The following is a 124,286-nucleotide window of genomic DNA, read 5'->3' as shown; positions in this document are numbered from 1 at the left end:
GAAGTTTGAGTTGTCACAAGAATTCCTTTGAGTTGTGGATCTACCTTGAGACCCAATTTGTACCTTTTTCTCCATTCACCTGAAGATCTCTTGCGATGACAGAGCTTGGCACAGTATGTCTGTTTTTGGAGACACAGGGTGGATATGTGAATAATGTGGCCTAACCATTGGAGCAGACTGAATGCAATTATAGCCTCATTGCTAGGGCATTTAACCTGAAGGAAGAAACTGTGGATTCATTTATCCTGCCAGTGGAGTAGAAGATTTTGTAAGGTACGTTTGATGACATCTCTGTTTCTTTGAGGTAACCTCTGGAAATAGTCCATGTGTCTACCGTGACATAGGAGCATAATTAGCCATTCAGCCCATTGAGTTTGCTCTGCTATTCCACCATGACAGATTTATTATCCCTCTCAACCACATTCACCTGCTTTCTTCCCACAACCTTATCAAATTCTGCTTTAAATGTACTCACTGACTTGGCCTCCATAGTCATCTGTGGCAGTGAATTCTGCAGATTCACCACTGTTTGGCTAAAGAAATTCTTCATCTCTGTTCTAAGTGAAAGTTCCTCATTCCAAGGCTGTGTCCTCTGGTCCTAGACACCCCCACTATAGGAAACACTCTCTCCACACCTGTTCTATCTAGGCCTTTCAATATTTGATTGGTTTCAATGAAATCTCCTTTCATTCTTTTAAACTCCAAGTACAGGCCCAGTGCCATGCTTTTCATTCCTGGAAATATTCTAGTGGACCTCCTCTGGACTCTCTCCAATGGTAGCACATCCTTCCTTATAAATTTGAGGTCAGAGTTGGTCAGGGCTGACTGTGATGTGCAATCTAGATGCAGTGTGATATGGAGAGCAAGCTGTTGCTCATGCAGCAGGCTCGGTGTCTATGGGCAGCTGAGGAATCCAAAGGAGCAGCAGAAACTGATATAGATTGGCACCAGTGGTGTCGCAGGAAATGCTATTCAGCATTAAACTCAACATAGGACCCCAGATTTTTTCTTGGGGAGTACCTCCAGAGCCTTCTAGATGAGCTCCCCCCCGCCCCCAAGAAAGAAGGGAAATGTACAGTCAGTGCAGAGTACCCATGTGGCCGTTCCCCTTATAATAAGTATTCCACTTTCGATACTGTTGGGGGGGCGGGGGTGACCTACTGGGAGGAGCCACAGCAACTGAATCTGGCACTGTGGCTCAGAAGAGAAGATATATGAAGAGGACTGCAGCAGTGATGGGAGATTCCATAGTTACAGGAATAGAGATGAGATTCTGTGAACAGGATAGAGATACTCAGATGGCATGTTGCCTTTGTGGTGCCAGGGTTAGGGATGTCTCGGTTTAGGTCCACGGCATTCTAAGCGGGAACGTGAATAGCCAGAAATCTTGACATATACTGGCACCAATAATATTGGTGGGAAAGGTGAGGAGGTCCTGAAGAGAGATTTTAGGGAGCTAGGTAGAAAGCCGAAAAACAGGACCTCCAGGGTTGTCATCTCTGGATTGCTGCCTGTGCCTCACGTCAATGAGGGTAAGAATATGATGATTTGGCGAATGAATGTGTGGCTGAGGAACTGGTGCAGGGGGCAGGGATTCAGATTTATGGATTATTGAGATTTCTTCAGGGGAAGGTCTTGCGAGACCATGGATCTGCGCCTGGAAAGTCTTCACTCTCCAGGGCGCAGGCCTGGGCAAGGTTGTATGGAAGACCAGCAGTTGCCCATGCTGCAAGTCTTCCCTCTCTACGACGCCAATGTTGTTCAAGGGAAGGGCATTAGGACCCATACAGCTTGGCACCAGTGTCGTCGCAGAGCAATGTGTGATTAAGTGCCTTGATCAAGGACACAACACGTTCCCTCGGCTGGGGCTCAAACTCACGACCTTCAGTTCACTAGTCCAATGCCTTAACCACTTGGCCACGTGTCCACAGGGGAAGGTATGACCTATACAAAAGGGATGGGTTACACCTGAACCCGAGGGGATCCAATATCCTTACGGGCAGTTTGGCTAGAGTTGTTTTTTTGCGGGGGGGGGGTTAAACTAATTTGGCAGGGGGTTGGGAACTGGAGTGGTAGTGCTGAAGATGAGGTTGTTGGCTTACAAACAGAGACAATGTGTAGTGAGACTGCTAGCATGACTGAATCGTGGCTGAAAGCAGATAGTAAATGGAAGCTTAACATTGTACTGAAAGGTCAGGCAGGCAGGTGGGTGACTCTATTGGTAAAAAATGAAATCAAATCATTAAAAATAGATGACTTAGAATAGGAATATGTAAAATTGTTGGGTAGAGCTAAGAAACTGCAAGGGTAAAAATGCCCTGATTTGAGTTGTATGCAGACCTCTGAATAGTAGTAAAGGTGTGGTCTACAAATGACAACGGGAGATAGAAAATGTATGTGAAAAGGGCAATGTTATGATAGTCATTGGGAATTTTAATATACAGGTAGATTGGGAAAATCAGGTTGGTGCTGGACCCCAAGACGGGGAATTTGTAGAATGCCGACAAGTTGGCTTTTTAGAGTAGTTACTGGTTGAGCCCAGGAGGGGTCAGCTATTCTGAATTGTGTGTTGTGCAATTAACTGGAATTGATTTGAGCGTATAGGTAAAGGAACCCTTAGGGGCTAGTGATCATAATATGATAGAATTCACCCTATAATTTAAGAAAGATAAGCTAAAGTCAGATGCATCAGTATTACATTGGAGTAAAGGGAATTACAGAGGCATCAGAGAGGAGCTGGCTGGAGTTTCTGGGAGCAATTCAGAAGGTGCATTTCAAAGAAGTAGTAGTATTCAAAAGGTAAGATGATGCAACCATGGCTGATAAGAGAAGTCAAAGCCAATAGAAAAACAAAGAAGTGGGCATATAATGGAGCAAAAATTAGAAGGAAGTTGGAGGATTGGGAAGCTTATAAAAGCCAACAGAAGGTAACTAAAAATGTCGTAAAGAAGGAAAAGATGGTATATGAAGTTAAGCTAACTAATAATGTTAAAGAGGATACCGGAAGTATGTTCAGATATATAACGAATAAAAGCGAGGCAAGAGTAGATATTGGACCACTGGAAAATGATACTGGAGAGGTAGTAATGGGGTACAGGGAAGTGACAGATGAACTGAATACATATCTTCCATCAGTCATCAGTGTGGAAAACCCTAGCAACATACCATACGTTGGAGAGTGCTGGGACAGAAGTGAGTGAGGTTGCCATTACTAAGGAGAAGGTTCTTGCGAAGCTGAAATGTCTGAAGGTAGGTAAGTCATCTGGACCAGATGGTCAACATTTGAAAGATGTGGTGAAGAGATTGTGGAGGCATTAGTAATAATTTTTCAAGAATCAATGGATTCTGGCATGGTTCCGAATGACTGGAAAATTGCAAATGTTAATCAACTCTTCAAACAGGGAGAGGTAGAAGAAAGGAAATTATAGGCCAGTTAGTTTAGCCTAGTGGTTGGAAAGATCTTGGAGTCGATTGTTAAGGATGTGGTTTCGGGATACTTGAGGCATATGTTAAATTGGACAAGGTTAGCATGGTCTCCTTAAAGGAAAATCTTGCCTGACAAGTCTATTGGAATTCTTTGAAGAATAAATAAGCAAGATAGACAAAGGAGAATCGGGATGTCATGCATTTGGATTTTTAGAAGGCCTTTGACAAGATGCCATGCATGATACATGGTACTACAGGAAAGATACTAGTATTGGCTGATTGGCAGGAGGCAAAGAGTGGGAATAAAGGGAGCCTTTTCCAGTTGGCTGCCAGTGACTAGTGGTGTTCCACAGAGGTCTGCTTTTTATGTTATATGTCAATGATTGGATGACGGAATTGACAGCTTTGTGGATATTACGAAGATAGGTGGAGGAGCTAGTAGTTTTAATGAAGCAGAGAGGCTACAGAAGGATTTGGATTGGGAGAATGGGCAAAGAAGTGGCAGATGGAATATAGTTCAGGGAAGTGTATGGTCATGCACTTTGGTGGGATGAATAAAAGCGTAGACTGTTTTTGGAATGGAGAGAAAATTCAAAAACCTGAGCTGCAAGGGGCTTGGGAGTTCTCATGCAGGATTCCCTAAAGGTTAATTTGCAGGTTGAGTCGGTGGTGAGGAAGGAAAATGCAATATTTGCATTAATTTCGAGAGGACCAGAATATAAAAGCAAGAATGTAATGTTGAGGCTTCCTCAGGCACTAGTGAGGCTCACTTGGAGTATCGTGAGCAGCTTTGGGCCCCTTATCTAAGAAATAATATGCTGATATTGGAGGGAATTCAAAGGAGGTTCCTGAAAATCATATGAGGAGCGATTGATGGCTCTGGGCCTGCACTCACTAGAATCCAGAAGAATGAGGCAGTATCTCAGTGAAGCCTATTGAACGTTGAAAGGCCTTCATAGAGTGGACTTCAAGAGGATATTTCCTATGATGGGAGAGTCTAAGACCAGACAGGACAGTCTCAGGATAGAGGAACGCCCTTTTAGAATGGAGATGAGGAAGAATTTCTTTAGCCAGAGAGTAGCGAATCTGTGGAGGTCAAGTCATTGGGTATATTTAAGGCAGAGGTTAATAGATTCTTAATTATTCAGGGCACGAAGGGATAGATGGAAGAAAGCAGGAGATTGGGTCTGAGTGGAAAATGGATTAGCAGTGATGAAATGGTGGAGACCAAATGGCCTAATTCTGTTGGTCGGGTCTTATTTAATTTTCTTTTTGTGTGTGTGTATATGTATATAATATATAGTGTAATTTTGTAGGCTTTTAAATTATGTATTGCAATGTACTGTTGCCACAAAACAGCAAATTTCATGACATATGTCAGTGATGTTCAAACTGATTCTGATAGACAAATAGTTGTCACAGGACAAAATGAAAATCACCACAGCCGTAGGAATTTTGAGGATCATGTCCAGTATGACTGAGCAAGTATTGGGTTGCATTTTATTAGAATTACTATGTCAATTGGTTACATTCTCACTTGAAAAGATGGTTGGTGGTGATGCAGTTGGTGTTTTTCAGGATTCTAAAGCTATTTCACTTTGTTTTACCACTGGCCTTCATTAGTCAGGGCATTGAGAATAGGAGTTGGAATATTATTTACAATTGTATATTGGTACAAATGTTTCCTTGGTGAGATCATTCTTGGAGGCCTATGCAGTTTTGGTTTTGGTTACCCTGTTATAAGAAAGGCATCATTAAACTGAGGAGTATAAGAAGTGCAAGAAAATACTTAAGAAAGAAATCAGGAAGAAGACATGAGGTTGCCTTGGCAGTCAAAGTGAAGGATAATCCAAAGAGCTTTTACAGGTATATTAAGAGCAAAAGGATTGTAAGGGATAAAATTGGTCCTCTTGAAGATCAGAGTGATCGGCTATGTGTGGAACCAAAGGAAACGGGGGAGATCTTAAAAAGGTTTTTTGCGTCTGTATTTACTAAGGAAACTGGCATGAAGTCTATGGAATTAAGGGAAACAAGTAGTGAGATCATGGAAACTGTACAGATCGAAAAGGAGGAGGTCCTTGCTGTCTTGAGGAAAATTAAAGTGGATAAATCCCCGGGACCTGACAGGGTGTTCCCTCGGACCTTGAAGGAGACTAGTGTTGAAATTGCAGGGGCCCTGGCAGAAATATTTAAAATGTCGCTGTCTACAGGTGAGGTGCTGGAGGATTGGAGAGTGGCTCATGTTGTTCCGTTGTTTAAAAAAGGATCAAAAAGTAATCCGGGAAATTATAGGCCGGTAAGTTTAACGTCGGTAGTGGGTAAATTATTGGAGGGAGTACTAAGAGACAGAATCTACAAGCATTTGGATAGGCAGGGACTTATTAGGGAGAGTCAACATGGCTTTGTGCGTGGTAGGTCATGTTTGACCAATCTATTGGAGTTTTTTGAGGAGGTTACCAGGAAAGTGGATGAAGGGAAGGCAGTGGATGTTGTCTACATGGACTTCAGTAAGGCCTTTGACAAGGTCCCGCATGGGAGGTTAGTTAGGAAAATTCATTCGCTAGGTATACATGGAGAGGTGGTAAATTGGATCAGACATTGGCTCAATGGAAGAAGCCAAAGAGTGGTAGTAGAGAATTGCTTCTCCAAGTGGAGGCCTGTGTCTAGTGGTGTGCCACAGGGATCAGTGCTGGGTCCATTGTTATTTGTCATCTATATCAATGATCTGGATGATAATGTGGTAAATTGGATCAGCAAATTTGCTGATGATACAAAGATTGGAGGTGTAGTAGACAGTGAGGAAGGTTTTCAGAGCCTGCAGAGGGACTTGGACCAGCTGGAAAAATGGGCTGAAAAATGGCAGATGGAGTTTAATACAGACAAGTGTGAGGTATTGCATGTTGGAAGGACAAACCAAGGTAGAACATACAGGGTTAATGGTAAGGCACTGAGGAGTGCAGTGGAACAGAGGGATCTGGGAATACAGATACAAAATTCCCTAAAAGTGTCGTCACAGGTAGATAGGGTCGTAAAGAGAGCTTTTGGTACATTGGCCTTTATTAATCAAAGTATTGAGTATAAGAACTGGAATGTTATGATGAGGTTGTATAAGGCATTGGTGAGGCCGAATCTGGAGTATTGTGTTCAGTTTTGGTCACCAAATTACAGGAAGGATATAAATAAGGTTGAAAGAGTGCAGAGAAGGTTTACAAGGATGTTGCTGGGACTTGAGAAACTCAGTTACAGAGAAAGGTTGAATAGGTTAGGACTTTATACCCTGGAGCGTAGAAGAATGAGGGGAGATTTGATGGAGGTATATAAAATTATGATGGGTATAGATAGAGTGAAAATAAGCAGGCTTTTTCCACTGAGGCAAGGGGAGAAAAAAACCAGAGGACATGGGTTAAGGGTGAGGGGGGAAAAGTTTAAAGGGAACATTAGTGGGGGCTTCTTCACACACAGAGTGGTGGGAGTGTGGAATGAGCTGCCAGATGAGGTGGTAAATGCGGGTTCTTTTTTAACATTTAAGAATAAATTGGACAGATACATGGATGGGAGGTGTATGGAGGGATATGGTCCATGTGCAGGTCAATGGGACTAGGCAGAAAATGGTTTGGCACAGCCAAGAAGGGCCAAAAAGGCCTGTTTCTGTGCTGTAGTTTCTGTGGTTCTATGGAAAGAGGGCAAAGGGGATTTACAGTATGTTTCCAGGACTAGAGGGACTGAGTTGTATGGAGAGATTGGCCAGTCTAGGCCTTCATTCCTTAGAATGTAAGAGACTGACGGATGAACTCCTAGTGATATATAAAATCATAAAGGGTATGTATAGGGTGAATGCACAAAGTCTTTTCCCCAGGAAAGGGAAACTAAACACTAGAAGGCAAGTTTAAGGTGAGGGGTGAAAGATTTATAAAGGAACCTAAGGGATAATTCTTTAATCCAAAGGGCGGTCAATATATGGAATGGGCTGTCGGAGAAGTGGTTGAGGCAGGGGCAATAATGATGTTTAAAGGACATTTGGACGGGTTCATGGATAGGAAAGATTCAGCAGGGGTGCCCAATCTTTTTATGCCATGGAACTCTACCATTAATCCAGGGACCCATGGATCCAAGGCTGGGAACTATTAGATCAGAGGGATATGAGTCAAATGTAGGTAAATGGACTTAGCTTAGATGGGAATCTTGGTGACTAGTGGTGTTCAGCATTGGGATCACTACTTTTCACATTGTTAATAATTTGGATAGCGGAATTGATGGCTTTGTGGCAATGTTTGTGGATGATACGAACATAGGTGGAGGGGTGGGTAGTGGTGAGGAAGCAATACAATTGCAGTAGGACTTAGGCCAATTGGAAGAATGGACAAAAATGTGGCAGATGGAATACAGTGTTGGGAAATGTACAATAATGCATTTTGGTAAAATGAATATAGTGCAGACTATTATCTAAATGAGGAGAAAATTCAGAGGTGCAAAGAGACTTGGGAGTCCTTGTGCAGGACTCCCAGAAGGTTAATTCACAGATTGAATCTGTGGTAAAGAAGGCAGATGCAATGTTGCCATTTATTTCAAGGGGAATAGAATATAAAAACAAGGAGATAATGCTGAGTATTTATAAGACAATAGACAGGCTGCGCATGGAGTATTGTCAACAGTTTTGGGCCCTTATCTCAGAAAGGGTACATTGTCATTGGAGAGAGGCCAGAGGAGGTTCACAAGGATGATTCCAGGAATGAAGGGGTTAACACATAAGGAGCATTTGGCAGCTTTGGGCCTGTATTCACTGGAATTTCGAAGAATGCGTGGGGGTCTTACTGAAACCTACTAAGTGTTGAAAGGACTAGATCAGGAGGATGTGGAGAGAATGTTTCCTCTGGTGGGGCTACCCAGAACTAAAGGGCACAGCCTCAAAATTAGAACAAATGAGAATTTTTTTTTTAGCCGAAGAGTGGTGAATCTGTGGAATGCTCTGTCAGAGACTGTGGTGGAGGCCAAGTCTGTGGGTATATTCAAAGCGGAAGTTGATAGATTCCTGATTGGTCGGGGTATCAAGGGATACAGTGAGAGATCAGGTGAATGGGACTGGAATCAGCCATGATGGAATGGCAGAGCAGAGTCAATGGGTTGAGTGGCCTAATTCTGCTCCTATGTCTTAATTGTCTTATAATTTCCCTCTAATTTTTGCTCTATTATATTCCCTCTCTTTTGCTTTTATTTTGTCTTTGACTTTCCTTGTCAGCCATGGTTCTGATATCCTCCCTTTAGAATACTTCCTCATCTTCAGGCTTGGGCAAAGTAAGTACCTGGTGAGTTTCTTTTTCTTCATTCTTCATCTGTTAGTACATAGTTTGAGCAGTGAGAATGGCTTCAGGGGTTGGGTTGGGTTGGGTTGTGTTCTTTACGTGAGATCTGGGAATTCTGGGAGACCTCCAGCCTTCCGGATAAGCACATCTGCCCCAGGTACACAAGGCTGCAACTTCTCAGAGAATGTGTTAGGGAACTGTAACTGCAGTTTGATGACCTTTGACTCACATGGGAAACCGAGGAAGTGATAGATAGGAGCTACAGGGAGGTAGAAAGCAGGTAAATCGATAATTGACGGGACAGGGAAGGTAAATGGGCAGTCAGTACAGAGTACCCCTGAGGCCTTTCCCCTCAAAAATAAGTATACCATTATGGATACTGTTGAGGAGGTGGGGAGGAGGAGCTGTTGTCACTGGGTCTCTAGCACTGAGTTTGGCTCTGTGGCTCAGAAGAGAAGTGGAGGAGAAGAGGACTGCAGTAGTGATGGAGGATTCCATGGTTAGAGGAGTAGATACAAGATTCTGTGGATGCGATAGTGACAATCGGATAGTATGCTGCTTTTAAAGTGCAGGGTCAGGGATGGCTCTGATTGGGTCCACAACATTCTAAGTGGGGAGGGTGAGCTATCAGAAGTCTAGGTACACTTTGGTACAAATGACTTGGGTCGGGAAAATGAGAAACATAGAAACAGAAAACATACAGCACAATATAGGCTCTTCGGCCCACAAAGCTGTGCCGAACATGTCCCTATCTTAGAACCACCTAGTCTTTACCCATAGCCCTCTATTTTTCTAAGCTCCATGTAGCCATCCCGGAGTCCCTTAAAAGACCCTATCGTTTCTGCCTCCACCATCACCGCCACCAGCCCATTCCATGCACTCCCCACTCTCTGCGTAAAAAAAAAACTTACCCCTGACATCTCCTCTGTACCTACTTCCAAGCACCTTAAAACTGTGCCCTCTTGTGCTAGCCATTTCAGCCCCGGGGAAAAGCCTTTGACTATCCACATGATCAATGCCTCTCATTATCTTGTACACCTCTATCAAATCACCTGTCATCCTCCATCACTCCAAGGAGAAAAGGCCGAGTTCACTCAACCTATTCTCATAAGGCATGCTCCCCAATCCAGGCAACATCCTTGTAAATCTCCTCTGCACTCTTTCTATGGTTTCCACATCCTTCCTGTAGTGAGGCGACCAGAATTGAGCACAGTACTTCGTGGGGTCTGACCAGGGTCCTATATAGCTGCAACATTATCTCTCGGCTCTTAAACTTAATCCCACAATTGATGAAGGCCAATGCACTGTATGCCTCCTTAACCACAGAGTCAACCTGTGTAGCAGCTTTGAGTGTCCTATGGACTCAGACCCCAAGATCCCTCTGATCCTCCACACTGCCAAGATTCTTACCATTAATACTACATTCTGCCATCATATGTGACTTACCAAAATGAACCACTTCACACTTATCTGGGTTGAATTCCATCTGCCACTTCTCAGCCCAGTTTTGCATCCTATCAATGTCCCGCTGTAACCTCTGACAGCCCTCCCACTATCTGCAACACCTCCAACCTTTGTGTCATCAGCAAATTTACTAACTCATCCCTTCACTTTCTCATCCAGATCATTTATAAAAATCACAAAGAGTAGGGGTCCCAGAAGTTCCTGAAGAGAAAATTTAAGGAGCTAGGTAGAAAGCTGAAAAGCAGAACTTCCAGGGTAGAAATCTCTGGATTGCTGCCTGTGCCGTGCACCAGTGAGATTAAGAATAGAAGGATTTGGCAGATGAGTTCTTGGCTCAGAAACTGGTGCAGGGGGTAGGGTTTCCGATTTCTTGATCATTGGGATATCTCCTGGGGAAGGTACTGGGCTTCTGGGAAGGGTTTAAACTAATTTGGTACAGGGATGGGGATCAGAGTGATAATGCTGAGGGGAGTGCTATTGCTTTACAAGCAGAGGCAATGTATAGTGAGAGTCAGGAAGGACAGGCAGATAATAGGGTAAAATTGCAGTCAGTGGGATGAATTGCAGTTTAAAAGGAGGGCAAAATTGAAAAGGATGATGGATGCAGAGCTGAAGGTGTTATATTTGAATGCACGGAATATATGGAATATGGTGGTACATATTGGCAGGTATGATGTTTGGGTAATTTCCAGGTTGTGATTGGGAGCTCAACATCCAAGGATACACAATGTCATAGAGTCAGAGGAAAGAACAACACAGGAACAGCCACTTTGGCCCATCTTGACCTTGCCAAATTATTTAAACTGCCTATCGCCATAGACCTGCGCCAGGACCATAGACCTCCGTACCCCTACCATCCATGCACTTATTCAAACGTCTCTTAAATGTTGAAATCAAGCTCACATGTACCACTAGCGCTGGCAGCTTGTTCCACACTCTCATGACCCTCAGAGTGAAGAAGTTTCCCCTCATGTTTCCCCTTAAACTTTTCACTTTTCACCCTTAACCCTTAACCCATAACATCCAGTTGTACTTCCAGTCAAGCTCAGTGGAAAAAGCCTGCTTGCATTAACCCTATCTATACCACTCATAATTTTGTATTTCTATCAAATCTCCTCTCAATCTCTATGTTCCAAAGAATGAAGTCCTAACCTATTCAATCTCTCCTTATAACTCAGGTCCTCCAGACCCAGCAACATCCTTGTCAATTTTCCCTGTACTCTTTCAACCTTATTTACATCTTTCCTGTAGGTAGGTGACCAAAACTGCTCACAATACTCCAAATTAGGCCTCACCAATGCCTTGTACAACTTCAACATAACCACCATCTCAACACTTCAATATATGAAGGCTAATGTGCCAAAAGCTTTCTTTATGACTATATCTACCTGTGACACCACTTTCAATGAATTACAGCAACACACACAAAATGCTGGAGGCACTCTCTGGCATCTCCCACAACTCCAATGTCTGATCCAATTTACTACCTCATCTTGACTGCCAAGAGACTGAAACCTCTTGACCTTCTTCCCATGTGGAATCTTGTCAAATGCCTTGGTCAAGTCCACGTAGACAGCATCCACCAACTTGAATTGTTCAACTTTCCTTGTAATTTCCTCAAAATCCCTGTAAGTTTGGTTAGATATGGCCTACCATGCAAGAGCCATGCTGACTGTCCCGAATCGGTGCATGCCTAACCAAATACTCATATATTCAATTCCTTAGAATACCTTCCAATAACTTTCCCACTACTGGCAACAGGTTCATCAGCCTATAATTTCTTGGTTTATTTTTAGAGCCTTTCTTAAACATCAGAACAACACTGGCTATCCTCCAATCCTTTGGTAGCTCACCTGGTGCTAAGGATGATTTTAAATATCTCTGTGAGGGCCCCTGCAATTTCTGCACTTGCCTCACACAGGGTATGAGGGAACACCTTGTCAGCCCATGGGGATTTATCCGACCTAATTTGCCTCAAGACAGCGAGCACTAGAGTCCATGAAGTTGATGCTGCTTTGCTTCACTTCTGAATAAATACAGATGCAAAAAAAATCCATTTACGATCCCCCCCTAATCAAAAAGGCAGGTAGGCAAAGGGGGTGGTGTGTATCTGGGGGAAAAATGAAATCAGATTTAACTGCAAAGGTAAAAAGACCATGGTAGAAGTTTTATACAGGCCTCCAAAGAGTAGGCAGGAAGTGGGCTTCAAGTGAAAATGAGAGATAGAAAATGCTTGTCAAAATGGAAATGTTATGATAATCATGGGAAATTTCAATATGCAGGTATATTGGGAACTTAATGTTGGTGCTGGACCCCAAGAAAGAATTTATAGAATACCTACAAGATATCTTTTTAGAGCAGCTTGTGGTCAGGCCCATGAGGGGATCAGCAATTCTCGATTGGATCTTCTGAATTGAACCAGATTTGATTAGTGAGTTTAAGGTAAAGGAACCCTTGAGAGACAATGATCATATGTTAGAATTCACACTGCAATTTGAGAGGTAGAAGCTAAAGTCAGATGTATCAGTATTACAGTGGAGTAAAGGGAATTACAGAGGCATGAGAGAGGAACTGGCCAAAGTTGAATGGAAGAGGACATGAACAGAGATGATGGCAGAGCAACAATGGCTGGAATTTTTGGGAGCAATTCAGAAGGTGCAATTATAGATACATGTCAATGCCATAGTAGTCTGAAGGCAGGATGGCACATCAGTGGCTGACAAGGGAAGTCAAAGCCAATATAAAAGCAAAAGAGAGAGCTTATAATAGAGCAAAATCTAGTGGGAAGTTAGAGGATTTATGTGAAGCCCAGCTTAAGATGGCATGTGTGCAGCACAGTGATGTCTTTCTGGAAGTAAACATAACCATTAACTACTTTACTACTCACATGAAAGTGATCACTGCAATCAATAAGCTGTTGCTTCGTTTTTGCAGCTGAGCTGTTGAATGGTCTGTGCGACCTGGCATTTTTGACGTGGAAACTGGAACCTCACAGGACAGTTACAGCGTGGTGCACAATTGAGGCAGTGGGCCCAGGCCAGAGAGCAGGGAACAAGCCAGTCTTTGGCCATTGCTGGAGCAGACTTGTAGGTGATTTGAGGCAGAACTGAGGTGAAGCAGAGTCTTGGCTCAGGTGAGGAACGATCCACTGTTTGGCCAATTTAAGCATTGGGCCAGATTGGAAGTGTTGGGTAAGTGCTGAATCAAGCCAGTGTGGCCCAAGCACAGAGTGTAACGAAGCAGCAGGGCCCAGGTCTGAGAGTGAGGTTTGGCTGATTTAGGTTCTGGGCCAGATTAAAAATGTCAGTGTGTGTGCTGGTGTTCAGCACACTGCTCCAGGAGGTTTACTCATCTCTGTGCTGAACTGAGACCGTGGTCTGTATCTATCCAGCTCCTGGATAGGCTGTAGACTCATTTTTGTGATCTTCAGTTCTGAATGTCATTGTGCAAACAATAAAAATAAGCAAATTTGGTTTTTTTCTGCACATTGGGTGATTGATGTTTTTTTTACTAGGTTCTATTGCATTCAACTGTCCAGATCTTGGCTCCATCCCTCCCCCTCCTGTCTTCTCCTATCATTTTGGATCTCCCCCTCCCCCTTCCAAATCTCTTACCAGCTCTTCCTTCAGTTAGTCCTGGCAAAGGGTCTCGGCCTGAAACGTCGACTGTACCTCTTGCTGCCTGGCCTGCTGCGTTCACCAGCAACTTTGATGTGTGTTGCTTGAATTTCCAGCATCTGCAGAATTCCTCGTGTTTCTATCGCATTTCTTTGTTTTGTGGCTGACTGTAATGAGATGAGTCTCAAGGTTGCATATAGTATACAAACTTTGATAATAAATGTACTTTGAACTTTGGGAAACATAAAAACCAACAGAAGGCAACTAAAAAGCTATGGGGGTGGGGGGTGGGGAAGGTTAAATATGAAGGTAAGCTACTCAATAATATCAAAGAGGATACCAGAAGTTTTCTCAGATATTTCAAAAGTAAAAGAAAACCGGGAGTAGCCTATGGACCACTGGAAAACAATGCTGGAGAGGTAGTTACGAGGAACAAGGACAAACAGAACATGTATTTTGCATCAGTTGTCACTGTTGAAGACACTAGCAGTATGCCAGAAGTTCAAGAATATCAGGGGGCAGAAGTGAACATAAATTCCTATTACTAAGAAGAAAGTGCGTAGGAAGCTGAAAGTAGATGAGTCACCCGGACCAGATGGACTACACCCCTGGTTCTGAAAGAGGTAGCTTAAGACATTATGGAGACATTTGTATGGTTTGAGGATTGGAATATTTCCTATCATTCCACTCTTCAAGAAGGGATAGAGGCAGGAAAAAAAAACACAAACTATAGGCCTGCTGGCCTGACCTCAGTGTTCGGGAAGATGTTGAATGTGTTTGTTAAGGATGTGGCCTCAGGTTACTTGGAGGCACAAAGTAAGATAGGCCAAGGTCAGCAGGTTTCCTTGAAAAATCTTGCTTAACAAACCTGTTGAGAAATAACAAGGAGGATAGACAAAGGAGAAAAAGTTGATATTGTGTACTTGGATTTTCAGAAGGCCTTTGACAAACTGTTGCACATGAGGCTGCTTACAAGATAAGAGCTCATGGTATGACTGGAAAAATACCATCATGGATAGACCATTGGCTGATTTGCAGGATGCAAGACTGGGAATAAAGGGAGCCTTTTCTAATGGGCTGCCAGTGACTAGTGGTTGTTCCACAGGGGTTGGCGTTGGGACTGCTTCTTTTTACATTGTATGTCAACTTGAATGACAGAGTTGACGGCTTTGTGGTTAGGTTTGTGGATGATATGAAGATGTGTGGAGGAAGCAAGGAGGCTGCAGAAGGACTTGGATTAGGGAAATGGGCAAAGAAGTGGCAGATGGAATACAGTGTTGGGGAGGCTATGGTCATGCACCTTGGTAGAAGGAATAACGTAGCTTATTTTCATTAAGGGAGAAAATTCAAAAATTTGGGGTGCAAAGGGGCTGGAGTTCTCATGCAGGATACTCTAAAGGTTAATTTGCAGGTTGATTTGGTGGTGAGGAAGGCAAATGTAATGTTAGCATTCATTTTGAGAGGACTAGCATATGAACGCAATGATATAATAGCCTTCATAAGGCACTAGTGAGGCCTAACTTGGAGTATTGAGGACAGTTTTAGGTCCCTTATTTAATAAAGGAGTTGCATGAGAATGACATTGAGAATGAAAGGCTTATGATGTGAGGAACAATTGATAGCCCTGTGCCTGTACTCGCTGGAATTTGTAAGAATGATGGGGAATGTCACTGAAACCTATCAAATGTTGAAAGGACAAGAGTGGATGTTTCCAATGGTGGGGGAATCTAGGACCAGAGGTCACAGCCTCAGAATAGAAAGTCATCTATTTTAGACTGGAGATGTGGAGGGATTTCTTTAGCTAGAGTGGTGCATCTGTGGAATTCATTGTCACATGGAGATCAGATCAATGGATTCATCTTGATGAATCAGTGTGTGAAAGGCTATGGGAAGAATGGGGTTGAGAGGGAAATGGATCAGCCATGATGAAATGGCAGAGCAGACTCGACAGGCCGAATAGCTTAATTCTGCTCCTATGTTTTAAGTCTTATCTTTGGGCTACATCTATCCTGCATCCCCTATATTGCTCCAATAAATTCTAGCTGTTGCTGTCATCTCTGCTGGTGTTCCTTTTCAGGAAACTTTGATCAGCTTCTCTCTCATGCCTCTGAATTTCCCTTTATTCTACCATAATACTGATGCATCTGACTTTGGCTTTTCCCTCTCAAACTGCAGCGTAAATTCTACCATTATGTTGGTTACTAAGGGTTCCTTTACCTTAAGCTCCCAATAAAATTTGGTCCGTTACACAACACGCAATCCAGAATTGCCTTTGAGCATAATTGTAATTATGCTAATTACAAAGGCCACGAAAACATTACAAATGCTTAACTTTACACGAGAGTAGAAGGCTAACTCTAGCATTTTCAGAAAATTCAATATTATTGACCTGCACTTTCCCAGCATTTCATCTCAGATTCTTGTTTTATGTAGTATTCAGTAGTTTCCCATTCCTGTAATTTTAAACAAAAGCAGATGTAGGCAACTGATCTGTATTGGTTTACTTTGCGCTAAATACGATGTTTTTATTTCAGACAAAAATGGAACAACACTTTGAAATGTCTTTTTTGTAATGGCAATTGAATAGCTACCTAAACTATTTTATCTCTACTGGTATAGCAGAGATTTGCTTCTGGGTTCATGGACCAGAAAGGCCTTGCTTGGAAGTGTAGATCACTGTGAAGCATGGGAAAAGGAATAATTGAGTCATATTGAAGAAGGTAAAATGAATGGTGGTATATGCAACCATAGAATAGCTGAGGTATTAGCACAGTTGTATATGCACAACGTATATCTTGGAAAAAGCACGGTTTAACAAGGACAATTAAATGTAATTTGTCACTGAAGTATGTTAGAGTGGTGCACAGTTGCGCCTTAGTAAATTTGTGACACAATTTAAAATTCTCATTTTATTCAAATCCGGTTGCAGATCTGCATTGTTTCATTTCTGGCTTCTTTGCACCCCCATTTCTTTTGCCCATCTCTGCTCAAAGGTGACTATGTCTTCAGCACAATGTCATGATAACTTGTATGTAAAGGACTTCAAACAGGTGGATACTAAAAGTTTGAGCACATCAACTGTCTACATTGTGCATTTTCATATTTTTTCATTGAAACAGTCATTAATGTTTCAGCAGTGTGTTCAGTGCTGGCACAGCATAGCAAAGCAAGTTTTATATCTTCAAGCCACAGGAACCAGTTGATCTGTACATATTAAAATAAAACTGAGATTATTTGAATTATATCCTTTATCATCAATATGTACCTCCAAGGGAGAAGTCAACGAAATCAAATAACTTTTCATTTCTAAACTTCTAATCCCATTTCCCCACTATTAGAAACTATGAACTGATCATATTTATGTGCATACTTCCCTCTTCAACTTGGAAGCTAAAAGTAATCAGTCACATCTATCCATTAATTCAAATAGAAAAGTGTGCTAAGAGGGTTAAGAATTACACAAGATGGCTGCAATTTTAATGAGGCAACAATTCCTTACCATTGCAAAAGTATGGAGAGTTTGGGTCAGGAACACAAAAATCAACGGAATCGGTGCAAGAAGAAATTGCTGTATTACAGAAAACGGTTTATATTAGAAAACTTGTAAAATTTACTGCCTCATTATTTGAAATAAAACAGTAAAAAAGAAAATAAGGTCAATTTATACACTTGTTTACTTCAGTTAATAACTAGCTGATGTTATCAGCCTCATTTGTCAAGATTTCTGCAAGTTCAGTTAAACCAGCATCAATCAACGCAGACAAAAAATTCTCCACTGTTGCTTGCAGTCCCTCCCGATCATGCCAAGCAACTAGCAGCAACCTAGCACGCATCTTCACATCCTCACTATCAGATTCGATTCCACAGATGTCAGACTCCTTCATTTCAAAGTGGGGTGCCAATACTTTCCACTGTTCTCCAAGCTTGTTGGCAAATATATCTATCTGTTCATCTGTTACAAGCTTAGTGTGCAAATCAGGACCTAAAAATAAAGAAAAAATAATTTACTTATAATCCAATTTGTACCAAGTTAAACAAAAACTTTAAGCTAGATCAACTAATTAGTGGAGAATAAAACACTAAGGCAATAATATTCCCAAATAATTATTATAAACACTTGCTAGTTATTTTGTAGGAAAATGGTGAGTGAATTGCAGCCTCTCTTCCTTTCTTCAAATAAAAATGATTGTATATGACACAACATGCTTCAACTTGTATTGTTAGTACAGGGCTCTCTACCTTGAATTTGTCATCTTGGATACTTCTGCCAAAGTTTTATTTTCTGAAAAAGACTCGCTCTGCTCTTTCTTTATAGTATTGTTTTTCGTGCAGCTACCATCATACATTCATTACTTGGCCAACATTTATTTAAAATAAATTCTCAACTCACTAAAAGGATCATAGACTTGTACATTTATATTTCTATACTGTGAAATTTTTGCTGTTAGTTCTAAGTGTTTGTAGTCTAGAGATAAAATGATTCTGCTGAAGCAAATGGTTGAAAATTTTCACTTTACAACAGTTGGAGCTTGCATTTGAGAAGTGCCTCATTGGGTACACAAGGAACAACCCCCTAACTTGGCAAGTGTAAAGGGCTCTCTGTAAAGATTGACAATTATTAATTATGGAATATGGAGCTGCAACTGCAATTTAAGAGTATCACAAGTCAGTAATTGAAGGTAAGAAAACCTGCAGATACTGGAAATCTGAAAAGGAACACAGCTGTTTTTCTAACTGATTTTTACAGTAAAAGTGAATTCTGCAAGAAAAAAATCTGCTAAAGGATCTCCAAATATCAAGCCGCATCTGTGGAAACCCTGTATCGACCTGAACTGTCAACTATTCCCTAGCCTCCAGCTACTGCACGACTGCTGAGTTCCTCCAGCAGTTTGTTTTTAGCTCCAGACTTTGGCATCCGATTGTTCAGAAATCAGGTGGTTCAGGATCTGTCTTACTCATTAGTTCAGACTGCAAGTAAGGTATATCGCCAGAGCCACAGGAGTGGGATTCCCAAGTCATACAGCACAGAAGCAGGCCCTTTGGCCCAGCTCTACTAATCTTATTTATTTAGTCTGTAGCCATGGTACCAAGTGCTCTTATATTTCCCATTCTGTTTAAACTCAACAGGTTAACTGGAAAACTTATTAAGCTACCATGCAACAGAAGTGCGAAGCACATTATTGATTAAGAGTAAAATCCAATAACTAAGTAAGTTTTATAGTCTGGATCCAAAGTGCTAAGGATGCTGAATTTGAGTTTGATAATACAGTATAGTACTTAGTAGTACAATAAGTTTTCCAGCAAAATCTGAATTTAAAGAGAACGGGCAATACATAGCTCCCCAACTACACATCAAGCCCACTGTCTCTGCGCTCTGCCATGCAACCTTCCGCATTCCAGACTGCTAGCTCACATTCTAAATGGGTGAATGAGCCAGGAGCAGGACCATCAGGATTTCTGAACAATTAATGCTAAAATATATGTATTTCGTAAGAGCCTAATTTCTTTATTCCCTCTGTAAATATCATGGAGCCTGTTATTAGTAATGAAGTCTTTGAACCAGTGAACCTACAAAATAATGTCTACTACCAATAGTCTATTCATTCTTCTGTGATTTAAAAAAAACTCTATTTGAAGGACTTGCATTTGGACAACCTCAGGCTGCTTCTAACAACTTTACTGCCATTAAGCTACTAGCAATGATACAGAACAAAGACAGAATCTTAATTTTACTCCAATAAATTCTACAAATTAAAGTAAATTGACCTCTCAGTCCGTATCAGTTATCCATCTATAATATTAGCTCAGCTTGACTAAGTCCTCCTACATTGCGCAACTCCATTGTTTTGTCTATGCGTTCATCCTTGCATTCATTCATTGACCAGATGACCTTGTTTACAGCTTTTCTCCGTAGTCACCTTGGTTTTAATATGACATTCCCTCTACTACCTAGAGTTTTACAAGCTTTTGTTTCCTTAGTTCTAATGAAAGGTCTCTGACTATTCTGCTTTTGCAGTTACAGCCTGACCTGCTTTCCTCCAACATTTTCTATTTTTTTTTAAGATGTCCAGCAACTGTAGAATTTTTTTAAATGTATATTTTTAAATACAAATTGTTCAAGGTGATGTCTTTGATGTCTTCTCAGCAACTGCTACCTAGCTTTATTATTCCCAGGTGTAGTTTTCAATGTTCCTTCCTGACCCAAATTAAAGAACTGCTTGTGAACTAGATTCAAACCAAACACGAGAAAATCTGCTGGAATTTCAAGCAACACACATAGAAGTTGCTGGTGAATGCAGCAGGCCAGGCAGCATCTCTAGGAAGAGGTATAGTTGATGTTTCGGGCTGAGACCCTTCGTCCTGATGGAGTTTCAAAAGTTTATTTTGCTGTGAGTTCATTCATCCTTGCCACATGACAGGTCATCTTCCCTTTATTCCAACATCATTGCCTTTATTATCTTTCTCAGTGCCCACAATATCATGAATCACATTTTCTTCATCAGAACAACTGAGGTTATGAATTATATCTTCTGTGTAGGCCATTAAGTATTTGATCAGTTTACTATGCTACCTTCTTTACGGGAACCATTCAATAACTGGCATTGCTCTAACTCTATGGGACATAATAAATGACTGTGATTACTGATGGAACCCACATAAGGGGACATGTTGTCCCTTGCTCATCGCACCAATCTATTCATGGCAGATGCATCAGTGAAGGAGAGTAATGGCAGAGGTCAACGTTGCACAGTACATCTGAAATTTAAGTCTCCTTCTTTCCATCAAGAACACCCTCAATTGTACTTGAAAATCATGTTAAGTTTGCCAATTCAAAACTGGCAGTCGTTCATCCCTGTGAACCACTAGGAGAATAAATAATATGTACCACCACAATCTGCATGCAATTCCCCTACTCTACAACTACCTTTAAGCAACTTGCCCTGGTTCAGAGAGTGCAGCATCAAGCAAACTTAGAACATAAAGCCCCAACTTGATGCTTCAACACAAAAGTCAGTGTGCAATTGTCAGCTAAGCAACCCAATACTGGAGCATCAGCTCAAGTCAATCCTGCCAGATCTGGCTGTGAATGTTGCAGAAAATTAACCAGCTAACAGAAGGAACATTAATTCCAGAGACACAGTGGAAAAGTGCTGGAAATGACAATTTTTAAAAACAGCCTAATCATAGTCTCTTCAATGTTTTCAATTTTGTTTTAAAATTTTATCAATTTACTATGATTTCTGAACGTCTAATTGGGAATTTAACTTTGTTACCTATTTAAAATTATGTTTGTGGCTAGGCTTGCTCCCCAAACCTACCCTGCCCAAGCCTCCCCTTCATCCCATGTGATGGCAATTAAATTGGCAAGACATTACCACTATGATTCAGCTTTTGAAAGGAAGGCTGGCAGGGAATTTACACAATTGAATCAGAGACAACACAATGCTTATTACTGTCCAAAAATCCAGGCCCATGTTGTTAATAATCTGCTTGGATGATGTTCTTAAAAGTAACAGATTAAGTGACAGCCCTAATTTCTTCATCGACAAATGCAGGCAAGGTGGCTCAAGCTTCACTCGAAATTCTAGTGTTCACCAATCCTCTAAGGACATTTTCACAGAAATGGCTCAGCTTTCCCAGGCATGCTTACACAATGGAACTCCTTTCAACAGCTTAAGCCTGGAAAACTGTTCATCTGAAACTAGGGCTGAAAAATGTCAATACATTCCTCTATTCATCATCACATCTAAAACCACCAGTCCCAGCTAGAAACTCCACTTCAGCTCTGTTCCCCAGTTCCTTATCTATTTTCATCACTTTCTCAGGGTTGATTGTTAATAATCTTAGCATGCTATTAATCTCTAACAGAGTGGATTTGAAACTCATCATTGTAATATTCCAATCTCATTTTCTTATAGACATTCTATTTCCTTGCATCTGCCTTCCCACCTTTGGCAACCAATTCAGTCCTAATCTCTGGTACTTCAGAAACCATGTGCTTGATTTCTCTCTTCACCTTTAAAATGATATCTAAAACCTACCTTTTATCACTCTATACTCATCAGTACTCCTCATACCAATTTGAAAAAGATGTTTCTTCATGAAAAAATATTGTTGCTTCTTTGAAGGAATTCAGGAAAGTACTCCAACAGCTTTAGAATAGGTTCTTCTACTTACTGTAGTATAACTAATCACCTGCATATTACATTGGAATGGATGCAGAAAGGATGAATCTATAATGACATCTTGCATGCTTCAACAAATGACTTACTGATATGAAAATGTATGATTTTAAGTTTAAACATTTTAAGGAAAACTCCAGAAACAGCATACTCCCAGTTCTGAAAACCCCAAACCTTTTGTAAAGAAATGTTAATTATAAATGCCCAATGTTCCTGTCACCTGTACCTGGAGTCAGTTTTAGGAAATGAAAATCTAGATTACGTACATTATATGATATCTAGGGGATGCTTCTCCCTAAATGCACTCAATCTTGAAGGCCAGTGGATGCCAGATGACTGATTCCCTTTAGCACCCTAAAATATCGGTGTCAGTTCTGAATGTATCCGTAGCTATGCGCCTGGTGGGAAAGCGGACAAGGTGCAAGGTCAGCCACGAACTTCTCGAAAATCAGACAAACTCAAGGGGCTACATGGTCTATTCTTATTTTAATTGGTCTTATTTCCTTTCAGTTTTAGTTTTTAAACTTCTAATAGGCCTGATGAGGTAGTATGGCACATGAAGGTCACAGATCTCAACAGGAGGAATGTTTCCCAGGACCCCATACACAATATAAAAGTGCCTTCAAAATGGATTTTTCTACCTACCTGATTGCAACCATTAACTGCTGGGGAGAGGTCTTTAGCAGCCTTTTGTCACCAGACGATGATGTCAGGTAGCCTGCTGTTGTTGGCTGAAATACATGGGAAACTAGAAATGTCAATATTGGAGTTTGTTTTTTTAAAAAAATGATTTCATGAAATATTTTAAAATATTTTTTGAGAAGTGCATCTGTTTGTCACTTTTATGATTAACAAATGCATGTTCTGACTTTTTCCATTTACTGATTTGCAATTCCTAACTCTGAGTGATTTTCTAACTTTTATGATCCATACAACTGAAACTCTCTACCTCCAGGCTCATCATGTTTAATGATGCTCTGGTTAAGCACTGCTGGTTAATTAAGTATGAAATTTACACTGCAACCTATGTATGGTGAACAGATTGATCCTGGTCTTCTTAGTGGTAAAATGTCATTTGAAACCAGAACAGTGATCACATACCACAACAAAGTACGTTAATAATGGATTCCAACTGTAATAATTTTGAACAATGTCAAGATATATATTTAAAATCTAGTTTAATTTCACACACAATAGTAGCATTCATACTTCTTAATTAAAAAGGGTCAGTCTGTCAGAAAGAAATTTTTACTATTGCTCAAATGATTTTTAAAAGAATACTCATAGAACCACAGCAGTCATTAATGCAAGAAAATGCAATTATAAAAACTCCTCCTCAATTGGTTTGAGTGATGAATTACTGGAGCTATTCAAGAATTCCACCTGACTCAGCAGTAGCAACAACTTTCCTCAATGACCATCCATAAATATAATTTTTCTTGCCTCACTGATGTTGGGCTCAGCTATGATCAAAAGTCATGCTGAATCTGTGAGCTCCCACTATCATAATGAAAGCAGTTGATAGACACAGTATTTGAAAATGCAGGAGTTAGTGTGAATCGTCAGTGATGCTCTGCACCTCCTTTGGATGCTACTGTATAGTTTTTGCATCAATCTCCTGTTAATCACCAGAAACCAATGCAAGAATGAGAATTCAAGATAATCACTCATGCAAAAAAGACCATGTAAAATATTACTTTGTTGCAGAAGGTGAATAAGCTTTTAATTCCAAACAAGTCAAGAATTAAAATATAGCCTAATGCTAAAAGAGCCAATTATTCATGTATGGATTCTATTTTTATTTCAAAATACTGTACTTAATATGAAAACAACATTTTGAAATGGATGACACACAGGAGACTAGTGCTTTGTTAAAGCTGCAGATTGTTTAGTATTTTGAAAATGTCGTCTTGTTGTGAATTCATTCTAATGCTTATTTTTGCTTTGTAAAATGCTCAAGTAACATTTACTTGCACATTTACTTCCATATTTGCCATCTGAGCTCATAATCACCTAAATGAAAGATTTTTGCTGCTGCTAACCTTTCTGTTGATATCACCTTTGCTAGATCCTAGATCTTCCCTTAATGACCAAAAGCTACCAACATTAAGAAGAGAAATCCATACCATGAAGATAAACAATGAAGATTATCAGATCTCTATGAGCAGATTTCTTTGAGATCAAGCACGGTGGTGTTAACTGCAAAATCCAGGCCCATATTTATAACATTCATGAATCTCCTAAATTTCCATGTATTTTTCAGCCAGCAACAGACTACCTTCCATTTTCATATGGTAACAACTAATTTTCTGGGAAATTAGTGGCTAATAATAAATCAGTGAAAGATTCACAATTAAATAATATGAATATTCTCTTGGAACTGGCAAAACTTGTGGTAAAGTATGCTGTTTGAGTTTGGAGTTTTCCTTTAATGTTTCTTCTTTCCTTTTTATAAGTATTATTCATGCATTCCTTAGATTATTATCAATGCTACCAACTCTGGGGAGAGGGACTGGAGGAAAAACACTGAAGAATTAGTTATATTCACAGGTCCCACATCTGATATAAAAATGCTGAGTAGCATTGAACTTTTAATACATTTCATGGAATATCTGAATCTTACTTACTTTCATTGCTTTCTTTCAGCAATGCATCATCATTGTCTTCTTCCTCATCTTCATCTTCTGCTGTCTTTATTTCTTCAGATGGAGGCTGGAAGCAATCAGAAGTGTTATTTTTAGACAAGCAATTCAAATTTGAATGACTCCTTTATCCCTGGGAGTTTGCCATTAAATCTCTTCTATCATAAATTCTGCATGTCATTCATAATTAAGAACAACTTCTTTAATAAGCAAATGTGAAACTAGGACTTCTGTCACCAGCACTCATTATCTCATTTAGCCTTTTCTTCAATCACATTCACAAGGCTTCTATTTTTCATGCAGTGATTTCAAACTTCTTTCACCTTTTCTTCTCTATTTCAATAGATATACTTACCTTTCATTTTCATTACAATCTCATGTTAATTCTTTTCATACTGCACTCCAATTACAACTATTTTAGTGTTTGCCAATTTGGCTGGAAATCGAACTTTTCTTCAGGCCTCTCCGATGCAATACCTATGCAGATACTGCTTTAAACCTTCAACTTACTCTGACCAAGATCTCTGCCCTCAGCCCCTAAATATTTAGTGAAGTGCTTTGTGTTCTTTTTGTTTGAAAATATTACAAATGGAGATGGGACAGTCGTGTAGCAGTTAGCACAACACTATAACAGCACCAGCAACTGAGTTTCAATTGCCGCTGCTGTCCCAGAGGAATTTGTACATTCTCTCCATAACTGTCCGGTGTTGGCCAGAGAAACTACAATCTACAAATCAGCTTATAGGAATGAGGTAAGGGCAGTGGAAATAGATAAAGTAAAGTTCTTTGTCCTTACCATGTGGTTGCAGGAATGGAAGTGGCCATTTTGATAACTGTTTAGTGAACAGGCTCTTGCCCAGGGATAACTTAGTCAGAACAACTGAATGTAGACACAAAGAGTTTCTGCTGATGATCTGCTAAACATGAGACCATTCTTAGATAATAAGCTGTCTATTATTTAAAGTGGGAGGCATGCAGAAGGAAAAGCCAGTGACCTGCTCGTCTGTGCCCAGTATTTGGCTGACCTGGTTTGAACCAGTCTGAAATGGACAGAACAAAAGGCACTACCAAGGTCAAAAGGATGAAAACAGCAATAAAGCAATACTGCCTGTAACCTTGGGCCACATCCAATGAGGAGCTAATGCAGGTCTGTCAGATATCCTTGAGCCAATGAAATTGAAATAGATTGATCTGACAAGGAAAGGAATATGAATGGAGGATTTTGGGAGCACAGACAGCAACAACTCCGGAGATCAACAACTGCAGAAGTGGATCACCCCACATCAGAAATGTGTAGATTACACTGGGATCAACAAGAATGCCTTGCCAGTATAAACTCCTTTTCTTAGGTATTATGTTTCTTACTGTTCATTGAAGATCAGGGAAACAGAGTGGGTGTGTACACAGGTACTTAGTTTTGTAAATTCAGGTGTGTTTGTTAGCTGAGCCAATAAAGGTGCCTATCAGTAATCAGAGATTATTATTGAGGATTAATACTTGAAGTTAACACTCATCACACTGGGTTTCCTCCGGACGCTCTGATTTCCTCACATTCCAAAGACATATGGGCCAGTAGGTTAATTGGTCACATGGGTCGAATAGGTTGGCATTTGCTTGTTGGACTGGAAGGGCCTGTAACTGTGCAGTATCTCTAATTAAAAATAAAATACTTCACTAACTCAAATGATCGTAAAATTGAGTAAAAGCAAGATTTTTTTAAACTTTTGCCAAAACTTAAATCCAACTTAGATTCTTACTGTAGCAAGGGAAGCAGAAGGTGCTTGCAGACACTTGCTCAATGTTAAACTACTGATGGATTAGATGAATCAGAACATCAGATTCTAAATGAGTGTTATTGAGATGTCTTTTTTTCAATATATGGCAATACCATATTATATATCCATACTGCATAATTAAATCATGAATATGAAGCTGACATACTCACAGGTAATTCCTTAGCCAATTTGATAACCATATTGTCTAGGTACTCAGGTAAGCTCTTGAACTGCTGATTGGTTGGCTGGAAAAAATGTGGACTTCTTCGAGCTAGCAGCCTTAATGCCCTCCAACCATAATTGGAATTATTTACCACCCTGTGTAATTAAATTAAACACTGTTGGAACGTGAACATATTTTGGATAATCATAATTTTAACTAGTTAAAAGAATTACATCTTTAAGTTTGTGAAATGTAACTTACTTATACTCTTCTTCAACCATGTTCTCAGGATCAGCTTGTTCAATAGCTTCTTCAAAAAACTCCTCTAAACTGGGCATAAACTCTCTGAAATTATAAACACTAAATTATTAGAAATAAATATATTCACACGTCACACAAAACTAAAGTGTAAAGATCAAAATATAAAAATGACTACCAATTATTAGTTAAAATATTGTTTGCAGGAATGCAAATATACTTTTGTTCAGGAGATTATAAATTATAGGGTACACTATACACTCAATCACAACAGGAAATGGACCATATGTCAGAATTATTTACATTTATGAAGTCTTTTATTAATGGGTGTAACTGCTGCCCCTTATTACTTCACATCCTTCATTTAGGACTTCAAAGTCATTCAATCAAAAACTACAAAGCTGGAGCAGAGCCTATTGTCACAGCAGATCAATGCAGGATCACAGTCATTAATTCCAAATAGACCAAGTGAGGAGACAGAAGGAATGAAGTCGATGTGGTAGGGTGGAGACAGATTCTCCTGTGATGATGCAAATGTTGATGCTGTCAAAGATGGGATGATGGATCTTACTAATTACAGCTGATTTAGCTGAAGGAATGCAAAGTGAGGGCAAGAAAGCATAAGTTTCTCTCTGCACATGTAACTTGATCTGTTACGCATTAGCGTATTACCATTTTTGTTTTTTTTTAAATGAAAGGTCTATTATTCTGATGCATTAACAAGGTTTCTCTCTCCACAGATGTCAAGTATCATCAGTATAACTCATCTTTATTAAAACTACAAACAACAGGAATTCTGCAGATGCTGGAAATTCAAGCAACACACATAAAAGTTGCTGGTGAACGCAGAAGGCCAGGCAGCATCTCTAGGAAGAGGTGCAGTCGACGTTTCAGGCCGAGACCCTTCCCCCTCCAACTTTCAAATCCCTTACTCACTCTTCCTTCAGTTAGTCCTGACAAAGGGTCTCGGCCTGAAACGTCTACTGCACCTCTTCCTAGAGATGCTGCCTGGCCTGCTGCGTTCACCAGCAACTTTTATATGTGTTTATTAAAACTAACTGCTTTATAAAAGGTAGCTAAACTATCTCTTACCTGCTCTCGGATTTACATGCCTCCATGTTATCAGGGCAGAGATTCCATAGCCGTGTCAGCTCTTCACTGTGGAATTAAAAAAATTACTATTTACTAGATATGAAGTACCACCTCATTTACAAAATTCAGAAGCTGATTTGAATACTATAAAAGGAGAATAAGTCTTCAAATCATGCAAAACCTCCAGTAGTAAACCAGAAAATCCGTAATAAAAATTGTGGTAGTAAGATGGTTGCAAAAGTATTTACAATTCACTGCTGTTCCCCTCAGGCAGGTCACCAAACTCTGCATAAGATTACCAGCCTTGCACTGGATTTTACTAAAAGGGATAGAATTCCTCTGGACCTCACTTACCACTCCATGAACCTCCACATTCAATACATCACTCTCTGCAACTTCCGCCATCTTCAATGGGACACTACCACACATCATGTCATTACCTCCCTCATATCTCTGGTTTCCCCAGAGATTGCTCCCTCCATGATTCCTTGTCCATTTGTCCCTGCCCATTATCTCCCTCCTGTTTCATATCCCTGCAAGCGACAGAAATACAACACCTGCCAATTCACCTCTTCCATCACCTCTATTCAGAGCCACAAACAGTCCTTCCAGGTGAGGCCACACTTCACCTGTGAATCTATTGTGATTGTCCACTTATCCAGCGCTCCTGATGCAGCATCCTCTACTTCTGATCCTGATTCTGGTGAGACCCAAAGTAAATGGAGAGAGGGGCTGACTGTCGAGCACTTCTGCTCCATCTGCCAAAAGCATAATTTCCTGGTGGCCAAACATTTTAATTCTCATCTCCATTCCTGTTCCGACATCCCAGACAATGTCCTCATCTTTTGTCATGATGAGGACCACTCTCAGGGTGGAGGCATGAACATAGATTTCTCCTTCTGATAATTTTTCCCCTCCCCCTTCTTCAATTCCCCACTCTGGCCACTTACCTCTTCCTCTCACCTTCCCCAGTGCCCCTCCTCTTTCCCTTTCTCCCATGGCCCACTCTCCTCTCCTATCACATTCCTTCTCTAGTCCTTTGCCTTATCCAATTATCACCTCCCAGCTTCCTCTTTCTTCCCCCTTCTCCCACCCACCTGGCTTCACCTATTAACTTCTAATTTGTCCTCCTGCCCCTCCCTCCTCCCTCCCACCTTCTTATTCTGGCACTTTCATCCCTCACTTCCAGTCCTGATGAAGGGCCTCAGTCTGAAAGTGGATTTCAGATGGCATTAGATTTTACAGCACTTTAGATTTTTTTTGTTAACCATAAGATAATCTTTCAAGGCTCAAGGAAAAGATTTAAAGAACAGCTTTCTTGACATCAAAGTCATCTTGACATCATTTTAGAAACTACAGTAAGCACCTGGTTGTGTGGAGGATCAGAGAGACCTTAGGGTCTGAGTCTATAGGACACTCAAAGCTGCTACGCAGGCTGACTCTATGCATTGGCCTTCATCAATCGTGGGATTGAGCTTAAGAGCTGAGAAGTAATGTTACAGCTATATAGGACCCTGGTCTGACCCCACTTTGAGTTCTGTGCTCATTTCTGGTCACCTCCCTACAGGAAGGTTGTGGAAACTATAGAAAAGGTGCAAAGGAGATTTACGAGGATTAGCCTGGATTGGGGAGCATGCCTTATGAGAAGAGGTTAAGTGAACTCAACCTTTTCTCCTTGGAGCAACAGAGGATGAAAGGTGACCTGCTAGAGGTGTATAGGATGACAACAGCCATTGATCGTGTGGATAGGCAGAGGCTTTTCTCCAGGGCTGAAATGGCTAACACGAGAGGGCACAGTTTTAAGAAGCTTGGAAGTAGGTACAGAGGAAATGTCAGGGATACGTTTTTGTTTAAAACGCAGAGAGTGGTGAGTGCGTAGAATAGGCTGCCAGCAACGGTTGTGGAGGCGAATACGATAGGGTCTTCTAAGAGACTCCTGGATAGGTACATGGACCTTAGAAAAGTAGAGGGCTATGGGTAACCCTAGGTAATTTCTAAAGTAAGCACATGTTTGGCTCAACATCGTGGGCCGAAGGGTCTGTATTGTGCTATAAGTTTTCTATGTTTCTAAATAACATTATCCTGGCTTTAAAAGCCAAATTTGATTTCTGCCTGGAAAGAATGACTAAATCTTTATGTGGAGAGCTACAAAATTCCTATGTTAAATGTGCTTTGACACTGGTAAATAGTTACTAATCTATGTGAGGCCAAAGCAGAAAGCTATGCTTATTTTAGCATCCATCAGCTTTCTCTTTCAGAGAAGTTACTGGACTGTGTGGTGTGGAGGGATGCACACTTTACAATATTCAGCTAGAAAGATTCATACTATGTGCATGTATATCTCACTTGAATGACAAAAATGGAAAACCAAGAGCACCCATCTCTGCTATCCTAATTTTAGTGGGCGTATAACTTTAATGTTTAATTTTAAGAGGAAACCAGGTATATTAGTGAAATGGTACAGCTTACCTAATAAACCAACTCAACCATGCTTGCTCTGTCTTAATCTCAATTTCTTATATACTTACTTTCCCATCAAGACCTTCTTATTTGGTCCCCTTCCAAAGAAATCTTCAGGAGCTGGTCTTTTTCTTGCAGGTTTTGGAATTTTGGAATCAGGTGGTCTTGAAAACCAAATATAACTAATGAGAATGAATCAATGATTTCTGATGTGTGCATACATTTTAATTAAGAGTCTTAAGGGAAATGAAACAGAACTTGCATACTCCATCAAGTTCATTCCTTATCTTTCTTAAGGTAGCACATGACATTCAAACTAAGGAAAAAGGGAACCTATCCACCCGATGCTGTTCAGTAATTACTTGGGAAACATTACTTGCTTGAAATGCATTTTAAAAAGAAAAGTTCATGACAAAGTTGCTAAAAGACCCTTGCTTTAATTTATAATTATAGATGTTAATAGGAGAAAACAGTGGTAGATATACAGATCAAAATGCTAGTTTTCCATTTTGAAGTAGAAAGGGGACAAAAGAATAACAAAGATGTAGAAAGTATGATTAAATTGTGAAGAATATACCTTTCTTTAACAAAACTTGGACAGCCTTCATTTTTCCATGCAATCCAGTTCTCTTCACTATGTAATATATGCTGTAATCAAATACGAGTCAGATCAGATCAATTCTGTTGATGACATCACTGTTTTGGTCCGAAGCAAAGGTGGTGATGAATCAGCATACAGGAGGGAGATTGAAAATTTGGCATAACAATAACCTCTCACTCAATGTCATCAAGACCAAGGAACTAGTTACAGACCTCAGGAGAGGGAAACCAAAGGACCGTGAGCCAGTCCTCATCAGAGGTGGAGAGGATTAGCACCTTTAAATTCCCGGGTGTTACTACTTCAAATGAATTGTCCTGGAACCAGCACGTGAGTGGCTTCTGAAGGAAGCACTGCAGCACCTCTACTTCCTAAGGAGTCTGCAGAGATTTGGCATGACGTCAAAAACTTTGACAAACTTCTATAAATGTGTAGTGCAGATTACATAGACTAGCTGCATCACAGCCTGGTATGGAAACACCAATGCCCTTCAATGGGAAATCCTACAAAAAGTAGTAGATTTGGCCCCGTGCATCATGGGTAAAGCCCTCCCAAACATTGAGTACATCTACATGAAACCTGTCACAAGAAAGCAGCATCCATCATCAGAGATCCCCACCACCCAGGTCATGCTCTCTTCTCATTGCAGTCACATCAGGTAGAAGGCATAAGAGCACCAGGTTCAAGAACAGTTACCTCCCCTCAACCATCAGGCTCTTAAATAAAAGGGGATAACTACATTACTTGCCCCATAACTGAGATGCTCCTCCAACCAATGATCTCACTTTAAGGACTCTTTATCCCATGTTCTCATTACCTATTGCTACTTATTTATATTTCCATTTGCACAGTTTGTTGTCTTCTGCAGTCTGATTGATCTTTCACTGATGATCCTATTATAGTTACTATTCTATAGATTTGCTGAGTATGCCCACAGGAAAATTAAACTCAAGGTTATATATGGTGACATACATGTACCTTGAGAATAAAATTTGCCTTTGAACTTTTTGAATTCTAGTGTGTAGATATTTAATTACCTAAACAGACTTGGAAGATCATCTCCAAGTTATAAACAATCAAAGTTGTGAAAATCTCTAACAAAAAAACCCCACCAAAGTGAGATATCCTAGGCAAGATCTCATGAGCTTAAAAATCACATTGAGTCAAAGTTCAACTGGTTCAAGAGCCCTGCTCGGCATTACTCATTTAGACCCTTCCCTTCCAGCTCTTCACGGCAGGCCGCCCAGCATCACCCAACAACCTCCGATTTAACTTAACCTCATTACAGGACGATTTACAATCACCGATTAACATACTAACTGGTACGTCTTTGGGTTGTGGGAGGAAACGGAAGTACCCAGAAAAAATCCCGTACATTCCATGCTAAGGGACTGAACTGCAAACTCCCGACACCCCAAGCTGTAACAGCATCATGTTAACTGCTAAGCTACCATGGCACCCACATCTGGCACATACGATAAGCAAGAAATAAATGAACAATGCTCTGCAGCATCTGTCCCATTTCACCAACTTGTGACAGCATGTAAGAAACAGCTTTATCATTAATTAACTACCTAGTATCAGAAAACCTAAATCAGAAATTCAAAACAAAAATAACTTATCATACCTCTACCATGCTAGAGAACTTTTCTCCATCAGGTGGTGTTTCTTTGAACAACTACACAAAAAACAAAAACATTTTAGGGAGCATTTTTATCAAAAATCCTCATCTTTTTGGGATCAGCAAGAATATTTTCTATAGTTTTATAGACTCTTAATGCAAATGTTACTGCGTAGAAGTTTCAAATCAAAAGAGAAAAAATTCTATCTGCTGTATCTCCCCATCTACCTAAACCTGCAAATTTAGGAACAAAAAGGCATTAACCATATCGTTGAAAATACATGTCAGCACACTCAATATTGCACAAAATTTTACACTGGAGGACAAACAAATGATTGAGGTCAAATGTAAACTCAAATATCTAAAATGTGAAAGTAAACAATGATCTATAACTGTGCATCTGATCCGGTTTTATTGAATTAACTAAAAGAATTACCATACTTGCAGCTTCAATATGCAAGGCTGGTCAAATATCAACTACAATTCAGGGAAAAGGATAGGATCCCAGAACAACCTATGTTGAAAAGGAGAAGGTCCTAGTTGATTTAGTGGGCTGAAGAGATGAATAACTTCTCAGGAGTCCAAGAGGGAGGATGCACTTGGAGAGGCAATGAGACTTTGTAAAGGGAAATTAAACTACTGAGATTATATCTTGGGAGAAGCTGGACATCAGTAGATTCTTTAAGAAATCTCTCATCCAAGCCCATCTCATGCAACCCAATTTGGTAAACCAGCTCCAAAACTGGCTTGGCAATAAAAGGCAGGGTGTGATGATGAAGTTGTTTTTACAAATGGAAGTCTGACCAGTGATATAGCATGAGGATTTATGCTGAGACCTTTGCTGTTTGTTAATTACATTAATGATCTGATTGTGAATAAGTCAGATGTCACAAAAACTGGTGGCGTGATTGACCATGTGTTATACTCTACCTTGGGCAACAGATGATACCGATAAATTTGTAAGATGGGAGTAGAAATGACAAAATGAATCTTAATCTTGTAAATGTGAAGAGATACATTTTGGGTAGAGTAGTAAGGCTTGGATAAACACAATGAATGGTAGGACCCTATGAAATACTGAGGGAGCTTGATGTACATAACGACCCGTAAAGTCAGCAGATAAGTAGATAAGGTGGTTGAGGCAGCACACTGAATTAAATTCTTGTTTCCATTAAATGAGATATAATGCAAGAGGAAAATTATGGTACAGTCATAAAAAAAAATTAGCTGGGCCATAGAGTACTTCCTGCAAATCCAAATTGACAAGGAGTTGCCTGGGAGTGTTTCAGTTATGAGGAGAAACTGGATATCCTTGTAGGGGGAGAAGGCTGAGGTGGATTGTTTGAGAAATAAATATATAATGGGGAGAAATAAATATATAATGGGCACCTATAGGAAATGTGTTGGCGCATGGCCAAGTGGTTAAGGCGTTGGTCTAGTGATCTGAAGGTCGCTAGTTCGAGCCTCAGCTGAGGCTGCAGGTTGTGTCCTTGAGCAAGGCACTTAACCACACATTGCTTTGCGACGACACCAGTGCCAAGCTGTATCCGCCCTAGTGCCCTTCCCTTGGACAACATCGGTGGCGTGGAGAGGGGAGAATTGCAGCATGGACAACTGCCAGTCCATACAACCTTGCCCAGGCCTGCCCCCTGGAAACATTCCAAGGCGCAAATCCATGGTCTCACAAGACTAATGGGTGCCTATATATAGGAAAAACAGAACTTTATTTTTTTTTAAAACACACAGCAGAGGTCTTCAAAGTCAGAAAGCACAGAGAGTTGGAGGGGATTTGAAAAGCATTATTTTTCACCCAGAGCAATCCACTGCCCAAAGGAATGGTGAAGACTGGCACTTTCACCACATTAATGTACTTAAATGAGTACTTGAAATACCATGACAGAGAGAAGGTTACAGTGCCAGAAAACAAGATTAGTTTGGGACCTGATGGTCAGCATGAATAAAGTGAACCAAGGGGCCCGATTCCAGACTGGAAAGTACATTTGTAAACATCTTTACCCTAATGACATCAATATCCTTTAACAAATCAATGGAAAATAAAACGCTCCTTCTTGCAGAAGAGATATAATTACAGGAGCAGGAACTACTGAGCACCAACTAAATGTAAGTGATTTACCAAGGCTGCAATAACAAGGGCTGCAAGGTACAGGGAAATCACTTACAATTACTAGTCTGCATAACCATATAATGTGAAGATTAATGAAAAATAAAACAAATTCAGCACATTTATGTTTGAAATAAATACTATATTTGGGAAGGTTTAATTGTAATACAATTTGGTAATTAATTGATTTTAACCAACCTGATAAACTGCTTTGGTGGTATCTTCAATCCAAAGAGACTGCTCATCAGTTAATACACAATAGGAACTGTGAGAAAGAATTACACTGTGTCATACTCCATTTAATTGTGTTCTCATAGCTCCAGGTGGATAGATGTGTCTAAACATTACTCATTATTTGTGAGTTCTGTGGTTGTTGTTTGAACTTCCTACTAAAAACATACAGTAAACATCACACAACATAATTTACTATTCATCTGTTCCTTGCAGTTCATCTCTAACCTTAAAATCTTCTTACCTTCACAGCTCCTAAAATACAAAGCAACTCCTGAGCTTTATCTTCACATACAGCTTTGAAAACCATCTTCTACAAAATATCCTATAAATCACTACTGATGTGCATTGCTTCCAAAATAACTACTTAATGCTTCTGACACCTTCCTGACACAATTCTGAATAAGGAAATGGGAACATTAGGATTAGAGGTAGAAGTTACCATTCAAGAAGACAACAAACAATCTTCCACCTGACGAAGGGTCTCGGCCCGAAACGTCGACTGTACTTTTTCCTAGAGATGCTGCCTGGCCTGCTGCGTTCACCAGCAACTTTGATATGTGTTGCTTCCACCTCAGTGCCACTTATCTGTACTAACCTTAAAATCCTTTGAGCTATGGATCTATCTTAAGTATACTTGGCAACTGAGCCTCCGCAACCCAGTTTCACTACTCTAAAAGTATTAAGTTTTAATGCATATTGGAATAAAACTAACTAGACCAATCTTCACATTCAGCAATGAGGAAGATATAATAGAGAAAAACAAAGTAGTAAAGAAAAATAAACTGGGGAACACTCCTTCAGAGTTGCCTGAGAGAGAAAGCAAAACCAGTGAAAGGTTATGTACGATGGAGATCATCTTAGCAGAAAGTTTTAATTAAATTGCACCAATACTCCCCCAATGGCTCAGACAAATTCCTCATTATTCTTTTTATTTTGCATTGTGCATTTCCCTCTGGATGTTTGATTTTTAACAACTTTTTTCAGTATTCAGATTAAAAATATGCTTCAATGTGATTCCTGGCTGACACTAAGAGTGATGATTTCAGCTGAGTAAAGTCCGTTGGATATTTAAGGGAAAAGCCAACAGGCTTCCCACACTTGACCATTATCTAGCAAAAGTGAAATAGTGTCTGAAGATGTCTGTCAGCTGGATAATATCAACTCCAATAACCGTGTAACACCACCAACATTCCCTAGGATAGTTCACAATGTTAACAATAATTTTGTTAAAGTGAAACCAATATCCTAAGGACCCCAGCAGGACAATAATGTTGCAGAGAAAGGTAAAGACATGATTAGCTAAGATTAATTGATGGGAAAACACAATGAAGAAAACCAAGTTTGTTAATGAATTGTTCTAGCTGCTACCATCCGGGAAACAGTCCCACAGTATAAAAGCCAGGACCAACAGGCTCTGGGATAGCTTCTTCCACCAGGCCATCAGACTGATTAATTCATGCTGACACAATTGTATTTCTATGTTATACTGACTGTCCTGTTGTACATACTATTTATTATAAATTACTATAAATTGCACATTGCACATTTAGATGGAGATGTAACGTAGATGGAGACGATTTTTACTCCTCACATATATGAAAGATGTAAGTAATAAAGTCAATTCAATTCATTTCAAGACTTACTTTCATTTAATTAGCTTTAAGTAACTTTCCCTAATGAAAATAGCTAATTCAGAACACAATTGAGTGATGTGCTTACAAATGTGCTTCAAAATCAAGATGATCAAATGCCCCCAACATTTCCTGCATAACAATTTCTGTCTTGCTTGCCTTCCACTTCAGTTGGCACAATGACCTTCCTGGTTTTTTTAAAATGTACTTTTGAGTGCTTAATTTCATGATGCTAGAAACATTTTCAACTAACAAAGAACTTAATGATACATTAATGGAACATCCTTAAAACTATACACAGTAAATTCATATACAATTACCTTTTAAATTTGACTTGACCCTTCAGGTACTGAAACAATATCAAATATTGCAAAAGGATATGTCGTCTGAAGTTGCTGTCATTCAGTTGTAGGTCCATCAGCTAGCAGTAAAATAGGAAAAAGAATTACAGGTGAATTTTTGTGAACATATAAACATATGGGATTTTTGTTTTATTTCATTTCCAAAGCCCAGGAAATGAGTTTGGAAAAATAAGGATATTTGGGCATGGGGTGCTGTAGGAAGGCTAAATGGCATACAGACATCTGTTGGCACGTACTTCCTCAACTGCTCTGCTGACATGAAAATGAATGACAGGAGGATAAAAACATTTTCATTTGTGTTATGTATCTTACTGCTCTGGAAAAGATATCCAACTGAAGCAGAACACGAGGAAATCTGCAGATGCTGGAATTTCAAGCAACACACATTAAAGTTGCTGGTGAACGCAGCAGGCCAGGCAGCAATTTTTATGTGTTAACTGAAGCAGAAACCAGTTTCTTAAACAAATACCAAGTTTGAAATCAGTGGTGAATCAGAAACAGGTCTAAGCAAGATGTACTAAATAACTTTTTTAAAAAATAAACTTCCTTGGTGTTAATTCAATTGTACTTATCCATAGAAGTAACAAATATTTGGAAAACACCCACATTTAAACAAACTCTCTTCAAAGCATCTCTGCTTTAATCAGAGATGGAAGTTAAGTCAGATGTCAAGCTTTTATACTTTTACATGCAAAAACTGTGAGCAGGCCTGTTCGGCTTTTCAGCTGAGCTTGAAATCATTTGTATTAATAGGGAATTGGCAAAAGGTAAAAAAAAAAAAACGATAGTTTTAAGCAGAATGGCCACTATAGGATCGGCCAAAGTGTGAGTGGACAAAGTTAGAGTGGGGAACTGAGGCTTTGGCTCCAGAGGCTGAGGCTAGATTGAGGTTTCTGTCAAGTTTGTTTCTTTTTATATTTGTGCCTAGCTGGAGCAGCGAAAATCGATCCCAGGACAATTCCTCTTGCAAGATGTAGGAGATCACGGAGACACCCTTGTATTTTATATGTACTTATGTATATGCAATTGTTTCCTGTATTTCCTAGTGGTTACAGTTCCTCTGTATTATTCTGGAAGTCTCTTGATGGCATTTGAAAGTATTACATTTGGAGAGGGTCTATCTAATTGGTTAACTCTCATCTACAAATTTGAATGGAATGCCTGTTATCAGCAACTGGTAAAGAAGAGCAGAACATGTAGGTTATCTCTCTCTCTCTCCCCCTTTCTGTTCTTTCTTGCCATTGCTTCTAGATTCTACTCCTGCTACCCTCTTTTCTTAATCTCTTTGTTCTCTTAGTACTTAACGAACGATTGTGTGCAACAGCCTCATTCTTGACTTCTGAAGAACCTAGGATCAAAATCGTCAGAATCCAACAATGTTATAATCTGTCATGGAACAATTTTTTGACAGAAAGATGTTGGCAAATAGCCTATGGAATTTCATTAAAACTGCAAACAATAAAATACCTTCTCACTGGTCAAGAATTTAGCAAAGTAAACATGTTCTTCCCCTGGTGGTTTTAATTCTTCCTGCTTCTTCTTTGAAGCCTGCATATCATCCAACTTGTAGCTTCTGAAAACATCTAACACTTCATCTGAATGCTGTAACATAAGTTATGGCAGAGAAGGTTAAATTAAAGACATTATCAAAACTGTACAAGCACAAAGTGAAATCTTTAATCTCCTATACAAAAAACGTGGACTGTGCAATAAAAGAAAACAAACTGAAACAAGCTAAATAATTACTTTGTTATTGCAAAAACTTACTGAAAGTTTGAAAGTAATAATACCCTGTATTTTTGGATTGTACTAAGTTTAGCACATCATTCAAGTCCAGCTAATTACTTCCCCATCTGGCTTGTTGATGGGAAGCAGAGGATTGTAGTGGAAGAACGTTTTTTTGACTGGAAGCCTGTAACTAATAGCATACCACAGGGATCAGTGCAGAGAACCTCAGTGACTGGATGTCAATGAAGGAAATATGATTTGTAAATTTGTGGGTTACACAAAAGTTGGTGGCATTGTGGATACAAAGAAGGTTAAGGGTTAAAATAATCTTGTCTTTAAAACCTTTGCTATTGAAATCAGGATTCCTTAAGCAAGCACGACTTCTAAACCTGCTTCATCACCAAAGTTTGATGCAGCTCTCCATTCAGTTCTCTGTTCCTGCACTATCAGATTTGCACCATTTGATCTACAGTATGTAGTCTCTCATTCTTTTATGCAATAGTTTCAACTGCATTTGTAATTTCAACCAATGTCTTCTTGAAGTCCCCTTGTTACTAACTTTGTTATAAGCAAACAATAAATATTTATGCCATTAATACAAAGTCCATGATTCTCCAGTTTTATCCCCCCTTGTTCAAGCCCTTCCTACCTATGTTTGTGACATTTCTCACGCTCTTAAACTTTTCGATGATTTTAAGTTCCCTGGCCCCGACAGCTTTACTTTCACCATGAATGTCCAGTCCCTATATACTTCCATCCCGCATCAGGAAGGTCTCAAAGCTCTCCGCTACTTTTTGGATTCCAGAGCTAATCAGTTCCCCTCTACCACCACTCTGCTCCATCTAGCGGAATTAGTCCTTACTCTTAATAATTTCTCCTTTGGCTCCTCCCACTTCCTCCAAACTAAAGGTGTAGCTATGGGCACCCGTATGGGTCCTAGCTATGCCTGTCTTTTTGTTGGCTTTGTGGAACAACCTATTCTGGTATCTGTCTCCCACCTTTCCTTCGCTACATCGACGACTGCATTGGCGCTGCTTCCTGCATACATGCTGAGCTCGATGACTTCATTAACTTTGCCTCCAACTTTCACCCTGCCCTCAAATTTACCTGGTCCATTTCCGACAACTCCCTCCCCTTTCAAGATCTTTCTGTCTCTATCTTTGGAGACAGCTTATCTACTGATGTCTACTATAAGCCTACTAACTCTCACAGCTATCTGGACTATTCCTCTTCTCACCCTGTCTCTTGCAAAAATGCCACCTCCTTCTCGCAATTCCTCTGTCTCCGCCGTCAAACTTTCATTCCTGGGACCATTCTCGTGAACCTCCTCTAGACCCTCTCCAATGCCAGTATATCTTTTATCACACAAGGGGCCCAAAACTGCTCACAATACTCCAAGTGCAGCCTGACCAATGCCTTATAAAGCCTCAGCATTACATCCTTGCTTTTGCATTCTCATCCTCTTGAAATGAATGCTACCATTGTATTTGCCTTCCTCACCACCAACTCAACCTGCAAGTTACCCTTTAGGGAATCCTACACAAGGACTCCCAAGTCCCTCTGCACCTCCTATTATTGAAATTTTCCTCATTTAGAAAATAGTCCACACCTTTATGCCTTATGCCAAAGTGCATCACCATGCACTTCTGTGCATTATATTCCATCTGCCGCTACTTTGCCCATTCCCCCAATCTATCCAAGTCCTTCTGCAGACACCCTGCTTCCTTAACACTACCTGCTCCTGCACCCTGTTCGTATCACCACAAATTTGGCCACAAACCCATCAATTCCAAGGGCTCTTATCTTATGTGCAGCACACTGCCAAAGGCCTTCTGAAAATAAACAACATCCACTGACTTTCCTTTGTCTATCCTGCCTGTTATTTCGTCAAAGAATTCCAAAAGATTTGTCAGACAAGAGTTCCCCTTTAGAAAAGCATGCTGACTTTGGCCTATTTTACCATGTGCCTTCAAGTACCACAAAACCTGATCCTTAATAATAGACAGCTACATACTTCCAACCACTGAAGTCAGGCTAACTGGCCTCTAATTTCCTTTCTTATGAGTCCCTCCCCTCTTAAGGAGTGGAGTAACGTTTGCATTTTTCCTGTCAACTGGAACCATTCCAGAATCTAGTGATTCTTGAAAGATCATTACTAATACCTCCACAATCTCTTCAGCTACTTCTTTCAGAAACCTGGGGCATAGTCCATCTGATTTACCTACCTTCAGGCTTTTCAGATTCTCAAGCATCTCCTTCTTACTAATAGCAGTTTACACACTTATGCACCCTGACACTCTCACATTTCTAGCATTCTGCTAGAGTCTTCTACAGTGAAGACTGACACAAAATACTAAATAAGTTCCTCCACATTTCTTTGTTCCCCATTACTACCGCTCCAGTGTAATTTTTTTTTGCATCCTCTTATATTATCCTCTTAACTTCAGAGTTCATCTTTTCTCTTTATGGGTTTTTTTAGTTGCCTTCTGTTGGTTTTTAAAAGCTTCCCAATCCTCTACCTTCTCACTAATTTTTCCTCTATTGTAAGTCCTCCCTTTTGCTTTTATGCTGTCTTTGACTTCCCCGTCATCTATGGTCGCCTCATCCTCCCCTTAGAATACTTCTTCATCTTTGCGATGTATCTTTCCTGCACCTTCCAAATTTCCCCCCTAAACACCAGCTCTTGCTGCTCTGCCGTCATCCCTGCTAGTGTCACTTTCCAATCAACTTTGGCCAGGTCCTCACAAACAAGAGAAAATCTGCAGATGCTGGAAATCTGAGCAACACACACAAAATGCTGATGTCGACTGTACTATTTTCCTAGACGCTGCCTGGTTTGCTGAGTTCCTCCAGCATTTTGTGTGTGTTACTTGGCCAGCTCCTCTTTCATAGCTGTGTAATTCCCAGTACTCCACTGTAATACCGATACATTCGATTTTATCTTCTCTTTTCCAAATGCCGTGAATTCTATCACTGTCTCCTGAGGGTTCCTTTACCCTAAGCTTTCTAATCAATCCAGAATTGCCATTGCGGACTCAAGCACAAGGTGCTCTAAAAAGCCATCTCGTAAGTATTCTACAAATTCCCTCTCTTGGGATCCAGCACCAACCAGGCTTTTCCAATCTACCTGCACATTAAAATTCCCTATAATTATTGTAACATTGCCCTTTTCAGATGCCTTTTCTAACTCCCGTTTTAATTTGTAGCCCACATCCTGATTACTGTTTGGAGGGCTGTACATAACTGCCATCAGGGTCTTTTTACCCTTACAGTTTCTTATCTCTACCCACAAGGGTTCTACATCTTCTGATCATATGTCACTCCTTTCCAAAGATTTGATTTCATTTTTTATCTGAAGAACCACCCACCCCGTCTGCCTACCTTCCTGTCCTGATACAACGTATAACCTTGGATGTTAAGCTTCCAACTATGATCTTTTTCCAGCCACAACTCGCAGATGCCCATGCCATACTTGCCAATCAATCTCTAATTGCGCCGCAAGATCATCTATCTTATTCTGTATATCACATTACATTAGATTTTTTTTTAGATTAAATTCAACTTTATTGTCATTGTGCCGAGTACAGATACAAAGCCAATGAAATGCAGTTAGCATCTAACCAGAAATGCAAAGAACAGTGTTATTTACAAAATAACTGCAAATAAAAAGTAAGTGCTACAGCACACAAATCAAAAGTACTGAGACAGTACAATGTGGATGCAATACTGCTTAGGCTCAGCAGGGTCACAGCCTCAGGGAAGAAGCTCTTCCTGTGCCTGCTGATGCGGGAGCAGAGGCTACTGGATGGGAGGAGAGTAAAAAAATCCATGGTCAGGGTGAGGTGCGTCCTTGATAATGCTTTTCGCCCTGCCCAGGCAGCATTTATGGTAGACGTTCTCAACGGTGGGCAACTGGGTACCGATAATCCGCCAGGCAGTTTTCACCACACGCTGGAGTTCTTTGCGGTCTGATACAGGACAATTGCCATACCACACTGAGATGCAGTTATGCATTCAAATATAACAGCTTCAGTCCTGTATTCATCACCCTTTTTGATTTTGGCCCCTATTGCACTTTAATTCATTTCACTGACTGCAACTTTGCCCTACCACCTGCCTGTCCTTCCTCACAGCCCCACTACTCAATGCACCAACTGTTCCAACCTCAGCCCTATCACTCTGGTTCCCATGTCCGTACCAAATTAGTTTATACTCTTTCCAACAGTCCCAGCAAGCCTGTCCACAAGGATATTGGTCGCCCTTGGGTCCAGGTGTCACTAATCCTTTTTGTACAGATCACATCCTCCCCAGAAGAGATCCCAATGATCCAAAAATCTGAAGCCCTGCCCCCTGCAACGATTTTCAGCATCGCATCCATCTGCCAAGTCATCCTTTTCTACTCCTCACTGGCACGTGGCATAGGCAGCAATCTGAGATTACTACTCTGGAGATCCTGTTTTCAGCTGTCTGCCAAACTCCCTAAATTCTTTCTTCAGGACCTCCCTTTTCCTACCTTTGTTGTTGGTAACACATAATAGTTTGATAATAAAGTTACTTAAGTACTCCATGTGCTCTCATGCCGTTTGAAAATGTTGGCCTGCTTGCTTTCTTTTGATGGTACTCTGTCCCTTGATGGACAAGGAATTTTTAAAAATCTATAACTGCAACTTAAGGACTTCCAGACAAAAGAATGGTGTCGTGCAACAAATGAAATTTACCTTCAAAAATGTTTTCCAAGACATTTTGTCATAACACTGCACTGGATTTCTGAAGAAGTCCTGGAGTGACCAAAATTTCCGGTACAGGTTGTAATCAATTGGAACAGAGCTATTTACAGTACAAAAAGAAAGGAGAATTCAGAATAGTTTATTTTACTCATGACAAAGCTGTAATGCTTCACAGGTTGTACACATCTTCATATTAGTGAAAAAACACACTTTATTCAACCAGGACAACCAAAGTGACCTATAAACAATATAAAGGTAACTACTAAAAAATGGAAGGCCTGTTCTGTACTAGCCTGTAATATAATGTACAGGAAGATTACATTCACTAATTCACATTTAAAAGTCATTTTTAAAATTTTAAGAGAAACAGTTCAGTTGTTGTATCCTGGCCTTACACTGCAGCAGATTTTTATTGCAAGCATCTCCTTGACCTTTAGTAACATTCTGAACATACTTCAATTACAGAACATGGAACAGTTCAGTACAGGAACAGGCACTTCAACCCACAATGCTGTGCCAAACCAATTAAATAAATAATCAAATGGTCAACCCAACTATTCCCTTCTACCTACACAATGTCCTTATCCTTCCATTTTCCTCACATTCATGCGCCAATTTAAACACATCTTAAGAAGTCCCCAATGTATCATGCACTGCCACCCTAAGGCGGTGCATTCCAGGCACTCATCACTCTGATAAAAAACACTGCCACTCACATCTCCTTTGAACTTACCCCCTCTCACCTTAAATGCATGCCCTCTGGTATTAGACGTTTCAACACTGGGAAAAAGATACTGTCGGCCTCCTCTATCTATGCCTGTCATAACGTAACAAATTAGATCTCCTCTCAGCCTCCGCCACTCCACCGAAAACAACCCAATTTTTCCCAACCTCACATTATAACACATGCCCTCTAATCCAGGCAACATCTTGGTCAACCTCTTCTGCACCCTCTCCAAAGCGTCAACATAACTTCTGTAATAGGCCAACCAGAACTATATGCAATACTACATATGTGGCCTAAATAGTTTTATAAAGCTACACCACGGATAGGCTTTTTCCATTGAGAGTGGGGGAGATTCAAACAAGAGGACATGAGTTGAGAGTTAAAGGACAAAAGTTTAGGGGTAATATGAGGGGGAATTTCTTTACTCAGAGAGTTGTAGCTGTGTGGAACGAGCTTCCAGCAGAAGTGGTTGAGGCAGGTTCAATGTTGTTGCTTAAAGTTAAATTGGATAGCTATATGGACAGGAAAGGAATGGAGGTTATGGGCTGAGTGCAGGTCGGTGGGACTAGGTGAGAGTAAGAGTTCAGCACGGACTAGAAGGGCCGGGATGGCCTGTTTCCGTGCTGTAATTGTTATATGGTTATATAACTTCCTGGCCTTTGAATTCAGTGCCTTGACTAATGAAGGCAAGTATTTCAGCATAGGCCTTCTTAACCTCCCCATTAACTTGCATTGCCACTATCAGGGAGTTGTGAACTTGAACCCACTCCAAGATGCCTAGGCTCATCTTGGAGTGTCTGCCTCTTTACATTTGACCAACCAAGGTGCAACACTTTACAATTACCCAGGTTAGAATCCATCTGCCATTTCTCCACCCTGATCTGCAACTGATCTAAATCCTGTTGTATTCTTTGCCAATCTTCTATGCTATCCACACCACCACCAATCTTGGTATCACCTGCAAACTTACTAAATCATGCATCTAGGTTATCATCTTATCATCCAAGTCTTCTCTATACATCACAAACATCAGAGGTTCCAGTACAGATACCTGTGGAACACCACTAATCAAAGATCTCCGGCTAGGTTAAGTGCCTTCAACCACTATCATCTGTCTTCCAAGGGCAAGCCAGTTTTGGATCCAAACGGCCAATTCATGATGGATCCCATGCATTTCAATCTTCTGGACAAGCTGGCCATGAGGGATCTTGTCAAGCACCTTATTTGTAAGCAACATCCAAGCTCTACCTTCATTAATCACCCTGGACATCTTATGAAAGATCTCAATCAAGTTAATAAGACACAACTTGCCCCATATAAAGTCATGCTGGCTTTTCCTAATTAGGCAATGTTTCCTCAAATGCTCATATATCCTATCCCTAAGAATTCTCTGCAGTAACTTCCCTACCACTGACATGAGACTCACCAGTCTATAGTTTCTAGGATTATCCCTAGTTTCCTTCTTGAATAATGGAACATTATGAACTAGCTTCCACTAAAGTAGTTAGAACAAAATAGCAATTAGAAAATTAAAATTAAAAAAAAGTGAATGAACTATCACTATTGTTTAATCATAGGGAAAGACTGATTACAAATATTTTACTATCTATTATTTCTGTTACTATCAAGATGTTTAACTGAAAAACAGAAATTCACTTGCACAAAATGCTGAACATGTGACAATTCAGGATAACAGTATGGTTATTGGCATATGATTACAAGGATCCAGCAGCAAGGAAAAAGGATTTTCAAGGATTATTCCAGAACTGAGAAGTTTCAACAAACAGGAAATAATGAACCAACTGTTGCTAATTTTATTGGGAAATTGAAGCTGTAGAAGACAAAATAAAGGATTTCAAAATTACTAAGAGGTCTGATAATCAGGTGGTGTAGTAACATTTCCACTTACGGGATTGCCAAATTGGAAGTAGAAATATGATAGTCACAAAAAATTCAGGAGAAGTTATTTAACCAAAGTGATTGGGATATGGAATTCGTTATCACAGTTAACATCTTTAATACTTATAAATGATACAGAAAATAGATGCAAGCAGTATTGGAAGTCATCTGCTGGGAAGAGACTTGTGTAAAGCCACACTAAAAAGGAGGATCACCTGGGTCAATAATATGTTTTGTTTTTGATGCAAATTCTACATAACCGCATAAAAATATTTAAACATGCATTATTCAAGAAAGGCTCAAAAATTTCTGTGGTTAGTAAAAAGTTAAATTATCGTACCAAGTTGTAGGAGGTTCCTCGTCACCTGTCTCTCCCTCTTCAACTTCCATTCCATCTTCTCTGTCTTCTGTGTGCTGCAAATTCTCAAAATATAGCAAAGTTATTCAATAATCACACATAATTAAGATTATTCTGATAGTTCCATAACTTCCTCATCCAAGGTAATACTCACCTTCAGACCCAGGGTACTATCCTGTTCATTGGTATTAAACACAGTAACATTTTCAAGGTTAAACTGGCTTTGCAGATTGAGGCCTGAAATAAAACACAATCAAGAATCATGTCGCAATAAATGGTTCAGTGAAGCTTAATCTGTGACACTTGTGGCTCTTCCTTAGAAATGTTGTAACCTTATTTTTCTTCATAACATGCTACAAACTGTTGGATTCAGGTGTTTAAATCCAAGGTTCTTTTAGAAGTCAGGAACAAAGCACAAAACTTATTCCTTCATGATTGTTTTATTAAGAGTTGGTAGAACAAAGAGAACAGGAACAGAAGTGACATGGGTCTTACTACAGGAAGAGAAGACCTAAAGAAAGAAGGCACAAAATACCTACTTTTATACCATAGGAATAATAGAAAAATTCCATTCTAATTTATAAGTATTAATAATAAAATTTTAAAATACTTAATTCAATACTGCAGTAAAATGGTAACCAATGAGAAAACATGAAAGACAAATAAAATTTAGAATTATACACTGACAGGCACACCAAACAGTTATAAATACAAGGGCTACTTAAGCTAATAAGATAATAAACTCCAAGGTTACATGTTGTATTGGAGGGATAGAACGGTTGGCAGATGTGATGGCATGGCTCTGCAGGCAAAGAATGGCATCAAATCAGTAGAAAGATGTGATGTAAGATCGGCAGATGTTGAATCCTTGTGGGGTGAGTTGAGAAACTGCAAGGGTAAAAGGACCCCGATGGCAGTTATATACAGGCCTCCCAACAGTAGCTGGGATGCGGACCACAGATTACAACAGGAAATAGAAAAGGTGTGTCAAAAGGGCAATGTTATGATAGTCATGGGAGATTTCAACGTGCAGGCTGACTGATGAAAATCAGGTCAGAAATGGATCTCAAGAGGATGAATTTGTTGAATGCCTACAAGATGGCTTTTTAGAGCAGTTTGTCATTGAGCCTACTAGAGGATCAGCTATACTGGTTTGGGTGTTATGTAATGAACCAGACGTGATTAGGAAGCTTCAGGTAAAAGCCATTAAGAACCAGTGATCACAATATGATTGTGTTCAACTTGAAATTTGATAGAGAGAAAGTAAAGTCTAATGTAACATTATTTCAGTGGTATGAGAGAGGAGTTGGCCTAAGTAAAATGGAAGGAGATGCTGGCAGGGATGACAGCAGAACAGGAATGGCATGCGTTTCTAGGAAAAATGAGAAAGTGCAAAATTTAGGTATTCCACAAACAAAGGAATACTAAAATGGCAAAGTAGTACAACCATGGCAGGCAAGGGAAGTCAAAACTAATATAAAAACAAAAGAGATGGCACACAACACAACAAAAATTAGCGGGAAGACAGAGGATTGGAAGCTTTTAAAACCCTGCAGAGAGCAACCAAAAGAATTATTAAGGAGGGAAAAGATGAAATATGAAAGCAAGCTAGCAAACTATCACAGTGGATACTAAAATATTTTTCAAGTATGTAAAAAAATAGAAGAGAGATGAGAGTGGATATAGGACAACTAGAAAATGAGGCCAGAGAAATAACAACGGAGGCCAAGGAGATGACAGATGAACTAAATGAGCATTTTGCATCAGTCTTCACTGTGGAAGACACTAGCAGTGTGCCAGATGTTGAAGGGTGTGAGGGAAGAGAAGCAAGTGCAGTTACAAGGGAGAAGGTGCTCAAAATGCTAAAAGACCCAAGGGTACATAAGTCACCCAAGCCAGATGAATTGCACCCGAGGGTTCTGAAAGATTGTGGAGGCACTAGTAATGATCTTTCAAAAATCATTGGACTCCAGCATGGTACCAAAGGACTGGAAAATTGCAAATGTCAATCACTCTTTAAAAAAGGAGGAAGACAGCAGAAAGGAAATTATAGACCAGTTAGCCTGACCTCAGTGGTTGGGAAGGTGTTGTAATCAATTGTTAAGGATGAAGGTGGATGGAGGGGCAGGTAGTGTTGAGGAAACAGGATGGCTGCAAAAGAACTTAGACAGATTAGGAGAATGGGCATGAGAGGAGCAAATGAAATACAATGTTGGAAAATGCATGGTCATGCACTTTGGTAGAAGAAATAAATGTGCAGACTATTTTCTAAACTGGGAGAAAATCCAGGGATCTGAGATGCAATGGAACTTGGGAGTCCTTGGGCAGAACACCCTAAGGGTTAACTTGCAAGTAGAGTCAGTGGTGAAGAAGGCAAATGCAATATCAGCATTCATTACAAGAGGTCTAGAATACAAGAGGAGGGATGTGATGCTGAGGTTTTGTAAGACACTGGTGAGGCCTCACCGAATGTTTGGTGGCTCTGGTTCTGTACTCACTAGGATTCAGAAGGATGGGGGTGGGGAGGGGAGGGATGTCATTAAAACCTTTCGCACGTTGAAAGGCCTAGACAGAGTAGATGTGGAAAGGATGTTACCCATGGTGGGTGAGTGTAGGACAAGAGGACACAGCCTCAGGACAGAGGGGCATCCATTTAAAACAGAGATGTGGATAAATTTCCTTAGCCAGAAGGTGTTGAATTTGTAGAATTTCTTACCACATGCAGCTATGGAGGCCTGGCCATCAAGGCAGAGCTTGATCGGACACAGCATCAAAAGGTTACAGGGAGAAGGTCAGGGAGTGGGGCTGAGGAGAGGGAAAATGGATCAGCCATAATTTGAATGATGAGCAGACTCAATGGGTTAATTCTGCTCCTATGCCTTTTGGTCTTATAATTGATTTTTAAGCTGTAAAGAAAATGACAATTTAACAGCTGGATCTAACAACACTGATGATTTAAGTACAGCAAATGGGTTGGCTCGGGATGGAAGGAATAGACAATCCTATCAATTGTGTCCAATCGTCATTCTTAGACATTAAATAGCAGAAACCTGTTTAGTTGAGGACTAACCAATCAGGAGCGATGGAGAATGGACGTTGAGTATACGTACCACTGGACTAGACATGCTGAGGCATCATCCCCGATGAAGATGGTGGAGCTTGTCATCAAAATGTCAGTTAAAATCAACACATGAACATGGCTGGAAGCCCGAAAAGAGTTAATGCATCCATATACAATTTTTATGTACGTTTGTACAATGGCTTTAAGTAGAAGACTCAGTACAAGATATTCAAGTTTAGAGAAAATGAAGAGGAGGTAAATTGTCAGAAGGACAGAAAGAGAAACATGATAGAAGCATAAACACGAGGAAATCTGCAGATGCTGGAATTTCAAGCAACACACGTAAAAGTTGCTGGTGAACGCAGCAGGCCAGGCAGCGTCTCTAGGAAGAGGTACAGTCGACGTTTCCGGCCAAGACCCTTCGTCAGGACTAACTGAAAGAAGAGCTAGCAAGAGATTTGAAAGTAGGAGGGGGAAAGGGAGATCCGAAATGATAGGAGAAGACAGGAGGGGGAGGGATGGCACCAAAAACTGGACAGTTGATTGGCAAAAGGGATATGAGAGGATCATGGGACTGGAGGCCTTCTGATATGTCTATCCACGGCCTCCTCTACTGTAAAGATGAAGCCACACTCAGGTTGCAGGAACAACACCTTATACTCCGTCTGGGTAGCCTCCAACCTGATGGCATGAACATTGACTTCTCAAACTTCCGCTAATGCCCCACCTCCCCCTCGTACTCCATCTGCTATTTATTTATATACATACATACACATTCTTATTCTCTCTCTCCTTTTTCTCCCTCTGTCCCTCTCACTATACCCCTTGCCCATCCTCTGGGTTTTCCCCCCTCCCCCTTTTCTTTCTCCCTAGGCCTCCTGTCCCATGATCCTCTCATATCCCTTTTGCCAATCACCTGTCCAGCTCTTGGCTCCATCCCTCCACCTCATGTCTTTTCCTATCATTTCGGATCTCCCCCTCCCCCTTTCAAATCTCTTACTAGCTCTTCTTTCAGTTAGTCCTGATGAAGGGTCTCGGCCCAAAACGTCGACTGTACCTCTTCCTAGAGATGCTGCCTGGCCTGCTGCATTCACCAGCAACTTTTACATGATAGAAGCATGTTATGTCACTGAACAGTGAAGAGTTGATGAAGGGCAATGTGGAGAATTGTGAAATTATCCACTTTTTCCAGAATAATGAAAATCAGAATTTAAATTTGTGGCATATTAATAAATGGTGATAAAACAGTCAGGTTTATGTACTAATATTTTTCTGGAAGAACAAGTACAGAAAACAAATGGGAAGGAATACACTGTCCTTGTTTTAAGAAAGTTACAGATCAAGTGCAAGAAGACTTTCTAAGTTTACATAAAAGGTAGGGTTTCGTGCAGTGACTAAATACAGCACCAGTAGTCCACAGAGAGAGTTGAAATCCCCTCATGAAAGCTATGGAATTTCAATTCAATTATCCTGGAATTTAATTAAAAGAGCAATTATCCTGGAATTTAATTAAAAGAGCAGCTAGTTAGGAATGCCTCATGTAAATGATCAAATTTTTATTAAGAAATCCACCTGGTTCATTAATGCCCACTGGTGGAGAAAATCTGTCATTCTTAAATGGTCTTGCCTATGTGCAACTCATTGCCATGTGCTTTAACTCTCAAGTCTTCTGAAATACTATGACTAGCCATTCTGTTTAGGGCGAGGAAGAATAGTCAGTAAATAAACACAAGGAATTCTGCAATGCTGGAAATCCAAAACACACACAAAATGCTAGAGGAACTCAGCAAGTCAGTCAGCACCTATGGAAATGAATAAACAGCCAACATTTCAGGCTGAGACTCTTCGTCAGTCCTGACTAAAGGACTGAAGGTGGCTCTCAGCCCAAAATGTCAACTGCTTATTCATTCCCATGGTCAATAAGTACTTTCTTTCTCAACAATACCCACAATCCAAAAATAAATGCACTTACAAAACACATGACCTAGTGTGTATAATTTGGAACTTATTAATTTAGGAAGTATTATATGTATATATGTATGCATGAAAGACAAATTCCCAAAATACAAATATTAAATAAACTGTACCCATAGATCTTGAGAGTCTAGAAGGAGAGAATCTCAGTGGCAAGCTTTCTATGCAGTTTACCTCCCCATGACCCTTCATATTCTCAAACATGGATTATCTTGTACCAAGTCCTCTTCTCAAACACATTAGTTCTTACAGAGTCAGAATCACAGAAAAGTACAGCGCAGAAACAGATCCATCTAGTCTGTACTGAACCATTAAATTGCCTAAACTCATCAACCTGCATCTGGACCACAGCACCACACCCCTGCCACATAACTATCCAAACTTCTCTTAAGCATTGAAATCGAGGTAACATATATCACTAGTGCTGGCAGATCATTCTACACTCTCAGCACTTTGAGTGAATGAATCTTCCTGACCAACCTCGCATGCAGAAACTTGTCAATGCCTTATTAAGGTCCACATAGACAACATCCACTACCTTGCTGTCATCACCTTTCCTGGTAACTTGCTCAAAAAGCTCTACAGACTGGTTAAACATGACCTACCAAGCACAAAGCCATGCTGACTATTGCTAAAATGTCCCTGATAATCGAAATACTCAAATACCTGGTCCCTTAGAATACGTTCTAATAACTTTTACACTGTTATGTCAGGCTCATTGACCTATAATTTCCTGGTTAATATTTAAGACCTATCTTAAACTGCAGAACATCATCAGCTATCCTCCCATCCTTTGACACTTCACGTGTCACTAATGACAATTTAAATACCTTTGCTCAGGTTCCTGCAATTCCTGCATGTGCCTCCCGTAGGATCCGAGGGAACACCTTGCCAACCTCTGGGGATTTATCTACCCTAATTTGCCTCAAGACACCAAGCACCTCCTCCTCTGTAATCTGTACAAGGCCCATGATCTCGCTGCTGTTTTGCCTCACACTTATAGATTCTGTGTCTGCCTCCCGAGTAAACAGAGATGCAAAAAAATCCATTTAAGATCCTGCCCATCTCTTTTGGCTCCACACATAGAGATTACCATTCTGATCTTCCAGAGCACCAATTTTGTCCCTTGCAATACCTTTGCTCTTATCATTTCTGTAGAAGCTCTTAGGATTCTCCTTCACCTTGTCTGCTAGAGCAACCTCACACCTTCTTTTAGCCCTCCTGATTTCTTTTTTTTTTTAAGTATTCTCCCGCATTTTTTATACTCCACAATTACCTCAATTGCTCAACTTTCCTACACCTGCAATGCGTCTCTTTTTTTTTTTAACCAGGGTCTCAATATCTCTTGAAAACCAAGGTTCACTAAACCCGTTATCTTTGCCTCTTATTCCACCAGGCACAGACAAGCTCCGTACTCTCAAAATTTCACATTTGAAGGCCTCCTACTTACAAAGTGCACCTTTGCCTGAAAACAGCTTGTCCCAATCCACACTTGCCAGATCCTTTCTGATACCATCAAAATTGACCTTCCTCCAATTTAGAATCTCAACCCATGGACCAGATTTATCTTTTTCCATATTTATTTTGAAACTAATGGCATTATGATCACTAGGTGCAAAGTGTTCCCTTACAGAACCTTGTGTCACCTGCAATGCCTTATTCCTCAATAAGAGATAAAGCACTACACTCTCTCATTGGAACTTTTATATACTGATTTAGGAAACTTTCGTGAACACATTTGACAAACTCGATCCCATTTAGTCCTTTTACAGTATGGGCATCCCAGTCAATATGTAGCGAATTAAAGATCACCTGCTATAACAACCTTATGTTTCTTACAACAGTCTGCAACCTCACTACAAATTTCTTCTTCTAAATCCAGCAGACTGTTGAGTGATCTACAATATAGCTCCATTAATGTGGTTATACATATCTTATTCCTCAGTTCCACCCATAAAGCATCACTAGGCAAGTTCTCCAGTCTGTCCTGTCTGAGCACTGACATGGCACTTTCCCTGACTAGTAACATCACTCCTCCCCCTTTAATCCCTCCCGCTCCATTGCATCAAAAAGAATGGAACGGAATATTGAGTTGCCCCTCCTGCAACCAAGACTCACTAATGGCTACAATATCACAATTCCAAGTGTTGATCCATGCCCTGAGCTCATCTGCCTTTTGTACAATATTTCTTGCATTGAACACAAGTCACATCATGCTCAACTTTAATATTCTGGGGTTTGGTTCGTTTTGTTTTGATGCAATAGAGCAGGAAGGATTAAAGGGGGAGGAGTGGTTTTACTAGTCATGGAAAATGCCACATTAGTGCTCAGTCACGACAGACTGGAGAACTCACCTAGTGAGGTTTTATGGGTGGAACTGAGGAATAAGATATGTATGACTTCATCTGAGGTCTTAACAACATCTGCCTCCAGAACCTCTCTACTCACTGGTCTGGTACTCTGGTTCCCATCCTTCTGCAACTCTAGTTTAAAGTCAAACCATCCTACTAGTACCCCACCCCAGTTCAGATGCAAACCGCCCCTTCTGCACAGGTCCCACATTCCCTGGAAAAGAGCCCAACGATCCAAAAATCTGATGCCCTTCCTCCTATTCCAACTCTTAAGCCAAATGTTGAACTGTATGATTGTCATATTTTTGGTCTCACTAGCATGCAGCATGGGTAACAATCCTGAGATCACAATCCTGGAGGTCCTGTCCTTTAACTTAGCACCTAATTCCCTGAACTTACTTTGCAGAACTTCATCTCTCTCTCTCTCTTACCAATGTCATTGGTACCTGCATGGATCACAACCTCTGGCAGCTCATCCTCCTATTTCAGAATGCAGGGGACTCAATCCAAGATGTTTCCAGACCCTGGCACCCAGGAGGCAACATACCATCCAGGAATCACAGTCTCATCCACAGAACCTCATTTCTGTTCCCATAACTAACACATCCCCTTCACTACAGCTTGCCTCTTCTCCCCCCTTTCCTACAAGGCAAACAGTTTGGCAAAGAGAAATGTGGGACACCTGGTACCACCTGTGAGAATAAAGAGAAGAACAAATATTGTACACTGAGCATATGACATTTGGTGAGCATGAATAATCAAAAACAATAAAGCAGAAAAGGAGTGTAATGTCTGAGGTCATCAGCACAATTAGTAAGAGAGGTATTAAGTGCTGGGAGCTTTCAGAAATCTCAGATTGAGCCATAACCCTCATATAAGGGAAGCTGGTGATGGAATCTGAATGACAAACAGATTTTGTAGAAGATTTCCAATTACTATTTTGCCTGTAACTTTCTGAATGGACAGTCGACATAAAAGTTCTATCCTACTATACAGCCATTATGAAGGTTCATAAAGATAAATGGAAATTCATTTCTAGCAATTCTAATTTCGTACCTGACTTTTCTGATAATGGAAATAATCTTGCAAGGAATAGCTGGATTCTTCCACAGAAAACAGTGTTCTGTGACTTGGAAAGTCTTCTGAGGAGATCTGAAAAATTATTACAGATAAAATTTAAATAAGTACTTCAAAATTTAAAGTTCAAGGTAGATTTATTATCAAAGTACATGTCACCATATACAACCTTGAGTTTCATTTTCTTGCAGGCATACTTACAATAGCACAGTAGTACATGCAAGTAGGAGATTATGGGCTAGTAAAATGACATAGTTCCATGTTGCTTTGGTATTATAAAATAAAATTATGTAGCCAAATTAATTTTTTGTAGCAAATTGTTTTTGCTTGGTTACTTCATCAAATGACTACAATTGCACCTCAAGACAGGAGAATTTGGATGATAACATGCACTGATACACCGAATTGCAAAGCTCAACTTCAAAAACATGACACACTGGGATGAGGGTGCATGAGATCTTCACAAGATATAAAGCAAGACAAATGTGTCACAAGGAAACCAGAATAAACCTGAATTTAACTAATCCAACAAAGTAAAATTACACAGAGAGTAATAGTCTGTTGAATGTAAATTAACACAAGTTGTAACAGAATAATTACAAATTTTAATGGAGTTATCCTTGGCCTTGCATATTTCAGCCATTATTTTTAACATTCTCCAGCTAAATTTAGAAGCACACAATTCCAATAATAATTTTAACAACAATGATCCTCAGTATTTCATAGTGGTCAGTTTTAATTGTTCCGAGCCTTTCCCATTTTACACAAACCTTGTACCACAGAGCACAGTTGAGGACACAAGATTATGAAGGTCACCAATTAAGAGTACCAGTGTTACACTGGTTGCAGGCAGATAATCTGGGTCAGAACAAGTAAACTAAATTTATCAAGGTGCTAATAAAGTATTAAACAAGTAAATTAAGAGTAGAACACTGAGCTAGAGCATCAAGATAGTTCTGAAACACCAAGGGTCACATCTCCGAAGCAAGAAAATTTTATGACAGTATGCGCAATAAGAAATGACCCTCCCCTAACACCATTCAAGGAGCAACTCGGTCTGTAAGAAACCAAAGAATAATGAAGACAGAAGACAGAAAAAAGAACTTTATTGATCCCTATTAGGAAAAAAATACAGTGTATTCCAGTTAATTGGGACATATCAGAGCCAGTACATTTTGGCCCAATTAAGCAGCTGCCAAAGTTTCATGGAAATGCTTAAGAAGGTCAAAAATAGACAAACTGCTATTAAACCGAGTAACAAATTATGTATTTATATAATACAGAACAAATTAGAACGCTACCAATCACAAACAAGAGAAAAATGTGCAGATGCCTGAAATCCGAGCAACACACACAAAATGCTAGAGGAATTCAGAAGGCCAGGCAGCATCTAGGAAAAGAATAAAGTCAACGTTTCGACCCGAAATAATGGTAGAATGCTACCAATACCACTATAGCAGGGGTCTCCAACCTTTTCCGCACTGCGGACCGGTTTAATATTGACAACATTCTTGTGGACTGGCCAACCCGGTGGGGGGTAGGGTTGCCAATGGACAAGAGTAGCAGTCAAGTATGTTGTAGTTACCCAGAGAAAGACTACAATGACCATGAAGCCTTGCGTGGGCACCAGTGCGCATGCATGTACCTGCCGAGATAATTTTTCCTCTGCAAATCGGTTTTGGCAATTCTGTTCGGGGGGCGGGGGGGGGGGGGGGTTAATCACGACCGGAAGATAGGTGATAAGTGGCTAATACACTCAATTTCGTTTCTAAAAGGGTTTATCTAATGAATTTAACACATAGTGCATATTTTCCTCGCATGAATATAGCAATAAGTCAATTATCAGCGGAGGACAGGGGAGCTTGAAGAAAGTGTTGAACGAACTTCCAGTAGAAGTGGTAGAAGCAGGTTCGACATTATCACTTAAAGAAAAATTGGATAGGTATATGGACAGGAAAGGAATGGAGGGTTATGGGCTGAGTGCAGGTCGGTGGGACTAGGTGAGAGTAGCGTTCGGCACGGACTAGAAGGGCCGAGATGGTCTGTTTCCGTGCTGTAACTGTTATATGGTTTTATAAGTCAATAGCATCATAACGTAGTAAGTAACATTTGGATATTAAACACACAGCACATATTTTCCCCGTATGAACATATAAAATCATTGCAACACACCAATATCGCTGAATCAGTGGGAGCCCTGGGCTTGTTTTCCTGCAACAAGACGGTCCTATCAAGGGGTGATGGGAGACAACGATACTCGAAGGGGGTTCCTTATGTCCAGTCTATTCCGCAATTTAGTTTTCGTTGCATTCATTGCAGAGATATGTTGGAAATGGAAGCAACGTTTTCAATGCTTTCGTGGCTATCTCAGGATATTTAGCCTTGACTTTGATCCAGAATGCCGGCTGAGATGTTATGTCAAACATACTTCTCAGCCCGCCATCATTTGCAAATTTAAGGAGTTGATCTCCTTCCCGCGCTGACATGGATGACACATGCGTAATAACTCAAGAGAGTGTGACAGGGAATGAGGAAAGGTGTAGCTGACTCAGACCGCCAAATCATATTTTTTACTCACGGCCCAGTAGCACATGCTTTGCGGCCTGGTGGTTGGGGACCGCTGCACTATAGTACCATAAAACTATGTATTAGTTCCTAATAGTTATCCACTAAGGAATTTATCCAGTTTATGTTGTTGTATTCTTTTAAGTGAACAAAATCAGCAGATACCTAGGGCAAACAATGGATAATCTTCATTTTCATTATAACATTCAAGATATTTGTTGATACTTTCTAACTCTCCGTAGTTCATAATTTGCTAAGTGTGAAATTAACTCCAGTACAAGAAAGCAACAGCATTTCTCCAGGCAACATTGGACCCTTTTCAGTTTGCTCCTCATTTGAGTAGACCCACTGACAATGCCATAGCCTCTGCTTCGCACTCTGTCCTGTCCCATCCAAAAAATTGGGTCTAATATGCTAGGTTGCTGTTTATAGACTTCAGTTTGGCTTTTAACACCATCTTACCCCAGAAACTGGTGGAGAATCTGTCCTCACTGCGTCTCAAAGCCTCCCTCTGTAACTGGATCCTGCACTTCTTAACAGAAAGGCTACTATTAACCCATGTGGGCAACAACGTCACTAGGGCTGTGTGCTCAGCCCACTGCTGATGCATGACTAAATCACAGGATTCAGCCAAATGGTATCATGAAGTTTGTGGATGACAACAGTCGTCGGCCTCATCAACAATGACGAGTCAGAGTACAGAGGGGAAGCAGAGCAGCTGATGAACTGGTGGGAGAACAACCACCCAAGTCTGAACGAGGGGAAGACCAAGGAAATGATTGTAGACTTTAGGAAGGTGCAGATGAACCATTCCCCTCTGAGCATACACGGTTCCTACATAGAAGGATTAAAGAGCACTAAACTCCTGGGAGTTCACATCACAGAAGACCTCATCTGGTCCCTCAATATCACCTCCCTGAATAAGACACAGCAGCACCTCCATTTACTGAGAAGATTGAGGCAAACAATGATTCCTGCCCATCTTAACTGAATTTCACAGGAGCACCGACAGCTTCACAACAAGCCACACCTCCATCTAGTATGGGAGCAGCAAAACATCGGACCAGAACTCTCTACAAAGGGCTGTGAGAACAGCCCTGAGGATCAGAGGGGTCTCCCTACCATCCATTTGGGACATTTATCAGGAGTGCTGCATATGCAGGGCCCTTAGTATTATCAAGGATCCCACCCATCCATCCAGCATCCTCTGACATTCCACCATCAGGCAGGACTCTCCGATGCATAAAGCCAAGAACAATCAGGATGGGAAACAGCTTCTTCCCTCAGGCTATTAGGCTTCTGCATTTCCTGCTGCAATGCATTCAAAGTGCCACTGGATAATTTGTACTGTACCCAACAATATTTATTGTATGCAATTTGCTTTATTTATCAATGCATAATACATTTGCAGATTTAATTCTTACTTTCCAAAGTATGGGTGTCGTGTGTACCACTGTGCCTTACAATGTAGTCTGGAGAAACATCCCATTTGGCAATATACATGTATGTACGTAGTTAAAGTGACCATAAACTACTTGACTTGACGAACAGAGCTACTTGGAGAAAAACCAGCTGTTAGTCAACAGGGCACAGCAGAAGGAAAACAGCTTCCGAGATCTTGAGTATAAATGAGATAAACAGCTTTGTATTACACCAAACAAACTTCTACAGATACACTGTTGAACATATGCTGTCTGGGTGAATCATGGCCTGATATTACAATGCAAATGCACAGGAACACAGGAAGCTGCACAGAGAAATGAACTTTGCACAATGCATCGTGAGCCTGGCTCTTCACAACACTGGTAGAACTTACAAGAAGCACTATATCGAAAAGACAACATATATCATCCAAGAGCCCCACCATCAATGTTCCCTCTGAGGTGCACGCGTGTGCTTGCGTACACATCTTTTGCTACTAGCGCACAAAACTTTGTCACCCTTTACCCCGCTGGCATGCTAGGTATACTTCACGATCATACACAATCACATTTCCTTTTCCGATTTCTGATGCGAATGGTGTTGACAACGAGGAGTTTGCAATGACTGGTCTGCAGATTTGGCTTATTTATACTGTTAATATTGAAGAAATTATTCAGTGAATACATGTCATTGTCACTGGGCAAAAAAAAATGCAGAGCATGAGGTATTTGCACACAACGGTCATTACAAATTAGAGGGAACATTGCCCACCCTCCAGACCATGGCATCTTGTCACAGTTATTATCAGTCAGGAGGTATAGAAACCTGAAGTTCCAACACCTGGTTCACAGACAACTGTTGAACAACTGAATGGTTGAAACAAAGCAAACAGCAAAAACTAATCAATACAGTTCAGCACTACAATCACTTTGCACAAGAATGTACTTTTTTTTGGTTCTGTGTTCATTCTTTTAAAGATACCTGTGCAGATAACAAGAAACTTGACTCTGACTTGTTGGATTAAACTAAATCCTGTGTTTCTAACCAATGCCCACATTGATCTGTTATTTTCACAAGTGAGCCTTGCAAATGAACTAAACTGTATGGACTGGAGCATCTACCACATCCATCAGCATTCTATGTGCTTCTTTCAAGGGTTGTTTACTCACTGAATCTTTAGCTAAGAAAGGAGAGTGTGATAAACCAGGTTTCCTTGCCCACGAATAACCTGATGCCATAGGGCTTCGTGGTTTCTAGATTCAACATTGAGGACTCCCAAAGCAGCTCTCTCTTGTGTGCATTAGAGTCATGGCCTCCCTGATGTGATAAGATATTCATGCATAATGATGGAGGTGTAAAACAAGTTGTCAATAAAATATGATTTTCAGAGTGCAAACATGAATTTCAAGTTAGGCTTGATTAGTCTGACAGCATTCCCAATTTAGATACCCAATAGTTTTGGCAAAGTACTTTGCAACCAACGATTTCTTCAGATTTGGCAGCAAAGTTGTTAACCAGATGGTTTTATTTTACCCCCCAGTACAGAACAACTGAATGGCTTGCTGGGCTATTTCAGAGAGCTAGGTGTGAACTCTGTTGCTGCAGATCAGGAGTTACACAAGCCAGATTATGCAAGATGGCAGATCTCCACGTTTGAAAGGTAGCGAAACTAAATGTGTTCGGAACAACTATCCAATAATTTTGTACCATTATTACTGATGCCTAGAAAGTTTAATTTAAATTAATCATGAAGAGCAACTCCATGTTGATCTAATTTGTAAGAGTCAGGAAAGGACCAGTTCATTTTAGTTCACTTACCATTGCACATTCTCAATAGGTAGTTTTTTCCAGCAGAGTAAAATGTTGCCTGAAAGCGAAATAACAATTGTTACCACAAAGTTGCCACACAATCCCACCCAACATATCTATTTCTCATACTCTGTTCCCATCATCTATGGAAAGAACTGAACAGTCAACATTTTGGGCTGAGACCCTTAATCAGGACCATCATTATCATCGACTTTATTCGATTTCTTCTACTTTCCAGTACAGATACTTCAAATTCCTCCACTTCTTTTCTGTTCTTCAATTTAAAAACTGTATCCTACATTTTGCTACTTCAGATAAAAGCTTGTTTTATTCAAAATATTAAATGTTTCACTCAGATACCAGCTGACCCATATTTCAGATGACTTTGAAACCAAAACCTAGCATATTCATAACTGAGTCCCTTTTGAAAGAAATAGGTCATATTCCAAAGTGCCAATGAAATAAAGTCAGAAAGGAAGAACACAAAATATTGCAATGGGGAAATATGATAATTTTATTGCTAATAAAAAACAATTTCATCTAAAATAGAGGTTTCTGTATGATATCATTTCTATTGTGCATTTATTTCCCTTTCTTCACACTTCGTACAGTTCTTAACCAAAGTCATGAAAGCAAATAATCTCATCTGAGGTAATTGACATTCTGCAATGGCAATAATTTTTTTGTGAAGTGCCTCGCCATTGCTCCAGGCCTATAACTCCAAAGTTTACCCCAATTTATTTCACTCACTAAAACAAAGGCTGAGAAATCAATTTGTGAAATAAATTCACTGTGCTTGGTTCATTGTAAAATTGCCAATTTCATTTGAACAATTAACTCAAGCATTACTTACAGATTTCCAAGTTCCAACATTTTTTTCTACGAAAGTGAATATTTTGTCACATTGATCAAGAGGAAGGCAATCAAGAACATCACCGAGCAGTAAGAAAGGTGTTGTTGCAGAGCAGATACCTACATGTGCACAAAATATGAGATTATTGCATGAAAGCATATGTATTAGGTTTAATAGTACACAATTAATGTTGCAGTCACTTGTGTTTCCCACCAATAAACTAAATGCTTAATCTTAAATCTTTAGTTACGTCAATAAATTCAAAAAAAAGTTGTAAGCAATTATTAACGATTTGAATAGATAAATGACTCTCCTCCCCTCTTAGTTACAGATTCATAGCACTACAGCACAGAATAGGCACTTTGGCCCATCTAGTCTATGCTGAACTATTAATTTGCCGAGTCCATTCAACTTCCACCCGGGCAATATTCCTCCAAGTGGCCCTCCACCTACGCCGGGTCTCACCAATGCAGAGGAAGCCATGTTAGGAGTACAGGATATAGTAGATGACCTCAAAAGACTGGCAGGTGAAATCTTGCCTCACCAGGTAAGAGTATTTGGGGCCCTAAGTGGAGGTGAGGGAGGTGGTGAATGGGCAAGTGTAACACTTCTTCTGCTTGCAAGGAGAAATGCCAGAAGGGAGATTAGTGGGGAGGGACAAATGGACAAGGGAATCACGGAGAGAGCGATACATGTGGAAAGCAGAGAGTGGTGGGGGTGGGTGGGTGGGTGGGGGGGGGGAAGAAAAAGGTAAAGATGTGTTTAGTGGCAGGATTCACCACTGATGCTGCCCTCACACCCATCTCCTCCATTTCCCAGACATTCATACTCACCTCACCTTCCCCCCCACCCCACCTCCCGACTTAACAGGGATCGAGTTCCTCTTGTCCTCATCTACCACCCGATGGGCTTCCACATCCAGCACGTTATTCTCCACAATAACCGTCATCTTCAATGGGACACTACCACCAAACACACCTTTACCTCCCCCTCCCCACCCTGACCATTCACCTCTTCTATCAGATGGGGGACCACTTTGTTGAGCACCCCTTTGCTACATTCGCAAAAAAAAAAAATAATCAGGATTTCCCAGTGGCCAGACATTTTAATTTCAATCCACAACCCCATTTCTATGCAAACAACAGGAATTCTGCAGATGCTGGAAATTCAAGCAACACTCATCAAAGTTGCTGGTGAATGCAGCAGGCCAGGCAGCATCTGTAGGAAGAGGTGCAGTCGACGTTTCGGGCCGAGACCCTTCGTCAGGACTAACTGAAGGAAGAGTGAGTAAGGGATTTGAAAGTTGGAAGGGGAGGGGGAGATCCAAAATGATAGGAGAAGACAGGAGGGGGAGGGATAGAGCCAAGAGCTGGACAGGTGATAGGCAAAAGGGGATACGAGAGGATCATGGGACAGGAGGTCCGGGAAGAAAGACGGGGGGGGGGGGGGGGACCCAGAGGATGGGCAAGAGGTATATTCAGAGGGACAGAGGGAGAAAAAGGAGAGTAAGAGAAAGAATGTGTGCATAAAAATGAGTAATAGATGGGGTACGAGGGGGAGGTGGGGCCTTAGCGGAAGTTAGAGAAGTCGATGTTCATGCCATCAGGTTGGAGGCTACCCAGACGGAATATAAGGTGTTGTTCTTCCAACCTGAGTGTGGCTTCAGGGCCCCAAACAGTCCTTCCAGGTGAGGCAACACTTCACCTGTGAGTCGACTGGGGTGATATACTGCGTCCGGTGCTCCCGATGTGGCCTTTTATATATTGGCGAGACCCGACGCAGACTGGGAGACCGCTTTGCTGAACATCTACGCTCTGTCTGCCAGAGAAAGCAGGATCTCCCAGTGGCCACACATTTTAATTCCACATCCCATTCCCATTCTGACATGTCCATCCACGGTCTCCTCTACTGTAAAGATGAAGCCACACTCAGGTTGGAGGAACAACACCTTATATTCCGTCTGGGTAGCCTCCAACCTGATGGCATGAACATCGACTTCTCTAACTTCTGCTAAGGCCCCACCTCCCCCTCGTACCCCATCTGTTACTCATTTTTATGCACACATTCTTTCTCTCACTTTCCTTTTTCTCCCTCTGTCCCTCTGAATATACCTCTTGCCCATCCTCTGGGTCCCCCCCGCCCCCGTCTTTCTTCCAGGACCTCCTGTCCCATGATCCTCTCGTATCCCCTTTTGCCTATCACCTGTCCAGCTCTTGGCTCTATCCCTCCCCCTCCTGTCTTCTCCTATCATTTTGGATCTCCCCCTCCAACTTTCAAATCCCTTACTCACTCTTCCTTCAGTTAGTCCTGACGAAGGGTCTCGGCCCGAAACGTCGACTGCACCTCTTCCTACAGATGCTGCCTGGCCTGCTGCGTTCACCAGCAACTTTGATGTGTGTTCCCCGTTTCTACTCTTAGATGTCAGTCCACGGCCTCCTCTACTGCCATAATGAACCCACTCTCAGGTTGGAAAAGAAATACTTCATATTCCATCAAGGTAGCCTCCCAACTGATAGCATAAGCAATGATTTCACTACCTTCTAATTTCTCCCCCTTGCCCTCTTTTTCAATTCCTTACTCTGCCTCCCCCCCTTACCTCTTCTCTTCTTCCCTTTCTCCCATGGTCCCCTCTCCTATCAAATTCCTTCTTCTGCAGCCCTTTGCCTTTTCCACCCATCACCTCCCAGCTTCTTATTTCATGCCTTCCCCTCCCCCCACCTTCCTGGCTTCACCTCTCTAGCTTGTACTTCTTCCCCTCCTCCCCACCATCTTATTCTGGCGTCTCCCCTTTCCTTTCCAGTCCCAAGGAAGGGTCTCAGCTCAAAACATCAACTGTCTATTGATTTCCATGGATGCTGCCTAACCTGCTGAAGTAAAAGAGAAGGTAGTTTTGGGTCTCATAAAAAGCATTAAGGTGTACAAGTTCACAGGACCTGATGGAATATACCCAATATTATGGAGAGAGGCAAGAGACGAGATTGTTGGGGTCTTGACCAATATCTTTATGTCTTCTCTAGCCACAGGCGAGGTCACAAAGGAATGGTGAGGAACTAATGTTGTTTCATTAATCAAGAAGTGAACCAGGATTGATTTTGGAAACTATAGATCGGCAAGTCTCATGTCAGTGGTTGGGAGATTACTGGAGAGAATTCTTTGAGATAGGATTTATGAGCATTTGGAAAACCATGGCCTAATTAGTAAGAGCCAGCATGGCTTTGTGCAGGCAAGTCGTGTCTTACTAAATTGATTGAGATTTTTGATGAGGTGTCAAGAGTGATTTATGAAGGTAGTGTTGGGAATATTGTTCACTTGGATTTTAGCAAGGTGTCTATCAAGATCCCTCATAGGAGGCCTGTCCAGACGATTAAGATGTATGGGATCCATCATGAATTGGCCATTTGGATTCAAAACTGCTTGCCCATGAAAGACAGAGGATAGTGGTCCGGCACATTAATTCCAGCTGCAGGTCTGTGATTAGGAGTTTTCTGTAGGGATCCGTATTAGAACCCCTGATGTTTGTGATGTACATAAAAAACCTGGATGAAAATGTAGACAGGTGGATTAGCAAAGAATACAGCAGGATTCAGATCAGTTGCAGATATGGACAGAGAGATAGCAGATGGATCTTAACTGGACAAACATGAAGTGTTCACCTTAGTAAGTCAAATGTAAGTAAACAGAACACTGTTAAGGGAAATACCCTGAAACTGGCAACACAGATTGATAAAGTGGTTAAGAAAACAAATGGCAACATAACTTATTGACTTTAGAAATCAATGCCTCATGTTGTAGCTTTATAAAACTCTATTTCGGCCACATCTGGAATACTGCATACAGTTCTGGTTGCCCCATTATAGGAAGGACATTGAGGCTTAGGAGAAGGTGCAGAAGAGGTTTACCAGGGTACCGCCTGGATTAGAAGGTAGGATTAGAAGGTAGGTATTATACCAAGAGGTTGGACAAATAAGGACTGTTTTCTCTAGAGTGGTGGAGATTGAGGGGAGGTCTGATAAAGGTTTACAGGATTATGAGAGGCAAACATAGAGTAGGCAGACAATTTTTGCAGAGGTTGAAATATTACATACCAGAGGGCATGCATTTAAAGTGAGAGGGGGCAAGTTCAAAGGAGATGTAAGGAACAATGTTTTTTTTAAAAAAAACAGAGCTTGGTGGATGCCTGGAATGTGTTGCCTGGGGTGGTGGGAGAAGCAAGTACATTAGGGATTTTTAAGAGACATTTAGATACACATATGAATGTGAGGGAAATGGAAGGATATGGACACTGTGTAGGTAGAATGGATCAGTTTATTTGGCTATCTGATTACTAATTTAATTGATTCAGCACAACATTGTGGGCCAAAAGGTCCGTGTGCTGTACTGTTCCTTGCTGCCCTACCGCTTACTGTGCAAGTCCTTACTGGCTCAGAAGGGTAGAGAAAGGAAGAAGGCAGCAGTAATAGGGGACACTATAGTTAGAGGGTCAGACAGGTGAATCTGTGGACACAGGAAAGAAACATGGATAGCAGTTTGCCTCCCAGGTGCCAGGGTCCAGGAAGTTTCAGATCACCTCCATGATATCCTGAAGTGGGAAGGTGAACAGCCAGAGGTCATGGTACATATTAGTACCAATGACAAAGGCAAGGAAAGGGAGGAGGTCCTGAAAACAGATGACAGGGAGTTAGGAAGGAAGTTGAGAAGCAGGACCTCAAAGGTAGTAACCTTGGGATTACTGCCCATTCCACGCGACAGAGAGTATAGGGATAGAGTGAGGTGGAGGATGAATGCGTGGCTGAGGAATTGGAGCAGGGGCAGAGAATCAGATTTCTGGATCATTGGGACCTCTTTTGGGGCAGGCATGACCTGTACAAAAAGGACGGGTTGCACTTGAATCTGACGGGGACCAATATCCTGGCAGGGAGGTTTGCTAAGGCTATTGGGGAGAATTTAAACAAGAATTGCTGGGGAATGGAAACCGAACTGAAGAGATGGAGGAAGGAGCTGTTGGCTCACAAATAGAGAAAGCTTGGAGACAGCACGAGAGAGAGGATAGGCAGGTGATAAGAGAAAGAATGCGCTCAGACTGATGGTTTGAGATGTGTCTATTTTAATGCAAGAAGCATCATGAACAAAGCAGATGAGATTAGAGCGTGAATCGGAACTCTGATGTTGTGGCCATTACAGAGACTTGGATGGCTCACGGACAGGAATGATAATTTAGAGTGCCAGGCTTCAGATGTTTCAGAAAGGACAGGGAAGGAGGCAAAAGAGCTGGGAACATGGCACAGCTGATCAGAGATAGCGTCATGACTGCAGAAAAAGGAGGAAGTCATGGAGGGATTGTATACGAGTCTCTGTGGGTGGAAGTTAAAAACAGGAAGGGGTTAATAACTCTACCGGGTGTTTTTATAGACTACTCAATAGTAACAGGACCATCGAGGAGCAGATAGGGAGACAGTTTCTGGAAAGGTGTAATAACAACAGGGTTGTTGTGGTGGGAAATTTTAATTTCCCAAATATGGATTGGCATCTCCCTAGAGCAAGGGGTTTAGATGGGGTGGAGTTTGTTAGGTGTGTTCAGGAAGGTTTCCTGACACAATATGTAGATCAGCCTACAAGAGGAGAGGTTGTACGATCTGGTATTGGGAAATGAACCCGGTCAGGTGTTAGGTCTCTCATTGGGAGAGCATTTTGGAGATAGTGATCACAATTCTATCTCCTTTACCATAGCATTGGAAAGGGATATTAACAAACAAGTTAGGAAAGCGTTTGATTGGAGTAAGGGGAAATATGAAGCCATCAGGCAGGAACTTGGAAGCATTAATTGGAAACAGATGTTCACAGGCAAATGTACGGCAGAAATGCAGCAAATGTTCAGGGGATATTTGTATGGTGTTCAGAATAGGTATGTTCTAATGAGACAAGGAAAGGATGATAGGGTACAGAAACCGTGGTGTACAAAGGCTGTTGAAAATCTAGTCGAAAAGAAAAGCTTAGGAAAGGTTTAAAAAAACTAGGTAATGATAAAGATCTAGAAGCTTATAAGGCTAGCAGGAAGGAGCTTAAGAATGAAATCAGGAAAGCCAAAAGGGGCCATCAGAAGGCCTTGGCGAGCAGGAATTAAGGAAAGCCCCAAGGCATTCTACAAGTATGTGAAGAGCAAGAGGATAAGACGTGAGAGAATAGGACCAATCAAGTGTAGCAGTGGGAAAATGTGTAAGGAACCGGAGGAAATAACAGAGACTCTTAATGAATACTTTGCTTCAGTATTCACTACAGAAAAGGATCTTGGCGACTGTAGGGTTGACTTACAGTGGACTGAAAAGCTTGAGCATATAGACATTAAGAAAGAGGATGTGTTGAAGCTTTTGGAAAGCATCAAGTTGGGTAAGTCTACAGGACCAGATGAAATGTACCCCAGGCTACTGTGGGAGGTGAGGGAGGAGATTGCTGAGCTTCTGGTAATGATCTTTACATCATCAATGGGGATGGGAGAGGTTCTGGAGGATTGCAGATGCTGTTCCCTTATTCAAGAAAGGGAGTAGAGATAGCCCAGAAAACTATAGACCAGTGAGTTGATGGAAAAGATCCTGAGAGGCAGGATTTATGAACATTTGGAGAGGCATAATATGATTAGGAATAGTTAGTATGGCTTTGACCAAGGCAGGTCATACCTTACAAGCCTGATTGAATTTTCTGAGGATGTGACTAAGCACTTTGAAGGTAGAGAAGTACATGTAGTGTATGTGGATTTCAGCAAGGCATTTGATAAGGTACCCCATGCCAGGCTTATTGAAAAAGTAAGGAGGCATGGGATCCAAGGGGACCTTGCTTTGTGGAGCCAGAATTGGCTTGCTCACAGAAGGCAAAGAGTGGTTATAGACAGGTCATATTCTGCATGCAGGTCGGTGACCAGTGGTGATCTGTTCTGCGACCCCTTCTCATCATGATTTTTATAAGTGCCCTAAATGAGGAAGTGGAGGGATGGGTTAGTAAATTTGCTGATGACAAAAAGGTTGGGGGTGTTGTGGATAGTGTGGAGGGCTGTCAAAAGTTACAGTGGGACATTGATAGGATGCAAAACTGGGCTGAGAAGTGGCAGATGGAGTTCAACCCAGATAAGTGTGAGGTGGTTCATTTTGGTAGGTCAAATATGATGGCAGAATATAGTATTAATGGCAAGACTCCTGGCAGAATGGAGGATCTTAGGGTCCGAGTCCATAGGACACTCAAAGCTGCTGCGCAGGTTGACTGTGTGGTTAAGAGGGCATACGGTGCATTGGCCTTCATCAACTGTGGGATGAGTTTAAGAGCCGAGAGGTAATGTTACAGCTACATAGGACCCTGCTCAGACCCCACTTGGAGTACTGTGCTCAGTTCTGGTCACCTCACTACTGGAAGAATGTGGAAACTACAGAAAGGGTGCACAGAAGACTTACAAGGATGTTGCCTGGATTGGGGAGCATGCCTTATGAAAATAGGTTGAGTGAACTCGAACTTTTCCCCTTGGAGTGGCGGAGGATGAGTGGTGACTTGACAGAGGTGTATAAGATGATGAGAGGCATTGATCGTGTGGATAGTCAGAGGCTTTTTCCCAGGGCTGAAATGGCTAACATGAGAGGGCACAGTTTTAAGGTGCTTGGAAGTAGGTGAAGAGGAGATGTCAGGGGCAAGTTGTTTCTTTTAAAAAACGCAGAGAGTGACAAGTGTGTGGAATGGGCGGCCGGCAACAGTGGTGGAGGCAGATACAATAGGGTCTTTTAAGAGACTCCCAGATAGGTACATGGAGCTTAGAAAAATAGAAGGCAACTTCTAAAGTAAGTACATGTTCGGCACAGCATTGTGGGCCGATGGGCCTCTTTTGTGCTGTAGGTCTTCTATGTTTCTAAAACCATTGTTTAATGAAAAATGCTAACTCGAAGTATGATGAACTCTGAAAATCTGACTTTGTTCAAAGTAACAACATCTTGAGAATTAAATTAAATTTGAACAATTAGAGGTAGCTCCATAATTATTCCACCAAATTACCTGATGTGTTAAGGGTATACTTAATTATCAGCTGATTATTGAAGGAAAATATTCATAATACCATCAGCTATACAACCTAAATATTTTTGATTCTAGGCCAAAATATATTAACGAACACTACGAAGCACAACAATGCTCATTTTGAATGTCATCTGGAATATACAATTACCTTCAATGACTCCATTAATGCTAAGAGAGATAATAGACAAGAAATCTTCACATTCGCCTTGGTCTAACTAAAACGAGAAAATAACTTTCAAAAACAGTTATAAAAAAGTCTGAGTGCTACACAATGGAAATTTATTTGTTTTTAAAGGTTTGATAATTCCCATTAACTGTATCTGAGAAATCAAATGCACAAAAACACTTTATCCCTAGTAATAAAGGCATCCGTTATTCTTGCGAGACCATGGATCTGCGCCTGGAAAGTCTTCACTCTCCAGGGTGCAGGCCTGGGCAAGGTTGTATGGAAGACCAGCAGCTGCCCATGCTGCAAGTCTCCCCTCTCCACGACACCAATGTTGTCCAAGGGAAGGGCATTAGGACCCATACAGCTTGGCACCAGTGTCGTCGCAGAGCAATGTGTGATTAATTGCACAACACATGTTGCCTCGGCTGGGGCTCGAACTCACGACCTTCAGGTCGCTAGTCCAATGCCTTAACCACTTGGCCACGTGCCCTAGTAATCAGGCCTAAATTTCTGTAAGCCGATTCAAATCTTGCCAAATACCCTGCAAGTCCTTAGTCCAGCAGAATTTTAAGAATTCAATTTAATAAATAAATGTAATTAATGACAAAAGGGGAGCCGTTACATAGGAAAAGGAATAAGTGCCACAAGATAAATTGATGAATTTTCTGTGAGAGACCTCCTATCAATATATTTTAATTAAAAAGACAGATATTTGCCCATGACAATATATTAGGAAAGAAATTCACAAAAAAAAATTCACTAAATTTGATATAATCTGGAATGTTTAACCCTGCATGGGTTGTATAACTTGATATAATCTGGAATGTTTAACCCTGCATGGTTTGTATAACTTGATATAATCTGGAATGTTTAACCCTCCATGGGTTTCCTTTAGGTGCTCCAGTTTGCTCCCACATGCCAAAGACGTACAGATGTGTTAATAGGTTATCGGTCACATGGGTGTAATTGGGCAGCACAGGCTGATTGGGCTGAAAGGGCCTGTTACTGTCTGTATCTCTAAATAAATAAATAATTCAAATAATTGAGACTGTGGGTAGTTGTCAAGCACCCAAGTGAGAGGCGATAAAGTAATTATAAATCTTGGACACAATATCAGATTTCCCGACAACTGAAAGTTCAATGAAGTGATAATAATAATGGAACTTATAATTGTTAGAAATGTTCATCGTAAGAAACTTATTAATGAAAACTTAAACATCATTTACAAACAGCTGTAAATATCTTTATGAGATATTGATCTAGTAATGGAATCCAACAAACTAAAATGAGACACATTGAACAGACTTCCTTTCATTATTTTGTAAACGTTAAACCTTAATACACATCCACATTTCCATTTGAACTACCTCAAATCACAACATTAAATAGCTGGATTAAAACTTAATTAAAACTACAATTGAATAATGATACCGGTTCCAGTATTCATAAAGAGATCAAGTTCCATTTTTCTTCCACCCCTTCCGGATTTTTTTAAATTATTGTGATGCGTACTTAGGCTTGTCCAGCCTCAACAGATATGGGACCATAAATAATTTTTTATTCAGTCACCATCCTTCTAGGTTTCATGCAGTTAAATACTGCTACACAGTAAGGAATACAACAGTAATGGTAAGGTTAGCAAGCTTCCTAACCCCTCTACGGATCTAGGTTCCATCCTACTCTCTGTGTGGAGTTTACATATTCTACCCAGGTCTAAGGGGGTTTCCACAGGGTGCTCCAGTGATATCCCATGAAATACTAAAGGGTACATTGGCTAGTGCACATATCCTTAGTGTAGGTAAGTGCCAAAATGGAGTCTGCACAGCCTCCTGTGCTACGATATGCAAGCAATGCAAATTGTTATCATTACACATGCACGCATACCACGTTCACTCAACATAAATAATGCATTTAAGATTGTTCAGCCTGATAACCTGGTATTTCCTAGCCAATGCATAATTGCTCAAGTTGCTAAAAAAATTGCAAACTCAACAGATACTTACAATTTTTTCTTCTAGTATACCTCTGAATGCCTGATCCAGTGTTGTTTTCTTTTCTGTTTCACTACAAATACAAACATAATTCTGAATAGGTCATTTCAAATAATCAAGGAAAAGCCACAGATACATCAGAATTTAAGTTGATGACTTAAATATAAAAACTGTTTTTTTATTACTCCTACATCATAGAGGGGGTGTTGATCTAGAAAATGACCTGTAACACCATTTTCCATAGAGGCATGTCATATGTGTATAGATTAAGAAACACTAGTTAAAAAAGGGCTAATTTACTTACTTCACATCCCCACATAGCTTCCATGAGAGCAAACTTTATTCTGTTTCTCATACTGAGTTGTGATTTGTGAATTATTTAAGAGCAAATTTTTGCTGCTCGCATGGTTATACTGCAAAGGGTCACATCTACTTACCCTCCACTCAATTGGCTGAAGATTACAATCAGTGGTTTTATATTTTTGCTCTTCAATGCTTCTTTTGCACAAATCTAATCAAACAAAAGTAAACTTCAGTTAACAATTCTCCCAATGTATTGCAAGCATAGTTTTCAATGTTGTCTAATAACTGCTTACATCTTCAAAAAAATTGTGTTTGTATTTACAAAAAACACAATCTTTCTGTTGTGCATTTCCACATACCTGAAATTTGCTCTGGTTTTCTGCATGTTTAGGACTGATTCATGAACTCCAATTAAAATGAAGCAAACATATGCGACAAACTTACCAGTTGTGCAAATGTGGGCAGTGGAGGGGTGATTGATAAGTACATGGCCTATGGTAGAAGGAGTCAATTTTAGAAAACCTAGCACATTTATTTTTCCTACATTTACACACTTAGTCCAACGGTCGTGGAGCATACAGATCCCTTCTTTGTAGAAGTCGGCGTCTTGGACCTCCAGAAGTGGTCCACAGCATGGGATGATTGATAAGTTCATGGCCTAAGGTAGAAGGAGATGAGTTATTAACTTCAAACTTTCTGTATTTTCACTCAAAGAGTTGAACCTCGCGTGCATGTAACGAGAGCTGTATAACTCATCTCCTTCTACCTTAGGCTACAATCTTATCAATCACCCCTGCTGTGGACCACCTGGAGGTCCAAGTCGCTCTCGTTACATGCACGTGCAGTACCTAATTTCCCTCGGGATCAATAAAATATGTCTATCTATCTATATCTACATAAGTGAACTTCCATTTCAGTGCCTTAAGTGGATAACAAATATAGGACAGCAAGTCAGTCACTAAAGATAGTAGAAAAACTGAACATCATCTGGTTTATTTTCTGCTTATCAACTATCTCCATGTATTCTCTGTGAACTTTCTTCCCTCTAGCAAGATTTCTGCATCTCTGATTAAGCCTAAAGTTCCATACAATAATTTTTCTACTGGCATTCTACAGTTTCAATCCAATTTGATATTTGTTTTCATATTTCTACTGATTACAAATGTACAATACCACTTTGAACAAGTTCGGTCACTCATCTCTTGGTGGATCCTGCTGTGTACATCTGGCTGCTGCATTCATATTTAATGTAAAATTTTATTTCCTCATTTGCAGGCTCCAGTCAAGTCGGATTGTCAACATCTCCTCCACGGTCTCCATCAGTCTGTACAGATGCACCACAAGGCTTAGCCTCCTGCTCTACTCACATTGCAATTATGCCTGTGTGCCAAAGCACAACTCTAATGCCATGTTCAAATTTGCTGACGACACCACTGTTGAAGGCTGAATCAAAGATAGTGGCAAATCAGCATATAAGAGGGAAATTGATAATCTGGCTAGTGGTGCCATAACAATAACCTCTTACTCAATGTCAGCAAGACCAAGGAGTTGATTATTGATTCAGGAGGAGGAAATCAGAGGTCCATGATCCAGTGCTTATCAGAGGATCAGAGGTGTTGAGAGTCAGCAACTTTAAAATTCTTCAGTATTATTATTTCAGAGAACTGTCCTGGACCCATCCTGCAAGTGTAGTTATGAAGAAAGTATGGCAGCACTCTACTTCTTTAGGAGTCTGCAAACATTTAGAATAACATCCAAAACTTTGACAAACTTCCAAAGACGTGTGATGGAGAGGATATTGACTGGCTGCATCACAGGCTGGTATGGAAACACCAATGTCTTTGAATGGAAATGCCTACAAAAGATAGTGAATACGGTCCAGTCCATCACAGCTAAAGCCCTGCGCACCTTTGAGCACATCTACACAAAGCCTTGTTGCAGGAATGCAGCATCCATCACCAGGGTCCCCCACCACCCAGGACATGCTCTCTTCTCACTGCTGCCATCAGGAAGAAGGTACAGGAGCTTCAGGACTCACACCATCAGCTTCAGGAATAGTTATTACCCCTCAACTATTAGGCTCTTGTACCAAAGGGGATAACTTCACTCAACTTCACTTTATTATTGAAATATTCTCACAACCTATGGACTCACTTTCAAGGAGTCTTGATCTCATGTCCTTAATATTTGTTGCTTATTTATAATTTTTTTCTTTTTGTATTTACACAGCTCATGTCTTTTGTACACAGGTTGAACGCCCAAGTTGGAGTGGTGTTTCATTGATTCTATTATGAATTTATTGAGTAGGCCCACAAGAAAATGAACCTCAGGGATATATATATATATATATATATATATATATATATATATATATATATATATATATGTGTGTGTGTGTGTGTGTGTGTGTGTGTGTGTGTGTGTGTGTGTGTGTGTGTGTGTGTGTGAGAGAGAGAGAGAGAGAGAGAGAGAGAGAGAGAGAGAGTGTGTGTGTGTGTGTGTGTGTGTGTGTGTGTGTGTGTGTGTGTGTGTGTGTGTGAGTGAGAGTGATGGCTGTGTGGAATGAGCTTCCAGCAGAAGTGCTTGAGGCAGGTTCAATGTTGTCATTTAAAGTTAAATTGGATAGCTATATGGACAGGAAAGGAATGGAGGGTTATGGGCTGAGTGCAGGCCAGTGGGACTAGGTAAGAGTAAGAGTTCGGCACAGACGAGAAGGGCCAAGATCGCCTGTTTCCATGCTGTAATTGTTATGTGGTTATATGGTGACAGACATGTACTTTGATAATAAATTTACTTTGAACTTTGAAAATCTGACACAAATGGATTGCAGTTACAGTCAATGTCAGGGGTCTAAGCTACAGAAAGCTACGTGGAAATTATAGCATTGAAACAGGATCTACACATTTGATGAAGAGCTCAGTGTTAATATTTAAACTCCATACATCCCTTTTCAATCCATCATACCAGCTTTCCAGCATTTACCTTCTCATAGATTAATTTAGTTTTCTTTTGAAGACTTCTACCTATTTTCTGCAAATAAGCATTCAGTGTTAAGAAGTTCCTCGCTTTAATGACTATTTTGGTTTGCTTTTATCCTCTGCTATGTTTTAACTATCATGTAGCTAAAGCATCTGGATACTCCCCACATTAACCCTGTCCATCCAACAATCCTTTACAAGACTATGTGTTTTGCCTTTTCTAAGTTGGTCAATCAGTACTCACTAAAGTATTCTCCCAATTCTAGTTTTGTCCATGTAAATCTTTGTTTTAATAAAAAAAATCTAGTTTTGCTTTGAGTGAACAGACCTGAACAGTGATTTGTGCTAGTTTTGAGTTCCATACCTGTAATAAAAAACATATTCCAAGGACAATAGTATTTTTTCTTCCTTAGATCTACCATTCTAATTTCAATGATGATCCGCTTACTTCTTTCCCCAGACACTTTCCAGCTGTTGTCTTTATTCAACTGATTGCTGCAACCCGAGTCTCTTCCTGAACCTTTCTAAATGCAGGCTTGCACTGTGCTCCAAGTAGAGGATGCTACATACCTCAGATTTCAAAAAGCTATCTGATGGGATTCTCTTCTTTCCTACTAATTATCTGCTAGATATTGGCTACTCACTAGAAAACCCTCTTAAATAAATAGCTAAGCAACATACACAAAATTCTGGAGGAACTCAGCAAATCAAGCAGTATCTATGGAAAGAAATAAACAGTTGGTGCTTCAAGCTGAGATTCTTTATTAAAACTGTTCATTATTGTGTTTATGTCCTTCCATAGATGCTGCCTGATTTGCTGAGCTCAAGATTTCTAACATTTGCAGAATCGCTTGTGTCTCCAAATAAATAAACAAGACTGCTTTAACACTCCAAACCATTGCAAGATTAACAGCGCTTCGGAAGATCTGAAGCCTCACTTAAAAATTAGTTAAACCCATTCTAACCATCGAGAAACGTTTTAAACTATATATATATAGAAACTATATATCCCCTCATCCATATAGTAGCTAATTATACTTTATTAACGAATAAGTGAGCTTTGCTCGTCATTTACCTGATATTCACTCGTCAACCTATCACCTAGCGCTCAACAAAGGGTCTCGCCTCGAACCCCACTGCCCCTTAAAACAAAGTACAACGACCCTATCTAATCAATAAACACGGATCTGACTGGGTCTCGATGCAATTTTGTTTCTAAAAAAAACTTCATCGTTCTCACAATGTAAGAGTTATTGAAATTACTGCCGCGTCAGCTGCCTGGGGTCGGGCTAACAACTTCCATCACGGGCCGAGAAATCCCCTTTATATCCAACGTTCCCCAACCCAATCCCTTCACCGTTCAGCAACAACAATAAACAACACAACATTGATGAATTCTTACACTAAACTTCTGTCGCGCCTCGTTAAACTGGAACAGGCTGGGAGACATTTTAGCCGGAAGCACCGCGCGATGCTGGCTGGGAAATCGGATATCGCTGCAAGAGCGCCCCCCTGCGCCGCTCGACTACGCAGAGCTGAGCGGCTGAAGTTTTGGCCTCAGCATCAAGCAAACTGTCCCCCAGCGTCTCGTGCAAATTCACCTTATATTATGATGCTCAACACGAAGCAATTTCCAGCCTACCCAAACGCGCAGAATGAGATAGACTTACGTACAGAACCCAATGTAACAAATAATAACCGAACATGGTGTAGGACTTCAGGCCTGAACGTTACAGTTGGAAACACGGGACAAATACCATCCTAAACCAGTGCGCAACGTTAAAAGGTTCTTACAGTATGTAAAAAACACAGGAGAGTAATTGATGAACATGCTTGATTTCCCTGGATTGGTGAATTTGTAACCACTCTGGAAAAGACTAACACCATTCAGTTTGTTACTGGCCATCTTCTAGCCAAAACATTCCTACCAGAATTGCATTCAACCAAGGCACACTACAAGAAATCATCGTCTTCCAAACTTCTAAGATTCTGAGAAGAGAAGCAAGACACGCAGATGCCGGAATCTGGAGCAAATAATAAACTACTTGAAGAACTGAGTGGGTTAAGTAGCATCGAACAAGAAGCCAATGTTGCTGCTGGATTTAAGAAGGGGAGTAGAGACAAACAAGGAGAACATTAGCCTGTGAGCCTTACATCACTGGTAGCATCAGACTCATAAAACACTACAGCATAGGACTGGCTCAATTATTTTCAAACCCAGCTACTAATCTACCTAGTCCCATCAACCTGGTCCATAGCCCTCCATACACTTCACATCCATGTACCTATCCAAATTTCATGTAATTGTTGAAATCAAACCCACATCCACCACTTCTACTTGCAGCTCATTCCACAATGTCATCTCCCTATAAGTGAAGAAGTTCCCTCTCCTTTCACCCTTAACTCAGGAACTCTTGTTCCTGTCTCACCCAAGCTCAGTGGGAAAAGCTTGTATTTACCCTATCTACACCTTTCACAATTTTCTAAACCATTTTACAAAATGTCCCTCATTCTCCTATGCTCGAGGGAATAAGGTCCTAATCTATTGAACTTTTAACCAATAACTCATGTCCTCAAGTCAATTTCCTTAACAATCTTCTCTGCACTCTTTCAATTTCACTGATAGCCTTCTTGTAGGTAAGTGACCAAATTAGGTATTCCAAATTAGGCCTCACCAACATCTGATACAACTTCAACAATGATCCCAACTCCTGTAGTCAATATTTTGATTTAAGAAGGCCAATGTGCCAAAGCTCTCTTTACAACCCTATCTACCAGTGACACCACTTTCAATAAATTATGGGCCCATATTCCTTTTTTCCTACCACACTCATCAGTGCCCTACCATTCACTGTGTAAGACCTACCCTGGTTGTTGCTACCAAAGTGCAATACCTCATACTTATCTGTATTGAGTTCCATCTGCCATTTTCAGCCTAGTTTTCCACTTGGTGCAGTTTCTGTTGCAATCTCTGATAGTCTTCCTCGCTGTCCATTACACCCCGCAATCTTGGTGTCATCTACAAATTTGCTCATCCAGTTTACTACATTATCATTTAGATCATTGATATAGATGACAAACGACAATGAACCCAGCACCAAGCCCTGCAGCACACCACAAGGCACAGGCCTCCAGCCAGAGAGGCAACCATCTACTACCAATATATGGTTCCTCCCATGAAGTCAATGTCTAATCCAGTTTACTACCACATCCTGAATGCCAAATGACTGAACCTTTTTGACAGGACTTCCATGTGGGACCTTGCAAAACGTCTTGCTAAAGTCCATGCAGACAACATCCACTGCATTGCTTTCATCAACCTCCCCGGTAGTTTAGAGTCATAGAAAAGTACTCCATAGAAACAGGCCCTTCAGTCCATCTCGTCTCTGCTGACCCATCGACTTGCACTAGGACCACAGCCCTCCATACCACTACCATCCATGAACCTATCCAAACTTTTCTTAAATGTTGAAATTGAGGTCACATGCACTACTGGTGTAAGCAGCTCATTCTGCACTCTCACAACCCTCAAGAAGAAGTTTCCCCTCAAGTTCCCCTTAAACTTTTCACCTTTTAGCCTTAATCCATGAACTCTGGTTGTTGTCCCACCCAACCTCAGTGGAAAAATTCTGCTTGGTTTACCCTATCTATACCCCTCATAATTTTGTATACCTCTATCAAATCTCTTCTCAATCTTCTATGTTCCAAGGAATGAAGTCCTAACCTATTAAATTTTTCCTTGTATACCAGGGCCTCCAGATTTGGCAACATACTTGTAAATTTTCTCTGTACTCTTTCAACTTTATTTACAAACCCCATTTCCAGAAAAGTTGGGGTTATTTTCCAAAATGCAATAAAAACAAAAATCTGTGATATGTTAATTCATGTGAACCTTTATTTAACTGACAAAAGTACAAAGAAAGGGTTTTCAATAGTTTTACTGACCAACTTAATTGTACTTTGTAAATATACACAAATTTAGAATTTGATGGCTGCAACACACTCAACAAAAGTTGGGACAGAGTTAAAATAAGATTGAAAAGTACACAGAATATACAAGTAACACCGGTTTGGGAGACGCCACATTAAGCAGGCTAATTGGTAGCAGGTGAGGTATCATGACTGGGTATAAAAGTAGCGTCCATCAAAGGTTCAGTCTTTGCAAGCAAGGATGGGTCGTGGCTCACCCCTTTGTGCCAAAATTCGTGAGAGAATTGTTAGTCAGTTCAAAAGGAACATTTCTCAATGCAAGATTGCAGAGAATTTAGGTCTTTCAACATCTACAGTACATAATATTGTGAAAATATTCAGAGAATTCAGAGACATCTGGTCAAGGGCAAGGTCGGAAACCACTGTTGAATGCGCGTGATCTTTGAGCCCTCAGGCGGCACTGCCTAAGAAACTGTCATGCTACTGTGACAATTATAGCCACCTGGGCTCGGGAGTACTTGGGAAAACCATTGTCACTCAACACAGTCCGTCGCTGCATCCAGAAATGCAACTTGAAACTGTATTACGCAAGGAGGAAGCCATACATCAACTCTAAGCAGAAACGCCGGCGAGTTCTCTGGGCCCGAGCTCATCTCTGATGGACCGAAAGACCGTGGAACCATATGCTGTGGTCAGATGAGTCCACATTTCAGCTAGTTTTCGGAAAAAATGGGTGTCGAGTTCTCCGTGCCAAAGATGGAAACGACCATCCAGATTGTTATCAGCGTAAGGTGCAAAAGCCAGCATCTGTGATGGTATGGGGGTGCATCAGTGCCCACGGCATGGGTGAGTTGCATGTATGTGAAGGTACCATTGACTCTGAGGCGTATATTAGGATTTTAGAGAGACATATATTGCCATCAAGGCAACGTCTCTTCCCGGGACGTTCATGCTTATTTCAGCAGGACAATGCCAGACCACATTCTGCACGGGCTACAACAGCGTGGCTTTGTAGACACAGAGTGTGTGTGCTTGACAGGTCTGCTGCCAGTCCAGATCTATCTCCTATTGAAAATGTATGGCACATCATGAAGAGGAGAATCAGACAATGGAGACCACGGACTGTTGAGCAGCTGAAGTCTTATATCAAGCAAGAATGGACAAAATTTCCAATTGCAAATCTACTACAATTAGTATCCTCAGTTCCAAAATGATTAAAAAGTGTTATTAAAAGGAAAGGTGATGTAACACAATAGTAAACATGACTTTGTCCCAACTTTTGTTGAGTGTGTTGCAGCCATCAAATTCTAAATTTGTGTATGTTTACAAAATACAATTAAGTTGGTCAGTAAAACTATTGAAAATCTTTTCTTTGTACTTTTGTTAGTTAAATAAAGGTTCAGGTGAATTAACCTATCACAGATTTTTGTTTTTATTGCATTTTGGAAAATATCCCAACTTTTCTGGAAATGGGGTTTGTACATTAGATGACCAAAACTGCACACAATACTCCAAATTGACCCTCACCAATGTCTAATACAACTTCAACATAACCATAAGACCACAAGACCATAAAATATAGGAGCAAAATTAAGGTTCATCAAGTCTGCTCTGCCATTTCATCATGGCTGATCCAATTTTCCCTCTCAGTCCCAATCTCCTGCATTCTCCCCATATCCCTTCATCTCCTGACTAATCAAGGATCTGTCAACCATTGCCTTAAATATCCCCAGTGATGGCTTCCACAGGCATCTATGCCAACAAATTCCACAGAATCACCACTCTCTGGCTAAAGAAATTCTTCATCAGCTCCTCTCTATTCTGAGGCTGTGTCCTCTGGTCTTAGATCACCCAGCCATAGGAAGCATCCTCTTCACATCCGCTCTGTTGAGGCCTTTCAACATTCAATAGGTTTCAATGAGGTCACACCTCATTCTTATGAATTCCAGTGAGTAGGAGCCAGAGCCATTAAATGCTCCTAATATGTTGAGCCTTTCAATCTCAGAATCATTTTCGTGAACCTCCTTTCAACCCTCTGCAATATCAGCACAACCTTTCTTATATAAAGGAGGACTTTCTTCAGCCAGGGATTGGTGAATCTGAGAAATTCATTGACACAGGTGGCTTTGGTGGCCAAGTCATTGGGTATATTTAAGGCAGTGGCTGCTAGATTCTTGATTAGTTGGGGCATGAAGTGATATGGGGTGAAGGCAGGAGATTGGGGCTGAGAGGGAAAACATCAGATGGAATGGTGAAGCAGACTCGATGGGCCAAATGGCCTAAATTTGCTCCTACATCTTATGGCCTTATGATCTTTATAAGGGGCCTTAGACTGCTGACAACACTGCTGAGGCCTCACCAGTGCTTTATAGAGCCTCAACATTACATCCTTGGTTTTATATTCTAGTCCTCTTGAAATGAATTCTAACATTGTATTTGCCTTCCTCTCCACTGACTCAACCTGCAAATTAACCTCTTAACAACCCTGCATGACTTCCAAGTCCCTTTACAACTCAGATTTTTGTATTTTCTGTACATTTGGAAAATAGTCTTTGCTTTTATTTCTTCTGTCAAAGTGCATGACCATACACTTCCTGACACTGTAGTTATTTGCCACTTCTTTGCCCATTGTTTTAATCTGTCTAAGTCCTTCTGTAGCCTTTCTACTTCCTCAAAACTAACTGCCCCTTCACCCATCTTTGTATTGTGTGCAAACATTGCAACAAAAAGAACAATTCTGTCATCTAAGTAATTGACATATAACGTAAAAAGAAGCGGTCCCAAAACAGATCCCTATGAAACACCACCAGTCACAGACAGCCAACCAGAAAAGGCTCCCTTAATTCCTACTCTTTGCTTCCTGCTTTATCCATGCTCGTATCTTTCCTATAATACCATGGGCTCTGAACTTGTTTAGCAGCTCATGTGTGGCACCTTGTCAAAGGTATTCTAAAAATCCAAGTACACAACATCACTGATTTTCCATTGTCTATCCTGCTTGTTATTCAAAAAATTCTAACAGATTTGTCAGACGAGGTTTTCCCTTCTGGAAACCATGCTGACGATGGCCTATTTTATCATGTGCCTCCAAGTACTCCGAAACAACATCTTTAACGATCGACTCCAACATCTTCCCAGTCATTGAGATCAGATTAACAGGCCTATGTTTTACTTTCTTCTCCCTCTCTCACTTCTTGAAGAATGGAGTGATATTTGCAATTTTCCATTCCTCCAGAACCATGCCAGAATCAACTGACTAATGCCGTCACAAACTCTTCAGCCACCTCTTTCAGAAACCTAGGGTGCATCCCATCTGCTCTAGTTGACTTGTTTACCTTCAAACCTTTCAGTTTCCCAAGAACCTTCTTCCCAGTAATGACAAGTTTATACACTTCTGCTCCCTGATACACTCGAACTTCTGGCATACTGCTAGTGTCTTCCACAGTGCAGACTGATGCAAAATACTTATTCAGTTCATCTGTCACTTCATGTTCCCTGTTACTACCTCTCCAGCATAATTTTCCAGTGGTTCGATATCTACTCTCACCTCTCTTTTATACCTGATATATTTGAAGAAACTTTGTATTCTCTTTTATATTATTGTCAAGCTTACCTTCATATTCCATATTTTCCTTCTTTATTATTTTTTCCAATTACCTTCAGTTTGTTTTTAAAAACTTCCAATCCTCTAACTTCCCACTAATTTTTGTTCCATTATATGCCCTCCTTTGGCTTTTATGTTGGTTTTGACTTGCCAGCCACAGTTGTGTCATCCTGCCTTTAGTATACCTCTCCTTCGTCTTTGGGATGTATATATTCTGTGCCTTCGGAATTGCTCCCAGAAATAACAGTCATTGCTACTCTGCTGCCATCCTTACCTGTGTTCTTTTAGTTTAAACCTTTCTGAATAGCTTTCGTAAACCTGCACACAAAGGTATTGGTCCCACTCAGGTTCAGGTGTAACCTGTCCCTTCTGTGCAGGTCATTGCTTCCCCCGAACATATCCCAATGATCCAGAAATCTGAACTCCTGCTCCCTGCACCAGTTCCTTGGCCATGCATTCATCTGCGAAATCATCCAATTCTTACCCTCACTGGCACCTGACACAAGCAGCAATCCAGAGATTGATAGCCTGGAGGTTCTGTTTTTCAGCTTTCTACCTAGCTCCCAAAAATTTCACTTCAGGGCCTCCTCACCTTTCCTACCAATATATATCAAGATTTCTGGTTGCTCACCCTCCCCGTTTAGAATGCTGAGGACCTGATCTGAGACATCCTTGATGCTAGTACCTTAGAGGCAACATACCATCTTCTCCCTCTCTAGCCACCAGTTAGTCCTGACGAAGGGTCTCGGCCTGAAACGTCGACTGTACCTCTTCCTAGAGATGCTGCCTGGCCTGCAGCGTTCACCAGCAACTTTGATGTGTGTTAACATCATTGGTGTCTCCATCGCACTCACAGAATCTCATCTCTGTTCCTCTGACAATGGAATCTCCTATCACCAGTCCTCTTCACCGCTTTTGAGCCACAGCACCAGACTCTTCTGAAGACTTGGTCACTGAGGCTCCCCTCCAGTTGGTCGTCCCCCACAAGAGTATCCAAAGTGGCATACTTACTATTATGAGGTATAGCTAAAAGGGTACTCTGCACTGGCTGTCCATTTCCCTTCCCATCCCATGTCCGATACTCAGTACTTTGATTTATGAAGGCCAACGTGCGAACAGCTTTCTTTGCAACCCTATCTACCAGTGACACCACTTTCAACAAATTACAGACCTGTATTCCCAGAACACTTTGTTCTACCACACTCCTCAGTGCCCTACAGATATATTAAGAGCAAAAGGATTGCAGGGGACAAAATTGGTCCTTCAGAAGGTCTGAATGGTAATCTATGTGTGGAGCCAAAAGTAATGGGGAAAGTCTTAAATGAATTTTTTTGCATCTGTATTTAATCAGGAGATGAACACGGAGTCTATTTACATAGAAACATAGAAAACCTAAAGCACAATACAGACCCTTCCTCATTGTCCATTACAACCCCCCAATCTTGACGTCATCCACGAATTTGTAGATCCAGTGAACCATATTATAATCCAGATCATTAATATGGACCCAGGACTGATCCCTGTAGCACTTCACTAGTCTTAAGCCTCCAGTCAGAGAGGCAACCATCTTCTACCACTCTTTGGCTTCTCCCACAAAGCCAATATCTAATCCAGTTTACTATCTCATCTTGAGTACCAAGCTACTGAACCTTTTTACTCAACCTCCGAAGCACAGCCTTATCAAATGCCCTGCTTTAAGTCCTTGTAGATAATATCCACCACCTTGCGTTCATGCACTTTCCTAGTAATTTCCTTGAAAAACCTGATAACATTGGTTAGACACAACCTACCATGCAGAAAGCCATGCCGACTATCCCTGATCAGTCCATATCTATCCAAATATTTATATATCGGGATCCATAGAATACCTACCAATAGCTTTTCCACAACTGACATTAGGCTTACCGGGCTATAATTTCCTGGTTTATTTTTAGACCTTTTCTTAAAGAGCAGAACAACATTGGCTGTCCTCCAATCTTCTGGTACCTTACCTGTCGCTAAGGGTGATTAAAAAATTTCTGCTGGGGCCCAGACAATTTCTGCACATGCCTCCCGCAGGGCTTGAGGGAATACATTGTCAAGCCCTGGGGATTTATTCATCCTAATTTACCTCAGGGCAGCAAGCACCTCTTCCTCTGTATCTGTTTAGGGTCCATCAAGTTAAAGCTGCTTGGCTTTTTCCTCAAGGCTGAAATGGCTAACATGAGAGGGCACAGTTTTAAGCTGCTTGGAAGTAGGTACAGAAGAGATGTCTGGGGTAAGTTTTTTACGTAGAGGGTGGTGAGTGCGTGAAATGGGCTGCTGGCGACGGTGGTGGAGGCGGATACAATAGGGTCTTTTAAGAGACTCTTGGATAGGTACATGGAGCTTAGAAAAATAGAGGGCTATGGGTAATCCTAGGTAATTTCTAAAGTAAGTGCCTGTTCAGCACAGCATCTGTGGCCATCTCCTGATTAAATACAGATGCAAAAAAAAAATCATTTCAGACTTCCCCCATCACTTTTGGCTCCACACATGATTACCATTCAGATCTTCTGGAGGACCAATTTTGTCGCTTGCAATTCCTTTGATCTTGACATATCTGAAGAATCCTTACAGACACTCCCTCACCTTGTCTGCTATGGCAAACTCATGCCTTCGTTTACCCATCCTGACTTAGTTCTTACGTATTCTCTTGTATTTCTTAAACTCCAGAAGCACTTCATTTCTTCCTACCTGCCTATTCCTGCATTGCACCTTCTTTTCTTAACCAGGGCCTCAATATCTCTTGAAAACCAAGGTTCCCTACAGCTGTTAACACCTTTTACTCTGACAGGCACACACAAGATTTGTACTCTCTTAATTTCACTTTGAAGGCCTCCCACTTACAAAACACACCTTTGCCAGAAAACAGCCTGACGCAGTCCACACTTGCCAGATCCTTTCTGATACCATCAAAGTTGGTCATTCTCCAATTTAGAATCTCAACCCGTGGTCCACACCTATCTTTTTCCATATTTAGTTTGAAACAAATGGCATTGTGATCTCAAGATGCAAGGTGTCCCCCGACACAATGTTTGGCACCTGCACTGTCTCATTCCCTAACAGCAGATCAAATATCCCACACTCTTTCGTTGGGAATTCTACATTCTGATTAAGGAAATTTTCCTGTAAACATTTGACAAATTCTTTCGCATCTAGTCCTTTTGCAGTATGCCTGTCCCAGTCAATATGTTGAAAGTTAACATCATCTACTAAAACAACCTCCACACACAAAATGCTAGAGGAACTCAGCAGACCAGGCAGTATCTATGGAAAAGAATACAGTTGATGTTATCGTCCGAGACCCTTCATCAGGACTGGAAAAAAAGATGAGGAATCAGCTTATGAAAGTAAGGGGAGAGAAGGAAGAACCACAGGGTGATAGGTGAAACTGGGAGGGGTGAAGGGGTGAAGTAATGAGCTGCAAATTGATTGGTGAAAGAAAATACAAGGCTGAAGAAGAGGGAATCTGATAGGAGAGTACTGAAGGCAATTGAAGAAAGAAAAGGGGGAGGAGCACCAGAAGGAGGTGATAGGCTGGTACTGAGATAAGGTGAGAGGGAAATGGGAACTATAATGACGTCATGTTTCTTGGAAAAGTCTACAATCTGTCTACAAACTTGTTTCTCCAAATCCCTCTGACAATCGGGTGGTCTGTAATATAGGCCCATTGGTGTGGCAATACCTTTCTAATTTTCAGCTCTACCACACCAGACGAATTCTCTAGTCTGTCCTGACTGAGCACTAATGTGACCTTTTCCCTGACTAATAACACCACCCTTCCTCCTTTAATCCCTCCTTCTCTGTAGTGCCGAAAACAACAGAACCCCAGAATACTGAGTTGGCAGACCTGCCCCTCCTGCAACCAAGTCTTACTAATGGCTACAATATCATAATTCCAGATATTGATCTATGCCCTGAGCCCATCTCCCATTCCTATGCTACTTCTTGCATTGAAGTATACACAGCTCAAGACTCTTGTTGCACCATGATCAACCTTTTGATTCCTGACTTTATTGAAAAACTCTTTACGATTGGTTAGACACAACCTGCCACAGACAAAGTCATACTGACTATCCCTAATGAGTCCCTGTCAATTCAAATACTTAGATATCCAGTTCTTTAGGATACCTTCCAATAGATTACCTGCTACCAGTGTCAAGCTCACCAGCCTATAATTTCCTAGCTTAATTTTAGAACCTTTCTGAAACAATGGAACAACATTAGCTAGCATCCAATTCTCTGGCAGATCATCCATTGCAAAGGACATATTAAATATCTCTGCTAGACCTCCTGCAATTTCTGCACTAGCTACCTATAGGGTCTGAGGGTAGAACTTGTCAGGCTTTGGGATTTATAGACCATAATTTGCCTCAAGACAACAAATACATACTCCTCTGTAATCTGTTTATAGTCCATGACCTCACTGCTGTTTTTCCTCACTTCTGTAGACTCTGCATCCATCTCCCACGTTAATGCAGAGGCAAAAAAAAAATCATTTGAAATTTCCCCAATGTCTTTTGGCTCCATGCATAGATGACTACTCTGATCATGACGTGGACCAATTTTGTTCTGAGCTATCCTTTTGCTCTTCATATATCTGCAGAGCCCCTTGGGATTCTCCTTCACCTTGTCTGCTGGGCAACCTCATGCTTTCTTTTAACCCTCCTGATTTCCTTCCAAAGTCTATTCTTGATATTCTTATACTCCTCAAGTACCTCATTTGTTCCTTCCTGCCTATACCTGCTGAGCCCTTCCTTCCTCTTAACCAGGACTTCAATACCTCTCAAAAACTAAGGTTTAAACCTGCTATTCTTGCCTTTTATTCTAACAGGAATATAAACATTCTGTACTCTCAGAATTTCACTTTCATGTGGAATGTCAGAGGCTTTTTCCCAGGACTGAAATGGCTAGCACGAGAGGGCACAGTCTTAAGGTGCTTGGAAGCAGGTACAGAGGAAATGTCATACAAACTTCGCCATGTATTCAACATGAGCCTGAGGCTCCGGAGGGTTCCTGTACTGTGGAAGACGTCCTGCCTCGTCCCTGTGCCGAGGACGCCATGCCCTAGCGACCTCAATGACTACAGACCGGTGGCATTGACCTCCCACATCATGAAGACCCTGGAGAGACTTGAACTGGAGCTGCTCCGGCCTATGGTCAGGCCACACTTAGATCCCCTCCAGTTCGCCTACCAGCCCCGACTAGGAGTTGAGGATGCCATCGTCTACCTGCTGAACCGTGTCTACGCCCACCTGGACAAGCCAGCGAGCACTGTGACGGTCATGTTTTTTGACTTCTCCAGTACGTTCAACACCATCCGCCCTGCTCTGCTGGGGGAGAAGCTGACAGCGATGCAGGTGGATGCTTCCCTGGTATCATGGATTCTTGATTACCTGACTGTCAGACCACAGTACGTGTGCTTGCAACACTGTGTGTCCGACAGAGTGATCAGCAGCACTGGGGCTCCACAGGGGACTGTCTTGTCTCCCTTTCTCTTCACCATTTACACCTCGGACTTCAACTACTGCACAGAGTCTTGTCATCTTCAGAAGTTTTCGGATGATTCTGCCATCGTTGGATGCATCAGCAAGGGAGATGAGGATGAGTACAGGGCTACGGTAGGAAACTTTGTCACATGATGTGAGCAGAATTATCTGCAGCTTAATGTGAAAAAGACTAAGGAGCTGGTGGTAGACCTGAGGAGAGCTAAGGTACTGGTGACCCCTGTTTCCATTCAGGGGGTCAGTGTGGACATGGTGGAGGATTACAAATACCTGGGGATACGAATTGACAATAAATTGGACTGGTCTAAGAACACTGAGGCTGTCTACAAGAAGGGTCAGAGTCGTCTCTATTTCCTGAGGAGACTGAGGTCTTTTAACACCTGCTGGACGATGCTGAGGATGTTCTACGAGTCTGTGGTGGCCAGTGCTATCATATTTGCTGTTGTGTGCTGGGCCAGCAGGCTGAGGGTAGCAGACACCAACAGAATCAACAAACTCATTTGTAAGGCCAGTGATGTTGTGGGGATGGAACTGGACTCTCTCACGGTGGTGTCTGAAAAGAGGATGCTGTCTAAGTTGCATGCCATCTTGGTCAATGTCTCCCATCCACTACATGATGTACTGGGTGGGCACAGGAGTACATTCAGCCAGAGATTTATTCCTCCAAGATGCAGCACTGAGCGTCATAGGAAGTCATTCCTGCCTGTGGCCATCAAACTTTACAACTCCTCCCTTGGAGGGTCAGACACTCTGAGCCGATAGGCTGGTCCTGGACTTATTTCATAATTTACTGGCATAATTTACATACTACTATTTAACTATTTATGGTTCTATTACTATGTATTATTTATGGTACAACTGTAATGAAAACCAATTTCCCCCGGGATCAATAACGTATGACTACTACTACTACTACTACTACTACTACTACTAAGTTTTTTACACAGAGAATAGTGAGTGCATGGAATGGGCTGCCGGCGATGGTGGTGGAGGTGGATATGATAGGGTCTTTTAAGAGACTCCTGGATGGTTACATAGAGCTCAGAAAAATAGAGGGCTATGGATAACCCTAGGTAATTTCTAAGGTAAGGACATGTTCGGCACAGCTTTGTGGGCCTAGGGGCCTGTATTGTGCTGAAGGTTTTCTATGTTTCTAAGACCTCCCACTTGCCAAGTACGCCTTTGCCTGGAAACAACTGCTCCAATCCACACTTTGCAGATCATTTCTGATATCATCAAAATTGGTCTTTCTCCAATTTAGAATCTCAACCCAAGGATCAGACCTATCCTTCTCCATAATTATCTTGAAACTAATGACATTATGATCACCTCCTGCAAAGTTTTCCCCTACACAAATTTCTGTCACCCATCCTATCTCATTCCCTAATCGGAGATCTAGTATTGCACTCTAAGCATAACATAGCAAAGATGAGCAGGAAGCCAGAGGATTGGGAAACTTTTAAAGAGCAACAGAGGATAACTAAAAAGGCAATACGGGGAGAAAAGATGTGGTACGAAGGCAAGCTAGCCAAGAATACAAAGGAGGATAGTAGAAGCTTCTTTAGGTATGTGAAGAGGAAAAACCAAAGTTGGGCCCTTGAAGAAAGAAATGGGTGAATTTATTATGGGGAACAAGGAAATGGCAGACGAGTTGAACAGGTACTTTGGATTTGCCTTCACTAGGGAAGACACAAACAATCTCCCAGATGTAATAGTGGCTGGAGGACCTAGGGTAACGGAGGAACTGAAGGAGATTCACATTAGGCAGAAAATGGTATTGGATAGACTGATGGGACTGAAGGCTAATAAATCCCCAGGGCCTGGTGGTCTGTACCCCAGGGTACTTAAGGAGGTGGCTCTAGAAATTGTGGATGCATTGGTAATTATTTTCCAATGTTCTATAGATTCAGGATCAGTTCCAGAGGACTGGAGGGTATCTAATGTTATCCCACTTTTTAAGAAAGGAAGGAGAGAGAAAACAGGGAATTACAGAAACATAGAAACATAGAAAATAGGTGCAGGAGTAGGCCATTCGGCCCTTCGAGCCTGCACCACCATTTATTATGATCATGGCTGATCATCCAACTCAGAACCCTGCATCAGCCTTCCCTCCATACCCCCGATCCCCGTAGCCACAAGGGCCATATCTAACTCCCTCTTAAATATAGCCAATGTACTGGCCTCAACTGTTTCCTGTGGCAGAGAATTCCACAGATTCACCACTCTCTGTGTGAAGAAGTTTTTCCTAATCTCCGTCCTAAAAGGTTTCCCCCTTATCCTCAAACTGTGACCCCTCGTTCTGGACTTCCCCAACATTGGGAACAATCTTCCTGCATCTAGCTTGTCCAATCCCTTTAGGATTTTATACGTTTCAATCAGATCCCCCCTCAATCTTCTAAATTCCAATGAGTACAAGCCTAGTTCATCCAGTCTTTCTTCATATGAAAGTCCTGCCATCCCAGGAATCAATCTGGTGAACCTTATTTGTACTCCCTCTATGGCAAGGATGTCTTTCCTCAGATTAGGGGACCAAAACTGCACACAATACTCCAGGTGTGGTCTCACCAAGGCCTTGTACAACTGCAGTAGTACCTCCCTGCTCCTGTACTCGAATCCTTTCGCTATAAATGCCAACATACCATTCGCCTTTTTCACCGCCTGCTGTACCTGCATGCCCACTTTCAATGACTGGTGTATAATGACACCCAGGTCTCGTTGCACCTCCCCTTTTCCTAATCAGCCACCATTCAGATAATAATCTGTTTTCCTATTTTTGCCACCAAAGTGGATAACTTCACATTTATCCACATTAAATTGCATCTGCCATGAATTTGCCCACTCACCCAACCTATCCAAGTCACCCTGCATCCTCTTAGCATCCTCCTCACAGCTAACACTGCCGCCCAGCTTCGTGTCATCCGCAAACTTGGAGATGCTGCATTTAATTCCCTCATCCAAGTCATTAATATATATTGTAAACAACTGGGGTCCCAGCACTGAGCCTTGCGGTACCCCACTAGTCACCGCCTGCCATTCTGAAAAGGTCCCGTTTATTCCCACTCTTTGCTTCCTGTCTGCTAACCAAATCTCCACCCACACCAATACCTTACCTCCAATACCGTGTGCTTTAAGTTTGCACACTAATCTCCTGTGTGGGACCTTGTCAAAAGCCTTCTGAAAATCCAAATATACCACATCCACTGGTTCTCCCCTATCCACTCTACTAGTTACAACCTCAAAAAATTCTGTGAGATTCGTCAGACATGATTTTCCTTTCACAAATCCATGCTGACTTTGTCCGATGATTTCACCGCTTTCCAAATGTGCTGTTATCTCCTAACAGATTTCCCCTTCTCCAGGTCTGTATCTCTTTCACCAATCGACTTCTCAGTTCTTTACTTCACCCTTCTCCTCCTCCTGGTTTCACCTATCATGTACTGTTTCTTCTCCTCTTCCCTGCACTTCTAACTCTGACTCCTTATCTTTTTTTCCCTCCAGTCCTAAGGAAGGGTCTTGGCCCAAAATGTTGACTGGCCTGCTGAGTTCCTCCAGCATTTTGTGTGTGTTGCTTGAATCTCAATTATTCACAATTTCTACTGCTGGCTCATCATGCCCACAGACTGCACAATATGTAAAATACCGTCTCTAATCTTGCTTGCTTATTTTCATTAGTCGAGGCATTGAGCTCAAAAGTCAGGGGGTTATGTTGCAACTTTGTAAAATTCTGGTTGGGCCAAATCTGCAGTATTGTGTACAGTTCTGGTCACCACTCTATTGGAAGAGTGCCGAGGCACTGGAGAGGACACAGAAGAGGTTCACCAGGATGCTCAAGCAACACACATCAAAGCTGCTCTCTAGGAAGCAGGCCAGACAGCATCTCTAGGAAGAGGTACAGTCGACGTTTCAGGCCGAGACCCTTCGTCAGGACTCATCACCAGGATGCTATCTGGTTTGGAGGGCATGTGCTATCATGAGAGGCTGGACAAACTTGGGTTGTTTTCTCTGGAGTGTTGGAGGTTGAGGGGAGATCTGATCGTGTCATAGTCTGGTCCGTGAAGTCCATATTCCGGTTCACGGTCCAGTCCATCGACCCTTGCTCCAGGTTTTCCTTTCTACCCTGTTTCTGTCCTTATTGAACTAATTGAGGCAGCTGATGCTAATTGGGGCTGGCTGCATAAATACCTCCAGAGAGGAGGGCATGGTTGCTGGATTGTTCTTGTTCTTACTCCTTGGATCCCTTCTTCTGCCTTCTGTTTCCTTGCCTGAAGTCCTACCTTGTCTTGCTGTTAACTCTTGCCTCATTTGAAGTTCTGTCCTGCCTTGCTTTGCCAGTAGCCCTGCCTTGTCTTGCTGTCTGGTCCTGGAGCCACCCTGTACCTAGCTCCTTTCCTGTCCCTTGCCTCTGCTCAGGTAAGTCAGGCCTCTAGATTTCTGCTTTGTCCTGCCTACCAAGCCTCTTCCTTGCCTAGTTCTGGGGCCTGAGCCAGAGGCAAGACCCAGGTACTGGGTCCTTGTCCAGTCTCTGGCTTGGAGTCCAAGCCTGGGCTCCTAGCTCCCTTGCTCAGTCCTGTTCCTGGTTTTCCTGTCCATGTCCTTGCTATTGCCCTGTATCCTAGTCCTGTCCCTAGTACTTCAGTGTTTGTGTCTTGCACTTGGGTCTGTTCCCAGCCACTGCCCTTATGACAGATAGAGCTTTATAAGATGATGAGAGACATAGATAGAGGGGACAGAGAATATCTGTTTTCCTGGGGTTGAAATGTCTAATACCAGAGGGCATGCATTGAAGGTGAGAGGTGATAGGTTCAAGGGGAATGTAGGGATAAGTTTTTTCAGTGAATTGTGGATGCCAGGAATGCTCTGCCTGGTATGGTATGATACATCAAAGGCTTCTAAGATGTTTGAATAGGCACATGGGAATAAGGAGGATGGAAGGATATAGGTAGGTGGGAATTTTTGATTTTCTTTTTGGCTGATTTGACACAACATTGTAGGCCAAATGTCCTGTTGCTGTTCTATGTCTTGTACAGCAGGATAGAAACTGTCCTTGAGCCTGGTGATATGTACTTTCTAGCTTTTGTATCTTCTGCTTGATGGCAGGGTGGAGAAGGGAGAATGTCTGGGGTGGGTGGGGTCTTGATTACATTGGTTGCTTTACTGAGGCAGGAAAAAAGTGTAGACAGAGCCAATGGCAGGAACAGTCTCCCTAAATGATAAGATGGACTCATGATCTCTCAGTCTACCTCATTATGGTCTTGTCCCTCACTGTCTGCCTGTACTGCACATTCGTTGTAACTGTAACTTTATTCTGATCTGTTATTGCTTTCCACCTTAATATATTGATGTGATGAAATAATCTGTGTGGATACCATGAAAAACTAACTTTTTCACTATACCTCGTACATGTGACAGTAATAAACTAATTTACCAATTTAACCTGCTAACCCTACTGGAGCAAACAACCAAAGTTAAAAATGCAGCTTCTTTATAATGTAAACAGATTACACAGATAGACTTTTACAATTAGGCAGCCAGTGATTGGTTGTCCAAGAAAACAAATAAATTGCATTTATTCTCATCCTGCGTTATCCCAAAATGTTAATATGGACATGAAGGTAATATTGATGTGTAGTATTGTAACTTGTGTTGTATTGGTTCCTGCTATACTGTTGAATGCTACTTAACAAACCTAAGTCAGATACATTAAAGAAATGCAACTGAACTGAAACACAGTACATACTGTTGCAGGATTAACCACATAATATGCAACTTCACCCATTTTAATTGCATTTAATGGTTAATATCCATAAGCCATAAACCAATTTGTAAACACTACTCTAGTTCTCATTTGAACAGTAAAGAACAAGCACTATATAAAGAGGTGAACACTTTTACATGAATAACTATCATCACTTGTTGCATAAATACCACTTGGTATGCAATATTTACCTCTGGATTTGCTATGTACATTTTTTCCTGCATGTGATGCATATAAGGATTAAGCTATCAAATTATTTTTTGTAATCTTACTTTTCTAAAATGCAAGTTATCCAATTTTATTGCAATTATAGCAAAGCATAATTTTAAACTGGACAAATCAAGACTTTGTGATATCTATGCCATTCATAGCAGGGCTCCTTGCCCTTTGCAACAATGTAATTTGATTTCCTGCATTTGGGTCTTACAGTTTGCTCATTTCACACCAAAACACCATACCTGGTCCTCATGTGGAAATGTAATTATCACCACCAAGACTGCTTCTGTTACATTATGCAATGCTCTCATATCTATGCCTTGAACTTCCTGGAATCTTTTTCACATTATTCAGTACTATTTCTATCATTATACCAATACTAACAGTTCTTTCAAAAATAAGGTTGAAATGTTAGAGTTTGGCCTGTATATACATACTAATTAGCCCACATTAATATCTCAATACTCAGTTTAAAAACATTCCAAGAATTCAATTCCTTTGACAACTGTTTTTTCAAAGACTTAATTATATCCACTGAACCGGAAGCTTTTCTGTACCTCACTATAGTGTTGAGTAGAAGTGTTTCTTTAATTTTTCTAACTGTTGGAAAATGTATCAACTGTATTCAGGCTGAGTCGGTGGTGAAGAAGACAAATGCAATATTGGCATTCATTTCTAGAGATATAGAATATAAGAGCAGGGATGTGATGTTGAGGCTCTATAAGGCACTTGTGAGACCACACTAGGAGTATTGTGTGCAGTTTGGATCTCCTTATTTTAGAAAGGATATACTGACATTGGAGACGGTTTAGAGAAGATTCACTAGAATGATTCCAGGGATGAAAGGGTTACCATATGAGGAATGTCTGGCAGCTCTTGAACTTCTCTGGAATTCAGGAGAATGAGGGGGGATCTCATAGACGCATTCCAAATGTTAAAAGGCCTGAACAGATTAGATATGGCAAAGTTATTTCCCATGGTGGGGAGTCTAGGACAAGAGGGCATGACTTCTGGATTAAAGGACATCCATTTAGAACAGAGATGCAGAGAAATTACTTTAGTCAAAGGCTGGTAAATCTGTGAAATTTGTTACCATGAGCGGCTGTGGAGGCCAAGTCATTGGGTGTATTTAAGGCAGAGGTAGATAGGTTCTTGATTAGCCAGGGCATCAAGGGGTATGGGGAGAAGGCAAGGGAGTGGGGATGACCGGAAGAATTGGATCAGCCCATGATTGAATGGTGGAGCAGACTTGATAGGCTGAATGGCCTACTTCTGCTCCTATATTTTATGGTCTTATAACTGCAGCCCATTCTGCCAATAGTACTGTATTCCTTCAGTCTACTTGTTTTGCATGCAACACACATCAAAGTTGCTGGTGAACGCAGCAGGCCAGGCAGCATCTGTGGGAAGAGGTGCAGTTGACGTTTCAGGCCGAGACCCTTCGTCAGGACTAACTGAAGGAAGAGTGAGTAAGGGATTTGAAAGTTGGAAGGGGAGGGGGAGATCCAAAATGATAGGAGAAGACAGGAGGGGGAGAGCAGAGCGTTCGGAAGGAGTGAGGTTGGAATGGGGACAAGGTGCGGTGAAGTCGAGACGGTTGATGTCCCGTCGGCAATTAGCGATAAAGAGATCCAGAGCAGGCAGAAGACCAGAGCGGGGTGTCCATGAAGAAGAGGAGGGTTGAAGTCGGGAGAAGGGGTCATCGGTGGGGGTGGAAGAGTCCTTGCCGAAGAAGTAGGCTCGGAGACGGAGACAGCAGAAGAAAAGTTCCACATCATGGCGAACACGGAACTCGCTGAGGTGTGGGCGAAGGGGGACAAACATGAGGCCCTTACTGAGAACAGAGCGTTCTGCCTCCGACAGTTGAAGGTCGGAGGGGATGGTAAAGACCCGGCACGGATGAGAGCTGGGATGGGAGGGGGGAGGCTGGGGGTGTCAGTGGAGAGGGGAGGGTTGGGGTGAGAGGAAGATGGAGCTTCCGAGGGCCCAGGAGTTGACGGTGGGATCTGAGGAAGACGGGGCTGCGGAGTGGCGGTGGGGGAAGGGGAGACGGGAGTCACAACAGCAGCACATAAAGACCCGGCCTGGAGTTCAAGGCTGGAATCTTGAGAGCTGGGATCTGCGGTGAAGTCCCCATTCCAACCTCACTCCTTCCGAATGCTCTGCTCTCCACTCCCTCCCTCCGCACTAATCCTAACCTCATTATTAAACCTGCCGATAAGGGGGGTGCTGTTGTAGTCTGGCGTACGGACCTCTACCTTGCCGAGGCACAGCGACAACTCGCGGATACCTCCTCTTATTTACCCCTCGATTGTGACCCCACTAAGGAGCACCAGGCCATTGTCTCCCACACCATCACCGACTTTATCCGCTCAGGGGATCTCCCATCCACTGCTACCAACCTTATAGTTCCCACACCCCGCACTTCCCGTTTCTACCTCCTACCCAAGATCCACAAACCTGCCTGTCCTGGCCGACCTATTGTCTCAGCTTGCTCCTGCCCCACCGAACTCATCTCTGCATACCTCGACACTGTTTTATCACCCCTTGTTCAATCCCTTCCGACCTATGTTCGTGACACTTCTCATGCTCTTAAACTTTTCAATGATTTTAAGTTCCCTGGCCCCCACCGCTTTATTTTCACCATGGATGTCCAGTCCTTATATACTTCCATCCCCCATCAGGAAGGTCTTAAAGCTCTATGCTTCTTTTTGGATTCCAGACCTAATCAGTTCCCCTCTACCACCACTCTGCTCCGTCTAGCGGAATTAGTCCTTACTCTTAATAATTTCTCCTTTGGCTCCTCCCACTTCCTCCAAACTAAAGGTGTAGCTATGGGCACCCGTATGGGTCCTAGCTATGCCTGCCTTTTTGTTGGGTTTGTGGAACAATCTATGTTCCGTGCCTATTCTGGTATCTGTCCCCCACTTTTCCTTCGCTACATCGACGACTGCATTGGCGCTGCTTCCTGCACGCATGCAGAACTCGTTGACTTTATTAACTTTGCCTCCAACTTTCACCCTGCCCTCAAGTTTACCTGGTCCATTTCCGACACCTCCCTCCCCTTTCTAGATCTTTCTGTCTCTGGAGACAGCTTATCCACTGATGTCTACTATAAGCCTACTGACTCTCACAGCTATCTGGACTATTCCTCTTCTCACCCTGTCTCTTGCAAAAACGCCATCCCCTTCTCGCAATTCCTCCGTCTCCGCCGCATCTGCTCTCAGGATGAGGCTTTTCATTCTAGGACGAGGGAGATGTCTTCCTTTTTTAAAGAAAGGGGCTTCCCTTCCTCCACTATCAACTCTGCTCTTAAACGCATCTCCCTCATTTCACGTACATCTGCTCTCACTCCATCCTCTCGTCTCCCCACTAGGAATAGGGTTCCCCTGGTCCTCACCTACCACCCCACCAGCCTCCGGGTCCAACATATTATTCTCCGTAACTTCTGCCACCTCCAACGGGATCCCACCACTAAGCACATCATTCCCTCCGCCCCCCCCCCTGCATTCCGCAGGTATCGCTCCCTACACAACTCCCTTGTCCATTCGTCCCCCCCATCCCTCCCCACTGATCTCCCTCCTGGCACTTATCCGTGTAAGCGGAACAAGTGCTACACATGCCCTTACACTTCCTCCCTTACCACCATTCAGGGCCCCAAACAGTCCTTCCAGGTGAGGCAACACTTCACCTGTGAGTCGACTGGGGTGATATACTGCATCCGGTGCTCTCGATGTGGCCTTTTATATATTGGCGAGACCCGACGCAGACTGGGAGACCGCTTTGCTGAACATCTACGCTCTGTCCGCCAGAGAAAGCAGGATCTCCCAGTGGCCACACATTTTGGTTCCACATCCCATTCCCATTCTGACATGTCCATCCACGGCCTCCTCTACTGTAAAGATGAAGCCACACTCAGGTTGGAGGAACAACACCTTATATTCCATCTGGGTAGCCTCCAACCTGATGGCATGAACATCGACTTCTCTAACTTCCGCTAAGGCCTCGCCTTCCCCCTCGTATCCCATCTGTTACTCATTTTTATGCACACATTCTTTCTCTCACTCTCCTTTTTCTCCCTCTGTCCCTCTGAATATACCTCTTGCCCATCCTTTGGGTCCCCCCCCCTTGTCTTTCTTCCCAGACCTCCTGTCCCATGATCCCCTCGTATCCCCTTTTGCCAATCACCTGTCCAGCCCTTGGCTCCATCCCTCCCCCTCCTGTCTTCTCCTATCATTTTGGATCTCCCCCTCCCCCTCCAACTTTCAAATCCCTTACTCACTCTTCCTTCAGTTAGTCCTGACGAAGGGTCTCGGCCTGAAACGTCGACTGCACCTCTTCCTACAGATGCTGCCTGGCCTGCTGCGTTCACCAGCAACTTTGATGCGTGTTGCTTGAATTTCCAGCATCTGCAGAATTCCTGTTGTTTACTTGTTTTGCATGTTTATGGAGCTTGGAATGAAGACTGGTTACTATGTAGACATTGGTTGAAAATCGGTTATCACATAAAAGACAGAGCTGGAATAAATGGTTATTTTTCAAGCTGGTAGGGGTCTTCTGTCGCTGTCGTCCATCCACTTAAAGTATCAATATTTGCATTCAGAAATACTCTTCTGCATACCACTGTTGTAATGTGTGGTTAGCTGATTTACCGTCACCCTCCTGTCAGCTTAAAATAGTCTGGCTATTCTTTTTATAAATAAAGCATTTTCACCCACAAAATTGGGACACTGAGGAGCAGATACAGAGGCAGAGTTTGGAAAGGTGCAAAAATAACAGGTTTGTTGTCATGGGTGACTTCAAATACTCTGATTTATTGGCACCTCAGTGTAAAAGTCATAAATGGAATAGAATTTGTTAGGTGTGTCCAGCAAGGATTCCTGACACAGCACGTGTACAGGGCGTAGAGAGTAAATGCTACACTGGATGTAGGAATGAACCTAGTCAGTGAGTTGATAGATGGGTGAGCATTTTGGAGATAGTGACCACAACTCCCTGACCTTCAGCATACCATAGACAAGGACAGGAGCTGACATGATGGGAAATTATTTAATGGGAGAGAGCTACGTAATTATGATTATATTGGGCAAGAATTGGGACCGTAAATTGGGAACAGACATTCTCTGAGAAAATGCACAGGGAAAATGTGAAGGCTGTCTAGGGACCTTTTGCAAGGGATTCTAGATCAGTTTGTTCTACTGAGACTGGAAAAATATGGTAGAGTGAAAGAACCATGATTATCAGATGAGATGGAATATTTAGTAAAGAGAAAGAAGGAACCATGCTTAAAGTTTAGGAAACAAATATCAAGCAAGGTTCTTGAGGGTTCTAAAGTAGACAGAAGGAGCTTAAATGACAAGAGGGAAGATGAAAAGGCCTTGGCAAGTAGGACTAAGGACATGAAGAACAGGAGGATGACTATTTGTTGTTTAATGAAAGACATGTACATGAAGAACAGGAGGATGACTAGAGTGAGAGTAGGACCACTCAGGGTTGGGGGGGTGGAGAATGTGCCTGGAGGTGGAGAAAGTAGGAGATGTCCTCAATTAATACTTTGCTTCAGTGTTCACCAGAAGGAAGGACTTAGAAAAATGTGAGATCAGCATAGGATAGGCTAATGTGCTGAAGCATGTTGTGGTTAAGAAAGAGACAATGTTGGAGCTTCCTGAAACCATTAGGATAGTCCCCATGGCTGGATGAGATACAGTATATGCCAGGTTACTAGGGGAAACAAGGGAAGACTGCTTGGATGTTGAAGATGATCTTTGTGTCCTCCCTAGCCACAGGACTAGTACTGGAGAATTGAAGAATATTCCATTGTTCCAGAAAGGTAATAGGGATAATCCTGGGAGTTATAGATCAGTGAGATTTACATTAGTGGGAAAACTAATGGAGAGGATTCTCAAGGGCAGAATTTACAAACTGTAATGAGCTTTTCAGGCCTATGTGGGGCACTAGAGAGTGTTGGGCTCCTCGGTTTTTAGAGCACCTGAATTGGTTAATTGTTGCTTAATGAAAGTCACTAATCATTTACAGTTCTTGTGGTTTTTTTTTCTTGAGCAACTTACCCTTTGCCATGCAGCCTCCTGGTTCTTACTGGTTAAGCTTGTTTATTAAATTTGCTTTGATAGGTTTGGGGATTCTGTGTTACTTGCATTAATTAAGCAGACCCCTGATTAGTGCTAATTGCGGGGTCCTAGTTTTGAGAATGTTACTTCTCGCCGTGTCGCTTGACTGAGCCACCAATATTCTTTTGAGATTATTATGAATAATCTCTCACTTGTCTCTACATCAGAGTCTGTATTTCCTCTGTACTTGGGTTCTGATATTGCCAGTGCACGGCATGGCAAGCACTTGGAGATACAGTCTTAGCAGGAATAGTCAGCGCGTGAGTGGCAAATCAAGTTTTTTTGAGGAAGTGACAAAACAAATTGATGAAGATTGAGTAAAGGGTGAGGTGTATATGGATTTTAGTAAGGTGTTTCCAATGGTCGGCTCATCCAGAAAGTCATGAGGCTTGGAATCCATGGAAACTTGGTTTTCTCATAGAAGGCAGAGGGTGATAGTTAATGCAATATATTGTACCTGGAGGTCAGTAACTACTGGCATTCTTCATGGATTAGTTCTAGGACCCCTACTCATTGTTATTTTTATAAGTGACTTGGATGAGGAAATGGAAGGGTGTGTTAGTATGTCTGAAGATTTAACAAAGGTTGGTGATGTTGTGGATAGTGTAGGTTATAATAGGATAGAAACAGAGTGTAGAGCTGATCTGAGAAATGGTGGATGGATTTCAATCCAGAAAAGTGTGAAGTGATTATACTTTGGAAGATCAAACTTGAGGGCAAAGTTAATAGCAGGAGTCTTAGAAGTGTGGAAGAATAGAGATGTCTTGGGATGGAAGTCCAGAGATCCCTCAAAGTTGGTGTGCAAGTTGATAGGATGGTTAAGAAGGCACATGGTATTGTGTTTTCATTAGTCAGGGGATTGAGTTCAGGAGCTGTGAGGTAATGTTGCAGCTCTTTAAAACTCTGGTTAGACCACGGGGGAAATAACAGGCAAGGTGGACAAAGGAGAGGCAGCAGATGTCATTTATTTGGAATTTCAGAAGGCATTTGATAAGATGCCATACATGAGGCTGTTTAACAAGATAAAATTGTATGATTATTACAGGAAAGGTACTAGCATGGATAGAGGAATGGCTGATGGGCAGGAGGCAGTGAGTGGGAATAAAAGGGGCCTTTTCTGGTTGGCTACTAGTGACTAGTGGTGTTCCTCAGGAGTCAGCATTGGGACTGCTGCTTTTAAAATTGTTTGTCAATGATTTGGATAATAGAATTGATGGCTTTGTGGCACAGTTTGTGGATGTCACGAAGATAGGTGGAGGGGTAGGTAGTGCTGAGGAAGCAATGTGATTGCAGCAGGACAATTAGAAGAATAGGCAAAAAGTGGCAGATGGAATACAGTGTTGGGAAACAGGTAATGCATTTTAGCAAAAGGAATAATAATGCAGACTAGGAGACAAATGCAGACAAATGAGGAGAAAATTCAAACATCAGAGGTGCAAAGAGACTTGGGAGACCTCATGCAGGACTCCCAGAAGATTAATTTACAGGTAGAATCTATGATAAAGAAGGCAAATGCAATGTTGGCATTTATTTCATGGGGAATAGAATATAATGCTGTGTGACGACGTCCTGAATTACCCCTATGAACTGTGCTCGATTACCCTATGAACTGTGCTTTTAAAAAGAGAGAAAGAGAGGTATTTAACACCGACATCTTGTTTTTAAGAGAGAGAGAGAGGCAAAGATCGCTCACAGTATGTTTACATTTCCCAAGTACATTGCCTGCTTGTACATCCTTATACAGACAGAGAAGGGAGGAGTTATTTGAAAGACAGTTGGTACTCAGTTCGGTGAGATAAATAGAAGGTCAGATGATAGACCTGACACACATGGTTTTGGACACTGAACGAGCTTTGTTGTGCCCACAGAAAATGTGGGTTTTGGAGGATTGATCAGGCGGATTGATCAGTGGCTCTCGTAGTGTGGAGAAGGTGTGACTGGTGGAGAGTTATTTGTGTGCCCAACCCTTGCCTGGTTTGATGACTCCACCACAGAAGAATGGTCCCCTTTGTTGTGGACACAGTCGGTGACTTTTAAAGGATTTTGGAGGACAATGGGAAGATCGATGGCGTCAGCTCACCTGAAGACTCAAATCTCTCCCTCTCTCCTCTCCATCACTACTCAACTCAATACCACGAACCGAACTGAACTTTACTCATTATCGTAAGACTATCTATTTACCACTAGACTTGAAGAAGCTTGGTTTTCATATATATTCCACACTTACTTATATATAATCATTGCTAACCTGTTTGATTTATCTGTATTTATATTACTGTATTGCGTAGTTACTAATAAATATTATTAGTTAATAGCAATACCGGACTCCAAAGTGTTTTCCATCTCTGCTGGTTCTTTAACCCATCATGGGGTATGTAACACCTGAGGCTTTATAAGATACTGGTCAGGCTGCACTTGGAGTATTGTCAACAGTTTTGTGCCCCATATTTCAGAAAGATGTGTTATCATTGGAGAAATTCCAGAGGATGTTCACGAGAATGATTCTGGGAATGAAGGGGTTAACATATGAGGAGCATTTCACAGCTTTGGGCTTGTACTCACTGGAATTTAGAAGAATGCAGAGGGATCCCACTGAAACCTACTGAATGTTGAAAAGACTAGATAAATTGGATGTGGAGAGAATGTTTTCTATGGTGGAGGTATCCAGAGCTACAGAGCACAGCTTCAAAATTGAGTGGCAACATCTTAGAGGTAAGGAGGAATTTTTTTAGCCAGAGAGTAGTGAATCTGTGGAATGCTCTGCCACAGACTGCGGTGGAGGCCAAGTCTGTGGGTAGTGTATGGGATTGAGTGGGATCCAGTATCAGGTATGATGGAATGGTGGAGCAGACTTGATGGGCTGAATAGCCTAATTCTGCTCCTATGTCTTAGTCTTATGCAGTCTTGTGCTTATGTCCCATTGCCTCATTATAGGAACGATGTGGAAGTTTTAGTGATGGTGCAGAGGAGATTTACCGGGATTAGAAGTTATAACAGGATTAAACATGTCTAATGAGGAATAGTTTGGTGAGTGCAGGATAGAGGTGACTTGACAGATGTATTAGATTATAACAAGCATTGCTAGAGTGAACAGCTAGCATGTTTTTCCCAGGGCAACAATGACCAATACCAGAGAACATCAATTTCAGCTGAGTGAAGGAAATTTTTTGGGGGGGGAGATGTCAGACATAGGTTTTTTACTGGGAAGTGTTAGGTGCCTGGAATGTACAACAGAGACATTTAAGAGCCTCTTAGATAAGATAGGGATGTAAGAAAAAAAAAAGTTTCTGGACTTTGTAGGAGGGAAAATTTAGATTGATCATGGAGGAGCTTTATATAGGTTGGCCCAATATCATTGCCAAAGAGCCTGTACTGTGCAGTAGTATTCTATGTTCTAAGCAAATACATAATAAGAATAGTAAATTGAGTTTGGGTGGGTTCAGAGCTTCATTTTCCTTGTTGTGAACACCTGTTCTGGTCCAATCATATTGATATCACAAACAAGAAAGTTCACCAACGCCTTTACTTCATTGGGAGGCTAAATAAATTTGGCACGTCCCCATTGACTCTTACCAATTTTTATCGATGCATCATAGAAAGCATTCTGTCTGGATGCATTATGGCTTGCTATGGCACCTGCTCTGAACATGACTGCAAGAAACTATAGAGGGCTGTGAATGCAGGTCAGAACATCAGAGGAACCTGCTTTCCCTCTATGGACTCTCTCTATACTTCTCACTGCCTCAGTAAAGCAGTGTCAATAATCAAAGACCCCACCCACACTGAACATTCTTTCTTCTCCTCTCACCCATCAGGCAGAAGATACAAAAGTCTGGAAGTACATACCATCAGGCTCAAGGACAGCTTCTATCCTGCTGTTCTCAGACTGTTGATCTATTGTATGAAAAGGTGGACTCCTGACCTTACAAGTGATCTTGTTATGACCTTGCCCTTCACTCTTTTGGTGACTTTAAAATTTTATACTGCACTGTTTACCTTTCTAGCTCAATGCACTGTGTAATGATCAGAATCAAGTTTAGTATCAGTGGGACACATGTTGGAAAATTTATTAACTTTACAGCAGCAGTATAATGAAATACATAACAAATAAATATAGAATAAAAAAATTGAGTTACACTAAGTAGACATATAAACCAAAAACAAAAACCAATCCATTCGTTATGGCCAAGTTTTCCAGTGATCCCCATTTTCTCGATTTCTGTCACCACATTTGTGTTGCTAGAGTAATGAAATACAATTTTCATTTCTTTATTTTAATTTTATTTCTTATAGTTTAAACTTTTTTAAACAATTTTAGTTTTTCATGACTTTAAACTATTTGAGCTGTTTTTCAATATGTCTGATGATGTGTCCCCACAAAACATTCAGTCTTTCTCACCAGAAGCCCTGGGTGAATGAAGAGATCCGCAGTCTGCTGAGGGCTAGATATGTGGTGTTAAGGTCTGGTAACCAAGGAAAGTACAGAAGGTTCAGATCCAAAGTTGAATCGCAAAAGGATGTACGACAGCTGTGGTATGGTTTGAATGCTATCACCTCCGACAAAGTAAATCCAAGTGACAAACGTGACAACAAGGTTTTGCTCCCAGATTGGATCAGAGGTGGACAGGGTCAGTAACTTTAAATTCATTGGAATTATAATTTCAAAGGCTCTGTCCTGGGTCTGGCACATAAGTGCTCTTACAAAAAGAGGCACTTCTTAGGAGTTTGTGAAGATTTGGTATGTCATCTAAAACTTTGACAGATTTCTACAGCTGCATAGTGGAGAGTATACTGACTGGTTGCAACACGACCTGGTATGGAAACACAAATCCTCTTGAATGGAAATGTCCACAAAAGGTAGTGGACACAGCGCAGCATGTCGCAGGTAAAGCCCTCTCCACCATTGAGCATTGATTATCAAGGGCCTCTACCATTTCCAGGCCAAGCTCTCTTCTCGCTGCTGCCATCAGGAAGGTGGCAAGGGAGCTTTATGTCCCACATCATCAGGTTCAGGAACAATTATTATTCCTCAACCATCAGGCTCCTGATCCAGGGTGGATAACTTCACTCACTCCAACACTAAGATCCCATCTGATTCTACAATGTACGGACTCACTTTCAAGGACTCTACAACTCCTGTTCTCAATATGTACTTATTACTTATTTATCTATGATCATTATTTTGTTTTTCTTTTTGTATTTGCACATTTTATTGACTTTTGCATACTGGTAGTTTGACCTTCTCTCTTTGTGTGTAGTTTTTCATTGATTCTATACAGAATGTATTTATTGCGAATGCCCACAAGAAAATGAATCTCAGGGTAGTATATGGTGACATATATGTACTTTGATAATAAATTTACTTTGAAGTTTGAATTTATAACTCTGATTGGGTATTTAAAAATAGCCCAAAGGCTTTTGACAGCACAGATGTCTACAGACATTATGGCATTTGGGGTTGGGGAGTGACACACATCCTTTGTGTCAAGACACTACAACATTAATGTTCCTGACTAAAATTGAATTACATGGAAGCTGCAACTGGGAAATATAAAAGTTTTGTTTTCACAGCAAACTTCCAGGAGGGAGAGAGTCCAGGTGGATCCAAGATAATTTCACTCTCCTGACACAATGCTTTATACTTCAGTATCAGAATCTGAATCAGGTTTAATATCACTGGCATATGCCATGAAATTTGTTGTTTTGCAGCAGTAGATTGCAATATATATTATAAAACAAGAGACTATAAATTTCAGTAAGATATATATACTGTTTATAGAGATTTATTGTCCATTCAGGAATCTAATGGCAGAACGGAACAAACTGTTCCTGAAACATTAACTGTGTGTATTAAGGCTCCTGTACCACCACCTTGATGGTAGCAATGAAAAGAGGGTATGTCCTGGGTGATGGGGGTCCTTAATGATGGATGCTGTCTTTTTGAGGCATCACCTTTTGAAGGTATCCTGGATGCTGGGGAGGGTAATGCCCATGTTGGAGCTGGCTGAGTTTAATACTAAGACGACAAAAAATAAGTAACTGCAGGTTCAGTTATTACAATCACCTACTTAACTTTAACATTTGGAATATAGTCAGGTAAATTAACAGAATTACGTACATCCCAACTAGCACAACCAGCTTTGAATATTCAATACCGCTGTCTGTTCCAAAAGCTTCTGAGTACAACTGCAGGCACCTAAAATTTACGTCTTTTGTTACAGTTTAAAGGATGACTCCATGAATATACAACCAACCAGAAGGTTAAGCATTGAAACAAATCTGTCCTGAACTGTGCTTTAAGTGGGAGACATCCTTAAAAATTATAGCTTGTCTAATCGTAAGGAACATTCATCTATTGTCTTTTGCTGTGTAGTTTCAATGGGACAATGTCAGAATGTCCCACACCCAATGATTAGTTTCACTAGCCACAATGTATCAGATGGAAGTTAAATTGTGTGCAGGTTTTATTTCCTGAAGACTGTTTCTCATTTTAGTTAATGCATAATTATACTATCCATAATTTCATAATCCCAGATTGATCGTTAACATACCAACCTCTTGGCTCCTGGACAGAGACCTGTCCCAGGAAGGCCAGACTTTAAGGAGGATCTGATTATGTAGGCAGCGAAATTGTACTTCACTTACAATCTGCTCTCCAATTACTCACGACCATGTCACTATGGAACTACAGTTACACCATCCATCATCGCTAACTGGCTATCTGTCAAAAGTAGCAGAGAAGGTAATAAAACATTCCAGGCATCCGATCACATCCTCTTCTTTGATACATTTGTACTGTTAATTGCAACCAATTTTTAAAATGCTTTTTTCTCATTCATAACACTTTGTGTGTTGCCTCCTTCCCTGCAGCCACAGTGGCTAATATTACATCCTATTTTCACCCATTCAATTTTAGATAACTGAAACTACCAGACATGGCAGTTAGTAGTTACTCTGTGGGCAGGGGGCACCAGCAAGGTATAATAGCTTTGTTTCAGGTTCACAGGCAACAATTCACATTCCATGCTATGATAGGGAATTATCCATATTATTGATGGATTCAGTAGAAAATTCTTGATTACTCTATTTCCTTACTTTTTGAAGGCCCTGACGTGGAGTTACACTCTGACTTTGGTTTTTTGCAGGAATGGGACCTGCTCTCAGGGCCTCATGACCAGCCACTTTTTGATATCCCAAGGACATGGCCTGGAAGACGAGTGCACCTTCAAGGGTGCCAGATTTTCGTGGCTCTGGAGACGGGCTGATTCAAGGCCAGTACCCATGACCGAATCATCGCGGGAGAACATGGAGCACCGGAAGCAGCAGGTTAGCTGCTGTAGGCTGTGTGTCCAGAGACCTGAGCCTTTCTGGGGCCGAATCTCTGGGTGTAGAGCTCAGAAAAAGCAATACAACAGATTTATAACATCATAAATCAGCAAGTTGTTTGTTATGTCTCCTCTCTCGCTGTGAAATGGGGACATCCCTTTTTCCCTTATTGGGGGAGAGAGAGAGAGCCCGTGGTATGTTGAATTACCAGGTGAACAAGTAGTCTTTGGGGTATTGCAAGTCTGTGACTTTATTGATGCTTTACTGCATGCTTGAGTGCTTGGTGGGGGATGCAAATGCATTTTGCTGGCAGGGGAGGAGTAATCATTGCCTTGCTGCTGCTTATGCCATGGGAGGGGAAAGCTGGAGGCGGGGTGGTTTGGGGTTCTAACATTTAACTGGCATTCATTTTTGGGGCATTTCTCTGTTTTTGTGAATGTTTATGACAAAACGAATTTCAGGATGTATATTGTATACATTTCTTTGACATTAAAAGTACCTCTGAAACCAAGCTCAGAGACCTGCTCAGAGAATTAAGATGGGCACGTTGCTGTCTGGAGACATGCATAGAACGTAGGCCATTTAGAATAAACAAAAAGGAGTTTTGAATTATAAAATATAAAAATAATTAATTGATAATTAGTTGGAGAAGGACTCATTTTGTTAAGTTAAAAGAAATGCAACCCATTAACTTTAATAGTAATGTAAACATTGGAAGCATTTTAAACAGGAGATATCTTAATTACAGTGTAGAAACATTAACAGAAGAGAAGTTTATTGTTCTGGAAATAAAAGTGAATCAGGGAAATGAAGCTGCTGACAAATGTGGGATTAAAATGGAGTGAAGAATTTAAACAAATATGTGATGAATTAGGTGCTAAGTAAAAGGCAACCAAGTCTTTTCAAATTAAAGCCCTACCTAAATTGTAAAATGAAGTGTGCTTGATTTGCGAACAAGGCATACTGAGTTTTGAAAAAATAATGATCCTTTGTTAATAGAGGAAATTTTTAAAAAACCATTGGGTTTATTCATTTCTCAGGGAAAATGTTTCCATAATCACTTATAATATTTAAAAACACATTTTATATCTGTTAATAATGGAGTTGTTTTGCGCCTTGTGTTGAGAACCAGTGGCTGCCCTTCCTCATCCATTAGCCATCATTCTTCAGTAAGGACTGAAAATTAGTCAGGTGACATTTGAAACAGATGGCCCAAGATATCAGACTCCTTCTGTCTTTCTTATATCCAGGCTGAGGGAAGCACCACTGAACACATTACCTCATCCATTTCAGGAGCATGTTTCACCAAGTGACCTACTGTCTAATGGTGCCACATGACTTACCTAGATTACTGTGAACAATGAACATTTTCTTGGTCTTAAAGTCAGTTATGAAACTGCATCTGTTGGAAATTGGAAATAAGAGCAGAGAAGCATTTCTTGCTTTAATGGTTACTTGGTATGCCAAGGGCATGGTCTAGAAGACTAGTGCTCCTTTAGGGTGCCAGATTTTTGTGGCTCTGGGGGTGGGCCGATTCAAGGCTGGTGCCGCCGACTGATGCATTGCAGAACACAAGGGATCGGAAGCAGTGGGCTCCCTGCTAACTATGTGTCGGAAGCAGTGGGCTCCCTGCTAACTATGTGTCGGAAGCAGTGGGCTCCCTGCTAACTATGTGCCCAGAGATATGAGCTCTTTGGGCAAAGGGCTTGATAAAAGCGATGCACCAGACATTTAACGCCATAAATCAGCGAGTTGTTTTGTTATGTCTCCCCTCTCACTGTGAAACAGGGACACCTCTTTTCCTTTACTAGGGAGACAGAGCCTGTGGTATGTCGAATTACCATTGAATGAGTAGACTTTGGGGTATTGCAAGTCCGTGTCTTGATTGATGCTTTGCTGCATGCTTGAGTGCTTGGTGGGAGGGGTGCGCCAAAGCTTTTTTGCTGGCAGGGGAGGGGGGGGCGGTTCATTGTCTTGATGCTGCTTATGCGTGGGAGGGTGGAGCTGGGGGGGCTTTGGCGTTCTAACATTTAACTGTCCATTCTTTGGTGCATTCCTTTGTTTTCATGGATGTTTGTGAAGAAAAAGAATTTCAGGATGTATATTGTATACATTTTCTCTGACATTAAATGTACCTATTGAAACCTAGAGACCTTGGCTCTTGGCTCCCAGTCAAACCCTACACAATCCCTTCTACACTTTCTGCTCTGTCTCTGCACTGACTCTCCCCTTTCCCACTGGCATTTGGAACAGAGAGAAAGTGCACATGAGGGTTGAAATAGCTACAAATGTCATTACGTTAAAAAATAGAAGAAAGAGAGAATTCACTCAATCACATTACTGAAACCAAAATTTTAATGTTATGATAACTAGAATAAAGAGAGGGCAGTGAGGACAATGCAAGAAGTCCTGTGTGCTTAACTGCGATGACACCTGGAACATTGGGTTTAGAATTGAACTCTCATCATCATGGCTCCGTCTGTCTAAGTAGACAATGGATGCGCCCATCCAGGGCGCAGACCTGGGCGATGAATATGGAGATTCTGGGCTGTCCAGACATCAAGATCCCCCTCTCGGCCTTGCAGATGTGGTCCAAAGGAATGCGAAGCAGTACATTTGGCATCAGCTTGGCTGCAGGAGCTGCCAGGAGGTGATATGATACGTCATCCAACTGCCTTAGGGGCTCCACTCTGGATTTGTGTAGGGTTTACTCCTTAGCCTTCTCTTCTCCTGAAGATACCCACAAGGCAGTGGGATCCATAACCCTGGATTGGGGCCAGCTTGATAAGGTAGAGGGTTAAGGTAAATATGGGTATAAACTAAGAACAATGATTTACTACTAATCAATTACCTTATGAGTACCTTATGTCACTGTTGGGCAAGTGAGAAAGAAACCCTACCCAACAACAGGTGACGTACTAGACATTGTTCTCTGAAAATGCTAGATAAAGGTTCAAATAAGGAATTATTTTGAAGCATAACTAAATATGGGTATAGAATGATTGAAGGGACATCTTGAGGTATAACTAAATATGGGAAGGATGGCATAGGGAACAGAACGTTCTAGAGAAAGGGGAAGGTGTCCACATAAGGAACTGATGGGCCAGCTTTGGTAGAAAATAATTATAACTCACCAATGATGATTTTATATCCAATAGTATCTTAGCATGTGATCGAAACTATTCTAAAACTGTCTTAACTTGTGTAATTGTAAGATTTCCTGTGTACGTGATGATCAATGTTATAAATTGTGAAGAATTGTGATTTGGGGGAGTGTAGTGTCTGGACCAGCTCCTTGGGAGATCAGTCTGGAACTTTCCCATAGCGTGCTATGAATAAAGAGTAAAGTTTAAGAAAGTATTGCTTGTTTTATTGTGTTTGTGGTACTTGCGTTCTTGCTTTGGGTCGATCCACGTTGACGAGCTGAGCCCTAGACTCGTGTAAGGCAGGGTTGTCACACCCTGTAGTAGTGACATATGGAGCCACTACCCACTACCCTTTAGAACTCTGCACTTCAGGAAGGAACGTACCCACTTGAGTTTGTGAAAATGAAAGGCAACCTTAATGAAGTGGATAAAATTCAGAGAATAAATGCTGAGAAAATGTCTCCATTGGTTATACTGTATAGAACCAAGGAGTATTTGTGTTCAAAGGATAAATGTCAATTAATTAGAATAAAATGAGAAGAAATATTTTTTCCTTGAGAGTGTGAAAGCTGGGAATCTCTCATTCCAGAGCATTGTGGATATTTCAGATATTGACCTGTATTTACATTTTTTGGTAATTAAGAAGTCAAGGGATTTCAGGATCAGAGAGGTCTTGAATTAAATAAGGCCATAAGATATAGGAACAGAATTAGGCCATTTGGCCCTTTGAGCCCGCCCTGCCATTCAATCATAGCTGATCCTGTTCTCCCCTCCTCAGCTCCACTCCCTGGCCTTCTCCCCTAATTCATCCCCTCAAAATGTTCCCCTAATACAATAATAGATAAATGATTATCTATTGCTGTATTAGGGGAGCAGTTTGAGGGGATGAATGTCCTCTTTCCACTCCTATTTCTTGCATTTTTAAGTGCTTGAAGCTCAGGTGCAATAGGCATATAAAATTAAAAAACATTGACAACTATTGTTTACTAGATAGGAGAAAATTTTTGTTTGCCTATTGTCTTTCATTTCCTCTGAAAGTGCTCACCACCACCTCAAGTAAAGCTTCTATCCCACTGTAATAAAAAAAATTGAATGGACCTCTTCTGCGATGAGATTGGTTCTTGACCACACAATCTACCTTGTTGTGGCCTTGCACTGTATTGATTGCCTGCACTGCACTTTCTCTGTAACTGCAACACTGTATTCTGGAATGGTTTTGACTTTTCCCTTGTACTAATGTGATCTAGCAATTTGATGAAATGATTTGTGTGGATGTCATGCAAAACGTTTTTCGCTGTACCTCACAACATGACACCATGATAAACCAATTTACCAAATATATGATTACTTGCAGCACCCTGTATACCACATAAATACATACATGTGCTGAGTAGAATTCAAATCCTATCAAGTTTTGAATTGTATAGAAAATCAGGAGGCTTGAAAAGCATTAAGGGGAAGATCTGTGAAACTGAGAGATTAAATAATGAAAAGGGGGTGGTGCAATGCAACGGGGGGGGGGATAATGCGTCAAGAAATAACGCTTGGGAACAGTTGAATCATTATTTAAAAATTCTCCTCAATGTGCATAGATTTTCTCCTTTCCATCACAGTCCAAATCACATTTTAACCCAGAACAAAAACGTCCTCATGGTCATTTTGCCCTTTTTTACGGTAATAGGAGCAAGTCAACGGTGTTTTCTGGTTAACTCAATGTAAAGCTAGAGGGACTGGAAAGGAAATGCATCTAATCCTCGAACAGCATCAAATCATTGCAACGTACAGTAAGTCCTCTATCAATATATATAGACTTTTTCCGCCTGGACTCAACATCTTTTTCTGTGATTTAAAGGAACGACTTTTGCAGTTGCCTTCCCTCCCCGTACGTTGACAGCGGCGGCTGAGGGCCGCAGCTGATCACCCGAAGACGTCATCACTGCTTTGACATTGACGCGTTTCATGTGGGGCGGAGACAGAGAGAATCTGGCGAGCCCGCCGTGCGCGAGTTTGACCTACAACGTCAGTCCTTCTCCGAACCTTGCGGCTGAACGCGATATTGAACGACAGGTGTACGCGCGAGACTGGTCGAGCACGAGCCGGTGGAGTCCGAATGTGATGGCATGAGCCTGCGGACCAATTAAAATCATTCGCAACAAAAGGACAACGACTTCCTTACTCGCGCATCGGGTTACTTCCCAGTCAAACTTCTGGTAGCGGTTGTGTACCTCTCTCTCGTCGGCTTTCCCTGCTGCCGGAGGGTATTGTGTTTAATTCATGTAATGTGAAGCAATTAATGTGGAAAAGAACGGTGTACGTTAACGGGAGGCATCAGAGGATTATTCATGTTAGATATGCAACGTTACGCGACTGAGGTCGCGAAAATGTTGGAAATCTCAGAGGGTTTTTGTTACTGACGTGGATGGGAATATCTAGTTATACATGGACATTTAACACTGAAAAAGACGAGAGTTTATTGTATTTAACTCCTTTTAAACTGGTGTTACCTGTTGTTACATCAGTGATATGCCCAGAGTCGATTGGTTGAGTCTGGACGGCCAGTGGAGTGTTCCTACCTGGAGTGTATTGGTGCAGTTTAGGCCTTGTGTGTTTCCTGGTTTCTCGGTATTACTGCAAGGCGAACTTGGGTTACATTTTATTGCAGGAGTATTAATTATTTCGGGCTTTAAACAGGAAAGTGGGCTTTTCATGGTAAACATATAAAAATAACAATTTATGAATTGTTCGTCTAATTTTGCAAAGTGAGTGCCAGCTTGGAGCAATGTTTGCTCATGCAGAGTAAAGTACTATCAATGCAGTAAAACTTCTGTTTGCAAAAAAATATAATGTCAAATAAAGGTAACTTTCCATTGAAATCTGATTTTAAAATAAGCCGTTTTTCAACAAGAATGAAGTAATTTTAGGTTACAGATTTATCACAAATTAGTGAGAAAATGTGAGTTGGGATATTTGCAATTTGCATGAAACATTTTTTTCTTTTTCTCACCTACTTTTATTTTCTGATGCTATCCTCAGTTCATGTAATTCAAACTTCTGATTCCTGGTAATCTTGTAAAGGTCAAGTTGGGCAGGAAAATGATTGGATGAAAAGATTACCTGAGCCTGTTGCTTTTTTTAAAGATCATTTTATCAAATGAGTTTGTTACTTATCAACAACACATGTGAAATTTACCAATGTTTCTAATCTGGTAGTTTAATAATTTAATATGTTTATCAACAGACTCATTTACTATTAAATTTAAAAAATTAATTTTTAATTTGTATTTGACTTGATAGTTTTGCTTTTCATACTTCGAGTTCAGGGCTTTATACATCCTACTCTAGCTTGGACCATGCTATTTGGGTCAATGCAGTAAGGAAGAACTGTGCTGTGGGGAAGTGTTTTTTTTTAGATAAAATATTAAGCAAAGGTCTTAGTTGTTTACTTCGGGGAGATGTGGAAGATTTTATGGCATCTTTTAAAGAAGTGTAGAAGTTTGGCCAGCAAATGTTAGTTGGTTAGTTTTCTAGTTAATAGTTTATCTCAATAAAAGTAATTAAAACAGTAGGTGGTTATATTTATCAAGGGATTCATTTACATCTAATTGCCTAAAAAGAATTTTCCCTTTTTTTTGACCAGAGCCTCTATTTCTAGCCATCTAGGGTTCCCTGAACTTGGTATCTGCACCCTTCACCCTAACAGGAGCATACTGCCTCTTGATTCTTGAGGTAATTCTTTTAAAAGCCTTTAACTTGTCAAATGTTCTTGGCCTTTAACTAGAATCATCTACTCAAACCCAGTGAGAATCTGCATAATGTCCTTAAAGTTGGCCCTGTTGCAGTTCAGGATATTTTAGCTGGGAATATTAAATGTCCATGTTTAAGTAGGGCTTTCATCCTGTACAATAGTTGATAGAAGTAAAAGATGGGTCTGATCACTGATCATATGTCTGCCCCCTTTTGCCAACTTTGCACCTTCTTTTATCATTTAATTTTTCCTGCCTTCCCTAATATTGCAGATTTGTCCTTTTTCTTCTCTGCCCTTCTCTGTTCTCCACCCTCTGCTTCCCACCCCACTATTTAACCCTTTGCATAAGTTATGCACCTGCAAACACTTTTGCAGTTGTGTTACTTCAACCATTTGGTTCTGGAACGAACCAGCAAAACCCAAATAACTACAATTTGGCAGCACTATGACTACATTAAATTGGGCTGTTTATTTGTTCTAATTGTTTACTTGCAAAAATTGTGTATAATTTAATGTTTTTCTTGTAAATGCTTATCTCATTATGTGCCTGTGATGTTGCTACAAGTAATTTTTTTTAATGCACCTGGCCGTACATGCTTTTGACAGTAAATTCAACTTATTTTTTTGAAAGCGCATCAATAGTGCAAGTTTTCCTTCAAATAGTACTGTATGATCATTTACAACCCACAGATTGGGGAGACTGGACTGCATATTCTAAGTTTGTGTCATGTGCAGAAGTTCCTCAGTAATCATAATGCTTAAATGAATGAAATTTAAATCCATTACCTTCTGACTTGCAGCTGAACCAAGGCTTACATTGTTATTGTGGAAAATGTTTTGAATGTCTTAAAATATATTGCATGAAAGACTTAAACTTCAACTGCAGCTTCTAACCTGACAGTGTCTCAACTCTACACTTCCTGCTTTTATCTCTAGCCCAAGATCCACACACAGGATTGTCTTGGTGGACCCTTTGCCTCTAACTGTTCACGCTCTATTGAAGTTGTCCTGTCGTACCTTGACTCTATCCTGTTCCCTTGTCCAGAGATTTCCACTGACATCCTCAGATTTTGATAACTTCTGATTTCCTAGCCCCCACTACTGGTAAGCTTCATTTAGATGTCCATCCTCTGCTGGGAATATTATTGTAAATATTTCATTATTACCCTTGTTTATTTCCACCAGCTGCATCTCCTCCTCCCTACTTTTTCTGCCTTTTACAGGGTCATCCCTTCCATTCTCAGAATCACAACCAGGTTTAATATCATTGGTATGTCATGAAATTTGTTTTGCTCCGTGGTTCACTCATCTGACACCTGGCACTTTCTGCTGCAATTGCAGAAGGTGTAACACTTTTCCTTATACCTCCACACTCATCACTATCCAGGGAACGAAACAGCCCTTTCAGGTGAGGTAAAGATTCATGTGAACTGGCTCCAATCTCATCTATTGCATTTGGTGCTTCCAATGTGGTCACCTTTATATCCACAAGACACACAGGCTTTCCCCCTCCCGTATCTGGATCCAGTGCCATCTGTCATTCACTTCTCCCCTAATGGTTCCCATTCTCACATTTTTAATTTATCAGATTTTCGTACTGGCAGTCTTTTGCATTCCTCCCTATCAATTTCAACACAAAATTCTGACATAGATGTTTCTCCCCATAGATGCTGGTTGTTGCTTTTAAAAATTGACCATCCTACTTGCTATTGAGGAAGGAACGAGGTGTGAACTTCAACATTAGCAGAGGCCACACGTTATTGTTATTAGAGCTTTATTGTCATTGCTCAGGATAATAAAATTGCAGTGCTGGTCCATTCAGTGCAAAACAGCAGACTGGCAATTCAATTACTAACAACACTGACTAAAGTTAAAATAAGTAAGTTATTTAGAATTACATGCAAGTCAAAACTGAATCTAAGAACAATTCTAAAATTAAAAGAAAGTGGCTGCCCCATTAAGTATTGCATATGCCTGTTATAAAATACAATGATTAAATATAAAATAACATTAAGAATTAAAGCTAAAAATTTTAAAAAAACAAAGAGCTCTGAAATCAAGGGAAGGTAGCAGCCCCATTTATACCCAAGTATTGCATATGACCATGTATTGCACTTAGAGATTATCTATAGTGCCTGTGGATTTTCGGTGGGTGGGGGGCATTGTTCAGTTACATGACAGCCCTGGGAAAAAGCTTGTTTTTCAGTTTGGACGTCCATATAGAGATGTTTCTGTATCTCCTGCCAGATGGTAGGAGGTTGAACAGATGATTACTGGGTTTGGATGAGTCGATCATGATAGACATGATAGAGGTGTACAGACATGATAGAAGTGTACAAGCTAATAAGAGGAATAGATAGAGTGGATAGCCAGCGCCTCTTCCTCAGGGCACCACTGCTCAATACAAGAGGACATGGCTTTAAGGTAAGGGGTGGGAAGTTCAAGGGGGATATTAGAGGAAGGTTTTTTACTCAGAGAGTGGTTGGTGCGTGGAATGCATTGTCTGAGTCAGTGGTGGAGGCAGATACACTAGTGAAGTTTAAGAGACTACTAGACAGGTATATGGAGGAATCTAAGGTGGGGGCTTATCTGGGAGGCAAGGTTTGAGAGTCGGCACAACATTGTGGGCCGAAGGGCCTGTACTGTGCTGTACTATTCTATGTTCTATGATGTGAGCCTGCCGTAGACAGCGTGAAGTTGTAATTTCCATATCTGGTAGTTGTTGTCCAAATGATGTTCTGTGCAGTCCTGATCACTTGCTGAAGTGCTTTTTGGTTGATCTTGTTGCAGATAGTGTACCATACTGTCATGCAGCAGGTCAGTATGCTGTCAGTCACATATCGGTAGAAGTTTAACAGCAGCTTTTGGGGCAGATTTGCTCTCTTTAAACTCCTAAGATGGTGTAGGTGCTGTTGAGCCTTCCCTACTATCAAGGAGGTGTTGGTTCTCTAAGAGCTCCTCTGTGATGTTCACTCCTGAAAACTTAAAGCTGGAGACCCTTTACACAGCTTCACCAGTTATGAATAATGGAGTTTGTTTATACCACCTTGATTTCCTAAAGTGGATAATAATTTCTTTGTTTTTTTTTGATGTTGAGTGAAATGTTATGCTTATTACGCCTTTCAGATGTTTCTGCACCTCCTCGCAATATGTGGTTTAGTTGTTGAGTGTAATCAATTTATTCACTGTGGCCTTGTTTGCTTATTTGATGATGGAGTTGGTGACCTAGGCGGGGTACAGTCATTGGCTCAGTATACATCCCTGTGGTGCACTAGTGTTCAGGGTCTGGGAGGATGATGTGTATTTGCCTAATCTCACTGTCTGGTTGTGAATGGTAAGAAAGTCCAGAATCTGGTTTTGAATTGATATATTGAGTCCCAGATTGTATAGTTTAACAGTCAACTTGTGGGGAAGTATGATGTTGAAAGCAGAACTATAGTCAATACAAAGCATCCTAGTGTAGGTGTCTTCATGTTCCTTGTGTTCTAGTATAATGTGGAGAGCGATGGAGATGGATCCTTGGCTGATCTGTTTGCCTTATTGGTGCTGGTCCAGAAGAGCAAGGATAGCATTCTTAATGTGGGAAATAAGCAGTCTCTCCAGGTACTTGCAGGCTATTGGGGTGAGTGCAATTGGGCTGTAGTCGTTGAGGCATGTTCCCGTTGATTGCTTTGATGGTTGATATTTTGAAGCATGCAGAGATCACAGAAAGGGACAGAGAGAGGTTATAGATTTCGGTTAAAAACCTCTGCTGGCCGGTCAGTGCAGTCTGAGGAACTGCCCAGGGATGCTGGCTGGTTCAGCTGCTCTGTGAGCACTGACGCTGTAGGGAGTATGTTATACCTCGTGTGCTTAGTGTCCGTGCTGTGTCCTCATCACTGGTTCACTGTTGGCCCTGTCAAACTGAGCAAAGGAGTTGTTCAGCTTCTTGGCTAGTGTGGCTTCACTGTTTGCAAGGCAGGAGATCTTTTCTGTATTGTCAGTGATGGACCTGATGCCTTACCATATATGTCAGAGATTTGGTGATTTTATTGGAGTGTGTATCTGTTGTTTGTACTTGGCGGGTTTAATGCCTCTTACGGTTTGACCTGTCCATATGCTGCAGCATCCCTAGATCTGCTAGCAACATCCTGAGCCCTGAGCAGATTCCAGACTTTGTTGTTCATCCGTGGCTTCTGATTCAGGAATGCATGGATGTTTTTATTGCTGATGGCATTGTCTACACAGGATATGATATAGTAGTGCATGACCTTTGTGATGTATTCCTCCAAATCAACTCCCAAATAGGCATTGCTTGGCATACATACAGGTTCCAGTCTGTGCTCAAAGCACGACTGAAGCCATGAGACAGCTCCCTCAGGCCGCTTAAAATAGTGATATTTTCAAGATGTTGTTGGGTGGGAATGCTTTTAAATTTTTCATTCTTTTTAAATGATGAGATAAAACTTGGTTATCTCTACCTGTTTTTCCAGGACATGGAAATTACTTTGCAGAGATTACAAAAAAATAATAGATAATTAAAGTTCTACAAATATAAAATTCAACTACTCTAACTTGAGTTAACTTCCTATAAGTGAGCAGTTGTGCAATTTGTTTTAACTCTTTGAAAAGAAATATTTCTCCTTGATTATCCAAATAGTTCACCATAAAAATGGATTTTTGTTTGTTGAAGATAGAAAGCCTCAAACATTGAAGAGCAATCATGAATCTTTGTTTTCATTTAACCAGATTTCATTTGATGGAGAATGAGTGTCCCTGACTACATGCAATGTGCGGAAGATCATCAGAGTCTTTTGGTTATTGTCCAGCCTGTGGGAATTGTACCAGAAGAACAGTTCTTCAAGATATACAAGAAAATTGCCACTGCCAATCAGATTAATCTTCAAGATTCTCAGAGAGTTTTGTACATTCGTTATAGGCACCATTATCCACCTGAAAACAATGAATGGGGAGACTTTCAGACTCATCGAAAAGTTGTGGGGTTGATAGCTGTTACTGAATGCAGTAACACAAAGGATTGGCCTCAGACTTCAGAGAAATTCCATTTACAGAAAGAAATTTATGGTTCTACATTATATGATTCACGTTTGTTTGTCTTCGGGCTGCAGGGAGAAATAGCTGAACAACCTCGCACTGATGTTGCTTTTTATCCTAATTATGAAGAGTGCGAAACTATAGAAAAGAAAGTGGAAGACTTCATTGAATCTTTATTTATTGTTTTGGAATCCAAACGACTCGACAGAGCAACAGATAAATCGGGAGATAAAGTTCAATTATTGTGTGTGCCATTTGAAAAGAAAGATTTTGTGGGCCTAGATACAGATAGTAGGTGAGTGATATATATATATATATATATATTTTGAAGTTAGTGCATTGTTGGCAAGGCTTGAGCTCTAATGTCCTTTCTACACATCAGGAAGCTTTTAATTCAGAAGCTTTTTAATTAAGTGCTTTTAATTCATTCATATCTTCCACATATGGCATCAGTCTTTTCCATTTTCAAAATGTTAAAATATTGAAAATGGAGAAAAAATTATTGTTCGTTTAATAAATAGAATTCTCTGCTGTTTTTGTCAGCAGACATGGAGTTGTGATTAATACTCTTGCAGTATTGATACCACAGTTACAAATTGTTCTACATTATACTTGCATAACTTTTGTTTGTGTCAAAATGTTACTTTGGAGACAAATGGGTAATGTGGAAGTTTTGAATTAGTTTTGTGCAACTTGTTTGAAATGTTTTGCACACGAGTAGGAATAGCACGTCGAATCTGTTATGCCATTCATTGAGATCATGACTAATCTATCTTAGTGGCATTGTTTCCTACACTATTCACCAATCCTGTTATTTCTGTAACATTGCAGAAAACTACCAATCTCTGTTTTAAATGAATTCTGACTGAACTTCCACAGTCCATAAGACATATGGCGTAATTCTACTCCTTTGGCCCATCGAGTCTGTCTGCTATTTTCTCATGGTTGATCCATTTCCCTCTCAACCCCACTTTCTTCCCTTCTAACCTTTCACACCCTGACTAATCAAGGACCTATCAACCTCTGCCGTAAGTACACCCAATGACCTGGCCTTAACAGCTGCCTGTGCCAATTATAGAGTTATAGTCAAATTGGATTGCTAAAAGGCAGTTTGAGAAGGACATTGCTGATAATGTTAAGATTGACCCCCAGGAGATTTTTCTCAGTACTTTAGGAAAAATAAAGTCAAGAAGGAAGTTATGTGTATTAGGAATAATAGTGGGGTGATCAATTATGCAGAGGACATAGCAGATACTCTCAACTCGCATTTTGCTGAAGTATTCACTTGTGAAAATATTAGCAATATGCCAGTAAGTGTAGAGAAAAATGTTGTTTTTCCTTCTTACTTAACTTGGAGATCTTAGAAAGTGAGGTCCTGCTTCAGCTGAAAAGGCTGAAAGTTAAGAGGTCTGTGATTAGAGTTAAAAAATACACGTGGACTAAGATGTTAACTGTCCTGTGCTATCACCAGTGGGATCATCAGTTGATCTGCCACCTGTCTTCAGGAGTACAAACCTCTAACTGGTATTTTTTTCAAAAGTCATTGAAGTATGTTGATATCCCTAAAGATGAAATTGGCTAATGTTGTCCTGGTATGTAAGAAGGGTGACTGCATTCACCTTGGTAACTACAGACCAGTATGTTTAATGTGTATCATGGGTAAGATAATAGAAATATAGATACAGAAAGAGATGGACAAGCAGCTGATAAGAACAGGTGTGTTAGCAGAAAGCTGGCATGGGTTCAGAAAGGACAAATCATGTTTTACTGATATGCTGGAGTTTTAGAAACATAGAAAATCTATGGCACAATACAGGCCCTTCGGCCCACAATACTGTACTGAACATGTACTTACTTTAGAAATTACCTAGGGTTACCCATAGCCCTATATTTTTTCTAAGCTCCATGTACCTGTCCAGGAGTCTCTTAAAAGACCCTATCGTATCTGCATCCACCACTGTTGCCAGCAGCCCATTCCATGCACTAACTTAATGAAGAGGCAACTAAGATTTGTGATAACAATAGAGTGGTTGACTTTCAGAAGACCTTTGACAAGGTACTCCACAAGAGGTTAGTAATCAAATGACAGGAGGTAGGGATTCGGGGTAAGGCCGAATTGGCTCAAGAACAGAAAATGAGTTATGGTGAGAGGATCATTTTCACACAAGTTGCCAAGTGGGGTTCTGCAGGGATCAGTTTTGGGACTGCTGCTTTTTAAATTTGCATTAATGATTTGGATAAGCACATAAATTAATAAACTTTGCAGATGACACAAAATTAGTGGGATGAGCTGATGACATTCAGGTAGCTGAATCAATACAGTTAGATCTAAACAAAATCCAGATGTGGGCAGATAAATGGCAGATGAAAGTTAATGTAAGTAAATGTAAAATACTCCATGTAGGAAATAAAAATATTAGATAAATATGCAATATTGATTCTTGAGTTAGAAAGTGCACTGTATTTGGACATTCTGGTAGACTCATCACTATCAACAGCTGATAATGCACAGAAGCAACTAGGAAGGCAAATAAAATGCTGGGCTGTATAATACACTCAGTGGAGTTCAAGTCTAGAGGTGTTCTGTTTAAGCTATAATGCCATGTGCGGCCACACCTTGAGTACTGTGTATGATATTGGTCTCCATATTTTGAGGGATGTGAAGGACTGGAGAGAGTTCAGAGAAAGGCGACAGTACTCATTCCAGGTCTCCAGTGTATGAGCTATGAAGAAAGACTGAAAGAATTAAACCTCCTTAGCCTAAGTAGATGTAGAATGAGAGGAGACATAATAGAAGTGTTCAGAATCATTTATGGTATAAGTAACGCAAACACAAGGAAATCTGCAGATGCTGGAATTTCAAGCAACACACATAAAAATTGCTGGTGAACGCAGCTGCTGCCTGGCCTGCTATAGGAAGAGGTACAGTCAGTGTTTCGGGCCAAGACCCTCACCACCATTCAGGGCCCCAGACAGTCCTCCCAGGAGAGGCAACACTTCACCTGTGAGTCGGCTGGGGTGATATACGGCGTCCGGTGCTCCCGATGCGGCCTTCTATATATTGGTGAGACCTGACGCAGGCTGGGAGACTATTTCGCTGAACACCTACGCTCTGTCCGCCAGAGAAAGCAGGATCTCCCAGTGGCCACATATTTTAATTCCACATCCCATTCCCATTCTGATACGTCTATCCACGGCCTCCTCTACTGTAAAGATGAAGCCACACTCAGGTTGGAGGAACAACACCTTATATTCTGTCTGGGTAGCCTCCAACCTGATGGCATGAACATTGACTTCTCTAACTTCCATTAATGCCCCACCTTCCCTCACCTTCCCTTTGTACTCCATCCGTTATTTATTTATTTATTTAATATATAAATTTAAAAAAAATTTTTCTCTCTCTCTTTTTTCTCCCTCTGTCCCTCTCACTATACTCCCTATACTCCTTGCCCAGCCTCTGGGCTACCCCCCCCCCCCCACCTTTCTTTCTCCCTAGGCTTCCCGTCCCATGATCCTCTCATATCCTTTTTGCCAATCAACTTACCAGCTCTTGGTTCCATCCCTCCCCCTCCTGTCTTCTCCTATCATTTCAGATCTCCCCCTCCCCTTCCCCACTTTCAAATCTTTTACCATCCCTTCTTTCAGTTAGTCCTGACGAAGGGTCTTGGCCGGAAATGTTGACTGTACCTCTTCCTATAGATGCTGCCTGGCCTGCTGTGTTCACCAGCAATTTTTATGTGTGTTGTATGGTATGAGTAGGATGGATGCCAGCTGGTACTTCAAAATCAATTCATCAAGGAAGACATGGGCCCATAGGTTGAGACTGAAGGGAGATTTCAGACTAAAGAAGCATTTCTTTACACAGCAGGTTGTATTCACATGGAACAAACTACCTTGTTGTGTAGTTGAGAGTAGTATCTTTAGAGATTTTCAAATCTAAACTCAATAGTTATTTCAACACACTATGTGAATAGGAATTTGGCAAGCTTTGTTGAGCCAAGTGGCCTGTTTTTGTCAAAAGACTTTTGAATGTTCTGTTCTGAGTTTGTGCCTTCTGATCTTGGACTCCCCCCACCATAGGAAACATCCTCCGCATCCACTCTATCTAGGCCTGAAAATGTTCAATAGGTTTTAATAAATGCGCCCCCCCCGCCCCCCACCATTCTTCTAAATTCCAGCGATTAAAGGCTCTGAGCCATCAATTGCTCATGTGATAAGTCTTTCATTCCCGGAAACATTCTCGTGAACCTCCTCTCTAGTGCCTTATAAAGCCTCAACATCGTATCCCTTCTTTTACATCTAGTCCTCTCAAAATGAATGCTAACATTTCATTTGCCTTCCTCACCACCATCTCAACCAGCAAGTGAACCTTTAGGGACTATTCCCCAAGTATCTCAGTGCCTTTGCACCTTGAACTTTTGAAGTTTCTCCCTTTTTTGAAAATAGTCTATGCTTTTATTCCTTCTAACAATGTGTATGACTGTACACTTCCTGACACTGTATTCCATCTGCCACTTCTTTTCCCATTCTCCTAATCTGCATATATCCCTCTGTAGCTTTTCTGGTTCAACACTACCTGTTCCTCCACCTATCTTTGCATCAGCTACAATCTTGGGCATGAAGCTATTAATTCTGTCATCTAAATCATCGACCTGCAATGTAAAAAGAAGTGGTCCCTATACCAACCCCTGCAAAACACCACTAATCACTGGTAGTCAACCAGAAAAGGCCCCTTTGTTTCTACTCTTTGCTTCCTAGCCAGTTGTCCAGTCTTCTATCTATGCTTGTATCTTTCTTCTAATGCCACGGGCTCTTGTTAAGCAGCCTCATGCGGCATATTGTCAAAGGCCTTCTGAAAATCTAAGTACACAGCAACCACCGATTCTCC

General features: G+C 41.2%; 2 protein-coding genes across 14 annotated transcripts in view; one reads left to right on the top strand and one right to left on the bottom strand.

Moving 5' to 3' along the window:
- Window positions 1-16,701: 16,701 nt before the first annotated feature.
- Window positions 16,702-76,462, bottom strand: thoc1 (THO complex 1). Of its 4 annotated transcripts, XM_072255693.1 has the most exons (22): window positions 76,389-76,462; window positions 72,143-72,216; window positions 71,718-71,778; window positions 69,694-69,760; window positions 61,500-61,618; window positions 60,656-60,704; window positions 54,830-54,925; window positions 46,542-46,624; window positions 46,370-46,452; window positions 43,395-43,503; window positions 38,416-38,550; window positions 36,907-37,007; window positions 34,920-34,986; window positions 32,606-32,656; window positions 30,958-31,028; window positions 30,449-30,544; window positions 27,921-27,986; window positions 26,832-26,915; window positions 26,578-26,725; window positions 24,618-24,702; window positions 22,636-22,721; window positions 17,701-17,789 (listed from the first exon to the last, which is right to left on the bottom strand). In XM_072255693.1, the coding sequence occupies exons 1-21, from the start codon at window positions 76,434-76,436 to the stop codon at window positions 22,684-22,686; spliced, it is 1,731 nt and encodes a 576-aa protein (XP_072111794.1). In that variant the 5' UTR covers window positions 76,437-76,462; the 3' UTR covers window positions 17,701-17,789; window positions 22,636-22,683. The 4 variants fall into 4 exon arrangements, with proteins under 4 accessions (XP_072111767.1, XP_072111784.1, XP_072111774.1 ...); XM_072255666.1 differs by lacking the exon at window positions 22,636-22,721 and having other exon boundaries at window positions 16,702-17,789; XM_072255683.1 differs by lacking the exon at window positions 22,636-22,721 and having other exon boundaries at window positions 16,702-17,789; window positions 46,370-46,443.
- Window positions 76,463-112,615: 36,153 nt separating this feature from the next.
- The window catches only part of trappc9 (trafficking protein particle complex subunit 9), a 711,836-nt gene continuing 700,165 nt past the window's right edge, over window positions 112,616-124,286 (top strand). For 2 of the 10 annotated variants that reach the window (XM_072255653.1, XM_072255643.1), the window contains exons 1-2: window positions 112,617-112,877; window positions 119,093-119,693. In XM_072255653.1, coding sequence (XP_072111754.1) covers window positions 119,110-119,693 — 584 coding nt within the window. In that variant the 5' untranslated portion in view covers window positions 112,617-112,877; window positions 119,093-119,109. Of the gene's footprint in view, window positions 112,896-114,256; window positions 114,346-115,300; window positions 115,469-119,092; window positions 119,694-124,286 lie in introns of all 10 variants that reach the window. The other 8 variants (XM_072255626.1, XM_072255566.1, XM_072255586.1 and 5 more) reach the window with 7 other exon arrangements.

Source organism: Mobula birostris, chromosome 1, assembly GCF_030028105.1.
Source record: "Mobula birostris isolate sMobBir1 chromosome 1, sMobBir1.hap1, whole genome shotgun sequence".
Classification (NCBI taxonomy): domain Eukaryota; kingdom Metazoa; phylum Chordata; class Chondrichthyes; order Myliobatiformes; family Myliobatidae; genus Mobula; species Mobula birostris.
The sequence above is the reverse complement of the archived record's forward strand: the minus strand, read 5'-3'. Positions and strand labels throughout refer to the sequence as shown.

Bases quoted from the DNA above. Each gene is read 5' to 3' on its own strand.
- thoc1 (XM_072255666.1), bottom strand. From the start codon at position 76,436: ATGTCTCCCAGCCTGTTCCAGTTTAACGAGGCGCGACAGAAGTTTAGT. The intron at 43,504-46,369 runs GTACGATAATTT...TACTGTAAATAG, and splicing joins GAGGAACCTCCTACAACTTG to CTCTGTTCCAATTGATTACA. The intron at 26,726-26,831 runs GTAAGTTACATT...TTAATTACACAG, and splicing joins ATGGTTGAAGAAGAGTATAA to GGTGGTAAATAATTCCAATT.